The 144,179-nt window shown below is 42.1% G+C and overlaps 1 pseudogene; it reads right to left on the bottom strand.

The window, feature by feature from the left end:
- Positions 1-21,820: 21,820 nt before the first annotated feature.
- LOC126482736 (5S ribosomal RNA) lies at positions 21,821-21,938 on the bottom strand (annotated as a pseudogene).
- Between the last annotated feature and the right edge of the window lie 122,241 nt (positions 21,939-144,179).

The following is a 144,179-nucleotide window of genomic DNA, read 5'->3' as shown; positions in this document are numbered from 1 at the left end:
TTCTTCCTTGTTGGTGTGACTTTCGAAGCTTTCCAGCCTTCGGGGACGGATCATTCGACGGTTGTATATGATTGCAAAGTATGTACAGGAAAATATAACTATCACAGAAAGCCCACTTTGTTGTACACTTCGGGATGTAGTTCACTCGCAGTCTTTATTCAGCTGTTACGAACTTCGGATGATACAAAGCATTCCTATTGTGGACCTTACAACCGTGTAACATCTCCGTAGCTATGCAAGATCCATGTTGCTTCTTTTGTAAGTCGTGTACTGGCACATGTCGTAATACTGTTAAACATATTACTGGACTGGCACACAACACACTTACCGAATTGTGAGGAGAACGAAAGACTATGTCAAGATGCAGTGCATGTGAGGCAATAATATGAAGCTCCATCTTATGCTAACGACTAATAGGATGATAATAATTTAGGCTAAAAAAGAGACTTGGTCGCATAGACACCATCTTCTCAAAGATACAGTGGTCAGCATACTGGACTCACGTTTCGGAGGACAATGGTTCAAACCCCGTCCGGCCTTTCAGATTCAGGTTTTCCGTGATTTTCCTAAATCACCCCAGCAAAGTGCCGCGGTTATATCTTTCTTAAAACATCACAGCCGATTTCTTTCCCCATCCTTTCGTAAACCACCTTGTGCGCCATCTCTAACGACGAAGCCGTCGACGGGATGGACAACTCCGATCTTCCCCCCTTCCACAACGCCCATACCGAGCATTCCTGGAGAGAGCTTCCTTCGTGGTAAATGATCAGTTTCACGTTTCATTCAAAATGCAAAGCGTTGAAGGAGATCTTTTTATTCACAATGTGGAGGGATGAAAAGGCCGGCTGGAGTGGGCGAGCGGCTCTAGGCGCTACAGTCTGGAGCTGCGCGACCGCTACGGTCACAGGTTCGAATCCTGCCTCGGGCATGGCTGTGTGTGATGTCCTTAGGTTAGTTAGGTTTAAGTAGTTCTAAGTTCTAGGGGACTGAAGACCTCAGAAGTTAAGTCCCATAGTGCTCAGAGCCATTTGAACCATTGTTGAGGAATGAAAATAGATATTAGCTCCTTAAATTTATGATATATGTTATAACGGTACGTCGTATTATTCTTCAAGAGTCTATGGATTCAAATTTGTCAACGTAGTCCAAAAAGTGTGCGGCCCTTCTTATTGTATTGTTACGGGACTGTTTTTCGGAACTGACCCACAACCTTCACAGTATTCAAATCAGGAACCCCCTTCGACTTGCATAATTAATTGATCTTAAATATAAGAGACACTGTTATTTGCATTTGTATAAAAATGGACTTACCTGCTATTGGGAAGCAAGTAAGTGTTTGGAAGCTAATCGTACGATACGGCCAGTGAACCGAACTCTATGACGGCCAGACGCCCCGTCTTGCTGCTTCGGAGAAGGGAGCAGGCTGGGTAGCAGTCACAAAATGGCTATGAGCCAGCAGACCCTTCTCTGATGCCCTGCAGCGCCGCCAGACAAGTTCCGCAACAGAGAGAGCTTCCTGTCACGGCCATTTGCAAAAACGTTTTATGAAATGAACAGAGGAGGGAGCTTAGCAGAAAGCGCTACTGTCTGTCGCACACAAACACGACTTTCGGGGCGGACACTGGAACGCGATACCAGGCAGGTGAAAAGAAAGCCGCCTCATCTTCGAAAACCGTTGGACGCTGCTATAAACGCAACTCGTACACAAAAAAACTTTGTTTACGAACGTAAGAAGGACGGACGTTGGTTCATACAGAACTTTTCCCAGAGTCAAAGAGCATGGCAATGTCAAAAGGAAGATCCGTTACTGGCTGAAGAAAGTGACCAAAGGAGCGAGGAACGACTTTTTCCGACGAAATTGTTAGGAGAATTTCAGTGGTTAACCAAGTTAGATATATTTTAGGAAAGAGGTCTGCGTTCTTAAAGACGCCGTTTTAGTGGTCAGAACGAGCAAGAAATAGAATTCAGGGCCACCTCGTAACGAAAAGCGCAGTAAAGCGAGCCTTCCTTGGCGGACGCCGCGGCACAGTAGACAGAGAATTCAACTAACTCTTTTCTCCGCCTGGTTGCCATGCACTGATTCTCTTTATGACGCCAACTTAGGCAGGACGCTGGCGCTACCGCAGAGGGAGGTCGCAGCATTTCTGCCACCAACACCTGCAACATGGCGAAACCAAGCTGCTACAGTGTGAGAGTAGGGAAAATAAATTCAGTTAGAGCTTCATGATTCATCTTGCAAGCCATGAAACTTTGGCTTCCAAATTCCATAACATGTGCGAGGTGCTATCTTCCGTGATTCTACATGTTGCCTTCAGTGGATCTATCCTTTACTAAATCATTACACGACAATCACTCATTAATTATGCGATTTATTTTCAGTTCACCCCACCCCAAGCGCCATGCCAGATTAAAAGATTTGGACTCTGCAGCGGAGTGTGCGCTGATATGAAACTTACTGGCAGATTAAAACTGTGTGCTGGACCGGGAGCACTTTCTTTTCTATTCTTCTGTATAATATTCTTCTCAGCAACTTGGATTCAGATTGTGCGGTAATTATCACTCCCGTCGGCTCTTGTAATCTCCGCAATTGTGTGGATGATGTTTTCCCGAAACTCAGTTGGTATCTCATCGGACTCATACATTCTGCATACCAACGTGAACAGTTGTTTTGTTGACACTTACCCCAACTATTTTAGAAATTCTAACGAAATGTTATCTGTCTCTTCTGCCCTATTCCATCTGAAGTCCTCCAAAGCTCTTTTAAATCCTAATACTTAATCTCCTATCTCTTCGCTACTGACTCATGTTTCTTCTTCCATCACGTCATCAAAGAAGTCTTCCCCCTCACTGAGGCCTTCAGTGTACTCTTTCTCCCTGTCTGCTTTCTCCTCTGCATTTAACAGTAGAATTCCCTCAGTCAGTCCTTCCGACAGTGATATCCTTTTCGGTTGTTTCACATTTTTCATGCAGCCATTACATCTTAGCTTACCCCCCCCCCCCCCCCCAACCCACTTCCTATTTATTTCATTCATAAGTGACATGTATTTCTGTATTCTTGAATTTCTCTGAACATTTCTGTATTTCGTTCTTTCGACGACCAGCTAAAGTATATCTTCCGTTATCCATGGTTTCTTCGCAGTTACCTTCTTTGTACCTACGTTCTTCGTTCCAGCTTCAGTGATTCCTATTTTTAGAAATTTCCATTCCTGAACTGCGTACTGAACTATTCCTCATCGCAGTGTATATAGCCTTGAAATACTTCATTCTTAAGTCTTCCTTATCACACTTCTTTGCGCATTGATTTTTTAAAACTTGTTCTAAAACTTCATCCTACGCTTCATCATTAATGAATTGTGGTATAAGTCTATATCTGTTCCTGGGCACGCCTTACAATGCAGTATGTGATTTCGGAATCTCTAGCTGACCATTATGAAATCTGAAAGCAATCTTCCGTATCTACCGCCTTTACCAAGTATACCCCTTCCTCTTGTTGATTTTGAAAAGAGTACTGGTATTACTAGTTGAAATTTACTGCAAAACTCAATTAGTCATCCTTCTTTCTCATTTCTAATGTCAAGCCCATGTTCTTCCATAACCCTTTCTTCTACTCCTTTCCCTATAACTGTACAAGTGCATTCCAGTTTCCAATGACTATTATACTTTCATTTCCCTTTACGTGGTAAATTCCCGGACCAGTATCCAACATACTTTCTCTATCTTTTCATCTTCCGTTTGCGACGTCGGCATGTATTCCTGAACTGTCTTTGTCATAGTCGGTTCGCTGTTGATTCCGATGGGAACAACCCTATCACTGTACTGTTCACAGTAACTAACTCTTTGCCCTACCCTCCTAATCGTAATGAATTATTCTCCTACTATACCATTTTCTGCTGCTGTTGATCTCGTCTGACCATAAATCCTTGTCTTCTTTCCATTTCACTTCACTGATCCCCACTACATCTGAACCGAGCCTCAGCATTTCCTTTGCCAGATTTTCTAGCCTCCTTACCACGTTTAGATTTCTGACATTCCATCCCCCCCCCCCCCCCCACGCCATTCGTAGAACATTATCCTTTCTTTGGTTATTCAACCTTTTCTCGTGGTCACCTTCTGCTTGGCAGTCCCCTCCCAGAGATCCGAATGGGTGATTATCCCAGAATCTTTTGCCAATGAAGAGATCATCATGACACTTTTTCAGTTACAAGCCAGATGTCCTGCCGATACACATCTATATGTTATTAATGCAGTGGCTTCCACTGCCCTCTGGATACTCATGCCATTGATCATCGCTGATTCTTCCGCCATTAGGGGCAAGGACAAGAGAGTGCACTGAACCTCTGTCCGCTCCTCTGATGTATTTGATAAGGCCGTTGACTGAAGGAAGGTAACCTCTTATGCCAGAAGTCTTCGGATGCCATTACTGCGAGGTTCGAACCCAGGACCGAGGATGCTTTGTTTACTAATCCAAGACGCTACCCCCTTTTTTTCCTTATTTGTTACCAGACCACTTTTCTTTTTGAGGCAGGATGGTGTTATGCGGAGGGAGAGGAGGGCAGATTGGGCAACTCACGCCTGACAACCGTGTGCCCTTCGCTGTCAAGATAATAGGAGTGGTGAGTGGAAATGAACAGTGGGAAACTTTTTAAATTTTTAAAAATACTTTTAATATTTTTTTTCCTTATACCACCTAAAATATTATCAGCTAGCACTGCATCGTGCGCTAAGTAAACGAAACGAATAATCTCTGGACTTTTGTGTACTGAGATAACACACAGGGGGAAACGGCAAAAGTGCTTCGTAGACGATGCAGAAGCCGCAGCTCTCCTTGTGCTTCATCATGCAGGTGTGTCTTCACGCATCCGTAGGTTGTTCCAGCGATAATCTGTCGTGTTCTCTTCAGCTCAGTCAATGGATATCTTCTTCTACCTGTCGATGAGCCAGCTGCGTAGGGTGTCGCGTAGAGCACTCCCTAAGTAATTAAAAAAATATTGCCTACACTTTTGGTTCCGTACAATCTTACAATGACATTCTTGTAAGAGTTCCAAAAGTCTAATACATCTTTAGATCCATAGTGTGATAAATACTTCACAGCGTGCCCATGGACCCACATCACTGCGTTGGTTTTGATGCGTGGGAAATACAGTTCACCCGGAAAAAGTAGAAGCTGAGGTGCATTGTGTTCCGGGTCACCCCTAGAAAGTACGACAAAATTTGTTGCAGCTAGCGCCATACGTTTCCTGCCGCGCCACATCTGACGTGAGACTGTGCTCGTCCATGTCTGGTACTCCGCAACCTGCACAAAGAGGCGAGTTCGCCTTATGTATTTTTATTCCAACTAACATCAGGGGTTCTTGGCCTCCACAAAGTTTGGTGGACGCCTTAGTTGTAGGACGCGGTATTATCACGCCCGTCTTCTATTTCCTCGTTGATACTGTGGCACAGATATAACTGTGTTAAATGTAAAAGTGACCGAAGTAGTAGAAGGGCGGGGGCATGTCCTACATCCTCAACAGGGGTGTAAGGGAGCGCAGAGCTAGGGACTCCAGCATTATAGACCCGTTAAACTTTTCGGGCAGTTGGCGCTACAGCTTGACTTGCAAACTGACAATCAGGGCCACCGCTCTATGTAGGACGTGAACTAGGCCAAAACCTCCGCAGTCAGAGGGAAGGGTCATCGATTCATAAATGACTTTGAACAGCATGCCTGTACTGACGTAGACTTCAAATGCCGCTAATATACGTCGAGTATGGAAGTACATGCGATATGTGTCAGTTGCGTGATGCTAGGTAATTATTACCGAAGTGTGGCCTTTCAATTACGTCGAAGACGAAGACGAAGGTTGGCGACCTTGAATTGTTGTAACAGCCAGCGATAGTTATGGACCACAGTGCGTCGTATGCCGTCGTGGAACTCTACTCCGTGGCGTTTGATAGTACCACTAACAGTAAGCTGTAGGGGTTCGACACACGCTGGAGCAACTCGTCGCCTTGGTGACGTTGAGACAGATGCCGGGAGCCACACCGTATGTGGCACTCCATTCTAGTGCTTGGCTGCATGGTTACGGTAGCGGAGCACTACCGCTGGGTCGTCTACGCGCGCTGTACAGCGAAAATGACGCCAACAGATATGGTGTTGATGGAGACCCTCAGAGGAGCGTAGAGTGAAGTCGACAGGGGTAGTAGCCTTGACGCACCGATCTTGGAATTGGAAGGGACTGCGTGAGACGCCCGTTGACGAGCACCTCGAAAGTCGCCCCTCGGAGGAGGCGCACAACGTCTATGAATAGCTGTAGGAATTACATGGGTTGGAGAGTCAGGCACACGTGATCGAACTGATCAAAAGCTTGGCAAAAATCTAGTGATGTCAGTGCTCCCAGGATGCGACATGGCCTCACCAAGGCTGTTATATCACAGTATTGACACAGTGCTGTGAGGATATTATTGATGCTCCCAATGAAAGTCTGGTGTGGTGAGATGACGTGATGCAGATTCTGACGTATACGGTTCGCTAACAGTCATGAATAGCTTCCTGTCGCAGTTGAGTGCCAATGGGCGGTAGTCACGTACTCGAACGCCACCTGTCGGTTTGTGAACAAGTAGAGTCATTCCTTCGACGAAGGTTGTGGGGAGCGGCACCACAGGGGACATAAGCTCCCGCCAAATGTCCGTCAACTCGGGAGCGAGTGGATATTGAAAAGTTGTATAAACCTCAAGAGGTTGTCCACAGGGCCAGGAGGTCTGTTCGACGCTCCTTTACTGATGGCATTGATAATTTCTTCCGTAATTTCGTGCAGCCATGTGGACCAGTGCCATAAAAAAATCGTGAGAATCGCATCGGAACATTGAGCAGAATAAAGTCATGTGTAATGGTCGAAGAAGGCTGCACCAATACCGCATTGCGTGGTGAGGCGAGGGCTGTCCGCAGTGGTGATGGTCTGCATCTGTGCCCTCCGTCATAGTTTACATTCTCGAATGACGTATTATATGGTGGATCGTTCCGTTACTATTCCGTCATGTATTCGCGCTCGGACAATCGTCCTTCGAGGTGTCTCTGCATATGGGCTACAATCTGCGCCTTCGCATGGTTTACTGACATCTGTCGTCCTGGCGTGGATGGCAAGGAGGCACATTCTCGAAGATTGGTGAAACAAAAAGCTAGGGTGCACCACCTTCAAGCAGCGGTCTCCTGACTGTACGTAATGTAGGTTCTTCTCAGAGCCGGCTTGGTGTCGTTTAACCACCAACTGATCGATGTAGAATACGTTGCGAGGCGGCAGACGTACGAACTTCATGTGTCCTCGACAATATGTCAAGAAGCAAGAGAAGCGAGATAAATGAGGTTTTACTTCCAGGGATGTCGACTGCGCCACACCTGTTGGCGACAAAGGTGACATATATAGCTCTCATGATCAGAAAAGGCTATGGGCAACAGTTCTGTGCCACTCATTGCTGCCGAGAGAGAATGGGAGACCTAAATCCTATCGCTGTGACTAGACGACTAACACGTGAAATGAGTGAATTCCGGTTGATTTCCTTGGACATTTTCCCATTTATCTATGAGGTGAAGATCGCTGATGAGTGACGAGCTGATTTCCGTGGACATTTTCCCATTTATCTACGAGCTGGAGATCGCTGATAAGTGACAAGCTGTAAACCATGCATACCCGGGAAATTATAGAAGAAGACCTCTTGGAGAAAGATAGCGTCGATGTTTGCTGCATTGAACTTATCTTGGAGTAGTGACAACTCCGTATGTGTTCGAATCGTGTTAACGCTAATGATCGCTAAGCGGAAGGTCTGATGAGTGACTTAAGTTTGGAACTTGCTGAAAAACGCAGCAGCTGACTCTTAGGTGTCTGGGCGCTATTGAAATCGCCCCCTGACACCAAGTCGTCGTGTCTGCTCCTTCTGCGAACAAGAGCGATCGGTTGCAACAGCGTTCTGGAAGTGGGGCACACATGGAGCTGGACGCCTAGTACCGTTACGGCCATTCCTCTAGTGTCGGGGAGGTACCATACTTCGTCCACCTCGAGGCCCTCCCTGAGGAGAACTGCGACACACGGCATGGAAGACGAGCTGTATATCCATACATACCTAGGAAATTATAGATGAAGACCTCTTGGAGAAAGACAGCATTGATATCTGCTGCATTCAACGTATCTTGGAGCAGTGACAACATCATGTGTGTTCGGCGTGTTCGTTTGCGTTAACGCTGATGATCGCTAAGTGGTAGGTCTGTAGACCGTCCCCTGTAATGGAGGCTGTTGCCAGCGTTGCCGTAAATGTTGTGGCTTGTCATCTGCAAGCAGTGTCCGCGCTGTCGTCCGCTGCTACTCGGGAGGGGCCAGGGTGTGTCAGAAGACACCCCTCTCCTCATCCACCACAGAGGGCGCGGAATCTTCTTCAACGTCGTCCGGCCAAAGTCCTAAGTTAATCGTGGCTGTGGTAAGGCACATTCGAACTGGTTGATCAAGGTTGAATCTGCAGTCGTTTCCTGCTGCTTAATGGTGAGGGGTGCCGTTCTCGTGATCTGTTTGCCCGAGAGAGCGGAAAAAGCTGTGCCGAAGTTACGGGAAGCGACAGGTAAGGGTGACCCTGTGTCAGCCACGTTTTCAGTCTTGACTCCGTTCGGTTGTCAACAATTGTCTGCAGGAGGCAATCTACATCCACATCTACATTTATACTCCGCAAGCCACCCAACGGTGTGTGGCGGAGGACACTTTACGTGCCACAGTCATTACCTCCCTTTCCTGTCCCAGTCGCGTATGGTTCGCGGGAAGAACGACTGCCGGAAAGCCTCCGTGCGAGCTCAAATCTCTCTAATTTTACATTCGTGATCTCCTCGGGAGGTATAAATAGGGGGAAGCAATATATTCGATACCTCATCCAGAAACGCACCCTCTCGAAATCTGGACAGCAAGCTACACCGCGATGCAGAGCGCCTCTCTTGCAGAGTCTGCCACTTGAGTTTGCTAAACATCTCCGTAACGCCATCACGCTTACCAAATAACACTGTGACGAAACGCGCCTCTCTTCTTTGGATCTTCTCTATCTCCTCTGTCAACCCGACCTGGTACAGATCCCACACTGACGAGCAATACTCAAGTACAGGTCGAACGAGTGTTTTGTAAGCCACCTTCTTTGTTGATGGACTACATTTTCTAAGGACTCTCCCAATGAATCTCAACCTGACACCCGCCTTACCAACAATTAATTTTATATGATCATTCCACTTCAAATCGTTCCGTACGCATACTCCCAGATATTTTACAGAAGTAACTGCTACCAGTGTTTGTTCCGCTATCATACAATCATACAATAAATGATCCTTCTTTCTATGTATTCGCAATACATTACATTTGTCTATGTTAAGGGTCAGTTACAACTCCCTGCACCAAGTGCCTATCCGCTGCAGATATTCCTGCACTTCGCTGCAATTTTGTAATGGTGCAACTTCTCTGTATACTACAGCATCATCCGCGAAAAGCCGCATGGAACTTCCAACACTATCTATTAGATCATTTATATATATTGTGAAAAGCAATGGTCCCATAACACTCCCGTGGCACGCCAGAGGTTACTTTAACGCCTGTAGACGTCTCTCTATTGAGAACAACATGCTGTGTTCTGTTTGCTAAAACTCTTCAATCCAGCCACACAGCTGGTCTGATATTCCGTAGGCTCTTACTTTGTTTATCAGGCGACAGTGGGGAACTGTGCCGGCCGGTGTGGCCGTGCGGTTCTAGCCGCTTATGTTTGGAACCGCGTGACCGCTACAGTCGCAGGTTCGAATCCTGCCTCGGGCATGGATGTGTGTGATGTCCTTAGGTTAGTTAGGTTTAAGTAGCTCTAAGTTCGAGGGGACTGATGACCACAGATTTTAAGTCCCATAGTGCTCAGAGCCATTTGAACCATTTTTAGTGCGGAACCGTATCGAACGCCTTACGGACGTCACGGAAAATGTCATCTACATGGGAGCCTGTATCTTTTTCTGGGTCTCATGAACAAATAAAGCGAGTTGGGTCTCTCACGATCGCTGTTCCGGAATCCATGTTGATTCCTACAGAGTAGATTCTGGGTTTCCGGAAATGACATGAAGCGAGAGCAAAATACATGTTCTAAAATTCTAGAACAGATCGATGTCAGAGATATAGGCCTATAGTTTTTCGCATCGCTCGACGACCCTTCTTGAAAACTGGGCCTACCTGTGCTCTTTTCCAATCATTTGGAACCTTCCGTTCCTCTTGAGACTTGTGGTACACGGCTGTTAGAAGGGGGCAAGTTCTTTCGCGTACTCTGTGTGGAATCGAATTGGTATCCCGTCAGGTCCAGTGGACTTTCCTCTGTTGAGTGATTTCAGTTGCTTTTCTGTTCCTTGGACACTTATTTCGATGTCAGCCATTTTTTCATTCGTGCGAGGGTTTAGAGAAGGAACTGCAGTGCGGTCTTCCTCTGTGAAACAGCTTTGGAAAAAGGTGTTTAGTATTTCAGCTTTACGAGTGTCATCCTCTGTTTCAATGCCATCATCATCCCAGAGTGTCTAGATATGCTGTTTCGATCCACTTACTGATTTAACGTAAGATCAGAACTTCCTAGGATTTTCTGTCAAGTCGGTATATATAATTTTACTTTCGAATTCACTGAACGCTACACGCATAGCCCTCCCTACGCTAACTTTTATATCGTTTAGCTTCTGTTTGTCTGAGAGGTTTTGGCTGCGTTTAAACTTGGAGTGAAGCTCTCTTTGCTTTCGCAGTAGTTACCTAATTTTTTTGTTGAACCACGGTGGGTTTTTCCGTCCCTCACAGTTTTACTCGGCACGTACCTGATGCTACAACGGCCTTATGATCACTGATTCCCTGTTCTGCGCTTACAGAGTCGAAAAGTTCTGGTCTGTTTGTTATCAGTAGGTCCAAGATGTTATCACCACGAATCGGTTCTCTGTTTAATTGCTCGACGTAATTTTCGGATAGTGCACTCAGTATAATGTCACTCGATGCTCTGTCCCTACCACCCGTCCTAAACATCTGAGTGTCCCAGTCTATATCTGGTAAGGCTATAACATGCTGAGGAAATTTATGTGAAATGTATTCCAGATTTTCTCTCAGTTGTTCTGCCACTAATGCTGCTGAGTGGGGAGGTCGGTAAAAGGAGCCAATTATTAGCCTACCTCGGTTGTTGAGCATTACCTCCACCCACAATAATTCACAGGAACTATCCACTTCTATTTCACTACAGGATAAACTACTACTAACAGCGACAAACACGCCACGACCGGTTGCATACACTCTATCCTTTCTGAACACCGTCTGTGCCTTTGTAGAAGTTTTGGCAGAATTTATCTCTGGCTTCAGCCAGCTTTCCGTACCTATAACGATGTCAGCTTCGGTGCTTTCTATCAGCGCTTGAAGTTCCGGTACTTTAGTAACGCAGCTTCGACAGTTTACAATTACAATACCGATTGCTGCTTGGTCCCTGCATGTCCTGACTTTGCCCCGCACCCTTTGAGGATGTACGGAGTCCCTTTAACTGAATAGCTTTTTATGCTTCCTCGGTGACCACTGTTTCAGGCCGTGGGTTTATATGTACAAATGAATGTCTGAATTCTGCACCGCATCCCACTCACGGAGAAAAGCAGAAGTCGGTATAGCCCTAGTGTCGAGATCCATTCTCTCATCCAACTCTCTCTGTGGCGTCGATGGGCCACCTCCTTTAATTTGTATCGACTCTGTCATGACACCGATCAATCCTGGATGTGCTACAGGTGTGTAGCCTGACGTCTCCTGTGTTCAAAGTGGTCGTCCGTTTGCCATGACGGTCGACCGTGACACCTCAGAGTAACTGAAGGGGAGGGCCGTTATCGTAGGGGGAGGCGCCATTTCATCTAGCGGGATTTGTCTAAGCTGATGTTGAATACACGCCGAACGTACATGGCCCTCCTGGCCGCAACCTGAACAAGTATGTGGCTGTCCATCGTACATCACGACTGCTCGACATCCACCTATGACTAGGTAGGATGGTACATGCTTTGTTAGTGCGGTTTTAGCTTGTTGCACGCTGTTGAGGACCGGGTACATCTCGAAGGTGTTCCATGTTTCAGCCACGTGGCTAATTACTGTCCCATATAGTCGGAAGGCCGCGGTGACTAGGTCCGGCGGCACTTCGAACGGGAGTTCGAAGAGTCGTAGTGTGCATAATCCTAGCCCTGCATGGTCAGTGGTAACCGTTATGATGTGGTAGCACACCACGCCTTGTACACGTCCACCGCGGCGCTGGGGGTCACAGTTCCAAGATACGACACCTGAAGATGAGCTTATAAGAGCCCGAAACCGATCGTGTGATAATAAACCGCTGGCCCAGTTTTATAGGCTTGCGACATGGTGTCTATCATACGAGTTTGAAGCTGTTGAAGGGGTGCAATCTGCAACATGGGCTCCCATTGTCTCCTCTCAGCGGGGCTACCTCCCTACAGTCGTCCAACGTATTCAGTCATTTGAGTGGGTGGGTGCCACCATAGCGTCCCTCACACTCTGTGTGTGAGCCCCTTCGTTGTCGTTATCTTGGTCGCCCTTTTGGAACCACAACCCCTCCCTTATCTGTGTTGTCACGTGATGTCCATAGCGCCTCTGCCACAAACTGTTGGAATCTGGAAGAATGTACAGGATCTGCTGGGGAAGAGTCATCTGAAACCACACAGTCTCCGTCATCATGGTGTTGCAGCTCTTGTGACAAGGCTCCGAGACGTTATAATCATCATTGATTTCAAATGACAGGTAAAGGACGTCGTGTTGACCGAGTCGGCGCTTTCTACATCGTTTCGGCGCGTTGCTTCTGCGAAAGTATCTCGACGTCCTTTTTGAGTGCACACTCGTCGAATTGGAATTCGTTGCGTGTGACGGCCTGCATCTCTACAACTGCATCCTGCTCCAGCCTTCCTTTGGTCGCCACCTGTACTAGCGGTATTGTATCGTGTGTAATTGCAATCGGTGTCTCCTCGACCTATGCAACGACATTGCCGCCACTTGCTGGGTCGGCGGATCGAGAGAAGGCTTTGGCATCGGTGTCGGCGTTTGCCGCAGTGTCACCACGCATATCAGTGGAAGGGACATGGTCACATCTGTAACTTGTTGGTCGCCCCTTGGCAATTGCGTCAATCTCCTCTGGAGGCATTCCGACCGAATATGGCCCTCACAGCCACACCCGGAACAGGTCATTGGCTGCCCATTGTATATCACTACGGATCTCCAGCCCCCTAAGTCCAATTATGAGGACAAATATTTTGTCAACTCAATGCGTACCTGTCAGACACAGTTATGTACTGGGTAAGTTTTGCAGTTAAGTCCATTTTCCAGCAGTGTGGATTGCGTTGGGTTGATCTGATGGAAGAGACCAAACAGCGAGGTCATCGGCCTCATCGGATTAGGAAAGGACGGGGAAGGAAGTTGGCCATGCCCTTTCGAAGGAACCATCCAGGCATTTATCTGAAGCCATTTAGGGAACTCACGGAAAACCTAAATCATAATGGCCGGACGTGGGATCGAACCGTCGTCTCCCGAATGCGAATCCACTGTGCTAACCACTGTGCCATCTCGCTCGATAGCAGTGTGGCTGATCTCCATACCGTGTTGTCATGAAGCCTTTGTCCTCCCTTTGTTACCACTATTTGCGGTGCCTCGAAGGGTATTTCAAAGACCCATATGGTGCGGATACCTAAATCTGTTTGTTTTCTCCACTGACATCTCCTACATGACGAGCTGAGTGTCGAAATTTCAGTCTTCGCTTGCCATCGTTCAATATCTTGTCCTATGCCGCATCTGTAACCAGCTTGACGTGGACGACACTGCTCATGATCGATAAATGGATACCAATAATGTCGTTGTAATTAGTGTGCACTTTGTCTTGCAAAAAGATATCTATTTCATGTGTCGTAGGTCTCACATACTCGTTAGAGAACGTGAACCTGAATGTGCTGGAGCAGACGCCTATAAGAATTTATACACGTGAAGCTGTTTGTAGTAAACACAAACTCGACCCCAAGCGCGTGCAGCCAAGACTTACAGAGCCCTACCCATTGCCAAAGGCGTGCCATTGGCCATCCGGACACGCTTCCTGTCCGACCTAAATTCTCAACTTGTTACTTGCAACTAGCGCCTCTATTCGTTGTCCTCACGGCTCGTATGGTTGCGCTGCGTTCTGCAGGGGTTCGGAAATTAAGGCTTTGATTTAAATGTCTTTGAAGCTGCCAGATAAGTCGAAAAGCTATTTCCCTTCATTTACATTCCTCCTCGCGACATATCCTCGTTTTCTGTGCTATAAAGGAACATTTTCATCCTGATATTAACATATCCAGCAGACAATTCCCTTATCATCCTGTATCGCCACCAAGGCCAGTAGAAGAATGGGTCTCATAAGTCACCACCTGATAAGTAAAATTCGACTTTACCACATTTTTCATCCAGTGCTGCTTCGGTTTCTGTGTTCTTAATACTGTTATTCTTCATTAACCAATAATGACGAGGTAGCTTCTTTTCGACAGTCTTAGCCGTATTCAAGTCCCTTATCATTTCCTTATACTGATCGTCTACTAGAAAAACTCAGTTTCTTGAAGAATTACTCCTCATTATCTGTAAATCTCTATAAAATCTGTGCGATCATAAACCACAACATTTAACAGTCATCTAATAAAGTCTTCAATTTAGCGAAAGTGACATTCTGACACAACTGAATTCAAAACCAACTGGACTGAAACCGTTGCAACAATGATGTTCGTGAATCTTGTAACTGTTAGATTATCTTTCTTTCACATTTGGCCTTCAGTGTAACCCGCGATCTGTTGAATGCCTAGCCAAGGTATGAAATAAGATGAATTTTTTACTGTGCCTAACGGTTTCTTGTATTTCTTGTATTGCAAGGACATTCCATAAAATGCCGATATCACATACAATAATTTCTGCATGAATCTGTAGGTCTTCAAGAGTAGTGAAGTTTAAAGCTGGTTTGTGTACTAGGAACGGATTGGTCCGGTAGTATGGGCATTTTCCTGGAAAGAAAAGGTCTGTTCTTGTGTTGTGGTCCAATGCAAAGCTTTAATCTGAAAGTTAGATTACATGAAAGTCAGAAGCAAGCTTTCGCTTTGTACATTACGGTTGCTGGAACTGACTCACAGGTGCTGGCAAGCTGGTAAAGTTCTTCTCTTGAGAAAGTATCAAGGATTTCGCAAAAGAGACCTCGTGATATAGACGCTGAGCAAACATCGACATTTCCTTTTTTGAGGATAGAGTTCTCTGCATAAAATGAACTGAACCCTGCGTCCTGCCATAGTGACGATTGTGGCGTAACACTGCGTAATGAAGAGACAGCTAACCGTACTATCTCAGAACGATCGTGGCCTTTGTCCTCCTTACGCTTGTCGGCACAAATGTGATATAAAAAAATGGTGGGAGTCTTCTGGGAATTAGCAAGCATAGTCGTAATAAATGACACCTTCACGTATTCGCTGCATGAACACTTTTGATTCGGTTTTTACGAAGATTAACTTGATCGACCACTAGTTGGAGTACGCTGGGAATAACTCTTGAGTTGAAAGATAGAGCCCAAGGCTGTATCTTTCATTGCATTGTCTTATCTGCCAACTGAAACAAAACAGTCTGCTACAGTTTCTTCTTATCTCAAGGAGCAGCTATATCCACCATGATGCGACATTAACGATAAGCCTGCGAACGATTAGGTGTCTTCTTTCTCATGAAGTGGCTAGTCCTCACATAGTTTAACGTCTCGTCGACTTTGAGACCAGTCACTCTTTCCTGTTTAAAATAAGAAATGTTTTAAACTAGCAGGGAAAATTCGTCTTCCGTATCTCTTAACACTGAGAACTGTGTGACGTCATGTGAGGGTAGTGCGTATAATGCTGGTAATGTATGCATGGCAGTCAGAGTAACTGAAATGAAGGCTGCATCAAATAATGATTGTTTCCTCTACAGATGAGACAGCTTTCAGAAATATAAAGTGTCCCTCAGGTCCACTCTAAAGCTTCTTCTTTCTACGTGTACAGAGTGTAAATGATAACTGTTTCGAACATACCAAAGAGCTGCAGAGGATGTGGAGATGAGCATTATCATATGGACACGAGAGGTCTGTCAACAATCTGAAATTCGCCTGCAAAAGCCGTGTAAACCACAGCGCGTGAGTGCAGCGCGAGATTCTCAATATCTTCTCGCTCTATTACTCCACCGGCTTAGTCGACTATTTCGTTAACTTTATTAATTTAAACTACCTCATGTGGGTAATGAAGCAAAAAAGACTTTTTGCTAGAACTAAATACGTTTAAAATTCTATCTAATTGTAGCCCTTACGGACAAAATAGTTTCGTTGTAAGAAGGTCAGACAAACAAAAATTTTAATCGTCATCTTTTTGCAATTTTGAGGTATCATTTACACAAAAGTCAATTTTACATTTGTAGGTGAAGGAACAAGGTGTTTCCAATGTTCAAGGGCGGTTTTAGCCAAAATCTCGCTCGGCGTGGACGCACTGTAGCTTACACTGAGGTGGCAATGTCATGGAGTACCTGCCTCCTAATGTCTGCCAGGAAGCTCCTAATATCGAGTCGGGCTTTCTTTTGCCCGGTGTAGTGCAGTTTCTCGACGTGGTGTGGACTGAAAAAGTCTTAGGAAGACACCTGCAGAAGTATTGAGCCAAGCTGCTTCTACAGACGTCCAGAACTGCGGAAGTGTTTCTGGTGTAGGATGTTGTGCACAAACTGACCTCTCAATTATGTCCCATAAATATTCGACGGGATTTACCTGGGCGATCCCGGTCGCCTAAGCATTCGTTCAAACTGTCTAGAATGTTCTTCAAATCAGTCGCGAACAATTGTGGCCCGGTGACATCGTTGTTTGCGAACATAAAGTCCACGAATGGCTGCAAATGGTTTGCAAGTAGCCGAACATAACAATTTCCACCCTATGATCGGTTCATTTGGGCCAGAGGACCCAGTCAATTTCGTGTGAACACAGTCCACACCATTATAGAGTCACCACTATCTCGCTCAGTGCCTTGCCGACGATTTGGGCCCGTGGCTACATGGGATCTGTGCCAAGCTCGAACCCTATCATCAGCTCTTGTCAGCTGGGTAGCCACTCGTGTCAGTCGTCCGCTGCCATAGCTCAATAGCTTCAAATTTCGCCGCATTGCCCTAAAGGGGATGTTCGCTGTATATCCCACACTGACGCAGAGGTGCTTGTCTGTTAGCACTGACAACTCTACGCGAATGCAGCTGCTCTCCGTCGTTAAGTGAAGACCGTCGGCCACTGCAATGTCCGTGATGAGAGGTAATGCCTCAAATTTGGTATGCTCGGCATACTCTTGAACACTGTAGATCTCGGAATATTGAATTCTCTAACGAATTTTGAAGTGGAATGTCACATGCGACTAGTTTCAACTACCGTTACGCTTTCAAAGTCCGCTGATTCACATCGTGCGGCCAAAATCCGTGGAAACGTTTTCAAATGAATCACCTGAGTATAAAAGACAGCTCCGTCAATGCACTGCCCTTTTATACCTTGTGTACACGATGTTTCCACCATCTGCATATGTGCATATCGCTATTCCTCAGTGTAGATGGTTTCTTTAGGCCAATCTGAGGCTGTTTCCCAGCTTCATAGGCCGCAAATGTCCTGCATCAATTTGTTGATTTCGACTGTTTCTACACCACTGTGGGATGTTGTAAATAGTTATCCTTTGCATCCTGTATATGCAGGGTATAACTTATTACTCGGCAAGGCGAACTTGTTACCCGGCTGTAGTTGGAACATTATGATTCAAAGTAGAGCGCGTTGTCACCTCGCAGTGCAAGCGTGAAAAGCGATCACTGACATAGTAATTATACATACACATTGATGGTACAGATAAATGTTTCATCAGACAGATTCCTATGATATTATGAACAATGTAATTTTTTAGAGTAATTTCACAGTTATTATCACACAGAACTGGACTTCCAGGCTACCAATGAAAGAAGAAGTGATCCATCTACGAGATATGAGTTTAAAAGGTGCCACAGTGAATTTTTCATGTGTGGAGAAAGAGAATTTACTTTCAAAAAAGCATTAGATCTTTTCCGAAAAACGAAGCTTAAGAATTAAATTGGCCAGTGGTTTATTCAGACGAACGGCGGATTTGTACACATTACACTGTAAGCAGGTGACAATGTGCTAAAGCCGTTCTCAAAAAACAGTGCCAGACACTCGTTTTTTCTTCACTTCTTCACAATGACGGAGCCGTGCTGGCCCCGGCGTATGCGTTGGTTTAAACCTTGACTGTTACTCTGCGTTTGGTTTTCCGCGCTTATTGCGGTTATGCTGGGGTTCTTCCTCTTTCTACGTGTGGCAGCAGCGGTGTGTATCGATATTCGCACCTATTCTTTGGTCTGGTGCTTACACTTCCGGCTAGCCGGTGTGCGGCAGTCTGTCGGTTGGTGTGGATCAGCCAGGAAATCTCCACGCGGCGCAGTGGGCCGGGCCCGCTGGCAGTCTACGCAGTGTCGGAGTGTGTGGGAGCTGTTCCGATTTGCTACGGTGTTCGTGGCTCACCGACCCAGGACATCAAAGTTGAGTGGTGATTTAATTACCCACAATGTGCCGTTGGTTTTCATGGTTGGCTGTTGGGGGTATTCCCGTGAGCAATAGCGAGTGTTCGAGTTCGCGAAGGTTTGGCCACCATCCGGTGCAGTTCAACTGTATTTTGCTTATTTGAAGCCCAAGTGCACAAGCGTAAGCCGTTAGCGTTCCAGTTGCCTGCCCTGGCTGCTGACGTAAAATTCAGGCAGTTTCCTTTCCTCACCATGTTGTCTCTGTCCAACACACGTGTGTAGTTTTGACAGCTTATGCCTACTTGGTTGTGGGCGGCTACACCTTTTACGTTTTGGCTTTGGAGTTCCTTGTGCACTGGTCGGGTGGAAAGCAAGTCGTCTTGCCGGCGGACCGGATATAGTTGGGCCGACTACCTGTCTCCCCTAAGCGAACGTTAATATTTCATGTGCAGACCGTCTACCGGAAACTTCTGAACGCCACTGGCTGTACTGCCTTTTCTTATTGGTGTTTCATTGTGTATTTTAATTACTTATAGCCGATGGTTTGAATATCTATGCTTTTAGATGGGTTTTAAATAATGGCCGCCCGGAGTAGCCGAGTGGTTCTAGGCGCTACAGTCTGGAACCGCGCGACCGCTACGGTCGCAGGTTCGAATCCTGCCTCGGGCATGGATGTGTGTGATGCCCTTAGGTTAGTTAGGTTTAAGTAGTTCTAAGTTATAGGGGACTGATGACCTTAGAAGTTAAGTCCCATAGTGCTCAGAGCCATTTGAACCATTTTAAATAATGGGCCTTCAGCCGCTTTAAAATTTAAATTCCTTACTTGTTAAATCTTAGACTGTTTGGGCCTTGAGCCTGTGTAAAATATTAATTAAAGATAAAGCTTTGGGCCTTCTGCCTACTAAAAATTAATTGATTTAAGCAATCGGCCTTCATCCATTTTTAAATTACAGTTCTTGTCTTTCCAGTATCAGACTGTGTGGGCCTTCAGCCTAATTGAAGATAAGGCCTTCTACCTTGTGTTCTATTTTTTAAATTAATTTTACCTGCAGTTTTAAATCATTGGCCTTCATCCGTCTTTAAATTAAACTTGTTTGCTTTTCAAGTGAGGCCTTCTGCCTTCTAAATATTTTGTTTCGAGTCTGAATTTTAAGTTAATGGCTTCAGCCGTTTTTAAATGCAAGTGGTTGTGCCCTTAAGGCATAAGGTAGTGTGGCATAGTCAGCCGATAACTAAGTTCAAAAATTTTTGCTGTGTTATTTGGACAACTAAATAAAGATATATGTGTTTGAGTGTAACTGACAGCCTAGTTTTGGCCCCTTTCCACAATTCCAACTACCTGTTCTGTCCTGCGGATTTAAGCAGGGCGTCTCAATGACCATAACAGGAAAACTTCGGACTGTCATGTAGAAATTCTCAGGAATCAATTAAAAGTACGTACAGACAAGGAAAGACCAATTTTTGACATTAATTGAGGAGCGGAGCACCAACCTTCTCCTCTTTATTCCAGTGACAAAATTTTGCAAGAAAATGGTTCTCCTCTTATTACCTCTAAAACATTTTGAACTGAATCCTGTATTACTAGTCTACAATCTTGTAAAGAAAGAGATCCATAGTCGTAATATGTCAAGCATCTCGTACCCTGACCTGAAAAACTATCGACTGACGTTTTAGTTGCTAATGAACAAGTGTCGTGGTGTCTCCCGGCCTCGTGAATGCTTTTCGACGTAAAGCTACTTCGAAGCCATGTGCTTCAGTTTCGCTGCTATATTCAAACGGCTTATTAGTTAGCCTGACAAGGCTGACTGGACTTCTTTCAGCCCTGTACATCTGAGATAAAAGTGAGAGATAAATGGTTATTAGTGAGTGAAAGGTTATTGGGAAAGTGATTTACAAGCAGAAACTGGGCGAAGTTAGTCAATGTGGAACTCTGCAACTGCTGTAAGTTCCGTGTGCCACAAAATTTTGCTGGGTCACCATTCAATTTAATTAAAATTTGGAAATTTAATATTAGAACTGAATTAATCACTGATTTGGTATACATAACTAACGTGTTAACATTAATAAAAATATCCAAGTGAATATATGGAATGGGCATATGCGGATAATTTAAGTACAAACGTTAAATCAAATAATTCAGAGCTAGCAGGAGCTTAAGCCTCAACGAAAAGAATAAGATAGACAAAAGTTTAAAAATATAAGGCCTGTCTTTTGCGCTTCAGAAACGCCAGGTGGGGTGTATTAAAAATAAACTTACAAAAGGGGAGGAGTTTGTCTGAGAAACAGTCATCTCAGTTTAACATAGGGTTATTAAAATAAACATCATATTAAAAACTAACATTGCAATTATAAATTATGATCTGTCGTTGCCTGTTATTAAATTAATTAACTCACTTATATTATTATTGTATTGAGTACTGAAGCACATTGCGGTGATAAACGAAAAGGAAATCTTACGCGTTCATGGAAAAAGTTCACAGAAACTTACACGATTCACAAACACAAGAATAAAAACAAAAAACAATTTTGCCCACCACAACAAGTCAAATGCAAAGAGATTCTTCCCTACGACTATGATCGAATTATTGCGAATACGAATACTATGGAACACTTCCCACAGAAATTTATCTGCATCATCTTGCACATGAACCTAGGTCTACCTCGACAAGGGTAGCCCTACACATCTTTGGCAACCAACCATTTTATGCAAGACTTCGAGGAGAGAGCAGTTGACCCTTTGGCCCATATATCAACTCTAATTTGAAGGTATGTGTCAGGCGTGGCGCCCTTGCACGACGAATGTGGTGATATCACAGTGGCAAACAGCTCCATACATATAATGAGTTACGGCTATCTCATGACAGATGAGTTTTCGAAGCTAGCTGTAAGTAGCAATGGCTGGGGCCGAATGGTGTTGCAATCATACAGACTATGAAATACTAAGCCATCAAAACAGTGTCTTATAGAAACTAAAAGCTATCTTCTGAAAATAATGTGACTTGTATGAATTACTAAAATTAAGCTTAACTCCACCCGAACAGGCCATGAAGGCCCAACGGGACCAGCCAGCCGCCATGTCATCCTCAGCCCATAGGCTTCACTGGATGCGGATATGGAGGGGCATGTGGTCAGCACACCGCTCTCCCAGCCTTGTGTCAGTTCACCAGATCAGAGCCACTACCTCTCAGTCAAGTAGCTCCAGTTTGCCTCACATGGGCTGAGGGCACCCCGCTTGCCAACAGTGCTCGGCAGACCAGATGGTCACCCATCCAAGTGCTAGCCTAGCCCGACAGCGCTTAACTACGGTAATCTGATGGGAACTGGTGTTACCACTGCAGTAAGGCCGTTGGCTTGTACGAATTACTGCAAATTTAATATTAGTTATTAGCATTAATGAAGTTGTACATGAGAAGTAAGATGATAAATGAATATTGTTGTAGTCATTAACTGTTATAATTGTGTCTGTTCAGAAACAGAGTGAATCATATATATAATACGCTAGATTATGGTACTGGGGAAACAACAAATATGCTCAAGTAATTTAGTAAGATAAAGAAAGAATTGTATTGATATATAGGGTTTTATAAATTTGTTCTTTTAATAAATTGCTTCGAAAAGAGAGTAAGTTGTTATCGATCTAATTTAAAAGATGTGGGATAGCGACGTGTAATACTGACAGATCATTAGTTACGATATTTCTCATCCAATCAGACGACAGCACGTTCGTGCATTTTTTGAGCGAAAGAATTGATTTGTGGAGTTTAGAAGGATTCTGAGCTTAGTCGTCAGGATGGTAGGACATGTGTATTAGGAGCTCTGAAGAATGATTTTAAATTTGCAGGATTATGAGTAAACCCGACTAAGACATGTCGCAAAATAACCGCAGACGAGTGAAGACGAACGCATGAAATCGTTTTTTCTTTCCCTCTGTAAACTGTGATTTTTTTAATTAATTAAAATCGCTGTGGCGTGTTATACAATTCATGACTGAGAACTGAACGTTCGAAGAGTCTGGTTTAGATAACAGAGAGCGAGTATTCAACAGAACATACGTTTGTAAACTTTTCTGTAACAGGATCGCTTGAGCACCATATGCTAGCTATTACGAGCGACTATGATTGCATGTGAATATCGGAATTGTAACTTGGCGGTGTACTGTATAAAACATGTAGTTAGATATCGAAGTTTTCACTCAGAAACTATCTCTCTTTTAATAACTGATTTATCATGAAAGTAAAATGAAAAATATTAGTTACGCCCTGTAGATACATATAACAAAACTGCTTCTCCTAAAATTCACTCAGTCGAGAAACGTTATTCGTTTTCTGACTGTGCAGGCGGGCGGACTGCATTGCAAAAGAAGATATCACCAAAGTGAGTCGACAATTTTCAAATGGCTAAAGAAAGCCGCGTCGTTACTTATGGTCGATACTTTCTTAGTGTGGCGTCATGGAGAAGAGACACGAATGGAGCTTTTCCGTCATCTCAACTCCATTCATATGAACATCAGAATCAGTATGGAATTAGAGAAAGATCGCATTTTTGGCTAGATAGAAGAATGATAGCTCTCTGGGGCATTCATTCATCATAAGCCCAAACATATCAATCTGTATTTACAGTCTCGACTTGTCATCACCCGTCACAACCTATGAGTGTGCTTAAAACAATTGTACACAGAGCTCACATGGTCTCAGATGCATATAGTTTGTCTATAGAGCTCGCCCACCTAAAAACAGTGTTCATGGAAAATATTCAAACCTCCAAACTAATGGGGCACTATTAGATAAAATCAAGAACCAGAAGTAGATAAGGAAGAGAGCACGCTGGAAATATCTCTAGCTTTTCTTCTCTTTGTTGGCAATGTGTCATTTAAAATGGCAGGAATCCTTTGGAATTTTAATGCGAAAATGATTTTCTGCCCGCCATTTGAGACTGCCGATAGGCTGGGACCAGTGAAGGAGAATTTAAGTATTGTGGGAAAATGGAGTTTACAAAATACCCAGTAAGTGTGGTACGACTTTTATAGGCCAGAAAATGTGCACCATGGAAGAACGCTGTACTGAAGATCAATGCTGCACACGCCTTTGGCAACCAAGAAAGTCTGCAATTGCCGAACATTGCATCTCCATTGGACATTCAATAGCGTATGGTAAAACAATAATTTTGGTAACAGCAACATCGTTTTGGCACTTAATTATTAAAAAATCCGTTGAAATCGGCATGGGTAATGCGGGACTCTGTCAACTTGATTTTGACGTATGCGTGAAATATTTCCAGCGCGCTATATATTGCGTAACGGAGGACGTCTACGTCAGTCTTCGGTGGATCATCTGAGGATGACTGGTAGGTGCCCAGGCGACATATCGTGGTGTGCCGCTGACGACGAGCGGCTACAAGGCCGAAATTTCTTGGTACATACCATATTTTTTCTTGGTTTCAGTTCTCTCGATACGCCATCAAGTAAACCCTGAACTGTGGCTGGGGCATTCTTTAATCCAAACAGAATACGATGATACTGGTACTGATCAAACGCAAATGTTATTTTCGTCTAAATCTCCTGTGCTACTTTTAGCTAGTGATAGCCACTACACAGATCGATGATGGAAAAATATCTACACTCTTCCTAACTTTCTAAGGTTTCTGCTAGATTTGGAATTGGATTTGAATGAATAATTGTACGACTTTCGTGGTATCTACAATCGCTACCTTAGTTCTGTCTGTTCTTTTCTTTTGTACAGTCACTACTGGGGCACGCAGATGCTAGTTGCAAGATGCGACCATTGGAAGGGCATGAGTTAAGTTGGTTCTGTGTCAGGAGGAACTCTCCCACATCGCTCCTTGCCAGTTTTCCTCGGAAGGATGGTAGTGACCTTGTAACGTCTACGCTCGAGCGTACGTTAACTCTTTAAAGCCTGTACTATGATAAGTTGACGGGCTTCACCTTATAAGAAAGGATTTTAGTAAATATATTGACCGCGTGTACCTGAATGGAGGCAAAATCAGACTTACGCCCACTCAGTAACAACAATGATACGTCAAGCAAGACTAAAGTGCAACTACACGTTAGGACGGGCAAGAAACATACACAGCAGATGCTACCAATTGTTAATAATACGGTCGCCAGCCTAATTAGGCGTTAAGTGAGTTTTTTCCTTGTACAAGTGGATGTACGTACAAGCATAACAACACGTAGTAATACTGCATTATATGGTAAATTTTAGAACCAGAAAAATCTACTGAACTAATATTTTCCCTTTCTGTACTAATTTGGACAAGCTATAAATACACAACATTACACTATAATGATTACTACACACTGCGTTTTGTCTATCGATCTGACTGAAATCGGGCATAGGTTACCCTAGAAATAGCACTTTTGAAACACACAAACAATGTCAATTTTAATAAGGGTAAAACACTGATAAATTTTGAATTTTATATTTACTTTGACTTTGCTGGTCAAATCAGTTCAGTACACTTCAAAATTTAAATGAATAGAAAAGAAAAGAGTGGAGGGGGTGGGGGAACCCTGAAGCTGTTATGATCACTGTGTTACAACTATTAACTATTGGAAACATTAATCACTCAAGATTTACAAAATATGAGTTACTACTCTTTTTGTCTTATTACTTCCTCATTTAACTACCATTACTTTTGTCTCAAATTAATTAAGCTTCATTACTAAACCAGTTCCAAAATTAACTTCCAACTTTGTCAAACCTTTGTTCTTTGCTTATATTTTCATTAACAATAAAGCTCCTTAAACTTCATTCTAGCATAAAAAGGTCTGCAGGAAATTCTTATTGACATAAACTTTAAATCTTCATTTCGGGGCACTCGGATTGCACAACATGTGGAAAGGACCCTGTCTAGGTTAGTGATAAGGAGAATTAAGTGATAGGACAATTCTGATAAAAGTTAAGTTGTTATTGAACAGTCAGGAACAAAATTAACACTGGTCCATACGAATACAATTCTAAAGATTCAACCTGTTCGTGTCGATGCGGCGGTTGGCGGGCGGCGAGATGGCGAGGCGCACAGCACATATACGAGTACAATCACGGCTATGGCTCTTGGTGTATCGGCACTTTGCTTCTTCTTAGCGTCGCAATCCTTTTCAATTTAGTGCCTATAGAATATAGCCATGCTGTGTAGTCGTCGGACACGGCACATCCGAGGCTCATTGAAATCACGTTTTCCAGGAGAGCCTCCTCGATCCAGAGCGTGTTTCTCAGACCGATGCCCAACTCCGACTATTACTGCTGAGCCCGTTATGCCGTGCCCCGCCCGTGTGCATTTTCCCGCGCTCGCCTGCCATCCACCTTTTACCGCTCCCCTACAGATAGGGTATTCACCAAAGGTTTTACATTCCACATATCCTAATACATTGCCTACGCATGGACCAGGCGCACAATTACAATTTGAAACATTTAACAATAGATTCAACAAGGGTTACACTTCAATTTTGTTATAGCATTGCTTGAAATCTGACATAAATGTTAATATTCACATCTAAAGTTGCTTACATTTTCTTTAACATAATGACACGAAAAGAAAAAGAAATGAAATCAAAATATTGCTTACACTAATTTATCGAAAATCAGAAGAAAAAATTATTATATGTACAGTTGTTGTTACACATGCCCCTGTTTCCAGTAAATTTTACTAAGTATAAATTTAATGGGAACACTAAATTTTACGTTTATACAGTGGTTCTGAATCTTTATGTGAATGTCCAAAAAAATTTATACCACATGCTTCCTTTCACTAACATTATATAGGTCTATACTTTTTAACATATCAAGAACATTTATTTGTCATTTACTTAAGTGCCTTTTGCACAGTCCAACCTCCCATCACAACATTATTAAAATAGCAAATTACTCATTTTTACTAAATTTCTCGAAGAAATAATTTCAAAATCTGGAACACAACCACTTAACTATAATAGCAAACACAAATACCTATATACACTATAAGACAATTCGTTGCTGCTTGCATTGAATGGCAGTCCATTTCCTTACTTACTAAAAAAAACAAACACACAATAATATTCAGAAAATTTACTACACCTATTTGCTGCCTATTATTCAGATTTGGGCAGTCCTTTTCACCTCATATTGTCACATCTCCTGTGTCACACTTACAATTCTCCATTGACTATTTATCTGCCCTCATTAGTGTTTGGCAGTCTTTCTTATTATGACTCATATACTGTCCACTTTGGTTTTCGGCATTTACCCTTTCCTTTTGAGTCCTTTTCTCCATACATTCTTACATTTATAGTGCATTTGGTAATCTGAAACTCACATAACTACATTAGCATACTGATATTTGTATACATATATTTACAGAGATTAGTTACATTTTGAATAAAATAGTTTCAGCATAGGGTACAGCACATTTGCTGCCAATTGCTTTCTGAGTATCCTTATGTCACTCATTTCTAGGAACATACAGTTTCAGGTCCACAATATTTCTTGCACCTAAAGGTCTTTTGGATTTTGGGTAGATCAGGTAGTAAGCATTATCGTGTGGAATGTTCTGTATTATATATGGCCCATTATAAATATATTTAAATTTGGAAATTTCATGGTTCAGTTCACTAGACTTTTCGTGGGTTTTTAAAAGAACATAATCCCCAATTTTAAATTTTGAAACTTTCAGATTTTTATCGTGTCTTTTGATCTAGATTCAGCTTTTTGCATTGCCCTTTTTCTGACTAATTCTTTCTTTTGACTCAACCCCAAACTTGTACAAGGTGGAAACTCTAGTTTTTCCTCAATTAAACTTTTATTTCTGCTGCCTAACAATATTTCTTCCGGTGGGAACCCAGTAGATTCATGATGTAAGGTGTTCATGACATTCTCAAAATCCGATATAAATGTGCCCCAGGCTCTATATCATGCCCCTTCCTGTTTTTTCCACAACGCACCTTGGTCGACTGGTCATTGTCCCAAGATACGTTCCTGACCTGTGAACCATTTATATCTGGCGGCTTTTTCGGTTTCTGGAGTTCAAAGTCTTTGCTTACTTGAACTCTTTGCAAAATAAACACTGAGTCGTCCGGTGGCTCTTTCTTTCTTTGTTCAGTCTCAACATCTGGATTTTGTTTTGAAACTTCGTCATCATTAGGTACAATATCGCAATTAACTGTATTTCCATTATTTCCACTATTACCGAAATATTCGTCGTCTGAACTATCGTCAGAATCCGACCATTCTGGATCGCTTTCAGGTTCTAACCTAAAAGCTTTTCTGAGACAGGCATTAAGTTCTTCCTCTGCGTTTTCGTCAGGCTGCGATTTTAATTCAGTATCCTCTTTTGGCAAAACGGCCTCATCATCAGCTTTACTCACATCCACTGTTAATTCATATTTCGTGTAATTCTCGTGGACTTCAATTACTTTTAGGTAATTATCTGCCCCTTCTCCACGGTGCCTTTCGGTAGCAGCTAGTACTGTTGGCGGATCATTAACAGAAGTTACTTTCTCGTCAATGCTAAGGATTTCGTCCTCCAATTCCTTACTATTTTTCACCTTCGTCCTATCGGCAGCACGCGTACTTTGCGCGGCGCTATTTACTCTCTCCTCCTTAAATTCGGGCCACGTCACCTTATCGACGACCCTTCTATCTCCTTTTCCACTAACTAATTTCTTTGCCTCATACTCCTTCTTAAAATCCTCCCACTCACATTGCTTTAGGCCCTTGTACAGATCGTCGATCTGCACACGCCAATTATTTACTTCCGCTAATTCATTCTCGCATTTTACTTCATTGCAAACACTGCTAACCGCACCTCTCTGTGTATTCACGGTTTCATCTATTATTTCCTTCGCCACGGAATTATCACTCGTAATATATTCATCAGCCCTTACGGCTATGTTCGTATCTAATGCTGCCGCATTGCTAGCGGCTTCTCTCTGAACAGCTGTTCTACTAGGCTGGGCCGTTGCCCTCTGCTGCTCCACTCGCCTGTTAACAAGTAGCGCTCTGCGAGGCGGAGATGACTCATTCTGGCTCGCCCCTGACGCTTGTTTCTCAACAACACGTTGCGTCGTTCCACGCCTGTCTCTAACCTGTCTCATTACATTACTGTCAGTTCGGTAACTTTTCTTAAATCGGGGCCGGTATATATTGTCCGCTTCCGTTTGGCCCACAACGTTCGCGGAAATCAGTTTCCCGCGTCGTTATTATTTTGCGCGGTGTATCCTCTACCGCGACCTGGATAACTTCCTCTTCCTCTGCCTCTACCTCTACCTCTTTGTATCATATTGACGCGAAACCCTTCGCCGTCATTTCTTTCGTCATTATTACGGTTGTTTCGATTACCAAAATTTTGATAATTGGCACGACTTTCGCGCCAGTGGTCTTCGTCTTCGACCCTTTCGAGAAATGCTTGGAAGCTGCGATGATTGCTTCCCACGTATCTCTTTGAATCTCCTGGAAGCTTTTTATATAGTTCCCATATGATTTCTGAATCAGATCTTCTTCCTCTTAAATGCGTCAACTTCCTGTACCAATATTCGCAGAAATCTTTCAAAGAATTCCTGCCCCTGTTATCATGAAGCTTGGCCATAATAAACTCGCGCCATAAATGATCCTGTCTTTGTTCGGACCAATATTCTTCCGTAAACCTTTGCTTAAATTCTTCGAACGTCATTTGTTCGCTATTCAAATTAATTCCCCAGCGCTTAGCGTCACCTGCTAAGGCGCTAATTACTACGTTTATCTTTTCCTGATCAGACAAGTGTTCAGGAAATATCCTCTCGCAATTTCTGATGAAATCTATCGGATGCCATCCGTTATGTTTCTTGGCGGGATCGAAGCGTTCCTCACCTTCTAATAGCTTCGTAATTGGTGTGCCATTACAGACAACACCAGGTCTATCTTTAATTTTACTCTCAAGATCGAAAATTTTGCCTTGAATTTTCGAAGTACTTTGTTCACATTTTTGTACACATCCGGTAACTTTCTCACCTAACTCTCTTTCAGTGTCTCAAACTGCCCTTTTCAACTGTGAGATTCCGTGTTGACATTCGTTTACGATTTCAGTTTTAAGACCGAAAACTTTTTCGTCTACTTTTGTTTCAACCAGAGGCTCTACTTTCTCTTGGATGTTGAGAATTTCAACATCAAACCTACTGTTAATGTTGTCAATTTCCCCCTGCATAGTATCCATATTTTTGTTAATGGTGTCAATTTCAAATTTCATAGTATTTACCACAGAACTTAAATTACCCACTTTTTGTTCTACCTGTTCTATTTGTTTACTAATTTTAATTCCTTGCTCTTCGACCTGCGCTTTAAGCTGATCATTCTGTGTTTTGAGCTGATGGCTCTGTGTTTTAAGCTGCTCGTCAACATGTGTTTTAAGCTGACTAACCTGACTACCGACTTGTTTTTGAAGCTGATCATTCTGTGTTTTGAGCTGCTCGGCAACGTGTGTTTTAAGCTGATTATTCTGCCCTGAAATTTGTTTGGTTAATTGTTCAAATAAATCGTTCATGCTTAAAATTTTCACACTGTTTTGTTCTACTGAATCGGTGTATTCTGATCCTACTTCAGAAGTTTCTTTCGGTTCTTTCTTTATCTGTGGTGAATCAAACATGTCAGTGGATTCATTCACATACCCACTATCATCTACAAAGCCACCCTCTACTTCCTGTTTTATCCCTTGCTGTGTTCGAGACGATCTCGACATTTCAATCTGTTCGTTAACGTGTTCATGATATTGTATGTACGCCAATTGTCTTCCGCTAACGCCATCTGTTATCTGGCCGCGTAAACTCCTGCTACTGCCAGCCGCATTTTCCATTACGCTCGGCACATCTACCGTGTCTACGTTCCTGTCCATACTGAATGCCAATTACACCTCTCCACTGTACTTGACGTTCACTGCTATTTACTTTACTGACTATTATTGCAATTCGAGCCACTGAACATCCACTGATCGGTATTCACTTTAATTTGTGACCGACGACAACTGGATGTCCTGTCACCGGGAAGCCACTTGTAACGTCTACGCTCGAGCGTACGTTAACTCTTTAAAGCCTGTACTATAAGTTGACGGGCTTCACCTTATAAGAAAGGATTTTAGTAAATATATTGACCGCGTGTACCTGAATGGAGGCAAAATCAGACTTACGCCCACTCAGTAACAACAATGATACGTCAAGCAAGTCTAAAGTGCAACTACACGTTAGGACGGGCAAGAAACATACACAGCAGATGCTACCAATTGTTAATAATACGGTCGCCAGCCTAATTAGGCATTAAGTGAGTTTTTTCCTTGTACAAGTGGATGTACGTACAAGCATAACAACACGTAGTAATACTGCATTATATGGTAAATTTTAGAACCAGAAAAATCTACTGAACTAATATTTTCCCTTTCTGTACTAATTTGGACAAGCTATAAATACACAACATTACACTATAATGATTACTACACACTGCGTTTTGTCTATCGATCTGACTGAAATCGGGCATAGGTTATCCTAGAAATAGCACTTTTGAAACACACAAACAATGTCAATTTTAATAAGGGTAAAACACTGATAAATTTTGAATTTTATATTGACTTTGACTTTGCTGGTCAAATCAGTTCAGTACACTTCAGAATTTAAATGAATAGAAAAGAAAGAGTGGAGGGGGTGGGGGAACCCTGAAACTGTTATGATCACTGTGTTACAACTATTAACTATTGGAAACATTAATCACTCAAGATTTACAAAATATGAGTTACTACTCTTTTTGTCTTATTACTTCCTCATTTAACTACCATTACTTTTGTCTAAAATTAATTAAGCTTCATTACTAAACCAGTTCCAAAATTAACTTCCAACTTTGTCAGACCTTTGTTCTTTGCTTATATTTTCATTAACAATAAAGCTCCTTAAACTTCATTCTAGCATAAAAAGGTCTGCAGGAAATTCTTATTGACATAAACTTTAAATCTTCATTTCGGGGCACTCGGATTGCACAACATGTGGAAAGGACCCTGTCTAGGTTAGTGATAAGGAGAATTAAGTGATAGGACAATTCTGATAAAAGTTAAGTTGTTATTGAACAGTCAGGAACAAAATTAACACTGGTCCATACGAATACAATTCTAAAGATTCAACCTGTTCGTGTCGATGCGGCGGTTGGCGGGCGGCGAGATGGCGAGGCGCACAGCACATATACGAGTACAATCACGGCTATGGCTCTTGGTGTATCGGCACTTTGTTTCTTCTTAGCGTCGCAATCCTTTTCAATTTAGTGCCTATAGAATATAGCCATGCTGTGTAGTCGTCGGACACGGCACATCCGAGGCTCAATGAAATCACGTTTTCCAGGAGAGCCTCCTCGATCCAGAGCGTGTTTCTCAGACCGATGCCCAACTCCGACTATTACTGCTGAGCCCGTTATGCCGTGCCGCGCCCGTGTGCTTTTTACCGCGCTCGCCTGCCATCCACCTTTTACCACTCCCCTACAGATAGGGTATTCACCAAAGGTTTTACATTCCACATATCCTAATACATTGCCTACGCATGGACCAGGCGCACAATTACAATTTGAAACATGTTACAATAGATTCAACAAGGGTTACACTTCAATTTTGTTATAGCATTGCTTGAAATCTGACATAAATATTAATATTCACATCTAAAGTTGCTTTCATTTTCTTTAACATAATGACACGAAAAGAAAAATAAATGAAATCAAAATATTGCTTACACTAATTTATCGAAAATCAGAAGAAAAAATTATTATATGTACAGTTGTTGTTACAACCTACAGGGTGGTTCATTGATAGTGACCGGGCCAAATATCTCGCGAAATAAGCATCAAACGAAACAACTACAAAGAATGAAACTCGTCTATCTTGAAGGGGAAAACCAGATGGCGCTATGGTTGTCCCGCTAGATGGCGCTGCCATAGGTCAAACGGATATCAACTGAATTTTATTAAAAATGGGAACCCCCATTTTTATTACGAATTCATGTAGTACGTAAGGAAATATCAATGTTTTAGTTGATCAACTTTTTTCGCTTTGTGATAGATGGCGCTGTAATAGTCACAAAAGTGTAAGTACGTGGTATTACGTAACATTCCGCCAGTGCAGACGGTATTTGCTTCGTGATACATTACCCGTGTTAAAATGGACCGTTTACCAATTGCGGAAAAGGTCGACATCGTGTTGATGTATGGCTATTGTGATCAAAACGCCCAACGGGCGTGTGCTATGTATGCTGCTCGGTATCCTGGACGACATCATCAAAGTGTCCGGACCTTTCGCCGGATAGTTACGGAATTTAAGGAAACAGGAAGTGTTCAGCCACATGTGTAACGTCAACCACGACCTGCAACAAATGATGATGCCGAAGTAGGTGTTGTAGTTGCTGTCGCGGCTAATCTGCACATCAGTAGCAGAGAAATCGTGCGAGGATCGGGGATCTCAAAAACATCGGTGTTGAGAATGCTACATCAACATCGATTGCACCCGTACCATATTTATATGCACCAGGAATTGTATGGCGACGATATTGAACGTCGTGTACAGGTCTGCCAATGGCACAAGAGAAATTACGGGACGATGACAGATTTTTTGCACGCGTTCTATTTAGCAACGAAGCGTCATTCACCATCAACGGTAACGTAAACCGGCATAATATGTACTGCTGGGCAACGGAATATCCACGATGGCTGCGACACGTGGAACATCGGCGACCTTGGCAGGTTAATGTATGGTGCGGCATTATGGGAGGAAGGATAATTGGCCCCCACTTTATCGATGGCAATCTAAATGGTGCAATGTATGCTGATTTCCTACGTAATGTTCTACCGAAGTTACTACAAGATGTTTCACTGCATGACAGAATGGCGATGTACTTCCAACATGATGGATGTCCGGCACATAGCTCGCGTGCGGTAGAAGCGGTATTGAATAGCATATTTCATGACAGGTGGATTGTTCGTCGAGGCACCAAACCATGGCCCGCACGTTCACCGGCTCTGACGTCACCGGATTTCTTTCTGTGGGGAAAGTTGAAGGATATTTGCCATCGTGATCCACCGAAAACGCCTGACAGCTTGCGTCAGCGCATTGTCAATGCATGTGCGAACATTACGGAAGGCGAACTACTCGCTGATGAGAGGACTGTCGTTACACTTATTTCCAAATGCACTGAGCTTGACGGACATAATTTTGAGCAATTATTGCATTAATGTGGTATTTACAGGCAATCACGCTGTAACAGCATGCGTTCTCAGAAATGATAAGTATCACATTGGAACTACCGAAATAAAATGTTCAAACGTACCTCCGTTCTGTATTTTAATTTAAAAAATCTACCTGTTACCAACTGCTCGTCTAAAATTGTGAGGCATCTATCACAAATCGAAAAAAGTGGTCCAACTAAGGCATTCATATTTCTTTGCGTACTACACGAATATGTAATAAAAATGGGGGTTCCTATTTAAAAAAAAAAACGCAGTTGATATCCGTTTGACCTATGGGAGCGCCATCTAGCGGGCCAACAATAGCACCATCTGGTTTCCCCCTTCAAGCTAGACAAGTTTTCGTTCTTTGTAGTTTTTTCGTTTGACGCTTATTTCGTGAGATATTTGGCCCAGTCACGATCAATGGACCACCCTGTATAGTTGTCGGTAGGCGCAGTGAAAGAAGATCCAGAATTAGTTATTTATTTCCATAAAAATACGATTAGCGTCTTGACTTGCGATGAGCATCGTGTGCCAATGCCCACTGAGGAGTCGCGTCGAAAGCAGCTTCAGCCCGCTCGCGGCAGCTGACACCACACACTTTGTTCCGGCCAGCTGCTACACTGGCGGTTCGCCGCCTTCGGCGGCCCCGGCTCTGGCTGGACCGCGACGACGCTGCAGTGAGTAATGGCGGCGCGGGTATTGAATTGACACACGTCCACTTGCGAGGTACTCTGTCCCCTCCCACTGGCCATCCTTCTTCGTTATCCGTCGTACTCCGATGACGGTTGACATGTGGCCGTGTAGTTCGACGATATTGGCCTGCCGTCCAGTAGGCGATATTCAGTCCGCCGGAATGTCAGGAACACTGATGTGCTGATCCTGGTGGAACAGGAAGACCTCCAGATCCTCCCATCAGCAGCACAGGCAGACTGGAGTGTTCAAATCTGCTACTGGTGATTATAGCGATCTAGTCATCTCTCCCAGTAGCTGCTGTTTCAGTCCGTAGCGTGCAGGAAAATTACATCAGACTTGTGCCAGACGTCACTTCGCTACAATCACGGAATCGACTGCCGTGTGAGCTAAACTGCTAGGGTATTTATGGAGCGAAGTAGTAGTTAATGTTTGTCCGACGTCATTCGGCATAACCACACAGGGCTTGCTATTACATAGGCACCAGAGTTTCCCTTCTGCTCTGCTTGCTTAACGAGTTTTTTTTAACAAAGAACTGATTCGTAAGAGCCTTTCTTTCGTCGCATACGAAGTAGACGACACCCTGGTTGCACAGTCCAACTACGTTCTGCTGAAGTGTGCTGCCTGGCTCGCCAGAAACGCTGATGTGTTTTGCCCTGACCCAGTCTCGGTGGCAGAATGTTTTCATTGCCGCCGCCACGTTTCGAGATTGCTGTAATTTAGAGAGACAACTTCGCTCTGGCCTATACAAGGTTCGCATGCGACACTGGTGCTTTTGTCACTGATACTGTCCCATAACTCTTAAATAATGAGCTCTTGCATGAGCAGCTGTAGGTGACGAGATATATGACATACCGCTGCACTAAACCTTTCCTCAGCACTTCACATTTTTAAGTATTTCATAGGTTATCACGGTACACTAGATATGCTTTAGTGCATAACAGAAAAATTAGATGAATTGTAAAACCGAAACTGGTACTTTTATGTTGTCTGATGGTGTTTTATGCTGTTGTTGTTGTTGTGGTCTTCAGTCCAGAGACTGGTTTGATGCAGCCCTCCATACTACTCTATCCTGTGCAAGCTTCTTCATCTCCCAGTACCTACTGCAACCTACATCCTTCTGAATCTGCTTAGTGTATTCATCTCTTAGTCTCCGCCTACGATTTTTACTCTCCACGCTGACCTCCATTAGTAAACTGGTGATCCTTGACACCTCAGGATGTGTCCTACCAACCGATCCCTTCCTCTAGTGAAGTTGTGCCACAAATTCCTCTTCTTCACAATTCTATTCAGCATCTCCTCATTAGTTACGTGATCTACCCGTCTAATCTTCAGCATTCTTCTGTAGCACCACATTCCGAAACGTCCTATTCTATTCTCCATGTTACACTTCCATACATGGCTACAGTCTATACAAATACATTCAGATAAGTCTTCCTGACACCTAAACCTATACTCGATGTTAACAAACTTCTTTTCTTCAGAAACACTTTCCTTTCCATAGCCAGTCTACATTTTATATCCTCTCCGCTTCATCATCATCATCTGATCACCTAATTTAATTCGACTTCATTCCGTTATCCTCGTTTTGCTTTTGTTGATGTTCATCTTATATCCTCCTTTCAAGACACAGTCCATTCCATTTAACTGCTTTTCCAGGTCCTTTGGTGTCTCTGACAGAGTTACAGCTATGTCGGCAAGCCTCAAGGTTTCTATTTCTTCTCCATGGATTTCAGTTCCTACTACAATTTTTTTTCTTTTCTTTACTGATTGCTCAATATACAGATTGAATAACATCGTGAATAGGCTACAACCCTGTCTCACTCCCTTCCCAACCACTGTTTCCCTTTCATGCCCCTCGACTCTCGTAACTGCCACCGGGTTTCTGTACAAATTGTAAATAGCCTTTCGCTCCCTGTATTTTATCCCTGCAACCTTCAGAATTTAAAACAGTGTATTCCAGTCAACATTTTCAAAAGCTTTCTCTAAGTCTACAAATTCTAGAAACGTAGGTTTGCCTTTCCCTAATCTATCTTCTAAGATAAGTCGTAGGGTCAGTATTGCCTCACGTGTTCCAACAGTTCTATGTAATCCAAACTGATCTTCCCCGAGGTCGGCTTCTACCAGTTTTTCCATTCGTCTGCAAAGAATTCGTGTTAGTATTTTGTAGCTGTGACTTATTAAACTGATAGTTCGGTAATTTTCACACCTGTCAACACTTGCTTTCTTTGGGATTGGAACTATTACATTCTTCATGAAGTCTGAGGGTATATCGCCTTTGTCATACATCTGCTCACCAGATGGTACAGTTTTGCAATGGCAGGCTCTCCCAAGGCTGTCAGCAGTTTAAATCGATTGTTGTCTACTCCTGGGGCCTTGTTTCGATTTATGTCTTTCAGTGCTCTGTCAAACGCTTCACGCAGTATCATATCTCCCGTTTCATCTTCGTATATGTTCACTTTCATCTCCATAATATTGCCCTCAAGTGCATCGCCCTTGTTTAGATCCTCTGTATACTTCTTCCACCTTTCTGCCTTGCCTTCTTTGCTTAGAAATAGTTTTCCATCTGGGCTCTTGATATACAAGCGGCTCGTTTCTCTCCAGAGGTCTCTTTAATTGTCCTGTAGGCAGTATCTATCTTACCCACCTTACCCGTTGAGATATATGCCTCTACATCCTTACATTTGTCCTCTAGCCATCCCTGCTTAGCCATTTTGCACTTACTGTCAATCTCATTTTTGAGGCGTTTGTATTCCTTTTTGCCTGCTTCATTTACTGTATTTTTATACTTTCTCGTTTCATTAATTGAATTCAATATCTCTATATCTCTTCTGTTACCCAAAGATTTCTACTAGACCTCGTCTTTTTACCTACCTGATCCATTGCTGCCTTCACTATTTCAACTCTCAAATCTACCCATTCCTCTTCTACTGTATTTCTTTCCCCCGTTCTTGTCAATCGTTCCCTAATGCTCTCTCTAAAACTCTCCACTACCTCTGGTTATTTCAGTTTATCCAGGTCCCGTCTCCTTGAATTACTACCTTTTTACAGTTTCTTCAGTTTTAATCTACAGTTCATAACCAATAGATTGTGGTCAGAGTCCACATCTGCTCCTGGCAATGTCTTACCATTTAAAACCTGGTTTCTAAATCTCTGTCTTACCGTTACATAATCCATCTGAAACTTTTCAATGTCTCCAGGCCACTTCCACGTATATAACCTTCTTCCATGATTCTTAAACCAAGTGATAGCTATGATTTAAGTTATGCTCTGTGCAAAATTCTACGAGACGGCTTCCTCTTTCATTCCTTACCCCGTTCCATATTCACCTACTACTTTTCCTTCTCTTCCTTTTCCAACTATTTAATTCCAGTCCCGAATGACTATTAAATTTTCTTCTCCCTTCACTATCTGAATAATTCCTTTTATCTCTTCACACGTTTCTTCAGTCTCTTAGTCATCTGCGGAGCTAGTTGGAATATATGCTTGTACTACCGTGGCAGCCGTGGGACTCGAGTCTATCTTTGCTACAATAAGGCGTTCAATATGCTGTTCGTAGTAGCTTACCCGCGCTCCTATTTTTTTATTCATTATTAAACCTACTCTTGCATTACCCCTGTTTGATTTTGTATTTGTAACCCTGTATTCACCTGACCAGAAGTCTTGTTCCTCCTGCCACCGAACTTCACTAGTCCCCACTATATCTATCTTAAATCTATCCATTTCACTTTTCAAATTTTCTAACCTACCTGCGCGGTTAAGGAATCTGACATTCCACGCTCCGATCCGTAGAATGCCAGTTTCGTTTCTCCTGATAACGACGTCCTCCTGATTAGTACCCTCCCGGAGATCCGAATGGGGGACTATTTTACCTGCGGAATATTTTACCCAAGAGGACGCCATCATCATCTATTAAAGCTAATTTGGCCACACGTGATGTCCTCTGAACAACAATTCAGCTTCGTGGCTGTCAACAGGCTGTACACTGCTGTCAACACTTCCTCGTATGACTTTCACGAGAAAGCACTCATGTCTACGGCGAGTATCGATAAAGTGGATGAGGATCAGCCCCGCTGCAGAGCCTCTAACAACTATGCTTCTACAGCAGTAACCATCAGTCGTCCTGATTTACTAATTGTAGAGCCTGTATCCAACCGTGTGGCGATTACAATAGGACAAACATAGGGTATACATAATGTTAGCAATTGTGCAACAACTTTAACACTATTGAGTCTTTTTAATTAAGAGACAACCAGGCGCACTCTTTGCATTCTCTGGCATAGTGCCCAAATCTCCTAAACTTAAAGCACGTGATAGGTGCCAGATGAGGACAGGGTGCTCCAGCAAATTACATGCTTTAAGTTTGACTGGGTGGATGTCTCCTTAATGTTTCCTCTAAACTTGTCCAAATCTATACCTGAGTCACCTTGCACAAAACAAACTTTGAGCCCCATTCGATAGTCTAACTGACCAGACGTCTTTATTCACTTTAACAGAAAACAGTCATAACAGTTTGTTGTCACTCACGAAGCAGCGATGATGAAGATGCATGCATACTCACAACATCGCTCGACGTCGCTGTCTCATATGTCACCAGATGGTTTTGCTAGCACATCTCTGGCGTCAGTTGTTATAGGCAGGCTGTCCTGTAAACGTCAGTATGGACTAATAGTCACTGACACTGTAAATTGTCAGGGTGACGCCTCAAGATGGTGAGCAGGGCGATGGTGCGAAGCACGAGTTCCGTGACAGCCGTAAAATCAGAAATGAGTGACATAGATGTCGTACTCGTTTTAGCAAGAACTTGCCGAGTAGCCACTGATAGCATATCGAAGTTGTGTGTCGACCACGCGTGACAGAGCGGCGCTTAGGCACCACACAGACGCCAGACGTCTGCAACGCAGCCTCGGCAGAGTTGCTACGTCGGCAGCTTGCAAATGCTTTGCTACATCAAGGATTCCATTGACAACAAGATGAGAAAGCGCGACAAATCTAACAATCACAGCAGTAAGTCCGTTTGAACGATTGCCGTTCGTTTCTGATCTGCTTCTCTTCATATAGTTACGTCCGGCTGTACTTTACTTCTTCGCATCAAACTCGTAGGGCGATCATTGTCAGACTGTATGTACTTGCTTTCCATTGCTACCTTTTTTTATTTAATGTTTGGGAATTCACATAAAAGGGTCGGCCCAATATAATTATTTGTCTGTTAAATGAAATACAAACTGTCAATCTATGCGCAATGGATAACGCATGGGATGGCTCAAGCAAACCAGGGAAGTTAGAGGGTATTTGCCTTACAGTCAGACACGATCTATCTTTCATTGACTTCATCAAAATTATTTATTGATTGATCATAATTCATCAATTGGGGTAAGTAATGAGGATTCCTATCACGTGTGATTTCGGGCTGAAATTATTAGACTACAAAATTAAAGATATTCAATTGAACATACAGTTTATTGTGACATTAATAAGGATAAGGGAAGGAATGTACATGATGAAACAATTAAATAAATGAACAAATTGGCGCCCAACCCTTTTGCAGAGGCTCACTGTACCGTACTACACCTACAGTAATGACTAATGTCTTGTATAAAGTGACTGTCACTGAGTACAATGTGACACAGTAATGAGGCGAAACCAGTAGTTATGTCTCAAGTTGACTCAAGTTGTGACATGCACGCGAGTGCTGACTATGAACTCAGGACCCCTCAAAGACGTCCAGGAATTGTTGATGACAGCCGGGAGGATTCCCCAGGCAGATGACGCCCATTCAGGCAGTGGCTGAATAAGGCGTAGGATTGACCAACAGACCAGCAGCTAGCGGAGGCGGTAGATAGTTGTACATGAAGCTCGGTGATCCACATTGGCGTGGAGAAGTTCTCAGTGCAGACCGCAGTCGGCAACAGATACTGATAAACCATTTCGGCCAGTATTTATACTGACTTAGCACCGTCCTACTGTGACTAGACACCGCTTCTACTCGCAATGACTGTGAAGCCTGCTGGGGTAGGTATTTGCACAATATTTCAAAAAAATGATTTAAATGGCTCTGAGCACTATGGGACTTAACTGCTGAGGTCATCAGTCCCCTAGAACTTAGAACTACTTAAACCTAACTAACCTATGGACATCACACACATCCATGCCCGAGGCAGGTTTCGAACCTGTGACCGTAGCGGTCGCGCGGTTCCAGACTGAAGCGCCCAGAACCGTTCGGCCACTCCGGCCGGCCACAATATTTCACAAGAATTGAATAAACAAGTGACTTGCATGTTCTTCGTAATGTTGGAGAACTGACATAGTTTGAAGAAATTCTCATATAATGCCACGATTAATGGTGAATGCTCTGTAATGTACACTTCGAGAAATTCTATACCTTGCCAGTTTCAGAGAATGCAATGTACGACGCTAAAATAAATTACGTCGAAAAAAGTTGTAATTTAAACAAAATAAGTACTTACTTGAAAACTTGTCTTTCTGTAGGATAATAGAAAGTGGAAAGAGAAAAAACTTGTCTCAGATATTGAGTTAAGAGTGGAACAAATGAAATCCAAAATTGAAATGAGTGAGTTGGGAATTCAGTTCTCGTATCTGCCGTACTGATAATACAATAGCCCCAAATTACTGGCCTCGGGCCAAGAAAATGCACTGTGATGTACACATTTCCTGAAAAGAGAAAATGAAGCAGCCTGAAGACACGGTCGCACATGTGCACACCATCAGCAGTTCCAATTCTCTGCGACATTTAGAATGGCCGCCAGTGTGCATTAGTGTTGTTCTTCGTTTAGTGTTGTTAAGGGCCAGGTAGTGTATGTAAGGGTCCATGAACAGCGTCAGATATTTAGTGCTTACTGTGAAGTACACGGTGATGCCACGTACTCGTGTAAGACAGCGTTATCAGCACCTGCCAGAGATTGAAAAAGACTTCATTGTGGGTCTGTATTGATTGGAAAAGTTCTCATTGTGGGTCTGCATTTAGCTGGCTGCTCGATTCGTGCAGAATCCAGGTTTTTGAGGCATTCATACGTGACAGTTGCCTGATGGACACTGCGGGAACGTGAGGGAATTCATACTCGCCGTAAAGATTTTGATCGACCACATCTGAACACCACCAGGGTGATTTACTGTACTGTCCACCAAGGACATCATAATCACTTCACATCTGCATCTGCCATCAGAGAACAAGTTATGCATACCCTGAAACCCTTCGTCATTCTGCAGGAATGCTAGAAGACTAGCAGCAGCTGGACTGTGGAATTACCGTCCCATACGTAGCGTGCCGTTAACACAACACAATCGTTACCGTTTGGAGTGGTGCTTTGATCAGGAAACATGGACTGCAGATGAATAGTGTCACATCGTGTGCAGTTATGAATTGTGGTGCTGCACCATCGTAGATGATCATCGTCGGTGAGCATTCAAGCAATCTCGGGAGAGGTCCCGTTCTTCCAATGTTTTGGACAGACTCAGGGCTCCATTCCTGATATTAGAGTGCCTGAAGCCATCGGATATGACTTCAGGATACAACTGGTAGTGGTGATTGAGGCGTAGTACAGGAAACGGTGGGACTGCAAAGTCGCTTGGAGTTGTGTAGGAGTAAAGTATTAACCAACTCTAAATCAATTTAATCAAACAATTTAAAGCAATATAATAATTCAGAGTGCATGCACGAGAAGGAATAAACCAGGAAATAATGCTCGGTTTATCAAAAGTCACTTGATACCCAATGCAGTAAAACAATACTCTATGAAATACTTGCACCACTGGAACAGTCACATTTACAAAATGGGCGCGATGCAAATACAAGAATAAGAAAGCATTAATTTAATACACAGCACGAAAATCGATGATTAGCCCCTGTGATATCAATGAGATCAAAGCTTTACAATAAAGCAGACTGGAATTATCATACTAAAATAGCAAAACCTGTGCAAAGAGGAGAACACAGGGATACCTGATCATAAGATAGACCCTACCTAGGTAGACACCTCAAGCTAACACTAGACACACACCATAAATAAAAATGTTGTTCCACCTAACTCTGACACCTAATATATTTCCATAACGAAAAAAAATGTGAAAAAATCAATTGGCCAGGGATGCACCTATGTGAGGGGCTCACACAATGTGCAGGCATACACAATCCATAAATGTAAACAAACATAACTTTCAACGCAAAGTTACGTTTGTAGAGGTACAATTAGTGACAGTAGACTTATTTTGAGTGTTCTAAACATTATATCTCCTGAAATACGGAGGCTTTAAAGGATGGCAACGGCATCACAGTTTCTGCCGCAGTGCTCAGAGCAAGGGTTACCCAGACAGCACGCTTCAGGACAGTACAGGCAACTCGCATTACGGCATTACAGCATTACGACAGGAACTGTGGCATCGTTTCCATTACTTAAAATCTAAGTATTCCAAAAGGTACAAGGGTTAGAGCTGGGAAATCAAGCCTGCCCTCACTAATAACTGTACCCCTAATTTTCATTTCAGCAGAAAAACGTTCATGTGAAACTTAGAAAAAAGTAAGTTTGTGTTGAAAGTGATGTTTGTTTACTTGTACGGTCTGTAGGGTTTGTCCATTCCTGTTTGTTGTGTGCGTCCCTGGCACTGATGCATCTCTGGCTAGTTGCATTTTTCACTTTCTTTCATCTCAGAAATATATGAGGTTGCAGTGGCAAAGCTAGGTGGGACATCCTGTGTATGCACAATCAGCAGTAAGACATAAGTCACTTGCACACCCTTTAGCAAGAAGGACAAAAAAATAGCAACTGAAATAACGGCAAGTTCTGCATACAACATAACTCAAATAAGTCCTACCCTGCAAGTCCAGGTTTAACGGTGGCCAAGCTGTGTTTCACCATTGGGAAACATTGGATAATTAGGTAGGCTAGCGCTGGCCCAAGAGTTTGCTTGGCAATACAGCACTAGTCACCACGTTACAGTGCCTTCCAACTGTAGTAGGAGAAAACTTTATAGCAAGCACTTTCTCACTTCCCACTACACCATAACCCCTGAATGTGCAAACCCAGCCGCTGTATGTATTTATGTATGTATTAAACCCGGGACCAAGAAACGACGGAGAGGCGTTTGACCGCGCGGATAGCCGGGCGGCCTAGTCACTGCATACTCATCCAGTCGGAATGATGCCCTTTGTCGGCAGCCACACCAAGACTCAGCTGTCCAACCACCCAGCTGCGTCGCTGCTCTGCCACGGTTCCAACTCTGGCTCCATGAGACCACTCTGGAGTTCCTAAGTGCTGGCTGTTTTAGCTTTCTCTAGCCAATTCCGCCTGTTTATACCCGATGGCGACAGACGCCACCCATCCTGTGTCTGTACAGAACCGTGCTGACAGTGACACTTCCTGGGCTAGTCACGCCAATACCCAAACAACCTTGAACGCCGCCTGGCGAAGCACCAGAGTCTTGTCAGCTGCTGTCCGTAGTCGGCCGGTGCTAGCACGATATTGAAGTTACCGCTTCAGTTCTGTGCGCCAGACTGTAATCTGTTCTCATACAACGCCACTTTCCAGCTCGCCTCGCACTCGCGTCTAGCAGATATGTGCAGCCTCAGGCGTTTTAGGAAGAGATGGGCGGCGTTTATGCAACTTGCCGACGGGACGGGAAGTCAAGTTTGCCCTGAAATTGCTAATTCAGGAGCGCCGGAACAAAACCCGAAATATCCACTTTTCCCGTAGTCGCGTGTTTGAGCTGTAGGGGGGAGATACGGGAGTAATAATACATGCTGCCACAAAATAATTTACAGCGCAACGCGACATCAAGTGTTTTATGGTGTGTTTCTTCTTTTTATAGCTTGTGGAGCCATTTAGATATCACTATTTGTTACTTTCTGTATTAACAGCAAATGCGGATTTATCGGTTTTTGTTCCGGCGCTCCTCAATTCACGTGACAGGGCGAACTCTGAAATCACAACAGTACTCCACTGACATCGGAATATTTGTGGTGCCACATTTCTACTTGTCCACGTGCAGCACATGTCTATGAGCTGTCTGGACGATGTTGAGGTACCGTACTCCATTGGTCAGTAAGGTCCCCAGATCTAAAATTTGAGGTACCGTTCTCCATTGGTCAGTAAGTTCCCCAGATCTAAAATAACATCACATGCTTCTCAACCCGCGAAGTTTTCTGCTCCATTTTTTTGAAAGACAGCCTAAATTAAAGAAATATTGAATTCTCGAACGGGCAGGATATGAACACCTGCCCTTTTTCAGCACTAGAGGAAGAAAATTTACACTTGTTTTGTAAATAAAATCACCTTTTTCTGTTCCCACTTATTTTTCCCAGATGCGTTTCGCCTTTTTCTTGCTCTAAGACATCATCAAATGGTTCAAATGGCTCTGAGCACTATGGGACTTAACTTCTGAGGTCATCAGTCCCCTAGAACTTAGAACTACTTAAACCTAACTAACCTAAGGACATCACACACATCCATGCCCTAGGCAGGATTCGAACCTGCGACCGTAGCGGTCTCGCGGTTCCAGACTGTAGCGCCTAGAACCGCTCAGCCACTTCGGCTGGCTAAGACATCATCAGTGGGGCCTATAAGTTTTGTTATTTTTAGATTATCAAAAGTTCACGTAGTGATTTTTTATATAAAAAAATAACTACTTACTATTTGCTGTGATTTGATTTCCTCTCATCTGGTCTGGAGGTCGCACTACCACTTTATTACCGACATATAAGCACAGTTTTGAGTTCCGACCTGTTTCACATTTTTCATGTAAATAAAAAGGGGAAACACGTAATGAAGTTACAATATTTTCGTTGTTAAAAGCACAGTGTCCGAAGAAATTGTTATATCGAGTGGCAAAATAATAGTAGTACACCACAAAACAGAAGGAGAAACATGGTGAACAGCTCACGGGATCTGGAATATACGAAAACGTAAATTATGGTATACTTCGGAGTTGGCGCAATCAGCAGTTTTCACAATAAAACCGTCAAGACTTCCAACTAGTTCAGCAAGCTGTTCTTTTTCGTCTTTTCCTGCACTGGACACCAGAATCTTTTCTTAAAGACAATAGGGATGAGGTAAATTTGGAAAACATATTACATAATTGTAATATATGCAGAAGAACCAGTGAAGATATTATTATAACAACGCATTGTGAAAATCTGGAACATAGAAGAGCTACCAGATTACTGGACTGCAATTATAATACATCCATTACGCAGAAAAGGAGCCAAACCAAATTCAGACAACTATAGACGATTCTGCTTTTGTACTTTACATGTAAAGTCATGTCAGGAATTCCATCAATCGTTGTAAAGATCAACTTGAACTGGAACAAGAAGAATACGAAGGAGTATTTAAACGTTGGAGAGGCTGCCCAGAGCAGATAATCACTTTGAAATTGGTAATGGATTACTACAAAAGAAAACAAAGCAATAGTTCACAACTACTGCAGATTTCAGGAAAGGTTGTTATTGTATCTACAGATCTTCAATGATTACGATACGAAGGAGTTTCGGCCTCTACCCGAACTGATTAGAATGATAAACTTAAATCTAATGAACACTAAATCTAAAGTAAAGTTCAGAGATGATATATCTGAGACATTTAAGAGTAAAACAGGGTTAAGACAGCATGATGTTTTTCAACTGTGCTCTGGAGTAAGTAATGTGGGAATGGTACAAAGAAAATTCTAAAAACATAAGAACTGAAACCAAGAGTGATCAAATAAACTTAAACGGCTTCTGTTTCGCAAATCGCGTTGCGTTACTAGCTAATAACATTCAAGAAGCCAGAAATCAAATAACAAACCTACAAAATATAGCACAAAAAACGCGACTCCAGATCTCATTCGAAAAGACAGAGATAATGGTAGCATATGCACTAGTGATCAACCACATAACAGTAAATAATAGGAAAGTAAAAATAGTGAAACAATTTAGGTACCTAAGAGAAATTATACAACTTGAACGAGAAATCTGTATGGTAAGAAAATATTAACAAAACGATAAAAGCTGAAAAATTGACATGGTCTACATACAATAAAAATTTCTTATGAAAAAAAAACTAAATTAAAACACTACAAGACGGTGTTTCAACCAGAGGTGGCATACGGAAGTGAAACTCAACTCAAGGTCATCCATAAAACTAGAGCGAAGAATAGCTAGACCACGCATGAATAAGAAATAATGAGACGGATAGTGCCAGATGAAGTGGTGTAGGGCGTACTGGAGTTCATTGTAGATACTATAGGGAAAAAAAGGATCTCTTTTTTTTAGTCGTATTATAAGAACACTAGAAACCAGATTACCAAGAACAATTATAGAGAAACTTTTAAACTTGAAGCAACAAGCAAGAGAGATAAAGGGAATCAGGGAGGATATGAAAGAGCTAAAATTAACCCTGGACGATTTGCAAAACAAAACGGAAAATTTAGAGGAACGGCAAAACATAAAAATAAGATTTAGACCAAAAATAGTCAACGTCAAACAATAAAAAGGTTATCTACAGGTGAGGAACGACAAAACAGATCAGAACGAATGAAAGGATACTGGGCAATTCGGAAAGAAAACCTATTGAAGAATATGACCAAGAAATGATTGACTGAAGTGGATCGACGAGGCCGTAAAAGCAGAAGGAGAAGATGAAGATGAAGAAATGCATCTAAACAACTAATAAATAAACAGACCTAGTTATTAGTGCAGAAACTTTTGGTTGACGTTGTGGCATTACTGAAGATGAGAAGGCCACAGAGGCTACAATAGATAGCGGTACATATGAACAAGTCAGGACAGAAACGACAGAGAGCATAGGAAATGCACAATAAGTCCTGTAGTTAGTCAGATATCATTGTTACGAAGAACACAGAGTAGCGTATTCACGCTACGACAGCTTAAAGGGGTAGATTTTTTTTTTCAATCTATATTAAATTACAAAAAATTGTAATGAACAAAGCCAAAAAACGTAGTACATGGTTTCCAAAAAGTAATAAATTATGAACAAAAATCTTGTTTGGGGTGCTCAGGAGTCCTCTCAGATGCGAAAGGTTTTCGTATGGGAAACTCACTAAAACTATTTTGGGTACAGCAGCTTTTTTGTTTCCAAGCGCTGGCAATTAAAAAGCTTCTGTTAAAGGTAATTTCTTTTCTGATGTTGTTTCAGTCCTGATGTACGCTAGTAGGGAGTACCTTTACTTCCGAACAGAATCACAACAATCGAGTAGTGAAGCAAGTGATACCACTGGTTCTGTGCATGCGCAGGTGCCCTTCGGAGATGTCACCACCAGCCTTTTCGAGGGCGGGTGCGAACCCCACTCCCACGACTGAACAAGTAAAATAATTGTTGAAAAAACATTATCATACATCAATTATAACGGGGATTGTATGCAAGCCATGAGATGTCATTTTCAGTTTATGACAAAAGTTGTATCTTACAATTTTTATTTTACTTTATTTTATTTATTTTTTTTCGCCCTCGGCCTCCACCCCATTGCACCTCCTCCCCCTTCCCCATCTCACGTTATGCCACTAGTTGGTCTCTTTTCTTGATAGAGCTCAACTGAAGGAGTTGGCGCAGTGGTCATCCTGATTTGGGTTTTCCACATTTTCCCTTAAGCGGATAAAATCTTATGTTTCGTTGAAAAGGACACGGCTCCACCACTCTTCCCCATCCCAAGCTTGTTCTTCGTTTGTAACGAGCTCTACAGCGGATGGACGTTTAAGAATCCTTGTTTTCTCGATATTTACTGAAGAGTAGCTTTCGTCATTGTTCTCCACATAGATTTCAAAGATAGCTAAAGACTGATGGTGTATGCGCACTATGACGAAACAACCGCACACTTCCCCAAAAGAATGACCGCGGAGGAGAAGTTGGGATACACCAATGAAAGTGATAATGAGCGGTGCACATAGACGAAGACAAACTGATTAATTAAACGGGGGAGAGATTAAGGTAAAACAGTCTCTCAGAGCTGTTGTTGTGCGGAATAGCTCCACTCACGAGTCGCGCCAAGTTACGTCAAAGACACTGTGAGGAAGGGGCGCAGCTGCAGTCAATGGATACATTGTCGACTCTTGTGTCGCTGAGGGGCACAGAAAGAGAGAATGGCTGAGGGAGCGGCAAACGGCGCCGGCCGCATGTAAATGTTACTTAATTACTGCAGCTCCGGGGAACAATGCAGTGGCGTCGGCGCGACGAGCTTCATTAAGCAGGTCTGTTGAGGGAGGAATTGGGTTCGTTACACCAAGTTGCGAAACAATACGGTTTAATGATGGCGTACAGATTTGCCGCGATGTTTCCACCCGGCGTGTAAAGCGCCGAACCCCACTGGCTGAATCGCGTGCAGCTGCTGCCCCTGCGGGGAGCGGGGGATCGTGTTTGGTGGGACTTGTAGGCTGGGTAGCTCCCAAAAACTCTGTGGAACCTTAGGAAACTGTCAGTTCACGTGTACCTCGAAAGTTTATTAAAACCAGTGACCAACTTAAGTGACATCTACATTCAAAGTGGTAGCCAGTGGTTCATTTCCGTTATACCATGTAGAGTGATCGTTGGGAACATACCGAGTAAAGTGGTAGACTCGCATTCGGCAGTAGAAATTTTCAGATCCCCTTCCGGCATTCCAGATTTAGATTTCTCATGGTTTAACATTTAATCCCTTATAACATCTAACAGGAAGGTACTTCTGAAAAGACATGTTATACCAGTCAGAGGTCGTGCAACATTAACAATGACCACGTAATCGAATTATGTGAAACCCAAACTTTTCTTCTCTTACTTCCATGCTTTGAACATTAAAGTGTCTGTAATAGTAAATCCGTGTTACTAACATCTCTAGATAATTTTGCCCACGACAGCAAACATCTCAGTTTCTAATCCCGGAACGGCACACACTTTTAATCTGCCAGCAATTTTGAAATCGGCGCACGCTACAGTGAAGATTTATTCTAGAGACGACTCAAGACGCTGCTGTTTAGGAGTAGTGGCCACATGGCGAACCTCGTCACAATCGATGTGGATATAAAGGTTAAGAAATGAACATAAAGCTGTAGGCCTATATGGTAGTATTTCCCTTCTTTTAGGGTTCCGTCGGTAAAAGTGGAGCCTTTATAAAAAATGGTTCAAATGGCTCTGAGCTCTGTGGGACTTAACATCTGAGGTCATCAGTCCCCTAGAACTTAGAACTACTTACACCTAATCAACCTGAGGACATCACAAACATCCATGCCCGAGGCAGGATTCGAGCCTGCGACCGTAGCGGTCGCGCGATTCCAGACTGAAGCGCCTAGAACCGCTCGGCCACCCCGACCGGCGGAGCCTTTATAGGATCAATTTGTTGTCCGTCTGTGTGTATATCCGTCTGTAAAGACCACGTATCCTCGGGAACGGGTGGAGATATTAAGTTGAAATTTATGTCAAATATTTTCTACGGTCTCTTGGCGGCGTAAAAATTTAAGCTTCTAAGTGATTGCAATAAAAAGATTAGGCCATTTATGTCACATACTTTGATACTTGCAAACTCACTCATCAAGATATATAGAGTACTTCCTGTTGGCCCAGAATCAAGAAATTTGGTAAGAAGGACGGATTTACAACACAACTAAAAGAAGACTCCGAAAATTGTTAATTTGTAATTACACCACGTAAATTTTTGTTTGCCATTTGTAATCCGTCTATCCGTCTGACGATCTATTAAGACACTCTGTTCTTGGGAACGGGTACAGATACCATGTAGAAATTTGTGTGAAACATTAAGGTCTCTGGACTCTTGGCTGCGTAAGTAATTTAATTTCTAAGTCCATGCAATCAGAAAATACGGCGATTTATGCCACACTTGTCCGGTTTTTCTTATAGCAAACCCAGGTATAATAGTTCCATCAACGTTTCATTTCTAAAGCACTGAAGGACAACCGTACACATACTTTCTACATGTATATTATGAAACCTTTCTTACTTTGATGCTTCTGTCTGATTACGCATCATAACGTATTTCTTTTAGTGCTGATGATGGACATTAATTAACTTCTGACTACAAATTTAGATGAATGTAGTGACAGCTCTTGCCTCAACAGCGGCAAACTAGTAGAAAAACTCTAGGACTGGTATAACATTTCTAGGTATAGCACGAGAATAATGTTGACACCAACAGAAACTTTTCTTATGGAAAAGAGGTACGAAGTTTAGGTTTAACATCCCGTCGGCGAGTAATTTACTAGAAACGGAGAACAAGCTCTGATTGGGGAAGGGAACAGATGATATTCATTTGAAAGGAACTGTCCCAGCTTCTGCCCTATGCGATTTAGGGAAACCACAGACAACATAAACCTGGATGATGGTACAGGGATCTGAACAACCGTCCTCCCAGACGCGAGACCAGATCCTTAGCGCTGCGTCACCTCACTAGGTTTTGTTGCTGCAATCACTGAGAACCATTTATCGCTTACTGAGGTTCGTGTAACGTGGGTGAATATTTCTAAGAAGTCCGTCCATTTAATTCCTAGTAAATAAATCTCAAACGAGATTATACTTCTCTTTAAAATGTTCACGCGATGGATGGCCATTATCTTCAACACCAGACTAAAACAATGAGAAAGTGAACAATGTTCTGCGCTATCAAAAATAACTAGTGCCACTGAAATGTCAGAAGAAAGAATACGGTACATTTTCAACTGAGAGGCCAAAGGTCATGTGAACGGTGTTTCAATTTAGAGAAGTGCCATAATTGACGAACGGAATACTGCGCTTAGATATGGCTTATAGCGCGATCATACACTCAATATTCGAGAACTCTGTTGCGGGCAGGTGTGTAGTCAACGTGGCAGCTCGTCGTAAGCTGAAGGACTTCGAATGTGGGATGGTAATCGGTGCAAGACTCAAGTGTTATACGAGAGCTGTTCGTAAAGTAAGGTCCGGTAGGTCTCGAAACGGAAGCGAAAGTAAAAATCCGTCGAGGCCTTGCACAGATGTGTTGGGGAGTGTCTCTAGTACTTCTGTCGATCGCGTGACGTCGCTCTTTGCTGTTCAGAGCGCACTGTGAGCACGTAAAGACGCCTAGAACAATAGTGTCTCCCTCCAAGTATTGGTGCCTGCTAAGAGGTTTCACCCGACTTCATGCAATCCCATATAACGTACCTGTCATGTATTTCCTTCATTATGACAATTCTCGTCCTCACGTTGCAGCGACGATGGGGAAGCCTCTTAGCGTTTTCGATGGCAAGTGTTTGATCACCCATCATACAACCCGGACTTGGCTCCCTCTGATCTCTACTTACATGAACCGAAGGCCATGAAGAAAGCCTTTAGGCACAGAAAACGAACTGTAGACCAGCGTAGAGAAGTGGTGGAAAGAACAGGCACCTGCTTTCTATGACGAGGGTATTGGGAAGATGGTGCAACGCTACGACAGATATCTAAGTTGGAGCGGCAACTATGTAGAGAAGTAGCTGTAAGGTGTAGCAGACTGTTGCGAGTAAAACATTTTTGATTTTCATTGTGATTTCCATTTCCCGATCGATCGGACCATACTTTCCGAATAGCTCTCGTACTAGTCGTCTATCAGGTATAATGTAAGAATTAGGGCATCCGAGGCCAATAATATCTACGGTGGATATCCAGTATCGCAGAGACATTGTTTTCCACACGCGTAGACTACCACAAAGGATTGTCACAAGTGGGTGACGAACAGAAGTCACGTCACATTCGCAGAGCTGTGTGGGATGAACAACGAGGAAGATCGCCGCCTGTTTGAATGTGGGACATCGGCAACCCTTTTCTGCCGGCAATGTGCGGAAAAAAACGTACCAAATAGGCTTCAGTAGGCAGCGACCAGCGTCGTATTTTATACTGTATAAAAAAATTACTATGGTAGAGAACTAAGATGCCTCTCGTACTTGGTGATTACTGACCCAAAAGCAAAAGCAAAAAATCAACTTCTCATCGATGTTAGAAACGCTTCTTGGAACATATCAACCGTTTTTGTGCTCAAATTTGTTTGGATGTGAAATCAGGATGTTGTTGATCACCTTGCAAATGATAAAACGAAACTGAAGAATAATACGAAAGTTTTCGTGAGTGACAGGATAAGAAATAAACTTGTGTCTTACTTCCGATTACAGCAGTAGAAGGTATTATGCTGTACACAAAGGTGCCTGGCAATTGCAGATCTGAAGCACCAGTTGTTGGAATAGCCATCATGTTCAACCTTTTTTCACTTTCATCTAGTCACACATTAAGTGTGACTGGGAAATGTATTGCACCCACTGAAAAAACTGAGACAGCTGTAGTTGGAATTAATGTAGCCTTCCACAATCACTAATTAAAGATAGACTTTACCAACTAGAGAAAGGATGGAGGATGTGAATTGTCCTAGAAGGGAACGGCGGCGCAAGTGTGGATTTTTCACCAAGTGTAACCAGACTCAGAGCTAGGCTGGGGAATTTTCCGTTTACCTTTGCATTTATTCGAGATTGCTCCGTTTGTGGGGAGAGGTGCCTGTACACTCGTTCAACTGTGGGTTCAGACGTACACTCCTGGAAATTGAAATAAGAACACCGTGAATTCATTGTCCCAGGAAGGGGAAACTTTATTGACACATTCCTGGGGTCAGATACATCACATGATCACACTGACAGAACCACAGGCACATAGACACAGGCAACAGAGCATGCACAATGTCGGCACTAGTACAGTGTATATCCACCCTTCGCAGCAATGCAGGCTGCTATTCTCCCATGGAGACGATCGTAGAGATGCTGGATGTAGTCCTGTGGAACGGCTTGCCATGCCATTTCCACCTGGCGCCTCAGTTGGACCAGCGTTCGTGCTGGACGTGCAGACCGCATGAGACGACGCTTCATCCAGTCCCAAACATGCTCAATGGGTGACAGATCCGGAGATCTTGCTGGCCAGGGTAGTTGACTTACACCTTCTAGAGCACGTTGGGTGGCATGGGATACATGCGGACGTGCATTGTCCTGTTGGAACAGCAAGTTCCCTTGCCGGTCTAGGAATGGTAGAACGATGGGTTCGATGACGGTTTGGATGTACCGTGCACTATTCAGTGTCCCCTCGACGATCACCAGTGGTGTACGGCCAGTGTAGGAGATCGCTCCCCACACCATGATGCCGGGTGTTACCCTGTGTGCCTCGGTCGTATGCAGTCCTGATTGTGGCGCTCACCTGCACGGCGCCAAACACGCATATGACCATCATTGGCACCAAGGCAGAAGCGACTCTCATCGCTGAAGACGACACGTCTCCATTCGTCCCTCCATTCACGCCTGTCGCGACACCACTGGAGGCGGGCTGCACGATGTTGGGGCGTGAGCGGAAGACGGCCTAACGGTGTGCGGGACCGTAGCCCAGCTTCATGGAGACGGTTGCGAATGGTCCTCGCCGATACCCCAGGAGCAACAGTGTCCCTAATTTGCTGGGAAGTGGCGGTGCGGTCCCCTACGGCACTGCGTAGGATCCTACGGTCTTGGCGTGCATCCGTGCGTCGCTGCGGTCCGGTCCCAGGTCGACGGGCACGTGCACCTTCCGCCGACCACTGGCGACAACATCGATGTACTGTGGGGACCTCACGCCCCACGTGTTGAGCAATTCGGCGGTACGTCCACCCGGCCTCCCGCATGCCCACTATACGCCCTCGCTCAAAGTCCGTCAACTGCACATACGGTTCACGTCCACGCTGTCGCGGCATGCTACCAGTGTTAAAGACTGCGATGGAGCTCCGTATGCCACGGCAAACTGGCTGACACTGACGGCGGCGGTGCACAAATGCTGCGCAGCTAGCGCCATTCGACGGCCAACACCGCGGTTCCTGGTGTGTCCGCTGTGCCGTGCGTGTGATCATTGCTTGTACAGCCCTCTCGCAGTGTCCGGAGCAAGTATGGTGGGTCTGACACACCGGTGTCAATGTGTTCTTTTTTCCATTTCCAGGAGTGTAGTTACGAGTGTGCACATAATTAGCTTCGTAGAGAATATTTCCACAGTGTACGGTTCAAAATCAAAGCAAAAAAGTACGTACCGAAACAAGCAGCACACTGGTAAAATTTTTCCTAGAGCAACAGATTATGACTGAAGTCCCTTCGACGTCACTGTTATTAGTGACAGGGCAGGAGCTCGGATTTGGGAAGGATGCTAGGAGAAAACGGTTGTGTGGTTTCCAGAAGAACCGTCGCTGCATTTGCTTTAAGTGCTTAAGGAAAACCACGATAAAGTAACGTCTGGGTGGACTGTTGGGGTTTTGCTCTGTCCTCATGAATGCGAGTCCACAGGCATACTCACTCTGCCTCACTGCACGTTGCTCGGTTTTATCACACATTTGGTCCCTCAGAAAAAGGCCTTGAAAAGTCAACGATTGCTCTCGGGCTAGGATGTGCAGTAGACAGTTGCGAACTGCAGGATACGGTGTTCTGCCAAACGTGTATCTTCAACATGGTGCGTTTATGGCATAATTACCTCAGTGCTCACGGCGGTTTTGCCTGATCGGCATACTGACTCTGTGCTGCACGGCCTTTGGTGGGAAAATTTTTAATCGTCCCTTATATTTTGAAATTGAACTGAGGAACTTTAGGACTTTAAAGGAATCTCTGAAGCTGTGATAAAGACAAAGGTTGGCGTAATACCTCAGCGATAAATAAATATGACATTCAAAGTCCTCGTTTGTCTTTTCGCTCTGTGTTTCGAAATAAACTTAAATTTTTCTGAATATGTTTGCAAGCGCTTTACTATATGTGTCAATAAACGGATACGAAAAGACGTATGTGACGATAAAACATACACTCAGTCATCAAAATCGGTAATACAATCTCTATCAGAAATGAGTTATGCATTACGGTCCTGAAACAGCTTCTTAAAATTAAACTTGTTCAATAGGTAGGATCCTAAAGTGGTGTGATGGCCTGTTGAGGATACGCGGACAATATAGCTGTTTCGCTATTTGCTTACGACACAGGATGGTGAAAAAAATATTTTAATTATCTACACCGATTTCATCTCCATTCGTCCATTCATTTCATTTCGTTGCATTTAATTAATTTTAACTACATGAAAGCAGTTAACCATCACAAGCGAAACTCTTCTACACTTACCTTTTCGAATAATGTACTAGCACAGTATTCAAGTTACTCCTGTGTACTGGAAATTTTCTTATTCAACATATCGTTAAAGTATGAAATGTACACCTCCCTTCTCTGAGCATCGGGTTTATTAGCTACTGGCTACACTGGCAGTGGTAGAACCGGTACATTGTCTCTTCCATATACTTACTGTAACGAAGAAGCTAATTACTTCGATTTATTTCTGTGGGGACTATTTAATCTTACACTACTGGCCATTAAAACTGCTACACCAAGAAGAAATGCAGATGATAAACGGGTATTCATTGGACAAATATATTATACTAGAACAGACATGTCATTACATTTTCACGCAATTTGGGTGCATAGATTCTGAGAAATCAGTACCCAAAAGAACCACCTCTGGCCGTAATAACGGCCTTGATACGCCTGGGCATTGAGTCAAACAGAGCTTGGATGGCGTGTACAGGTACAGCTCCCCATGCAGCTTCAAAACGGTACCACAGTTCATCAAGAGTAGTGACTGGCGTACTATGACGAGCCAGTTGCTCGACCACCATTGTCCAGACGTTTTCAATTGGTGAGAGATCTGGAGAATGTGCTGGCCAGGGCAGCAGTCCAACATTTTCTGTATCGAGAAAGACCCGTACAGGACCTGCAACATGCGATCGTGCATTATCCTGCTGAAATGTAGGGTTTCGCAGGGATCGAATGAAGGGTAGAAAGGGTAGAACCAGGGGTCGTAACACATCTGAAATGCAACGTCCACTGTTCAAAGTGCCGTCAATGCGAACAAGAGGTGACCGAGACGTGTAACCAATGGCACCCCATATTATCACGTCGGGTGATACGCCAATATGGCGATGACGAATACACGCTTCCAACGTGCGTTCACCGCGATGTCGCCAAACACGGATGCGACCATCATGATGCTGTAAACAGAACCTGGATTCCTCCGAAAAAATGACGCTTTGCCATTCTTGCACCCAGGTTCGTCGTTGAGTACACCATCGCCGGCGCTCCTGTCTGTGATGCAGCATCAAGGGTACCCGCAGCCATGGTCTCCGAGCTGATAGTCCATACTGCTGCAAACGTCGTCGAACTGTTCGTGCAGATGGTTGTTGTCTTGCAAAGGTCCCCATCTGTTGACTCAGGGATCGAGACGTGGCTGCACGATCCGTTACAGCCATGCGGGCGAGATGCCTGTCGTCTCGGCTGCTAGTGATACGAGGCCGTTAGGGTCCAGCACGGCGTTCCGTATTACCGTCCTGAACCCACCGATTCCATATTCTGCTAACACTCATTGGATCTCTACCAACGCGAGCAGCAATGTTGATATACGATACACCGCAATCGCGATAGGCTAGAATCCGACCTTTATCAAAGCCGGAAACGTATGGTACGCATTTCTCCTCCTTACACGAGGCATCACAACAACGTTTCACCAGGCAACACCGGTCAACTGCTGTTTGTGTATGAGAAATCGGTTGGAAACTTTCCTCATGTCACTACGTTGTAGGTGTCGCCTCCGGCGCCAACCTTGTGTGAATGCTCTGAAAATCCAATCTTTTGCGTATTACAGCATCTTCTTCCTGTCGGTTAAATTTCGCGTCTGTAGCACGTCATCTTCGTGGTGTAGCAATTTTAATGGCCAGTAGTGTATATCTTCTGTTACTATTGTATGCAGGCATCCGTTTTCTTTTAGATCTGGAACGCCTTCTCTCGCTGCAGAACGGTGGGAGTTCGTAATCTAACGCTTTGGCAAGTTCGATATTATTTTGATGTATTATGGTTCTTCTGAATAATCGTCATTTATTAATAAATGGTTAATTTTCTCAAATAGAGAACGAAACGTATTATATTGTGCACATGGCTTATAGTGACGACCCAGCTAATACAGGTGATTAACAGATGATCCTCGAAGCGTTATTAGGTCTGATCTTGCAGGATCCGCCGAAATGAAACTGAGGCTAAATTAGCCCCAGTCATAGTGATTTTTAATTATTTAAATATAATCTGTTATGTCAATGGAAACATTCTTTGGTCTAGTAACTTCGTACTTACTAATGTTCCTTGTACAATTGTTTCATATTTATAATGATGGGGAGGCGGAAACAATGCTTCTCCAAAAACAAGCGAGCAGTCGGATTTGCATTAGGTTACAGCGGGTCCATCTAGCAGCTACGCGCGCACTAACCACGCTGTCATCTTCCAGACTGAAGGAAAATCGTGTCATTAAGTGTTATATGCTCCGTAGGAATGAGCTATATCCACTGAAGAACGTATCACAAGTTTGAAAAAATAGTGACCAATTTAAATAAAAAATACCACGTTGTCTCTCAGAATGGATTTTAGTATAGTATTCAAAAGGTTGTGTCTATTATTCTTTATTGCTTAGACTCCACTTATGGACAGCAACATCAATACGGTTTTTTAAGTCCTTCAAAGACTTTTAACTAGTCGAACCTGGGAGATAAGTCTGTTGAGAACCTACTGACGATAGACTATATTTAGATCGTCCAGTTGCAGAAGCGTTGCTTGTTTGTGAGCCAAGCGTTTTCAGAGCGTGGTGAACTTTCTTTAGAGCAATGATTTCCTTTCAAGTGACTACCAACGTCCGCATATTAATCTGAGAATCGTTGACGAACTCAGTTTAGAGGAGTAGATAGGAAGACTGAAAGAGCAACTATTTTCCTGATATTTTCATACTGTGTCTTTGCACCGGGTTGATAAATGTTCCGTAAAGCGCTAAAATACTGATTAACTGATATACGGTGGTTTAAAACGTATTTCGGATAAGTAATTCGACCATATAAATATGTACCCCTGCAACTTCTCGAGGCCTGAATTTACGTAGTTGTTACACATGTTATCATCCTAGAAAGATACCTCTACATACCAAATGACCGAAACTGTGTCCAGTGCGTGATTGGAGATCATATAATCAATCGATTTCGGCTCATTTTCGTCTATGAATGGGAATTAAATTTATAAATGTTGAATATCAGTTACTAATCTGTTCATGAAGCTCGGATGCTATTCAGATCTTCATGAAAAAAACCACTCCCTCTACAGGCCACAAGTGGCCCATCGGGACCACCCGACCGCCGTGTCATCCACCGAGGAGGATGCGGATAGGATGGGCATGGGGTCAGCACACCGCTCTCCCGGTCGTTACGATGGTATTCTTGACCGGAGCCGCTGCTATTCAGTCGAGTGGCTCCCCAATCGGCATCACGAGGCTGAGTACACCCCAAAAAATGGCAACAGCGCATGGCGGACAGGATAGTCACCCATCCAAATGCCGATCACGCCCCACAGCGCTTAACATCGGTGATCCTACGGGAACCGGTTTATCCACTGCGGCAAGGCCGTTGCACAAATCTTCATGAAGCCCATACCAATACTGTAACGCCATGACCACCCTTCATGCAGTTTCATCGTCTGTGTCAGACCATCCTCACACAGCCATAACCATTGTGTGAAAAGTCGTTCGTATGTAATGAGAACAGAGGTGAGGCTATTACACTCCCTATCGGTAGGTGGGACACTAATTTGGATTCTGACGTCGCAGCTGCGCAAGGAACGACGTTCTGACGAAATCTTCAGTTCAGTCACGTACCTGTTCTTGATACTTCGGAACGACGTATATGTTGTGTGGGGAACGGTACGGAACCGTATCGAAGAGTTATCGGAAAACAAACAACGCGGTGTGATCTTACCATCCACTGTCTGCAACCTTTTCGATTTCAAAAGCGTTCAAAACAGGTTAATTTTTGGACAACATGGTTGTGGAGAGAAGCAGAGATTAGTATGATTAATCAACAATTCAAAAACAGTTTTAATGCGATTAAGACTGTTTTTGAATTATTGAAAACAAGTTGAGTTTCACACGAGGTGCTCTTAAGGAATCTGTTTTGGATCCTACAGACATGGCTCCATCGTCAAAACAATGATGAAATGGGAGCAGAAAATATGTTCCATAATTCTAAAAGAATCGCATCAGGTCGGTAGTTGTGATATTCTTCAATGAAGCAATTTCCAAAGACAGAGTTTAGAGCTTCTGACCTCATTTTTTTCTCTTCTGCTTTGGAGCATCACGATCAACTTACGAGCATTTGGACACATCTGGAAAACTGGCTAAAAAAAAAAAACACTGATTTTTCCGAAGCACCAACTCTTTTGAGCACTTCTTTTTACAAGTGTGCGTGTAAGATAACTTTTTTCTAATTCATTGAATTAATCTCACGCAGATGTTCATTGGCTGGTTTTTCATTTTTTGGCTTCTGTTTGTGAACAAGGACTGAATGTGCTACGCATATCCCTCTGCTTCCGCTGTAACCTTTTGGTATTGTCCCTGAACAATGGCCGGCCCTACTCATCTTTCACTGTTTACTATGACACGTATCTGTACAACACATGGCCTGCTTACTGTCGTTAATCATCCACCTTCTCCTACCGCGAATGGAATAATTGATGTTGGTTTCCCAGGCGATTTGTAATCTCTCTCTTTTCTCTCTTTTACCGCACTTGTGGAGCAAAAATATTTGCATATATTTCTCAGCTATTTTTTGTTTTGTTTCATAAGGCTTCTTCTTTCCTACTATTCTTCAGTATAATTCCACAAAATATCGTAGATATACCGCTAATGCCAAACGTTTTAGCAGTTTTAATAGTAGTTATAACTAATGCACGTTTGTTGAAAAGAAACATCGGGCAGCCTTGTTGTCAGTAGGTCTAACAAGATATCCTCCCAAACTGGATGACTGCGCATCTGCTTCAGTTTGGTTTTGGGAAAATACTTTTAGATCAGAGAGTAAATATTCATGATTGCTTCACGTTGTAAATCCTTCCGTATCACATTTTATATCACAGATTGATACGAATTCCACTATGTTGTGATCGAGGAATTTAAGTGTGACAGTCATCCACTTTGTCTAGAGGTTTCGCCTCTCTGATATTTGATAGGGACGACGAAATAAACAACTGATTATAATATTTGGCACATCTGAGATATCTTCTCCCAGATTGTATTTCAGTCTGACTCTTCGTTTATATCGTTATACAATACCGAAATTTTATGGAAATAAATGTGTTACAACCATTGGGTGGCCAATGCGTTTTCTCATGCACGACCTTCATGGACATACAGGGTGAAGCGAAATTCACGCATTCAGGCTTCGCAGCGCGACTCCTCACATGCCAGCACTAAAAAAATGTCACTCCCAAAATTTCGTCTGGCGAGTTCATTCGGCAGAAAAAGGACGTTAAAGAGTTTTAGTGTGACAACAGTGTGACAACACTGTAACCACATGTATAGTGACTACCTCTGACAGTACATTTTGGTTGTACTGTGCAGTTGGTGCAGTGTGTAAAGTTTTGAGTAAGCATGCAGAAGGTCGAGGGTTCGATCTTGGGTTAGGGCGCATTTTTTTATTTGCTAATTTCATTCTGACATTTTATTCTGTAATAGACACCATTTCTTAGGTCAGGCGTATCGTAAATTTACATTTTGTAAAGCTGAACATAAGAAATACGTGGTTAGACAAATAATAAATAGACGGTTGACGCAAATGACCTGTCATAGGACAGAATAACTACAAAAACAATATCAGTTTCGAAATGCTAAAGATGACAGCACAGTACACTCGCCATTTATACTACATGTAACATGAGCGCCCAGACGTCGCACATTATCAACCAGATACAATCATAATGTCCGTATTAACGACCGCATGACCTTCAAAACAGAATACGTTTCCCTCAGAACAACAGGTGCTTAAAGCAACCTCCCTCCACGTCCAAACATTGCGCAACTCGCCGGATCATACAGCTCTGGTCCCTTCGCACCAAAGGTGCATCGGCATTAACAAGAGCAGCATGAACACGAGCTACCAATTCTTCCACATTCGTCGGCGGAGTAGAGTACATGTGCTCCTTCAAGTGTCCACACAGGAAGAAATCCTAGGGATTTTGTCAGGTGAAAGCGGTGGCCTTACAACTTGACCTCCACGTCCGAGCCATTTCCCTGGAAATGTTCTGTCCAAATACCGTCGCCCATTAATTCCAGAATGTGGAGGTGCACCATGGCGTTGGAAGCATATCCTCTGCCGAACATATAGTGGAAAATCTTCCAGCGCATCAGGCAGATAGTTCGAGAGGAATGCATGACACCTTCGTGCAGTCAACCGGTCAGGCAACATGTAGGGGCCCAACCAACTATGATACCAAAGCGAACTCGTTATCCACGGTCGTGGGTGATGTGTGGGTTAACCTCGCACCAATGGTGGGCATTCTACGTATTGATGAAACCCTCACAAGTGAATGCTAGTTGTCGAGCAGGATTAGCGGAGCGGTCTGAGGCGCTGCAGTCATGGACTGTACGGCTGGTCCTGGCGGAGGTTCAAGTCCTCCCTCGGGCATGGATGTGTGTGTTTGTCCTTAGGGCAATTTTGGTTAAGTAGTGTGTACGCTTAGGGACTGATGACCTTAGCAGTTAAGTCCCATAAGATTTCACACACATTTGAGCATTTTTGAATGCTAGTTCATCTGACCAAATTACGGTGTTCACAAAGTCATATTTCGCTTCCTGATGTTGTTGGAACCGTGCTTTGCAAGACACGCAGCTGCCTTACTAAGCTACGTGTACTTCGCTGAGGTTCTTGGTGTATGACCTCGAGAATAGCTTCCTCAGTAGCTGGGGTACAGCGAGTCCGTGGACGACCTCTGTCACGTGATGGTGGAAGGAGACAACCTGACTCCCGAGGGCGCAACTCCAGATAACAAAGCACATTTTTTTCTGTATGGGGTCGACGAGGACATCTAGCCGCATATTCACGAGCGGCAACACCAGCCCGATTATCAGATGCACCAAGGACCACAAGCATATCCACCTACACATCATTTTTCTATGCCATATGTCTGCCACACTGATTTAGTGGTTAACAGTGAGAAAACTCGATACGTGTACGCATGTACATTGGAGTCTGCCATGGGCGCGTTATTCCTCTCGTAACTAGTCATCTACATCTACATCTACATTTATACTCCTCAAGCCACCCAACGGTGTGTGGCGGAGTGCACTTTACGTGCCACTGTCATTACCTCCCTTTCCTGTTCCAGTCGCGTATGGATCGTGGGAAGAACGATTGCCGGAAAGCCTCCGTGCGCACTCGGATCTCTCTAATTTTACATTCGTGATTTCCTTTCTGATGGACAGCTCATACACTATAAACACCCTGTCAGTCCTGTGAGCTGTTCCACCTAATGAACATTACCCTAATGACAGATATTGTTCTGCATGATTCATCCCGACACCGCTAATTGTGAAATGTTCGGTTTCGAATTACACTGTTTCCCTAATGGTAAGAGACGTGATGTTTCTACAATCCTATCCATATAATAATAATAATAACAATAATGCGCAGCGCGGGGTAGCCGCGCGGCCTAGGGCACCTTGTCACGGTCCTTGAGACTGCCCCCGTCGGAAGTTCGAGTCCTCCCTCCGGCATGGGTGTGTGTGTCTGTGTTTTCCATAGCTTAAGTTAGTTTAAGTTACATTAAGTAGTGTGTATGCTTAGGGACCGATGACCTCAGCGGTTTGGTCCCATGAGACCTTACCACAAATTTCTATTTTCCAGTAATAATGCACTGAGATACGTACTAAACAGCATGCGGTTACCAGACTCAATGTTGAAAGGCATAATTAGTGGGACCGTGGTGATAACACATGCAAACAGTTTTGTATCCCGCCTAGAAGCCGGCCGCGGTGTCCGAGCGGTTTTACCGCGACAGTCAGGAACCACGCGACCGCTACGGTCGCAAGTTCGAATCCTGTCTGTGGCATGGATATGTGTGATGTCCTTAGGTTAGTTAGGTTTAAGTAGTTCTAAGTTCTAGGGGACTGATGACCTCAAATGTTAAGTCCCGTAGTGCTCAGAGCCATTTGAACCGCCTAGAAGGCGGCGCGTGCGTCTAAATTCAAATGGCTCTGAGCACTATGGGACTTAACATCTGAGGTCATCAGTCCCCTAGAACTTTGATCTACGTAAACCTAACTATCATAAGGACATCACACACATCCATGCCCGGGGCAGGATTTGAACCTGCTACCGTAGCAGTCGCGTGGTTCCAGACTGTAGGGCCTAGAACCGCTCGGCCACTGCGGCCGGCCGCGAGGGATACTCCTGTTATCTGCAAAATACGCCGAATGAAGGAAGCGAGTACGAGCAGGAGAGATAAAGCACTTCGGTACTGCATGTAAAGTAAAAGCACATTTAATAGAAAATATTAGTCAATGACATTACATAAATTTTGGTAAAGATGAGCACGTAGGTGCGAAGCCGTTGTCCATGTATCAAAGCTAACAGTTATTAGTAGTTGGACAAACTATCATTCAACTAACAAAGGCAAAGTCTGTAATGGCTAGCCCCCTATGAAGTAGAAGCTAAGTTGGTTGGTCGTCTGCTCTTGATCAACTGGGCAGAAAGCAGAGCGGCGCTCGCTGAGTTCCACAGCATCAGCTAGAGGGCGCTGTGGTCGGCGTAGTTCGTTCGCTCTCGAAGTGCCAACCTACGAGAGTGTACCTATGCTAAGGCATCGGAACTATCGACGTCACAAACAGTAACCGAGTTTGGACACTATTCGCAAAGCACTTTGCTAGTCCTACTGGTAACGTAAGGCCCTAACGAAATGTAATGGATTTGAACGAGGTAAGAACAATAGTTGGTACTAATCTATGGAACCATTGGAGGAAGGTGCAAAGAGGACAGGTTTCGCATCTAGTAGATGAAGTGGTGCGAAAAACTTCGCGCCCACGATGTGGAAAGGGCTTCTTCCAAAGCTGACCAGTGTTCCATTTCTACGATTGCAGTATGTAAGTGCAAAGTTTTCTAGAGGACCAGCTGCAATCGCTGTTGACGATTAAGATGCCAGATACCGTACCACCTGGACTACATTTACCAAATAAAAAACGTATACCTCAACTCAGGATCGCACCCTCGACCTCCTGCAGGCTAACTCAAAACTTTATACACTGCACCAACTGCACAGTACAACCAATATGTGCTGACAGAGGAAGTTACAATACTTGTGGTTTCAACGTTGCCAGATTATGGCTCTTTAACGTCTTTTTTCTGCCGGATATACTCGCCAGACGAAATTTTGTGACATACATTTTTTTTTATCGCTGGCATGGGAGGTGACGCGCTGCGAAGCCCGAGTGCGCGTATTTTGCTTCACCCCATCCTTACTTGAACTTGTGTTAATAGTCTGTCTATAAAACAGAAGTACCGTTATTCGGTATGAACCATTATGAAGAACAGACTAAGTTGAAGGTAGAAGACATTACTGTTGAATGTATGCCCCGTCACATGATCTTTTTGTTTTTCCGTATTAATGACAAGCCGTCGGAATTATTCGCAATGTAGAACCGTTAGTGACAATAAATTCCGGAAGTTTCTGGTGTTTCTTTATTTCTCGTTTCCTTGTTTACTTCAAGTTAGTTGCATTTTTGTTTCTAACTTGGAAATATCTTTTTGCATATCAAAATTCTTCTGAAGTCGTCTATTTGCCATGGTTTCTCTGTTGAGCCTGGTATAGGCAGGTAGGTTACGATCAAAGTGAAGGGGCCTGTGGCTTTACTTGGACGAATTTATTGTAAGTACCGATACTACAATTTTCTGAACGTGTTCTTTTTTTAAAATTACTTATCGTCAGACTCCTAGAGATACCAGTTCGATCTTGAGTCATTAAGCAGATCAGTTCTGGGATTCGTTAGTGCTGGAAGTGCATTACTTGGTCATGTTTCAAAACGTAAACCTTAACTTACGGTAGAACGATTCGGCAATTTAACCTTGTAAACCAACTGACTGTTTAGCACACTTTTCCGAAAATATCTCACAGTACATACATGTGTGGATAATGAAAACCAAACGTTAAAGAGCGAGAAATACCAGGATTAACGAGAACACTATTCCGTAATTTCCATCGCAAATCGGGATGGTCAACGGGAGTAGATACTGAATGAGTGTCGTGTAAGAGACCTGCGGATAACATCTGAAACTTCGCCTGTTGAACAATTATACACGACTGTCCTTAAACTGATACACAATATTTTTTTTTTTTAGCGCAACGCAATCTGACTTTCAAAAATCCCTACAAAAGAATGGCCCTGATTAACATTAAACTATACCTTTCACAAATCACTTACCTCACAAAAATCTTCGCTGCTCAAGCTACTGCAATACAGCGAGCGCCACTACTGCCAGCTAAATAAAAGATTCAAACTATGGAAGGCACTAACTACTGATAGGGATAGTTAGCAAATGAAAGATATTAGTAGAGAACAAACAATGTATTTACCTTGATATCATCATATATAAATATAGCAGTTCATGACAAATTACAAATCTCCGCCATCTCTCTCCCCACATCCACCACTGCTGGCGGCTCACCTCCAACTGCGCAATGCTACGCGCTGTTCACAGCCAGCTGCCTAACACTACAATGGCGAGTATTACAACAATGCAAAGCAGCCACAGACTGCACACAGCACAGCCAGTGATTTTCATACAGAGGTGGCGTTACCAATAAAAAAACCTAAACAGCCTACTTATATACGTTTGAGGTAGATGACACTATTGAAATGAGCAGAGAATTTTTTTTAGGTTTTGAAATTATTGCAGAAAGCTACGACGTTTTTGAGATTTGACTGAGGTGTTATGATGTTATTATTACGACGACGATGTGTACTATGCTGTTGAGATATGTTTATGATCAATAAGATGATGCTACCGTATATGAGGAATAAGAAGTATGTTGGAAACCAAGAATCGTACTTTAAGAGTTATGAAATGTGCGTAAATTCGTGACTGTATCACAATGCTGACGAATATTTTATTTGGATACATAGTTATAGGATTTTCTTTCTACAGATTTGCAACGCTAATTCTTGACCTGTGAAATATTTTTATGTGAGACTGTCACTGTAGCGGAAACTGCTGTCGTAAATATTTCTGTAAGAAAGTTAAGTGACCACCTGCACGTAATGTGTCGCGGGCACCCACCTGGGCGACAGCCGCCCGAAAAAAAAAAGCCATTAGCCTTTCAGAGGCGCAGGTGGAGAAAAAAAAAAGGGAGAGACCATTAACCTCGCTATTGACATTCCTTTGTGGAAAACATCGCAAATAAGACACGCTCATTACTTCGAAACATATGATTATATTGTGGAGCGCCTACTTTCTGCTACTTACTGAAATGCTTACAAACTGATGGGAAATATTCTTACATCTGCAAACCTGATAATGACAAGTGTCTTTCTACGAGACTTGAGAGCTACTGACTTATGAAATGTCACATGACTATTGAATGATATTTGTATGCTTTGGTTTGCGTAATTGCTTATTTCATTTGATACCTGTTTTCCAGCTGTGTTACAGCATTAGTTTTATAAAATAAACTTAGATGCATTTGCTAATGTGAACACTTTCTGTCAACAGATCTATTAAATGATAATTTTGTAATCCACATTCTTTAAAAAAAGGAGCACTTGGAAAGGAAAGAACAATAAGAAGGGACTAGTAACAGTAACTGGACACATAATTTTCTTTTCAAGTACATGGTAATATTTTTTTTACAATAAGTTGTTGTGGTGCACCACTTTAATTACTTAGACATTAAGATGTGATTATACATTTCCCTTATCTGCATTGTTATCTTTACTGTAATATTTTTTCTGCTTGAGCTATGTCATGTTTAGATATAAGCTGCTGTTTGCCAGGCATAGTGCTACTGAACTTTAATTTGTGTTACTCTGCTAAGCCAGATTTATTTTTTTGTTTGCTGCGCATTGCCTCATATTAGTTGTAATGTTGAATTGCTTGGTAATTTAGATTTACTGTAGCTTGCTTTGCGATTTTCCATTTTTTTATTGCTGTTTATATTAATTGTTTTATGTGCTGCTGCATTGCCTCATCCCTTAGTTTAGCATCTGAGCTCAGTAGATTTAAGTTAGCTTAAGAGGGGGTAGACTATATAAGAAACTAACTATTATAAATTTATAAGAAATAGGATACTGTACAGTGGAGAAAAACTATTATTGACAGAGAATGTGAACAAAATACAGAAGGCAGGCTTAGATAGGACTTTTTGGGAATAATGATGAACAAAGGGAGATCTCCATGCAAAATACTGCAGTAAAACAAACCCTGTCCTTTCCCTTTTGTGTTATCCCACTATATGTTTGTGTACCCTTGTGTATTTGTTTTCTTCCTGTCTCTGTGTAGTTTCATAGAATTTTTTCTTCTTTTAATATTAAGCTACATTCACTATGATGAGGAATACTGTTATCCTCGAATATAATTGGCATTAATAATATGTTATTTACTTTGTAAAGATGTTAGACATTATTAATTCCGTTCTGTTTAATGCTCATGTGTGAAGTTGATGTTTCAAAAGTTATTGTGATCTTATATGTATGTACTCATGTCATAATTCCACTGATGTATATGTTAGTTCGATTCTTTTGTAAAGCCTGTACTACAAATGTTATCTGTATTATTATGTTCTTTAATGATGTATTTTGTACCTTTGTTATTGTATTTTTATGCTACCAAATTGTAATTGTTACCAGTTCTTCAAATTAAGTAACGTTTCACTGCACACGTTTCTGTTGGTCATAGTACATGGACAATATGTGAGAAGTAGGGATTGATAGTGTTTGCAAGTGTGTTAATGATTCAGCAAGGGACTGGATAACAGCATTACTGGATCTAAGGACAATTCCAGAAACTTTGTGAGTGCACAAGTGGTGGTTTATGGACTTGCTATATTGTCCGCAAGACTCTTCGATGGTGATTGTGCACCTGCACATTTGCAACAGATGGCTGCTGGCCGTCTCTACCAGGACTACAGTGGGTCTGCATCTTTGATGGCCCACCAATTGCTACAAGGACTGCACCTCTGGTGGCCCACCAGTACCGTAATTTCTACCAGGACAAGAGTGGGTCTGCTCTGTGATGACCTAACTACCAATATTCTTCAAAACGTCGACTGACTCTGCTGTGGGTTTACTCTGTTGTGGCCCATTACCTGTCTGCATGTCGAGTCAGCACTGTCTTTCCATTGGAAGGACAACACTACTTCTTCAAGACTGCATGGAAATCCACTAAGTCTGTGTGCATTGTCTTTTACTGCTCAGACTTTGAGAAAAACACTGCAATTTTACTGTGACGAATGATGAGGACTGTCTTTATGGACTGTGAGAAAATTTTAGCTTTTGACCAACATTGTATCAATAAGTGTGTGCATTTGATTTCTTTGTTATTGTAATTATGAAAATTTTTTTCAAATCTGTATTGGCCACTGCCCAAACCAATTTGTAAAATTTTTTGTGGGGAGCATGGGGGCTATGTAAGTAGGCTGTTTAGGTTTTTTTATTGGTAACGCCACCTCTGTATGAAAATCACTGGCTGTGCTGTGTGCAGTCTGTGGCTGCTTTGCATTGTTGTAATACTCGCCATTGTAGTGCTAGGCAGCTGGCTGTGAACAGCGCGTAGCATTGCGCAGTTGGAGGTGAGCCACCAGCAGTGGTGGATGTGGGGAGAGAGATGGCGGAGATTTGTAATTTGTCATGAACTGCTATATTTATATATGATGATATCAAGGTAAATACATTGTTTGTTCTCTACTAATATCTTTCATTTGCTAACTATCCCTATCAGTAGTTAGTGCCTTCCATAGTTTGAATCTTTTATTTAGCTGGCAGTAGTGGCGCTCGCTGTATTGCAGTAGCTTGAGCAGCGAAGATTTTTGTGATGTAAGTGATTTGTGAAAGGTATAGTTTAATGTTAGTCAGGGCCATTCTTTTGTAGGGATTTTTGAAAGTCAGATTGCGTTGCGCTAAAAAAAAAAAAAATATTGTGTATCAGTTTAAGGACAGTCGTGTATAATTGTTCAACAGGCGAAGTTTCACATCACAACAAAACGTCTGATGTTGATTTGACACGACAGAAGAAGATCTCTTATTAACAGTCCTCAATCGGAACCAGAAACTCACCAGAAGCCCGCACATATCAGTCGGGCGTGGTTGAACGAATCACTGGTTTAATTGGTAACCTTTTTAGAATGAAGGTGTGGTTTACACGATAAGAGTCACACGCTTCGGTTGCTTCCAAAGTCCGTTAGAAAGTCGCAGGAGTTCCATAATTTGAGTAATAAGATTTAGATCCTCTGGAAAAAGTAATCTGGCAGATAACACTATATCTCTGTTTTTAATTACTCAGTGACCACGACCAATCCGTTTCTGTTTTAATGATCTTCTTGGATCAGAAAAATTCATCAGATTTGGAACATATAAAAACAGTTTACCAGAAATGACATTTCCTGCAAGAGTGTGAGGAGAAATTCTTACCTGTTGTCGTTCCAAAGAGTTTACACTGTGACATATTAACGGTATTACTATTGTAGTTATGGAGCTTCGTCCAAGTGAAACATTTTGTCAACAAGTACTATTATCTATACAAACACAGGTCAGCGAAAACACGTATAGAATATAAAATTATCGTTTTTACTTCGGGACATGCGTGTTATCAGCAGCTGTCGTGGCGAGTTTCTGGTGGTAACTGATGAATGCAAGCACGTATCCAACCGGTCATGGTTGATAGAGTAGCACGTATTTAAACGCTGTTACGAAGTATTTGAATACCCTGGTTCTTTAAATCTATTTATGTTCATTTAAATGCTAAGAAAAAGAATTCACTACAGATATTCGATGATCATGTGTGATAAATTGTTATACTGGTCTGTGACTTCAATTCTGATACCCTGCCTTTTCTGAGCACTGACTACCAGTCGTTTGTTTCTCTCTGAACCTTCCACAGCAGCGTGATGGGAGCCAGGACTATAGCGCAAGAAACAAGTGGCCAGCTGAAGCTTTGAGGCTGTCCGTGAGGCGTCCTCAGATGCGAAAAGGCTCGGCATCTGGCTTTGAGTCTTAGTACGGCTCACAGTATTTCCTTGTCACAGATTCTTATCACAACCTGATCCCATTAAACAGCAGAAAAAGTCATAGCACATCAGTCATTCATTTCATAGGAAGTACGGCAACACCAAGACAACCGGTGACAAATCACTCTCAAATTTGTAAGTTTTCCCGTCTGACAGAATATTCCATGATAATTCGTGTGTGCATATAAGGCAGGAACCTCCTTCCCCCGATGTTTCAGCTGGTAACAGCACAGGGTTAGTCAATGGCTGAAATAAAACCACAGTAGCCGGCCGAAGTGGCCGTGCGGTTAAAGGCGCTGCAGTCTGGAACCGCAAGACCGCTACTGTCGCAGGTTCGAATCCTGCCTCGGGCATGGATGTTTGTGATGTCCTTAGGTTAGTTAGGTTTAACTAGTTCTAAGTTCTAGGGGACTAATGACCTCAGCAGTTGAGTCCCATAGTGCTCAGAGCCTTTTGAAAACCACAGTATATAATTACGTCACGTGGTTTTAATTCAATCACCGACTCACCTTGAAGACGGTTATGCTTTTATGAGATGAAATAGGAACGTTCTCAAAACAGACTGAGGGGAAAAAATTTAAACACTAAAAAGTTATTAATGTAGAGTAATAAAATTTCTGAAATACGTTTTCCTAGGAAACATAGTTAAGTGATTAACATCGCAAGACCACAGATTAACGTAAGCGAGAGAAAATCCATTGCAGAGGTGAAATTCTGTTATATTAATAACCGGTGTAAACGCTAGAATATTGAATGTAAGTACGCAAATATACATGCATTGTGTTCTATAGACGCCAGATGCCAGTTGTGGGATATATTTCCATTCCTGTTGCACGTGGTCAATACTGGGACAGTTAATCTGTTTATGGATGACGCTGGAGTTGTCGTTTGATGATGTTCTACGTGTGCTCAATTGGAGACAGGTCTGGTGATCGAGCAGGCCAAGGCAACATGTCGACACTCTGCAGAGGTTGTTGTCTTGCAGCAGCGGTATTTGGACGAGCTAACCTTTTGGACAACACACCTGGAATGCCGTTCAAATGGCAGCAAAACAGGTCAGACAGGTCGAATCACCAGACTGGCGTTAAAATTTGCATACAAGGTACGTGGAACAACGGTGAGACTGTTCCTGCTGTCACTCGGAACCACACATTAGACCATAACTCTAGGTTTAGCTCCAGTGTGTCGGCCACGAAGAGAGGTTGGTTGTAGTCCCTCAACTGACCTCCTTCTAACCAACGCACGCTATCACTGGCATCGAGACACAAACAGATTTCATCGGAAAACACAATTGACCTTCACACTGCCCTCTAGTGAGCTCTCGCTTGACCCCACTCATGTCACAAATTGCGGTGGTTTGGGGTCAGTGGAATATGTGCCACAGGGCCTCTGTCTCGGAGCTGTACTTGAAGTAACCGGTTTGAAACTGTTCACTGTGTCACTGTGGTGCAAACTGGTGCTCAGATTGCTGCTGCAGATGCAGCATGACGTGTCGGTGCCATATGCAGAACACAGTGGTCTTTCCTTCCATTAGTGTCACGTGACCGTCCGGAGTCCGACCACCTAGTGAGCGTACAGTCTCGTGACCCTGTAGCCTCCCCCTCACTTATCGACCTTAATGACAGTGAAAAATTAAACCGCGTGTACCTAGTGGAAATTTGGGGAAAAACAATCGTCACCGAAGTTAATCTGTCGGTAAAGAGGGAGGAAGGGTTACATCTAAATGAAAGGAAAAATGCAAATGAAATTGGTGAAAATTAATTTTGAAAAAGGGTAAAGTTAATAAAGAAAGTAAATGTGCTGTCGTTACTTTAACAATTAACTATTGTTAATTAGATATTTGAGATTTGGGGAAAATTACGATCGCCAGTCCTATGGACAACTACTACAATAACTGAAAGTGAAAGGTTAATGCACATATAATTAGCACTAAAACCGTGGCAACTGAAGGTTGACACGTGTTGTGTGAAAACTGAATGTTTGTCAGAAGTAATAAATTTCGCTACACTCTGACTTAATTTAGCAAAAGAATTCATAAAACCGGAAAACTGAAAGTTAATTTAGTGACTGAAATTAATAGTGAACTTTGTTTCTGAAGCACTACGAAATAAAATAAAATAAGGTTAGTCTTGGGCTACCTCAACAATAATCTCAAAAGCAACTTGAATCTACGCAATTTAGAAATAAGAGATTTAACTTTGAACATGAATTAAATGATTTTGAACAATTAACAATAGTAAAATTTAGTATGTACCAAGCTGAGCTGCAGTCACAGGTAAGCTAAAATATGGTAACAAATCTCGCACTCTTAATTTGTGCTTGTGTAATCTAAATATAGTTCTGTTTGTTTATTGTAGCCAGCTATGAATACTTGAACTGAATTTTAAAATTAAAGCAGTAAAATGGAATTATATTAGTTTAATGCTGGCATTTGAATTTCAACGACACTCGGATTCATTTCGGAAAAGGAAGGGACCCTTCTTGGTAACGCAACTGGGACAATGAGCAACAAAGGTTCATGCAAAGTTGCTGTATTTTAGTGATGCAAATGGAACAGTTTGAAAAGCTGAGGTCTGCCATACAGTTCTAAAACTTTATATGCTTTCAGTCTTCCTTGTTGGTTCATTGAAGGTTTGAAGTCGTCGATCGAGGAGGTGGCGACAATCACTAACGCAATTGGGACAATGAGCAACAAAGGTTCATGCTAAGTTGCTGTATTTTAGTGATGCAAATGGAACAGTTTGAAAAGCTGAGGTCTGCCATACAGTTCTAAAACTTTACGTGCTTTCAGTCTTCCTTGTTGGTTCATTGAAGGTTTGAAGTCGTCGATCGAGGAGGTGGCGACAATCACTTATTGTCGGCCGTCGCTGTTGCAGAAGCTGGATGTTGGCGCGCCTTCTTCTCGACACGGTCACCAGGCGAAACGGGCTCTTGGTGTGCGCCAGCTAATGCGTCCCGTCCGCAACACCGTGTCAGAAACTATCATAGCAAGTCGAGCGCAAACCCCGAAAGCGCGGCAACTCGCGGGAGCGTCACACAACACACCTGCTCAACCGCACTACTCCAGCCAGACTCTGTCTGCTCTGCCCGCGCTCCACGCGGCAGAGTTAACACTACCAAAGATCCTAAACACTTTGGTTCTCCACACGACCTATCGATGTATTCGTTAGATAGTATAGTTTTCCCTAGGCAAGACCTAACGAAAAATACAAATAAAATTTACAAAACAAACCAATTATACATCGACATAAATGCATATAAATATACAAATTGTAAAACAATTACAATATATAAAGACACAGAAATGCTATACCTTCAGGTAACAAAATAAGGAAAAAAATTTATAGTACAATAGATGGAAATAGGAGGATATGCATTTCCGGCGTTACGAACCCACCGCCAGCAGTAATATGCAGTGGCTACATTCTTCTCAAGTCTTTGTGTAATATCGTAGAAGGAACACCAAACTTTTCGTAGCCCTATCACATGACCTCGTTCAAACTCATAGAGCTGTTGATAATGTCGACTTTGTGTCGCCTTAAAGACATTCTTGACTAACATGGACTTACCACGACCAGTCTCAAGGGTAACTGAAGTTCACGACCATTACAGCGTGTATTTAAAGCAAATCTGATTTCCATCCCCTTAGTAGCGCTACTAACGCTACTCTTAGGTGACTGGCGCAAAATATGAATAGACATCAAATTCCAGATGTAGAAACACGCCTACGAAATTTCGCTTATGTCGCACAACTCTTTGGTGTGCTGATTTTCTGCTGTCAGTGTATTAGTAATGTAAACTGAAAATGAATTGGAAAGGAGGGCTTCGTACAAAGCGGTTTCTTCATTTTAATAATTTCATTTCCTAATCTCGTTTAGCAGTAACTTTTCCGACTGTAGACTACGCAGCGATACTTTCTGTATACAACATGACTTCGTCGAAAGTGCAGCGTATCACTTTTGTTAATGAAGTCCGGGATAGTGTCGTACGTTCAAAAGAGAGGTTGAAATATTCTGTGGCATTTAATTTTCAATATAGATCAGATGTAACTATTATTCTAAAAGATTTTGCAACAAATGCGTATCTACAGCATGTGTGGACGTCGATTCGAGGGGCGCAAAGAATGAAATAATAACATTTCGCAGACTTTATAAAAAGAAAGCTGCATTGTATTAATAACTCGACGCTGAACAGAAAAATAATAAGCTGGGTGTGAAATTTAAAGAAAAATTTATCTGTACTCTAATCGGGTAGCATGCAACACCGTGTTGCGCCACCCCGTGTACAATAACATTCTTCAGTTCTCCTTCGCATTCCGTACGCAACGCGGTCGAGTCATGGTGCCCAGGCTGTTCTTGTCTCCGGCAGAAGTCCTCCTGAGGTCAACCAGTGCTTGCGGACTGTTTCTGTGACGACGTACTGCGAGTTTCACATGTCGAAGCGGACTGACGTCAGAAAAATGGCGCAGGCCATCCATTTCGGTTGATTCCTGGTGAAAGTTGTTAACGTGGTGGGTGCAGATTGATTGAACGTTATCTTCTTGAAAGACAAAACCAGCTGGCGCAATGTTGACTGTATGGCTGTACAACAGGTTGGAGCATCCTGACATGCATGCCCATCACATTGTACTGGATAAAGATAAGAGGCGTCCGACACCTGTACATAATACCGACCCAGGACACTAGTGAGCTTCCCACCTGATAAACCAATGAGACTGCGTTCTCGAGATGTGTACTGGTATCCGGAAGTATCCACACTATACTATGACGATCATCAGCAGTCAGACAGATCACGTCCTCGTCAGTGAAGAGAGCTCGACCTCACTGATCCAAATTCCATTCCATGTGTTCCCCTGCCCGACTTCTTCACGTATCACATTGCTAAGGACTTTTTACTGTTGTTCGTAATACATGCTTAGTGCAGCGTATGGCTTGTGCCTGATGATCCCGTCTCACGCCACACAGCATTGTCTTGCGGGTTGCCGCCCTTCTCAGACACATGCAACCGAGACACCTCACCTTCACTGCGATGCACTCTGCAGTAACGAGGGTGCCACGATCGCCGGACACAAGCCGGTTGTGACGTATAATTTTATATATATAAATTTTCGGTTGCCTACAGTGTCACGTCTTTCAGTGTCACACAAATTTTTATTTTTAAAGGGGATCACTTAAGACTATTTCCAGGGGTTCGCCCCTCAAATTTCTCCCTCATATCACAAAATTGTCGTCTGATGTAGTACAAACTGAAAAACTAAATTCCTTTTAAAGCACAGTTTCGTATATAATTTATATTCAAAACCTTACACCTGTGTCACAGAACAAAGCCTACATCGAGAATACTTTACACAAGTTTAAGGGAAGAAATGCTTCCGATAATTATTACAGTATTTAAAGAAAATTAAAATATGAACAGGCTGAAATGAACAAACAGTACATGAGACTATGTTAATCAGTTCAACTGTAAAAAGCTAAGGAGCATATTATTAGCAAAATGAGAAATATGCAAAAGTGAAATGCCAAAATGAGCACTTCTCAATTGGGAGTAAATCAAAACAATCAGAATGGCTGAAAGAGAGCACAATAACATGAGCCATAAACGAATAAGAGCTAAGCAACTAAGCAAATAAGACAATAGGCAAAAATGATATGCCAACAAAATGAGAGCTGGCCGAACTCCGTCGGCACTTATATACGGTTGCGCTCGTGGCGGCACCTCGCAGCCCGTACGCAACACGCGCGCCTGCGATCGCAATGCACTCTTAGCGCTCGCGGTGGCGTCTAGCGGCCCGTACGTAAGTTGTGCGATTGATGTCGCAGGTCGACCCTTAATCTATGATGTTACATGGTCTAGCCTGCCTCCACGGGCCACATGACTCCGCGAAACTTAAAGGTACTCATACGCTGCTCGGCCTTTATAGGACCGCCGCCTGCCGCTATCCTTCAGAGCAAACTGGAATGTGAATCCGGAGTCAACTACGACGCGACTACGAGTCAGCGACATACATCGGGAACCAAGACAACGGCAGTGCAGCTGACCACGAACCTGCCTGTATGCTAAACTTGCTCGTTCCACAGCTGTAACATGTTACACAATTCTAGAGGCTGTATGAGGGGACTAGTATATCAAGTTTTGCATAGGAACCCATGTTGGGAAACGTCGTCCAACGTCGTATACACAGGATGATTCCGTGTCAGATTTATGAGAACGGCTTTCGCTTATAACTTTCGACGTGTTCGTTTCCTGTACAGGAAACCTTACCTCGAATTGATACATCTGTCCTTCTCCATCATCCTAGAAATTTTATAACATCATCACGGAATCACCCTGTGTATAGATACATTTACAGGTGTTGGCGCTTATAACCTTTACGATCTATAGTGTCGCTGGGTGACTTTTCCGGTCATGGGTTCTGATGTAAAACTGGATGTATTCAATCCCCTCGACAACCACTGTGAAGCACGCTGCACAAGTGACATTTCTTCTAACATATCAGGACACTCTTTTATGTTCCTTTCACTGAAAACTGTTTTTCTTCTGTTGTTCATGCTCTTGTTTGCTTCTTGTCAAGACAAACTTGGTTCAAATGGCTCTGAGCACTATGGGATTTAACTGCTGAGGTCATCAGTCCCCTATAACTTAGAACTACTTAAACCTAACTAACCTAAGGACACCACACACATCCATGCCCGAGTCAGGATTCAAACCTGCGACCGTAGCGGTCGCGCGGTTCCAGAATGTAGCGCCTAGAACCGCTCGGCCACTCCGGCCGCCAAAGACAAACTTCCATTGTTCTTTGCCATCTGGCTGCTTTCTTGCTTTCCGCGTGCACCATCCCACAAAGTTATACTTTACTTAAAGGCCACATTGATAACATGTCCATGTCTACACAGAGCTTTCTATTGCACTCTCCTCTTGGCAGCTAACAGCCATAATTCGCAGGTAGTGATCATCAGACGGTGTTGTTGACAGCAGGTGACCACTATGAAACAAATCTTCATCAGTGTTTTGTGTCTCAAGATGAGGGTAGAATGTTCGAATGACGTCTTGTGTCTGACATTTTGCAGGAGCACTACCACTGTTAGTAATATTTCCTGTCTTAACAACCCGGGGAGGAGAAGGGGAGGAAGCAAGCTCCACACACCGACTCCCAGCAGGTAGGCTGCAGAAAGGTGAAGGGGGTGCTTGAGGGGGGAGGGGACATATGATCCAAGCGATGTTGACAGCGCCATCTACTGGTCGCCGTACTAGATATCGACTGCTACGTATTTGGTGTCTACGAAAGTAAAAATTATTGTGTGGCAGGTGCGTAACGGACAAATCAAAGGAATTGTGAAACCGAAATTGATACTTTCATGTTGTCTGATGGTGCTTTACGCTACTTATAAAAAAGTGAAATTAAAAGGGCCAGTACCTACATTGTGGCAATAAAAAGAATGATTAAATTTTTGGACATTTATAAACATATGTAACGCTGAACTGTAAGTACACATAAATCACTCAGTTTTGTTATATTCCTCCTCTGTGCATAATTTATTACTATCGCCGCTACTCTCCGATTCAGCAGTATCGATAATAATATCGTCTGCTGCGACTTCGATGACAGTTGCTCCTCCACTAATCTTCTTCCAGTTGTTGCACGTTCCTACAGCACCCTTCCCAGTCGTCAGTAATTACTAACAGAAAGGACTCTTGGACAGTCTTAAGCAGATTGTCATTGAACATATTCTCTGAAACGTTGCTTCAGTAAAGTACTACCCCTTGCCCTTTCCGAGAAGCGGGAAAGGCATCCGGCAAGGCCAATGATGGGCCAGTAACCATCCGTCACTCATTGAGAGATGTATTAATTTGCTATACGAAACCAAACGTCACAAACATTTTGGGTCCACGGCAGGGCTGCCATCCGTCCTGGTATATCGGGACCATCATCGTCATGCACCTTCTGGTTCCGACATCGCGACAAGACCCAATTTTGTCCCGATTTTGCAAATTACTGTTATGACCTTGTTAAAAGTATTAAAGTAACGCGATGCGTTACCTCAGCACGTAAATACAAAAAAATGGTTCAAATGGCTCTGAGCACTATGGGACTTAACATCTGAGGTCATCAGTCCCCTAGACTTAGAACTACTTAAACCTAGCTAACCTAAGGACATCACACACATCCATGCCCGAGGCAGGATTCGAACCTGCGACCGTAGCAGCAGGGCGGTTCAGGACTGAAGCGCCTAGAACCGCTCGGCCTCAACGGTCGGCACGTAAATACAGCCTCAGTTAGTTTTGTTTATGTCAACAGGTTCATTTTGACAAGGTCGTCTCCAGTGGCGGATGCAGGAAAACCTCGACAAGGGGGCGTTAAACATATCTTAAGCTACCTTTACTTTTACCGTAATAAAAAATAATCAAGTCACATGCAGAGCTTAAGAAAGTTTTTATAAACTGATTATACATACATATCAGACAATATGATATAAAAAAGTTACAACTGTGGTTCTCTTCTTTAAATTATGAATTCTATTCCCCTGTTCTTCCGGGCAAATTTGTTGATTACATCACAACAGGACGCGCCCCACGCACTCTCCATATGTTCCGCCGTTGGTCGACTCATAGATAGCGTTGCATGTTGCGTACTCTGTATCCACAATGCAAGCACCTCCTAGACCTAGCACCATCATTCGAAAAGATGCCAGACTTCCCCAGTAGTACGGTGCTGGATCTATTCAAGTAGCGCCACGCGGAAGAATCGGGCCTTCCCATTTGAATAGTGATCTGATAGGACCAGTCTTCCTAAATGTAATACGAACAACGAGTGCAAGTAAGTGACGTTTGAAGTGTTTCCTGCTGGTATATGGTGCATAAAATGTATAGTGACCCTTACTTCGATGACTAAAGTGTTACTGTCGACTGTTTGCCGTTTAATAAACTTATCATAGATTACGAAGATATTTAAGAATAGGAAGTGTCACTTTCCGTATGATTACACGAAAGAGTAGTATTTTGTCAAGAAAAGACGTACGGGTCAGAAAGCAATGTGTAACCGACGCAGGTAAGGTAGGTGTGAGGGACCACATTTCTACGAAGAATCATACATACACTAAAAAAAGTTTTGGATCACCCCGGTTCCCAGAATTCCTGAAGATAGACGTTGACTGTGGATATTGTCTCACAGACACAGACTCTTTGACTGTTCAGAGACGTCACTAAACCCGCCCAAACAAACATGCATGAGTAGCGCATATTAGACGGAGGGGGTCCGACAGCCGAACAGTTCCAGTCATTCCACCAGGACGTCTTTTTGCGACGCAAACTGTACGCAGTAGGCTGCATGATGCGCAACTTCACTCCCGACGTCCATGGCGTGGTCCATCTTTGCAACCACGACACCATGCAGTGCGGTACGGATGGGCCCAACAACAATCAGAATGGACTGCCAAGGATTGGCATCACGTTCTCTTCACCGATGAGTGTCGCATATGCCTTCAACCAGACAATCATCGGAGACGTGTTTGGAGGCAACCGGGTCAAGCTGAATGCCTTTTGACACATTGTCCAGCGAGTGCAGCAAGGTGGAGATCTCTGCTGTTTTGGGGTGGCATTATGTGGGGCCGACGTACGCCGCTGGTGGTCATGGAAGGCGCCGTAACGGCTGTACGATACGTGAATGCCATCTTCCGACCGATAGTGCAACCATATCGGCAGCATATTGGCGAGGCATTCGTCTCCATGGACGACAATTTGCGCTCCCATCGTGCACATCTTGTGAATGACTTCCTTCAGGATAACGAGATCGCTCGACTAAAGCGGCCAGCGTGTTCACCAGACATGAACCTATCGAACACACCTGCGAAAGACTGAAAAGGGCTATTTATGGACGACGTGACCCACCAACCACTCTGAGGGATCTACGCCAAACAGTACCTTGATGAACTTGTGGATAGTATGCCACGACGAATACAGGCATGCGTAAATGCAAGAGGACGTGCTACCGGGTATTAGACGTACCATGTTTACAGGAAGCAATCTGGACCACCACCTCTGAAGGTGGGCAATAAAAAGGGCGGAAATGATGTTTATGTTGATCTCTATTCCAATTTTCTGTACAGGTTCCGGAACTCTGGCAACCGAGGTGATGCATAACATTTTTGATATGAGTATAAATAGATTCTTGGTAACATCGGCGTCCAAACCTATTTCTACATTCATGATTAAAGAATACAGCCAGGAAGAATTGCTCATTTCTGATGGAGAACTGACAACAGTTTATAAAGTTGTCAAGCATCATCAGTCCTTCAGTTCTCTTGACTGTAACTTAAAACTGAATGCCGCTATGTATACTGACTACAAAGACGCCGATAAGCAGTCTACAGCCAGGACCAAAGCTACAGCGATTGCTAGAAGTATTCTTGCGCCACACTCTGTCTCTGAATTCCTAAAACAATTCCAAGGAGTTTCATTTTGCGGCATATGCACTGAGGCATCCAACTGAAAGGCTGAAAAGATGTTTCCTTTAAGTGATCAACGTTTTACTGAAACTGACGGAATCCAACAGAAGCTGTTAAAATTTGATTCGCTGGATACTGAAACATCGGAGACAATTGCAATATTTTGTTTAGACACTTTAAGACAACTGCAAATTCCATTGGATAAATCAATCGCTGTATGTGGAGACAGTACTAACACCAACTTGGGAGGGCTTCATCGACGCTGCCAGAGGAATGTGTTTCACCAAATTAAAGAAGAGGTAGGAAAACATGTAGAAGTAATTAGATGCCCTGCCCATGTTCTCTATAGTACTACATAAAGCGCTGCTCGAATCTTAACTATCGAGATTGAAATAAACGTCATGGACATATTCAATTATTTTTCAATATACACGGTAAGGACAGAGAAGTTGAAGGCATTTTACGTTGATGTCAAACATCAAACTCTCCTGTCTCACACAGAAACAAGATGGCTGTCGTTAATGCCTGTAGTTGAGAGAATTCTTAAGCTTTAGTTTCAATTACAACAATTTTTTTACCTCGAAGACAGCAACCTAAAATAAGAATGGGAGTGAACACTCCGTGGAAGAAATATGGGTTTTACTTTCTTAAGGAAACCGAAAATCCTAAACGGAAATGCCAACTGCTAAAATTATTCGAGTATTTGTTTTCTATTCCCGGACGCAACGCCGCTGTGTGAAGAGTATTTTCGCTGATATCGGCCCACTGAATCGATGAAAGAAATCGACTTCTGCCCGAGTCTGTGGTACCTACCTTACAGTGCCAGTTTGACTACAAGCTGACATGCACGGAGTTTTATAAATACGTAAAAGGGAAAAAAGACTTACTGAGAAAGGTGAAATAATCAGAAAAATATGATGTACCATTCACTCGCAACAAGCTCCTTGTAATTGTGCTCTTAGAAATCCGTCTCGAAGCGTTGGGTAAACTAAAGTTAAATTTCGAAAAAATAAATAAGAGTCTCTTTCTTCACACTCTGTTGATGACTACCAATGATGAAAGGCCTACCTCACGTAAGTAGGTGTTTCAAAAGGTATAAAAATTCGTAGCGTCTTATTACCTACATGTGGATACCCCTGCTTCACCAAGCTTCATAACTAAGGGCGTGATGGGGAAACGAATTTCGGTTTCAAACGGGAGTCTGAAGATATGTCAATGAAATGCTCTCATTTTCCAGGGTTAAGTGTTGGCGAAGGTTGTGCACTGAAAGGCTCTTTGATGTATTTGTGTTTATCAACTTCTCCTGAAGAGTGCTTCACAAAGTAATCACTAAGTGTTTCTTCATATAGTAATCACTGAGTTCATTTAAATAATCCGTGAACACAAACTTCAATTCTTCACTCAACTAAAAGCCATTGTCTTCTAAAACCGTGTGAAGGGCAGGGGTACCTAATGTATATCTCTGTCACCTAACTTTTTCTTCCACAATAGTATTTTCTTTCTGGAGACTGAAATTTTGTCTGACATTGACAGAATGTTAGTCTTATTACCTTGGAGGGATACACTTGACTTTTCCAATGATGTCAATGGTGTTTCAGCTTCAAAACAAAGTCACTGTCTACGAACTTCTCTGATCTGAAATGTTTCTCTTGAACAAGACGAGAATAAAGTTCATTATTGAGGTCATTTACTCTTTTCAAGGCAGTCCCCTGTGAAAGCTAACGAGTGCTATTACAGTAAATTAGGGAAATTTGATCAGCCCCCTCACTGCGCACATTTGTTACATACAGCTCGACTTAATGGCCAACTTTTAACGAAGTTTATCGCTTCTGGCACTGACTGAAGAAACTCAGGGAGAAGAAGGTAAATGTTTTTTAACGGTAGTGCTTGTCAGTGAATAACACAGCGTATCCAAGTAGCATGAGGAGCCGATTTACGAGTCAGAACTTGCAAGCCGGATTAGCAACCAGTCATTCTGCGCCCTCCCCCTGTACATACACCTACACAGTTTTCTCAGTTAATGTTGTTTTCTTCCATAAAAGAGTCTAATATTCACAATATTTCTGTTGCTTTTGTTCCATGAGTAGTTTTCCTGTAGAAAAGATCATCATGAAATTTGACGTCACGTACGAACCAATATAGCAAATTAGATGGGTATCATTGTGATTTTCTGTAGCTAAAACAGAATTTTTTAACCAAGCAGTCATCAGCCATATCGAGTATTCGACGATTAACTTTGTTGCCTGACAAAGGAACGTTTGACAGCTGACATACATGTCGTAATAGAAACAATATCCAGAGCTGCCGGTAAAATAAGATCTGCTATGTGTGAGGTTCCTTGCTCTTTACTACACAGTGGGCAACTTTGCAACATGAAAGAATAGCTTTTATAGGAATCTTAGCTCGTTTAATGAAAGATCGCTTGCTCTGCTACTCGTATTTCTTTTAATTTGTGGGAAAAGTATTCTCGTGGTTTGTTTACCAAACTACCGTGATTTGGCTGCAAAAGTAGTTTCATTTTATTAGGAACCATGCTTTCAGCAGGTAGGTCTTTGAAACAAATAACACACTGTGTTCGTTCTTCATTTCCAACAGCAGTACACGTAAAACCGAAATTCATGTAGCTGTGCTCATATTTTCTACAGTTTCGTCTTTTCATGTCTTCAAAACCGCGTGATGCATTTGGAATATCATGTAGTGTACTTAAATTTAAAATAGAGAAACACAAAGCACAGGAGACAAACAACAATAAAAACGATCTGCTTACGGCCAAACAAACCTTCAAATTGATTGTTATTGAATAAAAACAAATTAGTCAATCGGTAAGTGTTGCAGCACATACCAACAACCAAAATCTGTCAAAATTAGAAATCTCCGCATTTTCTTGCAAAAATAAAGATTAAAAATTATTTTAAATATTATACTACTTACTTTGTCTATGAGCTGGGCAGTCATTCAAAAATCCGCCAAATTTGGTCAAAATATAAAAGCTTTATTATTATATAACGACATCATATTTTAACGCAACAGTAATAAACAATTCGAAACATATTTCCTCAACAATGTTGCTTAAAATAATAATAATTCATATCCATTGCCCTCTGCCTCTTCTTCCGTTGTGGTGTCGAGTTCTTCTACTCCTTGGTACGCAGCCATCGTGCCAGTTTGCTTCAAACCATACACTGGTAGGTCGTAATTATGGCCCTGACTGTGAGAATTGTGTTTGTCATGGTGGTTTTAAGTCTATTGTTGAGGGAGGCCTTCACTTTGGTTACTACCTAAATTTCTTTCGACCTCGGCATTTGACCAGAGTAAGACGAAAAGCATCAGTGCAATATCAGGCAGCTCCTGAAATGAATTTTACAAACTAGCGTGTTTATAAGACGCGACCTGTCGCTGATATTCTATTGCACTGCCGACATTTTTCCACTGAACGGTAGTTAATTTCGGTCACTGAAAACTTATTTTCGTTATTTCAGTTTCAGGTAATTGAAATTCCTGATTTAGCTGGTTTATATTTTCTTTAACCATGCTCTAACACTCTTCTGTTACAATTAGACATGTTGTTGTTGTTGTTGTTGTGGTCTTTAACGTGAGACTGGTTTGATGCAGCTCTCCATGCTACTCTATCCTGTGCAAGCTTCTTCATCTCCCAGTACGTGCTGCAGCCTCCATCCTTCTGAATCTGCTTAGTGTATTCATCTCTTGGTCTCCCTCTACGATTTGTACCCTCCACGCTGCTCTCCAGTACCGAATTCGTGATCCCTTGATGCCTCAGAACATGTCCTACCAACCGATCCCTTCTTCTAGTCAAGTTGTGCAACAAACTCCTCTTCTCCCCAATTCTATTCAATACCTCCTCATTAGTTGTGTGATCTACCCATCTAATCTTCAGCATTCTTCTGTAGCACCACATTTCGAAAGCTTCTATTCTCTTCTTGTCTAAACTATTTATCGTCCATGTTTCACTTCCATACAGGGCTACACTCCATACAAATACTTCCAGAAACGACTTTCTGAAACTTAAATCAATACTCGATGTTAACAAATTTTTCTTCTTCAGGAACGCTTTCCTTGCCATTACCAGACTACATTTTATATCCTCTCTACTTCGACCATCATCAGTTATTTTGCTCCCCAAATAGCAAAACTCCTTTACTACTTTAAGCGTCTCATTTCCTAATCTAATTCCCTCAGCATCACCCGACTTAAAACGACTACATTCCATTATCCTCGTTTTGCTTTTGTTGATGTTCATCTTATACCCTCCTTTCAAGACACTGTCCATTCCGTTCAACTGCTCTTCCAAGTCCTTTGCTGTCTCTGTCAGAATTACAATGTCATCGGCAAACCTCAAAGTTTTTATTTCTTCTCCATGGATTTTAATACCTACTCCGAATTTTTCTTTTGTTTCCTTTACTGCTTGCTCAATATACGGATTGAATAGCATCGGGGAGAGGCAAAACCCCTGTCTCACACCCTTCCCAACCACTGCGTCGACTCTTATAACTGCCATCTGGTTTCTGTACAAATTTTAAATAGCCTTTCGCTCCCTGTATTTTACCCCTGCCACCTTCAGAATTTGAAAGAGAGTATTCCAGTCAACATTGTCAAAAGCTTTCTCTAAGTCTACAAATTCTAGGAACGTAGGTTTGTCTTTCCTTAATCTTTCGTCTAAGATAAGTCGTAGGGTCAGTATTGCCTCACGTGTTCCAATATTTCTACGGAATCCAAACTGATCTTCCCCGAGGTCAGCTTCTACCAGTTATTCCATTCGTCTGTAAAGAATTCGCGTTAGTATTTTGCAGCTGTGACTTATTAAACTGATAGTTCGGTAATTTTCACATCTGTCAACACCTGCTTTCTTTGGGATTGGAATTACTATATTCTTCTTGAAGTCTGAGAGAATTTCGCCTGTCTCGTACATCTTGCTCACCAGATGGCAGAGTTTTGTTAGGCCTGGCTCTCCCAAGGATGTCAGTAGTTCTAATGGAATGTTGTCTACGCCCGGGGCCTTGTTTCGACTTAGGTCTTTCAGTGCTCTTTCAAATTCTTCACGCATTATCATATCTCCCATTTCATCTTTATCTACATCCTCTTCCATTTCCATAATATTAGCCTCAAGAACATCGACCCTGTATAGACCTTCTATATAATCCTTCCACCTTTCTACTTTCCCTTCTTTGCTTAGAACTGGGTTTCCATCAGAACTCTTGATATTAATGCATGTGGTTCTCTTTTCTCCAAAGGTCTCTTTAATTTTCCTGTAGGCAATATCTATTTTACCCCTTGTGAGATAAGCCTCTACATCGTTACATTTGTCCTCTAGCCATCCCTGCTTAGCCATTTTGCACTTCCCATCGATCTCATTTTTGAGACGTTTGTATTCCTTTTTGGCTGCTTCACTTACTGCATTTTTGTATTTTCTCCTTTCATCAATTAAATGTAGTATCTGTTCTGTTACCCAAGGATTTCTACCAGCCCTCGTCTTTTTACCTACTTGATCCTCTCCTGCCTTCACTATTTCATTCCTCAAAGCTACCCATTCTTCTTCTACTGTATTTCTTTCCCCCATTCCTGTCAATTGTTCCCTTATGCTCTCCCTGAAACTCTGAAGAACCTCTGGTTCTTTCAGTTTGTCTAGGTCCCATCTCCTAAAAATCCCACCTTTTTGCAGTTTCTTCAGTTTTAATCTGCAGTTCATAACCAATAGATTGTGGTCAGAGTCCACATCTCCCCTGGTAATGTCTTACAATTTAAAATCTGGTTCCTAAATCTATGTCTTATCATTATATAATTTATCTGAAATCTTTTAGTATCTCCAGGGCTCTTCCATGTATACAACCTTCTTTCATGATTCTTGAGCCAAGTGTTAGCTATGATTAAGTTATGCTCTATGCAAAATTCTACCAGACGGCTTCCTCTTTCATTTCTTACCCCCAATCCACATTCAACTACTATGTTTCCTTCTCTTCCTTTTCCTACTGTCGAATTCCAGTCATCTATGACTATTAAATTTTCGTCTCCCTTCACTATCTGAATAATCTCTTTTATCTCATCATACATTTCATCAATTTCTTCATCATCTGCAGAGCTAGTTGGCATATAAACTTGTAGGCGTGGGATTCGTGTCAATCTTGGCCACAATAATGCGTTCACTATGCTGTTTGTAGTAGCTTACCCCCGCTCCTATTTTTTTTATTCACTATTAAACCAACTCCTGCATAACCAATATTTGATTTTGTATTTATAACTTTATTCACCTGACAGAAAGTCTTGTTCCTCCTGCCACCGAACTTCACTAATTCCCACTATATCTAACTTTATCCTATCCATTTCCCTTTTTAAATTTTCTAACCTACCTGCTCGATTAAGGGATCTAACATTCCACGCTCTGATCCGTAGAACGCCAGTTGTCTTTCTCTTGATAACGACGTCCTCTTGAGTAGTCCCCGCCCGGAGATCCGAATGGGGGACTATTTTACCTCCGGAATATTTTACCCAGGAGGACGCCATCATCATTTAATCATACAATAAAGGTGCATGCCCTCGGGAAAAATTACGGCTGTAGTTTCCCCTTGCTTTCAGCCGTTCGCAGTACCACAACAGCAAGGCCGTTTTGGTTAGTGTTACAGGGCCAGATCAGTCAATCATCCGGACTGTTGCCCCTGCAACTACTGAAAAGGCTGCTGCCCCACTTCAGGAACCAAACGTTTGTCTGGCCTCTCAACAGATACCCCTCCATTGTGGTTGCACCTACGGTACGGCTATCTGTATCGCTGAGGCACGCAAGCCTCCCCACCAACGGCAAGATCCATGGTTCATTGGGGGGGGGGGGGGGGGGGGCAATTAGCAATTAGACATACCTTTTGTAAAATCTTGGCATTATCATTAATTTTACGTTGTTTCATCATATCTTCCAGCGAAACCTCTACGTCTACTTCATGGCCGAAACAAACATTAGTGGACTTTTATTTTCTAACGTCTACTGTTAGCGAATCCTCCAGGTAATACCTTCAATAAGAAGAACTAATTCTTGTAGTAGCTTTGAACGGTCTGCTGTCCTTGATTGGAATGATTTATTGACCTTTTCACTTTCTTCTAGACCTGACCTAAGAAAGAAAAGGTAATAGGTGACATCAGGGTACATACTATACAACAGTTCAGATGTATAGCATTTTCATGTCTAGATGTGTGAAACTGTGTCTCTAATTCTAGCCACTGACTTAAAATGCGATTAGCAGCAACTTCTATCGACTGCTACCTTGTGTCTGATTGATGTACAAGCGGCTCGACTCCATCATTTATTACTTTATACCATTCCTCACACGTGACATGTTGAGAAGAAAACTAGAAAACCAATAATAAGTTTTACAAATTAAAAAGTCAAGATTCCCTGGCCGAATTTAGGTAGCAGAGGACACAGCTAACTGAAATGATTGGGAACACAGGGCATTAACATAAGATTAGTGACTTCACATTTCATTTTCATTTAATGCCCACCATTTCTCAGGCGCTATGCGTATCAATTCCTCTCATTTGCTTAATGTCAGTACCATAATTGAAAGTGCAATAATAATACAATCAGCATCCCCTGTTCTGGTTCAACAATTTTTAACAAGGAGGAAATATCTCCGATTTGTTGTTTTCAAAAACATGCAATGCCAACAGACAGAATTTTGGTAACAGAAATGTCTATAGATTGATAAAACGTTATCAGTACCGTTTTCTAGTTCTGATTTAATGTGCTGGTAGATATTATTGCTAATCAGAGTACTGCACTTTGTGCGATGTAGCCATAAAAGAGATGAACTTTGGAAAAATTTCTTGGTTCACTCTGAAAGATAATCATCGGATCTAATTGCACGGATCTAACTGATTAAATGCAGACAATGTAAGAGCAACTTCAACAGCTGCGCCTTCATTTTATATTTGATAGACTGAAATGCCAGTTTTGGCTGTCGTGAAGGTGAGAAGGGTTTAGCTGCTTTTAAATGTTTCTTACCTTTTCCGTGATGAAGTAAATTTGACGAACAGAAATTCTGGTTACATTACCAATATTTGCACTGCGCACTACTAGGTTCCTTGGGCACCTGTAACAACCAATCCTTTAATTTTTTGTCATTTAACCATTATTTTCTAAAGTGTCGTACAGCTTAACAGTCTTCTCTGGCACGTTCAGTCAGTCGTTAAAGAAAAAGAAAAAAGAAAAGTAGACAGAAGCTGCTGAAAACATACAATAGCTCACTGTAGTACTTGACCACTACACTAATGTATTGCGCTCACTATTCAGAATTCCAAGCACAACTGATAAAGGAAAGCTATCTTTATTAGTGTGTTGATGCTGCTAGAGGATCGTATCGTATCTTTACTTACAAGAAAAATTAGAGTCATACGCCATAGCATTACTTTTGTTTTGCTCAGTTTGCGAGTCACCCGAGATGTTTGTTACTGTTAGTTCTAAATAAAAGATAGCCGTATACATTGCTCGACAGTAAGGGAATCAAAGGATTTAATTTCTATTCAGTTTCCACTTACGTACTACATGTGTTTAATCTGGAAGATAAAATCAGACATGAATCCCACAACACACAGAATGAAACTTTCAGTTTTAGTGCAAGAATTCGTTAATACACCGTGCCACTGTCTTGCAGGTGCAAAAGCTTTGCATTTGTAATAGTTTTTCCTCAAAGAAAATATAATTTCTTTTCAAAATTAAATTAAACCATTAAAATCCACCAAAAAGTTAATTCCTAATAATAACAGTCAACCGTCAAAGATACCGTAAATTTCACTTGTCATGAATCTTGCTATTCCTGCAGTTTTGGAAGGAAATCCGTCAACTTGGGAACGCTACAAGCGCTACAATTCAACTGCCATCTACCGCTCTGCCATTGTAATATCACTACTAACGCACACCTTGTCCCTTTACTAACCAAGTAAATAAATCAAATTATTGCTTTTATGAAAGGACCCTGATGCTTCTACTGTAAGGCAACAACGTCCCTGTACCAGTCTGTCTCTTTGGACTATCGATTCCTTCCTAATGCCGTTGTTAAAACCGGAGCTGGTGCATCATATGAGCATACGCTCAGTAGCTGCCAATATTTTTTTCTTTGTGCAGAGTGTCTGCTTATGTATTTTGGTTGTCATGTGCTTCGGCGCTGAACAGCTCCAGCTCTCTTTGAATAGCTTCATGGTCAGATTTCTAAATATATGTCCTTGTTGAAGAAATAAAGAGTGAAAACTAATGAACCAATTTATATTTCGTAACTGAGGAGAGAGAGAGAGGGAGAGATGAAAGAGAGAGAAAAAGAGACAGATAGTGGGCGGGGAGGGGGGGGGGGGGAAGTAAGGGAAGAGAGGGAAGCGGTACTTTTGGTGTCGCGTACTCACTGATGTACTTGTGTGTAACTACCAAACTAATTTCATTAGTCAACATTTTTCTGAGTACCGCGGTATTGATGCAATTTTAATATGGTTTTATCTTCAGTGAAGATTGAATGTGATGTGCAGTTTCTACGTCAAGTACCAAGTTTGTTAAAAATGACTGCAGCCATATGACCGTCGAAGAATCAGTAAAAGTTGAAAATCAATTTATTTATTCTTGAGGCTGCAACTGCATGTTCTTGACACGTTGTGGAGCCATTGTCATTGCTCGAAAGCCCTGAGAAGAGGAAGTCTAGGAGAGTTAATTGTCTCCAAATATTTGGATGTTTAGGACGATCTCCCATCGTATGTTACTGAAAAATACTTAATAATAAATGTACATTGCCATTGTTTGAGTTCAATCCAAACACGAAAATCAAAAGGATAGAATCATGAGAACTTTATGGTCTCATTATTCAGTTTCCCTTGGTGAAGAGAGAGAATGTAGATGAAGCAGAACAGCAAGAAGTTTTTAGGAAGAGGGCATAAGTGAGTCAGGATAGTGTTTCACAGCGTCTGTCAGGGGGCGTATTGTAACTTTAAAGGAGAGGTCGTCTTTAACTGCTGTGAAACCATTTCCCTTCCTCGGGTTGCATGACAAGGCGACTGCAGCAAGAAGAGATGTCCTCGTGATGAACCCCTTCAATGGGTGGTGTCACTGTGGACCAAAAACTGTACTGTAGTGTTCCTGTGCTTTAGTAGTGCGTAATAATGCAAGTAAAACGGCATACCCATGATTCATGAGTAAAGACTGCATCCGCACTTTCCATGAATTCTGCCTTGCGACGGCTACTGGACAATAATGACAGCTGCATCTATGATTGGCCACTGCAGACAATAATTATCGGTAGTGGGACTATTAGTTTTACTAGAATTATCGCTTCCGCCAAGTTTAACGATGAGATGGAGGATGAATTAAATAAGGTTCTCTCTCTTACGATGTAATTTCAGTATGCACTATCTATTTATAATTTATTCCCGTGTTCTGGGTGTTTGGAAATTATTTGTCCATTCGGATCAATGTCTACAATTTTCCATCGAATAATGTGCTTGCTGTACCTTGCTACTTTGCTTTTGAAAGGTAGCTAACTCTTCGAAGTTACAGTGGCTTTTAATTTGTAAGCCATTTATACTTCCTTTCACAATTTAAAGAGTTCGCTGCTGGTGCTACACGACAATCTATGAAGGCGTTGTGTGTCATACAGAATTTACCGATTGCGTGTCGTGAATCTCATGGTTTTTTGTTTTGGTTTTGGACTCATGATGAAAATTCATATTACTTTTTGAATTACTCTTGCTTTTTTGGTGTGACTTTGACTTAGATTTAGTGGCTTATTTACACTTACGAGCCAAAACATCGTGACCATCTGCTTAATAAACTGGTTGTCAGTCTTTTGAACGAAACACATCACTGATTCTGCGTATCAGGGACCCGACAGTTTGTTGGAAAGTTCGTGGAGGTGTGTAGCGTTAGATGTCTACGCACAGGTCTCGTAATTCGCGTAAATAACGGGACGCTGATCTGCGTACGTGGCTATGGCACCCGGCTGAGAGCTAGAAAGTTTTCATAGGATTTACATCACGCGAAATTGGTTAGCGAGACATCAACGTTAGTTCACTACAATGCTCCTCAAACCACTGTAGCACGTTTCTGGCGCCGAGAGACGGACAATTATACTGCTGAACGGTGAAATTGCCGTAGGGGAAGACATCAAGCATGAAGGTATGCAGGTGGTTCGCAGCTGTCGATTACTACCATTGTGAGTGTGTGGGTTTTATTTTGTCAATTTGTGCAATGGATTGATCGAACGTGTACCCTTTGGCTCCTGCAAGAAACAATTTCCACCTCACGCTACTACGGAAGTCAGACAGACGCTCCTAATGTACCAACAAAAACTGCTTGATAAACATTCAGCAACAAATATATTCTGGAGTCGTCCGCTATAAGGAAAAGACACAAAAATATTCTATATTCTTACGTAACTAGTGGAATACTTGGGTACTGGAGTATTGCTAGTTAGTGTAAGAAAAACATTAAACGAACGAAAAATATTATTTATTGCAAAAAATTCTGAGAAATCAAGTGAAATTTTTCTTATAAATTAATAAACTTCCGGGTTCTTTTCGAAACAGTAGATTTCCTCTTATGGATAGGAATGCTATTATTTTACAAAGTATGGAAAGGTTCTTTTCTCCCTTTTATTTAAGAATGTTATTTACTTGCCAGAATGACTGAGAGCCGCGAGTACACGACTTGAAAAAATTTTCTACGTACGGTCAGGGCTGTCACGTGAGAAATGTAATGGAGTGTATTGTTAGGGAGGAAAGATGGGACTCGCATACGCTGTAGCGCACAATAGTGCGACGACTGCTGCCTGCGTCTCTCACTGCTGACAAATAACTCAACTGTCTCTTTCTGTCTGGACTGACCTTCGCCAATCAAACTCTCCCTACGCCTTGATGAAGTCAAGGACTCCTGTCTGACCCTAGTGTAACTACTGGAGTAGTACACCTGTAAGATATCCAGTACACCGCAATGTCACTCAATATTCGCTCGCAGGCATTTAACTAGTACTCTGTCTGTGTTCACACCTCACAATAAGTGTGGCGGCCAACACAGTGAACAACACTTAATCGCGAGTTACTCCCGAGGGCATGCAGCTTTACTGTATGGTTAATGATGATGGAGTCCTCTTGGGTAAAATATTCCGGAAGTGAAATAGTCCCCCATTCGGATTTCCGGGCGGGGAGTACCCAAGAGGACGTCGTTATCGGGAGAAGGAAAAGTGGCTTTCTACGGATCGGAGCGTGGAATGTCAGATCCCTTAATCGGGCAGGTAGGTTAGAAAATTTGAAAAGGGAAATGGATAAGTTAAAGTTAGATACAGTGGGAATTAGTGAAGTTAGGTGGCAGGAGGAACAAGACTTTTGGTCAGGGGAATACAGGGTTAAAAACACAAAATCAAATAGGGGTAATGCAGGAGTAGCCTTTTGGTCAGGGGAATACAGGGTTAAAAACACAAAATCAAATAGGGGTAATGCAGGAGTAGCTTTAATAATGAATAAAAAAATAGGAATGCGGGTACGCTACTACAAACAGCATAGAGAACGCATTATTGTGGCCAAGATAGACCCAAAGCCCACGCCTACTACAGTAGTACAAGTTTATATGCCAACTAGCTCTGCAGATGACGAAGAAATTGAAGAAATGTATGACGAAATAAAAGAAATTATTCAGATAGTGAAGGGAGTCGAAAATTTAATAGTCATTGGTAACTGGAATTCGGTAGTAGGAAAAGGGAGAGAAGAAAACGTAGTAGTTGAATATGGACTGGGGCTAAGAAATGAAAGAGGAAGCCGCCTGGTAGAATTTGCACAGAGTACAACTTAATCATAGCTAACACTTGGTTCAAGAATCATAAAAGAAGGTTGTATACATGGAAGAAGCCTGGAGATACTGACAGATTTCAGATAGATTATATAATGGTAAGACAGAGATTTAGGAACCAGGTTTTAAATTGTAAGACATTTCCAGGGGCAGATGTGGACTCCGACCACAATCTATTGGTTATGAACTGAAGATTAAAACTGAAGAAACTGCAAAAAGGTGGGAATTTAAGGAGATGGGACCTAGACAAACTGAAAGAACCAGACGTTGTACAGAGTTTCAGGGTGAGCATAAGGGAACAAATGGCAGGAATGGGGGAAAGAAATACAGTAGAAGAAGAATGGGTAGCTCTGAGGGATGAAGTAGTGAAGGAAGCAGAGGGTCAAGTAGCTGAAAAGACGAGGGCTAGTAGAAGTCCTTGGGTAACATAAGAAATATTGCATTTAATTTATGAAAGGACACAACATAAAAATGCAGTAAATGAAGCAGGCAAAAAGGAATACAAACACCTCAAAAATGAGATCGACAGGAAGTGCAAAATGGCTAAGCAGGCATGGCTAGAGGATAAACGTAAGGATGTAGAGGCTTATCTCCCTAGGGGTAAGACAGATACTGCCGACAGGAAAATTAAAGAGACCTTTGGAGAAAAGAGAACCACTTGTATGAATATTAAGGGCTCAGATGGAAACCCAGTTCTAAGCAAAGAAGGGAAAGCAGAAAGATAGAGGGTCTATACAAGGGTGATGTACTTGAGGACAATATTATGGAGAGGGAAGAGGATGTAGATAAAGATGAAATGGGAGATATAATACTGCGTGAAGAGTTTGACAGAGGACTGAAAGACCTAAGTCGAAACAATGCCCCGGGAGTAGACAACATTCCGTTAGAACTACTGACGGCCTTGGGAGAGCCAGTTCTGACAAAGCTCTACCATCTGGCGAGGAAGATGTATGAGACAGGCGAAATACCCTCAGACTTCAAGAAGAATATAATAATTCCAATCCCAAAGAAAGCAGGTGTTGACAGATGTGAAAATTACCGAACTATCAGTTTAGTAAGTCACGGCTGCAAAATACTAACGCGAATTCTTTACAGACGAATGGAAAAATTGGATGAAGCCGACCTAGGGGAAGATCAGTTTGGATTCCGTAGAAATATTGGAACACGTGAGGCAATACTGACCCTACGACTTATCTTAGAAGCTAGATTAAGCAAAGGCAAACCCACGTTTCTAGCATTTGTAGACTTAGAGAAAGCTATTGACAATGTTGACTGGAATACTCTCTTTCAAATTCTGAAGGTGGCAGCGGTAAAATATAGGGAGCGAAAGGCTATTTACAATTTGTATAGAAACCAAATGGCAGTTATAAGAGTTGAGGGGCATGAAAGGGAAGCAGTGGTTGGGAAGGGAGTGAGACAGGGTTGTAGCCTCTCCCCGATGTTATTCAATCTGTATATTGAGCAAGCAGTGAAGGAAACAAAAGAAAAATTCGGAGTAGGTATTAAAATCCATGGAGAAGAAATAAAAACTTTGAGGTTCGCCGATGACATTGTAATTCTGTTAGAGACAGAAAGGGCCTGGAAGAACAGTTGAACGGAATGGATAGTGTCTTGAAAGTAGGATATAAGATGAACATCAACAAAAGCAAAACGAGGATAATGGAATGTAGTCGAATTAAGTCGGGTGATCTGAGGGTATTAGATTAGGAAATGAGACACTTAAAGTAGTAAAGGAGTTTTGCTATTTGGGGAGCAAAATAACTGATGACGGTAGAAGTACAGAGGATATAAAATGTAGACTGGCTATGGGAAGGAAAGCGTTTCTGAAGAAGAAAAATTTATTAACATCGAGTATAGATTTAAGTGTCAGGAAGCCGTTTCCTAAAGTATTTGTATGGAGTGTAGCCATGTATGGAAGTGAAACATGGACGATAAATAGATTTTACAAGAAGATAATAGAAGGTTTCGAAATGTGGTGCTACAGAAGAATGCTGAAGATAAGGTGGGTAGATCACGTAACTAATGAGGAGGTGTTGAATAGGATTGGGGAGAAGAGAATTTTGTGGCACAACTTGCCTAGAAGAAGGGATCGGTTGGTAGGACATGTTCTGAGGCATCATGGGGTCACAAATTTAGTACTGGAGGGCAGCGTAGAGGGTAAAAATAGTAGAGGGGGACCAAGAGATGAATACACCAAGCAGATTCAGAAGGATATAGATTGCAGTAGGTACTGGGGGATGAAGAGGCTTGCACAGGATAGAGTAGCATGGAGAGCTGCATCAAACCAGTCTCAGGACTGAAGACCACAAGAACAACAACAACTCATTATAGAGTATCACTCCAATTCGCTAACGACAGAGGTGCTCTCCCAGTGAAGTACTGAGGAGAGACTGTTCCTTGCTCTTTGCGTACACATACGAGCGCACTCGCTCTCGTTACGTTCACTATTTAAAAAGTTCAGCACATTGTTACTGCATGTTCTACTACAACCACACGAGGCATGTCGTTACTATGTAACCACTAGTAGCATGATCCAGGATCAACTCTTCAGCTCAAGGTCACACCTGACTCACTGCTATACGCCCCTACACCGGCACCTGAAACACACATAGCCATTCCCCAATGTGATGGGGCGGCAGCTCAGACCCTACCCCGACTCCCACATATAGCTGGTGGATGTACAGTGGCGTAGCATGCGCTTCTCAATCAACACCCAAACCTCATCTTGTGCATTTCACTGGCAGATACTACCTGCTCCAAGTGTTGCTCCTGCACTTACGACGCTGCTTGCCGGTTCAAATGGTTCAAATGGCTCTGAGCACTATGGGACTTAACTTCTGAGGTCATCAGTCCCCTAGAACGTAGAACTACTAAAACCTAACTAACCTAAGGACATCACACACATCCATGCCCGAGGCAGGATTCGAACCTGCAACCGTAGCGGTCGCGCGGTTCCTGACTGTAGCGCCTAGAACCGCTCGGCCACTCCGGCCGGTCGCTGCTTGCTCCGGTATATTTTTTTTTTAGAAATAATATACATGTGAAAAGCTGATGTCACCGTATTAACTGACCTATTTCTGGCATCTTAAAATTTGAAGTAGCAGAAGAGGGATAGAATTGCAGTAATAAACAAGGACATCAGAAAGTAAGTTATACATGTTGTCCTAGCTGAAATACATGGGACAGTATGATTCTTTTGTGCAAAACGTCTAAATTACGCACAGATTAAGCGTTAACGTCTGGTGTTATAGGTACCAAATGCAGTATTTCATCCTGTCATAGTGTAATAGCGCCAAGAATCTGTCCAAGGCTACACAGAACTGGATGAGATTGATACTAACAACAGAGAACAGTGTCAAGGTTATCAAGGAAAAAAATGTGGGGGCAAAGAGATTTTTCAGTAGTAATTACTATTAAAAACAGTCTTGATCACGATTTATTTTACAGGTGACCGGTTTCGACCACTACTGTGGTCATCTTCAGACCAATGAGTTGGAACCCCTTTCTGATGGAGAATCACAACTCAACTTTTTCAGTAGTAGTTTCCAATTAATTCCATGACCAAGAAGCGGATTTCGGTTGTCGAGGAATTGAACGATTGGTAGAAAGTTCTAGCTGTCATTTACAGAGACTTGGTGACTGCGGTGAAAAGCAGTGTTATGCATGTATGCCACTGGAAGTGGAATGCACCATTCAGTAAAAGTTACAGTACCTGCCCTATCCTAGTAACATCCAACTTACTTTTTGAAGACCCCTCTTACGACATTGCTAAATAGAGAAAGGAATGGTGGAGGGGAAAGGAAAGGGACTGGAGAAGGAGATGGGAGGCGAGGGGTAACCTTGAGGAAGAAGAAGACGGGACAATGTGGGGCGACCTTGAGGTGGAGTCCTTCAGGGTGGGAAGTGGTAGGGGAGGCGGTAATCCTTTGCATTATAAATGGTACTCCTTCCTTGTGCTCTGTATGTAATTAACATTGCAGCTGATGATGAATTGGATACTAATGTTCTTTTCTGAGACTAAATAATGACGTCATGTTCGTTCTATACGCGTTTTCTCACTATTGTGTTAAATGAAATCTGTGATTGTTCTCTAATGTATTTGATTCGGACTGTGTGAAAATTTGCGGACTATTATCCAGTCACTGTTTAACTATTCACTTAGTAATAAATAAGAGCAGTTCCTCTTACTTCTGAAAGAACACCAGCCATAGTTTTTCTGGACAAGTAAACTGAAATAACCTTTTTGTAGTGACAATTTTTTTGCTTTGGGCACAATGGGGGAGCCATGTCTCACTGGCAGTATCGAACTGAAGTGTTGTTTCGGTAAGACTAATTGTAAAACTGTTCAAGAATTGGTGAGAGATTCGTTCTTGTATACGCTTTTGGTTAATTTTTAGAAAACGGGACTCACTTATTACACAAATCTTTTGCGTAGCTAATGTCTTCATGTTAAATTTACTGTACTGCTTCTTGTGATGCGCCTATGGCTATTTCATAGACATGTAACTGCTGCTCTTGCAGTACCAAATCTCACAATTTCTCGATACGTCCAAGTGCGGTTGTCATTTTGGTATCGCTACCACATCGACCATTTCGAGGGTAAACGTTTGACCCAATGTCGGTGTCGTCCTTATGTTGCAGGATCATAGAGCTTATTGTAGGCTGAAACATTATCGCGTTCCAGAACGATAGCAAGCTTCTCTCAAAAATACAGTACAGATTCAGACAAAAACAGCACAAATTGCTTTATTCATATTGGACATATTGCACGCAATATATGAAGATGAAATGACATTTTCTGCATTCCCAGATTTCCGAAAGGCTTTCGACAAGGTAGATTCCATTTCATCAAACTTCAAATGTGTGTGTGTGAATTCCTCAGGGACGATACTGCTATCCTAGTAACATCCAACTTACTTTCTGAAGACCCCTCTTACCTCATTGGTCGCTAGACTTACACACTACTTAAACTAACATGCTAAGAACAACAAACACACCCATACCCGAGGGAGGACTCAAACCTCCGGCGGGAGGGGCCGTGCAATCCGTAACTTGGTGCCTCTAACTGCGCCGCCACTCCGTTCGGCGTCAAACTTCGTTTCTCTCCAAAAATTTCTATGAAAACGTATTCTCTCACCTCTCAAGTCCCTTTCTATTGGATTTCACATTGTCTTCTCTGGTCCTATAATGCTTTACCTGATTCCAACGATTTTCTCATTCCCCAAACTGATAGGCACCTGTTGAGGTGACCTTCAGTTTTCCTGATAATTGCCTCTATTCACTTGTCTCAAGCTCTGATATTCTATTGTCTATTGTCTATTCCTTCTATCTGTTTCTCTGTTTCTGTTCCAGCCTCTACCACATGGTTGACTATCCCTTCTATTTCCACCCCCTTGATAATCATTTCGGAAGGTACTCTCATTTCTCATCAAATAATTATCCTGATTATTACTCCGATTCCATCCATTTGGTTGATAGCTGTTATTCCTGCTAACAGCATTGTGACGGTTTACATTTCATTCCAGGGCTCTGTCGAAATTGTTCAGGTATCTTAGAAATTTCTCTATAGGTTCATCTTATCCGTACACAAGTCCTCACGGGACTCTACTCAGAAGTCCCCTTTTCAAGCTGTCAGTTCATCAAACGATTTGTTTAAATGAATTAATCTCCTAAGTTGTCTTTCATAAAATATTTTCAGGTTTTCCTGCCCTTCGCTATAAACCAGCCCATTCTCAAATTCAGTCTTCAACGTTGCTTTATCTGTTTCAGATCAAAATGTATTCAAAAAATCATTTCTCTAATTCATAACAAGAGAAGTCAGTATTAACATTTTCATTTGCCTATGAAAGTGCCTCCCCATCCAAAACTTCTTTACAAATTTGATTTTTAAATTAACAATCATAGCACTTATGAAGTTGTCCCTACACTGGTGTAGAAATTCGACAGGGTGAATTTTACTGTCACATGGAAAATTATTAATTGAGATGTTACCGAACAAACTAGCACAGTTATTTCTAAAGCTTCTATCTAAACATTTCCCTGCAGCTCTGTAAATTTGTTGTTCATACCATTCATTTCACTACTACATGCATCTATGTAGGCAGTTATAATTTTAAAGTCACTACCGCCATTAGACTGTTGTTTATTTACAGTGTTACATTTACACTTACACAATCATGATTTCAGTTTCAAAGTGTCATTATCAAGTATTTTAAGTTTTATAAATTGCCTAAGATGGCATACTGTCGTATTAAAATACACTAACCATGATTTCGACTTCAAAGTGCCATTATCAAGTATTTTTAGTGTTATAAATTGCCTCAGATGGCATACTGTCGTATTAAAATACACTATATAGTGTTTTGAATAGGCTGGTTTATAGCGAAGGGCAGGAAACCTGAAAGTATTTTATGAAAAACAACTTAGGAGATTAATTCATTTTAACACTAAGATGGCATACTGTTGTATTAAAATACACTATATAGTGTATTAAAATACACTATATAGTGTATTTTAATATGACAGTATGCCATCTTAGGCAATTTATAACACTTAAGACACTTGATAATGTAACACTGTAAGTAAACAACAGTCTAATGGCGGTTGACTTTAAAGAATTATATTATGACTGTGGCCCCACATTATAGAAAAACTATTAAAGGCAGTTATATGTTTTCCTACATTATTCATTTTGGAGTCTAACTCTGATACTGTTTTATTACGACAGTCTTATAATTTTTTGAAGGCTGAGTTATTCTTATTTATTGCATTATTCAGTTCAACATAATCATCTTCTACATTGTTCTGAAAAATTTAAATTTTATTTCGTACAAGCAATTTCAGTACTTAGTTCGGTTTCTTGAGTTCCAACTTTGGTTTCCACAGACCCAACACAAGGGTCATCCCCTTTCTGACCTGTTTCTAGCTCAATTTTAAGCTTTTTTTTATCTCTTCTTCGTTTTTAGTTATTCTTGTATTGCTATTTCCCAATTGCGTTTTAAGATACTTCAAAATATTGTTTGGTTCAGCAATTTGGCCACCTAAGCTTGTAGTTTTAGCTGTTTCAAGAATTCTGCCACCCAAACCTTCAGCAGTTTCAATAATTTTGTCATCTAAAGCCTTGATTATATTCTTGGTTTCAAAAATTAATCTCGACTATAATTTTACAAATTCACTGTAAGAGTCTGCAGCTTTTGTTTCGTCAATACCAGAGAATGGTGAATAAGCACTCACATTACCACTTCCTACTGCTTCATTGTCACAAATCCAGTCCTGTGCTATCTGACTATTGACTTTGGTTTCACTTTCATTACCGGTCTACTGTCTACTCTCACAAAATTGCCTACTATCTGTTTCTGATTTTGTGTTGGTGCACCGTCTTCGTTACTACTGCTCGCCATATTAATAAACAGCCACAGTTCTAAAGAATGTGAATGAAAATTTCAGTCTGAAAGTATAATTCTTGCGTTGGCACTAAAATTTATCCCATACAGAAAAATAGAATAAATGATTAGAGTTGGCGTCAATATATAGCCCACTTCAGATTTCGATGTGAGTGTTTCCTTCGAAATTTTCTTTGGTATGAGCGTCTGTTATTACAAAGTCAACCTAAAACTCAAAATCCTACTACCAAACCCACACTAGCAGAGCAGCTGTAATCCTAGGATCCTAAACCAGAACTGAAATTTAACGGTACTATTCTGGGTGTAAAAATTATCAGTAAATACTAATCTGCTTTTTTTGGCGAACGACGATGCTGAAGAGGTTGTAGAAGAATTATATCTACTCCTTCAAATGTACTTCAACTTCCTGAGTTCTCCACAGTGTAGTTAACGATTTGGTATGCCAAGAGAAATCTTATAATTTGACACGAAGTTTTCACTTTCACAATTACATGTTTATTGCATAAAAACTGATAAAAATCGAGGCAAACCTGGTGCCCTTAAAACTGTAACAAAGCGGGAGAGCCAGTAACTGGTTCATCGCTGCATGTGTATCGTTTCAGTAATTACACGTGACATGATCCACCATTACAAACAGAAAATTTAAGGATTACAAAGTAATTATTTAGAATTAAGTCTAATTGGCTCCTTCCACGTGTTTATCGCGTTGTTTGACCGAGTGCCAGCTGTCGTATAATGGTTGGGCGGGCCGCATTTTTCCTGCTCTTACACTTTTGCACATTAAAAACACCAGTTATTGTACCAAACATAAACTCTATGCCGGTCCTAACCTCTGACAATAGTTTACTCTCAGATACTTTCAAAAAAAAAAAAAAAAAAGCAATTGTACTTATATGGCTATACGAATATAGGGAAGTCTACCCTTATTGAAAAAGTTGTTTCGCGTAAACAAAATGTATTTATGCCATTCTGTTCCGAATTTGGTTTCGGAGGGTATGATTCACGTATTCATCATGTTATTCTTTTTGAAGAATTTGATTGGATACGGTGGCGGCCGTTTGCCTCTACTTTGAAAAGGATTGTTGAGGGACGGCCTGTTACGGTCAATGTAAAAAATAAGCCCGGTATGACTATAAGACACAGGGGACTTGTTATATTCGTATCAAATGAATTTAATATAGGAGACGAAGCTATGATTTCCCGATTACGCGTTGTACATGCTGACTGTCATATTTACTAGGTTCTTAGTTTTTATACTGAAATTCACAAAATGTTACCAAACTGTACATGAGTTCTTTACATAAGTATAAACCAAAATCTAGGTTTCACCTCTTGTGAAAAGTATTCTGGTATTACAGAATGAGAATTGTTTATGATTTATGATCAGTTATCAATTAACAGGAGTTGAACTAGTATTTGCACTCGAAAAAATGGAAATGAAATCAGTGAGAGAATATGAAGCAGTATATGATCAGATAAGTGAAACAGGAATGTCAAAAAATTTGTATGAGACTGTAAATGTGGCAGCCTAGCATTTGAGGTCCACACTTCATGTTATACTTATCCTAACGATCATATATTGGTACATTTCAGACTACTAACAAAGATACCAACATATAATATATCTTGGCAGATATGTGATTGGCTGGATGAATATCTGATTAATAGAACGCGATACGTTGTACCGGACGGTAGATGTTCTACTGAAAAGAAAATAACATCACGTGTAATAGGACTCCTAATGTTGTCGGCATAAATAAACGATTTACCACATAAGCTTAGCGTCAGTGTAAGATTGTTCACTGAAGATGCTGCAGATAGCAGAAAGCAGCAGCATGCGTATTTGTGTCCCCTTCAGAATGAGTTGGGACGCTGTAATACAGCAAAAACATAAGGGAATGCAACCTTTGTTATGTTCAAAACGTCGTGCTAGTTGCTGGAAACTGATCCATGTTGGATTTTCTCTTTCTTCCACTTCTGCCTGTATTGTGATCCACCGGTCTTAGAGCACCAGTGCCGATACTAGTCTTAGATTTCTAGCTCTTCATTGACAGATGGTCTGCACTTGGTTTGCGTCATTCTGACGTTTCTGAGCACACTGAGAGCTGTATTCATGACAAAACTCTTGGGGACACTCACGTACGAGGGTGTGCTGAAAAGTAATTCCTGTGAACCTTTGATATGAAAACACGTAAAGCTTATTAAATAAAACAAAATTTTACTAACATCCTACATTTTTATCCATCGCGTGTATGTATTTGCCTCTCAACATAGTAATCTTGTAGACGAACGCATTTCTCCTTGTGACACACCAGTTTTTTGATACGTCGCTGTACAGTGTTTGACTTTGTTGACAGAGCCACAACCACACCTCTGACTACACTGCTTCATCACTGTCAAAGTGAAGTCCTTGGTGTTCTTTAAGTTTCGGATGTGACCAACCCAGGACTGTATGGAAAATGATCGATGATAGTGAACCTGGACGTCATAATGTTGCAGATGTTGTTGAGCCGTGCGCGGCTCGTGGTCATGCCATTTATTGCTCATCATCTTGTTTTTGTGGTTCTGTCGCCTCGTTTCTCTTATTCGATTTACTGGCGTCACTAAGTTGCTGGTCTGCTTGCCTGTGAGTGGTAGCAGCAGCGCTTATTGACAAGTGCACTGTCGTACTATCTCTGGAGCGATCGCTAGTATTTCCGGGTCGTCGTTTGTCGGTAGTTCAGTAGGGGGATGGAACGCCAGTGAGGCGCGGACAGCCAGTACTTGCTGACCGCTGGCCACACACATGAACTATCTGACGGGAGGAGATTGGAACGGGAACGACCGCTGGTTGGTCGTTCGGTTGGTCGTGTCAATGGGCGACGTGTATTTGGTCTTTTGTCCTTTTCTGGGCCCCGCCAGCTGACCATCTTGACGGACGTGGGTCAGTTCCTTCATAGTGCAGAGATGTCGTCGCCGATGGGCAAGAGTTACCTCTGCATGACTGGGTCCGAGCCAGTGTGCCCGGGTCGCCGTGTCTCCGAGTTGTGAACGGGCATCAAGGGAGTCGGGATGGAGCTGCTGTGAGCTCCGGACAGCCATGACTCGCCCTATCGTTGCCGACACAAATTACTTGAGTGGCAACGACTTTGGTTGGTCGTTCGGTCAGTCGTCTCATTCGACGACGTGTACTTGGTCGCCGACCACTTAAACTCTGTGTGTTCCGACTTATGATTTCTCCTTGTTGTTCCACAGTGATTGGTTTTAGGATTGTCAGAGTTCTTCGTGCAAGTGTTTACGTGAAACTGTGTGTAGCTTCTGTGATTTCCGTTAATCAAACGAATGCTGTCTGTATACTGCAGTAGGCAGTTGGTCAGTTGCGACGGAGCAGCGACGAAGTCTCCGCGGCGTGAAGTCGGGCCGGGACTGGTGGTGGTGTGCATGCGTGGTTGGAGATGTGTGGCACTAGCTGCGAGAGCTGCAAAGTTCGTCGCCCACTGAACCTGCATACTGGAGTTGAGTAATGAGTGAGCCAGTTGTGAAATCTCAACTGCTGTGACATCGCTTCGTTGATTGCTGGTTGTTGCTTCCTGGGCTGTTACCGCAAGCAGCAATGTGATGGTGTGCTGGAGTCGGCAAAATTTTGCAGTTGTCTTCCTGGATGATGTTTAACTTTTGAAATGATTATAATTTATTAGTGAAGTGCACCGGTGGTATCTCCTGCCTTGTGGTCATCAACGTCCAGTTACCTGCCCTGGCCACTGGAGTAGTTTTCCGGCAGTGTGTTTTCCTCACCGTGTTGATGCTGTCTAGCACAGCATGTAGTTCGACAACTTGATGTTGTTCCCTCTTTATCTTTGAGTGGCTTCTGTGACTTCACTGTGTTTGGACGCCAATTATAAAGACATAGTCCTGCTGCGATCCTTGTCCTCGCTGATATTTTTGGCTGTTGTGTCGTTGCTCGGGTGGAAGGGAATTGATTAGGATGTTGGTCGTGCTGCCACCCAGTAATTTAGTGTTACGCTTGGCTGCCTGTCTCACCTAAACTGTTGTTATTCCTTCCCAGGCTGACCCTTGGAACACTTCTGAGCACCACTGTTCTGCTGGTTGTGATTGTGATTTTCTTTTGTCGCAATTACCGTGCCAGGCCTTCAGCCATGTATTGATTTTGTCTCTTCTATTTGTCTCTTTTTGTGTGTTCTTCTGTAACTAACAGTAACTGATCTTGGACCCCTTTCCACAACCTGATCCCCTCTGTCCTGCAAAACCAGATTTCAACTGGTAGCAGAGCGTGGTTACGTTTGTTCCAGTTGCTGTTAGTTCGAATTTTATTTCTTTTAGTGTTGCACCATATTGTTTTGATTGTTGATTGTTTTAGGTGCCTTGTGTAAGTGGCGGTCAGGCAGTGCCTGGGGATCAGCCTGTTGAGGAAGGACCACCTTGTTTACGAATTGGTGATAAGGCGCATGCCTATTGAAGGCAGTGTTCCAGGTTTAGTGGCCCACTGGCTTGTTATCCTTCTTTATCTGGTTGACGTCACACAGAAGGTGGTGTGTGGGACAGACGCAGCTATTGAGTTTGGTTCAAGCCTATTAGGGGCCTTGAGGACGCTGTTTGTGTTTGGGAGGCACTCAAATTAATGGGAGTCAGCAGACAGGGTGCGGGCACAGATAATGCTTTAGTTCCAGGAGATCACTTTGTCTTAAATTCTGGTAGCTTTCGTTCTCAACTGCGAATAGTTCTTTAACTTGGTCAACTTCTGAGACTTACCTAGGTACATTGTTCAGTGTAGGGATGTCAGCTTGCCTAAAGGCACGTGTTTCCTCTGCCTGGTTGGCTCTGAGCAGTATCTCGTTTGCTTTCACTGTTGATCTAGTAATGGGTTTTGACTTGATCATCTTACAGTACGTTGGTCGGTCCCATCTCTGGTGCTGAGATGTCTGACGGCCAGTGGCCAGGTGTTGCCTCTGTATCGATGGGTCCGAGCGAATGTTTCGCTTGGGGTTTTTCATGGCCTTTGTCTTCGTTTTCCTTAAGGGGCTGCCGGTCAATTTCATTTTGGAGTGTGACCCCCAAGTTGATGTTTGAGGGGGGGAGGTTGAGCCGCGCGCGGCTCGCGGTCATGACGTTTATTACTCGTCATCTTGTTTCTGTGGATCTGTCGTCTCGTTTTTCTTATTCGATTTACTGGCGTCACTAAGTTGCTGGTTTGCTTTCCCGTGAGCGGCAGCAACAGCGCTTGATCCTTGTTTTTTTCTTTCTTCTTTTTCATGCTGAAGGAGAGGGTGCCCCCATGTTCGAAGAACTCTTCGAATTCGTGCTTTCAGCTTTGTGTTTATCTCGCAGTATATTGTAGCATTTATGGTGCTGTCTCTAGGCTTGAATTCCAAATGCATCACACCTTGAACATGCCAGAACATTGTGACTATGACCATGCCTGCGGGTGGAATGACCTTGAACTTATTTAGCGTCAATTACCCTTTGTGACAGAGTTTCATTGATCGTGTCTCATTTCTGGGGTCAAAATGATGAATCTATCTTTCATCATATGTCAAAATATTGCATTACTGATGTTGACACATTTATCACCATACACAGCTTCCATTCTTCAATGGATTTCTATTTGAGGCAAGTTTTCTGCAGTTAGAAACTCGATTACAGCAGGCTGTTTCTGGTGCACCGACATAGGTACGTTACGTATCACCACGTTACACGCTACAATTCTGAGCCTTATAATGGCAGAGGGTTGCAACATGCGACAGTGAAGCGGAAAATAGACTAAGTGCGTGGTAGGTAATACCAGTATTGAGTACAGAATAAGAGCTTTGGAGGCGTTGCTTTGCAGCACGCACTTGTATATAGCGCAGAGTTTCCTCGGCATGTCACGTCTTTTGATCCATATTGTCATGTAATCTTACGGATTCCAAAGATGTAACGAAGGCCCCACCCTTGAAATAAACTTTCAAGATGAGAGGTGGGAGACAGAAAACGAGCTCCGCAATGTTGTCATAACTAAATTCTTTTCACTGTTGTCTACATAATCTCTGAAACCTTTTCTTAGATTCGGAAAAGAAAGAAGAAAACTTTCACATATTTTTCTTATATTTTTTTCCCTTCTAGCCAAGGGCACGCAGTGTCATAGGATCATAGTTTACTGTCCAAAATATCTATCTCTTTAATCAAGAATTTGAATTCTTGATCGTCATTCGAAATGAACCTTCGCCTCAAATTCTGACTAATGTCCTGACAGAATTGTTTAATATCAATTTGGGTAGTCATTCTGCTTGATTCTCTGATGGGAACCAGTGAAACCCCTTTAAAACTCCGTTGTGAAGTAGATTCCTCTGCTTCCGTTATTCAAGCAACTGGTACTTCCTTCTCTAGTTCAGGGACTGTTATTGATCTCTTAATTGCCCTATGTGATGATGAAATATTTGCGTAGTTCTTTTGGAGGTTCTGCTAGAGGATACTGATATCTTCAGGAACATCAGAATTTCTGTAATCCGTTGAGTGCTAGGGTAAAGCCACTTATAGGCGACTTTTATATCAGATAGATATGAAATTAATCAAATTGATTAATTAATTGACCCTTCCATCTGACGACATCATTGGTTTTCTCCACCTGGCATCTGGGTCCCGACGGAAATGCCAACCCCTCCCCACAACCACACCTGGGAAAAGAATGGTGGGGAATTCAAATTTTAGCAAGAAATTAAAAATGGCGGGAAATTCAATTTTTGTTGTAAATTCAACTTAATTAGTTACATTTGTACTGCAGAGCACATGATAACAATATAATATTTATTTATGGAAATAGGATGTAGGGTACTCTCTTTATTTCATCATATCTGGAATACTGATACAGTCTATGACATGACAATCCAAGATGGTCGATCCAAAATACTGGTGCAGTCTAACTCCCCTCCTCCTATAAGTGGAAATTTGAAAATTGGCTGACAAATCCAAAATTTTTCTTCTGCACGTTAAGCACGTTGGGGAGGGGAACCTGACATTGATAGAAAACCAGACAGTAGTTCTTTCCGGTTTCATCAATAACTGCTGGATGTAGAGACGATATTTTCGATATCAGACTAGCACTAGAGAGTTGCTCTAGCCAGTCCAGCCAATACCTCTCTCTAGGAAGGATGGTTAACAATAATAGGACATCAAGCTACCGCTGAAGAGCAGGGGAGTAGCGTCCTGTCAATCTACAAATGAATAGCTGCCGAGAGGGAGTAAGGATAGGCACCCATTGTCCCAATACATCTATAAATCTCTGCCTCAGTATTCAGGATTCCTGTAGCGATGTCATCACTTATACCTATTTACAAGTCACAAGTCACATCCCACCCAACAGAAACATGGGAAATACATCATACGATATTTTTTTACGAATGTAGTGCTTATTATCTTACTTGAACTGTAGACATACAAACTGACAAGTTACATCAAGTCTAGTCCAGTGCCATATACTGAGTGTATTGGTCGCTGAGCTCTCGTGACTGCTATTACCTCTTTCAGTGGCACAATGCTATATGTGCAGGCACAATTAGAATTAACTGCAATTCCACCCCTGAGCTAGACTCCTCAGTTTAAAAAATTCCATTTTACCTACTCCAAAATAAGGATGTTGTTTTTTTATACACCTAAAACTACTCACACGTAATAATATTGCTCCCTTTCATACGAGCTACTTTCGAAGAGAGAAGAAATCGCAACACACATGCGTTTTCACATTGCTAAAGTATCGGTACTTTGTGTGAAAATCCTGTACAACATTATGACATTACCAGGTAGAGGACTCGATAATATTTTAGCACATCTCTCTCTTCCAAAACATCGAAAACAAATACCACCTGCATGTTGACATCGAACATATGTGGTGATAGCATTAAATATATACATATTACTCGACTGGAGCAGGTGGCGAATGATCAAAGTCCCTCCCACAGACGTGTGTAAAGTTTTGCTGCCTGTACTGGAGGAAGACCATATGCCAAAGACTATCAATCGCAATAGAGGGTTCTTGTGTTGTTCAAAAATGGCTCTGAGCACTATGGGACTTAACTTCTGAGGTCATCAGTCTCCTAGAACTTAGTACTACTGAAACATAACTAACCTAAGGACATCACTCACATCCATGCCCTAGGCAGGATTCGAACCTGCGACCGTAGCGGTCGCGCGGTTCCAGACTGAAGCGCCTGGAAACGCTCGGCCACTCCGGCCAGCTTTTGTGTTGTTATTTCATAAGTCGTTTGATACAGTGTTGTTTTTTGCTGTAACACGTCCAAGCAGTGTATGACTACAGCTTTGTACACCACTATACGTTTTGTTTTTGTACCGTGACTTTGAGGTTCGTGTCAGGTACTAAACTGACATTAACACATATCCATCTACTGGCTCTCACAGAAAGCTGAAAATCTTGTGGTACAAGGTAAGGTGCCCCACAATACATACAATGATAGAAATAAAAGACAGAGTCAGTTTTTCTTACTGACAAAAATGTGGAAGTGGAAGAGTTTGCAGTAGTGATGGGCTAGCAGATGTGTCAGTGTTCCATTTTCAAAGACATCAAGAGCACTGATTCCTCGTATTGGTCGTGCATATTGCACCTACGTGTATGATCACTGTTTCAGTGTCCTAGGCGATGGTCATCCTGATTTCAAAATCTTTGGACGCTGCGTCTTTCATTTTTATGGCTTACAATGCATAACCACATGTGGAACGAAGGGTATTCTACAGGACAGAAACCTATAGAACAAGGAAAATATGCACTATCAGTTGTCAGTCGCACTGGTAGAGGAATGGAATAGGTTTCATACACCCAGGTGAGCGTGTAAGTACCTTCAGTCATTCAAAATTTTATCGTATCTACCTCAGTTTTAGGCATTTTCCATTAATTTTCGTTATTTCACCAGGTTTATCGTAATTTAAACGCATTTTACCAAATGACTCAAGTTCTATACCACCACTCTCGACGACTTGTCGTTTCCGTCTCGTGATGCTATCACCCATTCGCATTGCAGCACTGCTCTCAATTTATGTATCTTTGCTAAACAATCCCGATCCATTAGTTTGTGAGCGCTATATACATATCGAGATCCCTTTTATACTGACTACACATTATATTGGAAATAGCCGTCAGCAGAGAGGAGCTGCAAAAACTACGTTCGTTAACCGAAACACTTTATAAATTCGGTAAGAGTTTATTCCGTTCATCCATATCCCCCTATGTGGATGGCAGCCACAAAGTATTCTTGCATTTGTGGTCCTGAGCAAAATTATAGATGGTCTTTCAATGCATCTTATAGCTGTTCCTTTGTCTTTAAACAACCGTCCCTGCAACATTGTCTCTATTTAACTTGGAATTGACTAGATGTAGGAGGGCATTATACATGCTACATTCAATGTCTTGCGAAGGAGCAAAATGAGCTGAGACCGACATAATCAATACACATCGATATTTTGCTTTGAGAAAGAGTGTAATATGTATTACAAAACTGAAATAACCAAATGATGATACTGTAACCGCCATTTTGTGAAGACTGTTCCTTACTATTCTTACTCAACTCACCCATCCAACTACATACGATCTTCATAGATGCATGCATGCTGAAGAGGTTAACACTCTTTATTGGTATGATATATATATGGGCCTGATATATTTGTGAGTATTTTAGTGATGTAACTGACATTTAAGAAGACGAAACATATGGTTATGCATGATGGAGCTCCTGGTGGAGGGAGTTCGACACATTTTATGTAAATCACTAGTGCTATAAATTCTGTAGAGTTGTTGTGTTTGGATTCCATATCAAGAAGGCACTGGAAAGAGAGAAATGATCATAGAATGTAAACACACACTCCTAAGGCAACGTGGTTCCACACTTCAGCGGTCTATATTGTTAAACAGTGTGATTTCTGATACATTAGTTGCATGGAATGCAATACTGTTGACAGTCAATGCAGAAAATATACGTGGAAAGAAACTTTAAGATGATAAAACTCCTACCTTATACACCAAAGAAAAAGAGATTCTTCATGATACATCCATGATATAGCTTTCGAGAGATGTATAGCATTCACTGTTCACACCTGATTATGCTTCGGAAAACATGCTATGCTCACATCAGTCCTATAGAGTGACCGTCAGCAATGGAGCAAAGTGTGAAACGGCGTCTTATGAGGAAACAGTCAAATGCATAGCAGCGGTGTTTGGCACATGAAGTGACATGCCACGCTGCAGTAACTCTGTAAACAGAACACATTCTTTTCCACACACAAAATCAGTCAAGCAAATGTATACACAGGGATTGCGGTACCTCACTAAAATCTGTCGCTGACCTAAAATCACTGCAGTTATATAACTGAAGACTCGATTTACATCCAAGAAATGGAGTACTTTGCATATGTCTTCTTTCGTCTTGAGGAGGGTGCCAAACTAGGTTTTCCATGTGTTTGGTGGACGTGATTCATCACACATGTAGTGGAAGTATCTGCTGACAGTGGTATGTGACGGTTTGATGTTAATGACTGCAGGTAGATGGAGCTCTAAGTCAAACACAGAACACACAAATTTATATGAGTCAAACACAGGTTGTACCACGCAACTGATACAAGCCAAGAGAACAACGCAAAAAAAGTTTAAATGTGCGATAAATGACCTACCATAACTTATTCCTCTTTCCCTCTATAATGCATCATCAGTCTGCCATATCTACCTTTAAATCCTGCCTCGTTACCATCTCTCTCAACCAATTACTCTATCTGCTTTCTGTCAGCCATTAAAGCAGATGCATGTCAAATGGTTCTCCTTTTGGGGAAAGCATCCAAGAAAGCAATCAACTTGCATGTATTCCTATTACCTCAGTAGATATACTGTAGAATATTGTTAAAAAATATGCAGCATCTGTTCTGTATTTGTTAGTTGACACTGAATAGGTCTGATTGGTAGAGAGTACAGAGATGCATATTGTACATACTGTTTGTTAGAGTTTAAAACACTTAAAAAGTCGTGCACGGGGTCAAACATGTGATCCATTCTGTAGTTATATATTGTGCTACCCAAACTCGTAATACAATGATCTTTAGCTAAGAACACTTTATAAAAATCTGTAAGGTGGTTGCCGATAATTTTGGGGTCTCACCTGCGTGTGTGATCTGGCATATGTAAATTTATTACTCTACATTTGGTGGTCATCCACATTAAACACTCTGTTCCATCCGTTTATCGCTATCCACGAAAAATGATGGTTTCCCTGGTTCTTGGTGCTTCCATGTCCACTTTTTCTCATATTCCTCCTGCTGTGACATATTCGTTCCCATGTACAATAATTTTTCTGCACCAAGTAGGCGTGGGAGTAGTCCTTCATTCGCCCTCAATTTCGCAGAATTTTGGCATGTTTTCCTCAGTTTATAAGTATTTTTCGTCTACTTTCGCAATTTTACCGATTTTATGTCACTGCTTCTCGTGTGATCATGACATCGCTTCTTGCCACTCATTCTAAAATTGCTTGTAAATGTACTGCAGCTGTCAACCCCTAGTGCAACTTCGTTGTTTTTTTGTAAGTGTGTGGAAATCAGGGAAACATTCACCTACCTTCTCCTCCCCTCAACACCTTTCCTACCCTCCACTTTTTCATTTGCCTGTCCTTCACCCCCAACTCTTACCACACTCACCATTGCCCCTGTAACACTTGCATGAGTAGCATTTTGCCACGCCACTATTACTACACTGGACGCCACGACACCCTCCACCAGCATCCACACTGACTCTGGCCCATTGGAAGGACCTGTCAAGCGCCATGTCCAGCCCTTCTAATTCCTCAACCCCCATACCACCCCATCGTCACCAAAAACCCCAGAACCAACCCAACACAGACTCCACAGCAAGCACTACCACCATAAAACCGCAGACCAATCCAGACTCCACAAACACATAGATGTTGCTCCCTCCTAAACACAATCTGCTCTGGCAGGCCGCACCTTCCTCCTCTCCTTCCCTGACCGTTAATTCCCTAATGTAAAATCCCTCACCCTTGAAATCAGAAAGTATGTCCCTCACATTCCTATCACCAAAATCATCCCTCATAAACACTCATTCCTCATCAAATCAACCAGTCCCAACTTCCCTCATGTCACTCTTACTCCATTTACCACCACCCCACCATCCAACTACCCCAGCCTCCATGCCGTCACTCCACCCTCACTGTCATGATCACAAAGCGTGGCCACAAGATCATGACAGAGGAAGGGCTGGCAGAACTCAACGTCCCTCCCTAGAAATCTGCATCACCCACCATATCTTCAGTAACTCCGGTACCACCTTCCTCAAGCTAATATTCACAGAGCATGGTCCCACCATTGATCGTCTCCTCATGGAGGGAGGCATCATCAACAGCCGCCGTCACAAAGCTGTACCCTTCAAATCCCCTATCCTACAGTTACAAAAAAAGTCCTATAACGACCATCTTACTGCTGATTGTAGGAATCCCTTACTCACTCCGCCAAGTGCAAGGCCAAACCTCCACTCATCAGCCTATTTTGACTGTGGCAGTCTGTCCTATTGACTGTCCAATCCATCCCAACAACTCCTTCCACCTGCCTTCCACTGCTGAAGACATCATCCATTTTCATACCATCATTCTTCAAAATATCTACCCCTTCCATGACCACATACGCTTCAGCAAATCTCCACTACCACCAATCAGTATTCCACCTCAACACCCAAGCTACATACTGCAGAAACCACATCCACTTCATCTTGAACCATCTCAACACGCTCTCCACCTCTATCCACTGCACCCCACTTCTTCAAATTACATCATGGAATGACAGCACTACAGCAACCTATATAGCAACATCTGATACCTACCCACCAACAGGCCCCTTTTTATGCATGTCCTATCGCAACACAACATTGATACCTTCATCCTCAATGAAATATTCCGCCAACCACACCACACTGAAGGAACTTCTACCTACATCCTCCAATGCAATAATAACCCCCTCCCCTGGGCAGAGGTGGAGTAGCAATTGGCCATCACAGGAACATCGCTGTTCAGCCACAACCTTTACTAAATAATCCCACTGAACTCTTTAGCCTTACCCTCTGCTTCAAAACCGTAACTGTTATGTATGCTACAATCTAGATCTGACTCAATAGTCCCCTCTCCTATGATTTCCTCACTCACATCGAGTATAAATTGCTGCTGAGCTCAACATCCATAATAGATCCCCTGCAGAAGTCTGGCAATGGCATCAGTTTACAAATTCACTTCAAGGTGACATTGTCCCAATCTCACAGCACACCCATACTGAGAGCAACACCGCCTCAGATGTCCTAGCATCTCCCAACCTCCTTGGACACCTCAGTGCAGAAGTCCTTGATCTGTTTGGAGGTGACCAACTACCATCCTCCTCACCGTTTCCTACACATTACCCCACCCCATTCACCCCATCTCAATCTCTATCCAAAAATTGTCCACAGCTACTCCTGTGCCACCTGGAGGGCCTACTGGGAATCCATAGATACCTAAATTGGAAGGCACCATTATCTGATGATATTCCTCCAACAGACTTTGTCTGATACTAACTCTGTACATGTCCTGCATTGCCCCACTCTCCCACTACAAGTTGTCCTCCTTCCCCATGAGTCCACTCGTTTATATCGCTACTACCTCCGGACTTGTAACAAGGATACATTCAAATGCCTCTGGCAACTACAGTGACACATCAGAAATTTAATCTAGTCCATAAAATGCCGGGACTAGCGCCAGATATACACGATATTCAATGCTAGATCCCAAGTTAACTCATCCAAGTACTGGAGAGCATTCCACCAAGTTATTGGCACCCACCCCCTCCCTCACTATCTCATCCCTCATTGCGTCTCTCCAAAATCTTCTCTATCGCTAACGACCTTCACTTTGACTACTCTCAGTTCAGTACTGTCCATGAGTGCAGAGATATCACAGTCCCACACCTGGCTCCCAGCTTCCAGTACTTGGACAACCTACCAGAATTAAACACTTCAATCACAGCACAGGACGTAAACCACGTCCTGCACAGAAAATGCAACACATCCCCTGGTTATGAGCACATTACCTATCACCATCTCAAAGAATGTTTGTGGTCTGAATATCAACAGGATTAATTTACCATATTCCCCTGGCCACCAAACCCTCCAGAATTAAAACCAATTGAGAATCTATGGGACCACCAAGACTGATCTGTTCATGGTTTGGATCCTCCCACATCCCTGTCAGTAACTTCCAGAACCTCACAGATTCACTTCATGTATGTCCACGCTGCAATAGATGTTCAATCATGCATTTGACAGGTGACTGGACCATGTAGCTTAACATTAAGAACAATTTATCAGAGTTAATGAAAATTAATTACTGTATTAAGGGAACAGTGTACCTCTCCAAAAAGAATTGGAGGTACAGCATTCACCCATGAGTAGTGTGAAAAGAGAGAACGAGTGCTCTTATGATTTCAAATTGATATCAAATTAATTAGGTAATTAAATTAATAAATTAATTATCTCCCCTCCTCCTCTGGAATCACCACCCCCTTCAGGGGGTCCCTCCTCTAACCCCTCTGGGAAATACCCAGCTCTTTCCTCTGGGAGTTGAAAGCTGTGTGTCAAACCAAGACTCGAACCTGGAATCTCTGCCATTGTAGTTTGAAAGGTAAAGAAAGATGGTCTGGTGCAATTCTGATATCAAATTAATTGACTGATTAATGAAACTGATCAATTAATTTACTTAACCACTTCTCTCCCTCCCCCACGGAAAAATGGCTGGAAATTCAAAATTGGAGGGAAATTCAAATTTTCGAGCTAAATTTATAAATTTCACAGTAAAATCAAATGCTTGTTACATTGCATTACAGAGGAAATAACAATAATAATAACATATTCATTATTTATAACAATTCACTACATATTAAAATTCTTATTTCATCATCTCTGGAATATTGTCATAGTCAAACTGCTTCAGAATACTGGTGCTTTCTAACTCCCCTCCTCCTCTGGCGGTAAACTCAGAAAATTTTCGGGAAATTCAAATATCATTGGGAAAATTAAAATTTTTTCCTCCAGCTGTGAAGCATGCGTGTTGGGGAGCGGTATTACCGTTTATCGAATGCTAGAGAGTAGCTCTAGCCAGTCTCACCAATAACTGCTGGATGTAGAAAGCATATTTCACTATTAGTCTACCACTAGAGGGCTGGTCCAGCCAGTCTAGCCAGTAGCCCTATGTGGGAAGGATGGGTAACAAACAGTAAAAGCACCACAAAATATCGCTGAAGTGGAAGAGAGTAGCCTCCTGCTGATCTACAAGTGAATAGCTGCTGGGCGGGCCTAAAAGATGAGTAATAATATTAGGACAGCAACCCAGCGTCCCAGTGCCGCTATAAATCCACGCTCCATTAATACAGGAGTCATGCAACAACATCACTGGTGAATGAAACACACTTATACCTATCTACGAGTTGCACGTTGTATCCTAACCAAAAGAAACTGGGAAATACATCATACGATACCTTTTACGTGTGTAGTGCCCATTATCATACTTCGACACAGCATATCAAGACGAAAAAAGGCCCAGTCAGCTTTCATCTAGTCCAACGGCAACTATCAAGTTTTGTGTACCTGAAGAGCCTTTCTTTGTTCCTGCCCAGTCGTGACAAACTAAACTGTGGCTTCCAATCAGCCGAGCCCTCAAGGCCAAGTGCCGGTGTCATTGACGTCTAGCACATTGTGAGAGAAGCACACGTGGCTTGGACATAAAGTTTTAACTGCAGTTTTACCTCCGACATAGACTCTCCAGTTAAAAAAAATCCATTTTACCCAATGCGAGATGGGAATACTGTCGTCCATGCACCTCCATTATTTGCGAAGACAGAAGAAACAGGAGCATGCATGCATTTTCTCAAGTATCGTTACTTTTTGATTCCTAGTTTGAAAATCCTGTACCACAGTACTGCATAAGCACTCGGTATTTTCTCATCAGCTTAACATCTGTTACGTCCTGCATCATAGGATTAGAATATTAAAACTATTTTTGTCTCATGACGGAGTGATAAAAACAGCTCCATCTCTGTCAAAGAATGCCTCCTAACTTTCTAATTCTTTTAAGATAGACAAGTCGCCTACGAAGTCTCATAAAGGTACCAAATATCAGGTTAATACCGTGTACCATATTATAATTGGTTAGTATAGGTGGTTTTATTATGGTGGCCGTCTCTCCTTTTGTAGGTGGGAGACTGAAATTTCGTTAAAAGACCTCACCGCAACGAAAAACGTCTGATTACTGCTCCAGCTATCGAATCATATCTGTACCACTCTCACTCTCGCCTCCACCCACCCGTCGACGCGTCATTGATATCAAACTAATTAAATAATTAAATTGATCGTGAGAATCTCTTTGCGTAGAGATTAATTTTTTTACTGCACTTGGATTGCACTCACCAGGCAAACATTACAGACGCTTCTGTGACATCTCTGTGGGCTTCTCACAACCTAGGTAGTCACTTCCTACAATACCAAAATAGGTCACATAGCTGAAAAGTTGACCCAGTGTACAATACCAAAATACGTGTCTGCTGACCACACCATCCCAAACTCGTATGAGTCCACAGATCTGCGTTTCCCTCAGAATAATGTTCTGTAGACGTATTCCTACTGGCTCCTACCAAATGAGTGGACGGATCCTTTAAGAACTCAAATGGGAATCTCTCGAGGGAAGGCGAGATTATTTTCAAGGAACGTTATTAGGAAAATTTGGAGAACCGACACATGAAACTGTCTGCAGAAGAATTCTACTGCCGCCAACATACATGTCGCATAACGACCACAACAAATAAGCGCTCATATGGAGACATATAGACAGTTGTGATTCTTGAGTTTCTCCCGGCGTATTTGATAATCAAAATATCCACGGGTATGCTGCCGGTCTATAGTGTCCAACGGGCAAATATTTCGGCGATCATACATGTCGCCATCATCAGGTGAACTGACGGACTGAGCTCCTGTGAACGTGCCGGCACGGAGATCCGTACGCTATGGCTGCTCAGAGGGAACTGGGTTCGGTCGCGGCGGCGGCCGTGGTGCCGGCACGTTCACAGGAGCTCAGTCCGTCAGTTCACCTGATGATGGCGACATGTATGATCGCCGAAATATTGTGCCCGTTGGACACCACAGACCGGCAGCATACCCGTGGATATTTTGAATATAGACAGTTGTTAGATCGATTACCGCTGCTACAATGGCAAGTTATCAAGATTTAAGTGAGTTTGAACGTGATGTTATAGTCGGCGCACGAGCGATGGGACAGCCTCTCCGAGGTTCAACGAAGTGGTGATTTTCCCGTACGACAATTTTATGAGTGTATCGTGAATATCAGGAATCCGGTAAAACATCAAATCCCCCACTTGGCTACGGCTGGAAAAAAATCCTGCAAGAACAGGACCAACGACGACTGAAGAGAATCCTTCAACGTGAGAGACGTGCAACCCTTCCGCAAATTGCTGTAGATTTCAGGGCTGGGCCATCAACAAGTGTCAGTGCGAAAACTATTCCACGAAACAACATCGATATGGGCTTTAGGAGTCGAAGGCCCACACATGTACCCTTGATGACTGTCCGACACAAAGCTTTACACATCGCCTGGGCCCGTCAACACCGATTGGACTGTTGATGACTGGAAACATGTTGCCAGGTCGGACTGGTCTCGTTTCAAATTGTATCGAGCGGATGGACGTATGGACGTATAAGGGCATGGAGATAACTTCATGAATTCATGGACCCTGCGTAACAGCAGGGAACTGTTCGAGCTGGTGGACGCCCTATAATGGTGTGGGGCGTGCGCAGCTGGAGTGATACGGGACACATGATATGTCCAGATACAACTCTAACAGGTGACACATACGTAAACATCCTGTCTGAACGCCTGCATCCATTCATGTCCATTTTGAATTCCGACGGACTTGGGGAATTCCAGCAGGAGAAAGCGACACGCCACACAACCAGAATTGCTACAGAGTGGCTCCAGGAACACTCTTGTTAGTTTAAACACTTCCTATGGCCATCAAACTCCCCAGACGTGAAAATTATTGAGCATATCTGGGATGCCTTGCAACGTGCTGGTCAGAGGAGGTCTCCACCCCCTCGTACTCTTACAGATTTATGGACATCCCTGCAGGATTAATGGTGTCAATTCCCTCCAGCAGTACTTGAGACATTAGTCGAGTCCCTGCCACGCCGTGTTAGGGAACTTCTGCCTGCACATTGGGGCCCTACACGATGTTAGGCAGGTGCACCAGTTTCTTTGGCTTCTGAAGAAAACAAAGGACGAAACCTCTGCTGCTGATTGTCTCTTACTAAAAACTTTCGTATTAGCCTCTAATTTTCTCATTGCAATCACTTCGCGAGACATATGTGACAGACTGTAATATGTCTTAGAGAGTGTCACTTGCCTGCTTTCTCAGGAATCCAGCATTTGAATCCACCTGATTTTGACGAGAAAGAGATATCCTCCGCCAAGCTACAGACCCCTGCTAATTCTCTCCATCCCATCACGTTTCGACAGCATTGTTCTAATAGTTAGAAGGCTGTCTAGTCCCCAAGCCATCAATGACTAGGTAGAGAGCTATCTCAAGGAGAAAAATAGCACACTAACCTACAGAGAGAAATTCACAACGATGCGAAGTATACATGGACTGCACAAACTCTAGAAGCATAACACCTTCAGTTCACACATTAAACTATACCTACGCGAGTGATTTCCTAAGTAAGGAATGGTGAAATCTGTTCGACACATTGGTTCTTTTCCTTAACACTGGTGGAGTAACATTGTGGGAACCAAACCCCATATGGCAATATCTGTATTTGATGGGCTTGAAGAGAACAATGCCTTTGATTGTGAAAAATATTTTTCACTTGCTTTAACATAACACTTCCGTATCATCCTTGTTCATGTCAATGTTAAGAATCTCCACATAATTTGCAGGTAACCAACTGAAACCGTACGCGGACGGGACGTAACTTATAAGCTTTTTCCGCTCTTGAGGAGTCTAGTAGACACTTGTACACCTGTCAGTTTATGGGTATATTTATTATCTCAGTAGATAAACTGCAGAACTTTGTTGTACACCATACAGCACTGTTCTGTAAGTTATTAGTTAGCTGATACAAAATGGATGTGATTGGCACAGAGTACAGGGGAGCACTGTGAAAACACTGTTTGTTGCAGTCTAATACACTTAAATAGTCTTGCACAGTGTCGCACACAGGATTTATTCTATAGTTGTACATTTCAGCCACCGGCCTGGTGACGCCATGGTCCTCAGCCAAGGAAGACGTAAAAGTTTCTCGTAGTCGCGCGTCTGGCCACTTCATGAAGTTTATAAGGTGGATACCGATAACTTGTTTACTCCTGGACTTGTAATCTAACACATAAATTTATTATGTACCTGTACTCTACAATTAGAGGCCGTCCGCGTTAAGCAGTTTATTCCAACTGTCTTATCGCTGTCCATAATCACATTTCTGCTTCTCTGACGGTTTCCTTCCATACAGAAGTTGCAGTTTGAGATTAAGTAGCTGCACGTCTCCACTTTATTAAAAAATCCCGAAAAGTCTTGCATTACGTGCAAAACCAAAAGGTAATAGTCCACTATACGTAGCTGCTGCAATATTTCACGGAGCTCCTCCATTAGAACATCCAATTTAAAAGTACGCTAATTCTACTTTTTATGGTATAGTCTCAGGAATGAAGGGAAGGACTGTTTAGTCTCTCACGACCGGGCAGGTGCAAATAAAGGCTCCGAAAATATCGTACAATGTGTTTCCCATTTTTTATTTTTTTTTATTTAGGATGTAACTTGCAACTTGTAAATAGGTATAAGCGTGTTCTCCAGTGCTGATACTCATGACTACTGTATATAGGGAGCATGGGTTTATAGCAGCACTGGGACACTGGGTTGCTGTCCCAATATAATTACCCATCCGTAAGTCCCTCCCAGCAGCTATTCATTTGTAGATCAGCAGAAGGCTACACCCAGTTCAGTGATATTTTGCTGTGCTGTTTTTGTTACCCACCTTCCCACATAGGACTCTTGCTAGACTGGCTGGGGTAACTCTCTAGTGCTCGACTAATAGTGAAAATATCGTCTCTACGTCCAGCGGTTATCGACAAGACTGATTAGACATACTCTCTATAGCTTGATAAATGGCAATTACTTTCAGCCAACTCCCATGCTCACAGTCAGAGGAATAACTTCGAATTTTCCCACTGATTTTTTAATTTCCTCTCAATAGGAAAAGGGGAATTAGAGTGCACCACTACTCCAGTTTAGCAATATTGGATTGTTATGTCACAGCTAGATTGCTCTAGCATTCCTGAGCTATGAAATCAAGAGAGTTCCCAACTTCCACATCAGTGATATGTAAATTGTATGTTTATAATAATTATTGTTATTACTTTTGTTTTTTCCTTTGCAGTGCAATGTATTTAGCATTGGAATTTACTGGAAAAATTCAAATTTATCTCGAAAGTTTGAACTTCCACCGCTTTTTGAATTTGCAGCCATTTTTCCAGGTGGGGAGGGAGGGGATCGTTAACTGATCAATTTAATTAATTACTCAATTAATTTGGTATCAAAATAGTCAGAAACACTTCTTTTAGCCTTCAAACGTCATAGGCAGAAGTCTCAGTTTCGTGTTATGGTCCAACACAGAGATGGATTTTCCAGACTGGGAGGAGATAATTAATATTTCACCTTAATTAACTGTCCAGTCTTTGTCCCAATACTCCCACTTTTCCCTTTCAGTACCGCACTGACTACGCAGTAAGAGTCTGGAGTATCTATCCACTGTGTCATACGATGAAAAATTGTTGCCGTGCATTTCCAGCAACTCAGCAAGAATTGTTGCAGCGTTATTTCCTTCCAGATGCAGAATACCACTCTATCAGTGAGCTGCGCCATTTTGTTTTGTCTCCTATAGCGGCGTGCTACGTTAATAGGGCGCGAGGATTTCAGTGTGTACCAGAATTGCAGACACGTTCCTGCAGAAAAAAATAATTAATGACGTAACTTTCTTTTTTTCGGAGTGATAATTACAACTTTATGACTACTCCTTGACGTCAACGTCGTCTTCAAGACAGCGCGAACATGTTTATTCTTACCATTTGTGACAATAGGTAACAGTCTGTGTTAATGTAACATTTAAAATGGTAAGTTTAGAATGTTACATTCTACATCTATATCTGCATCCATACTCCGCAAGCCACCTGACGGTGTGTGACGGAGGGTACCTTGAGTACCTATATCGGTTCTCCCTTCTGTTTCAGTCTGGTATTGTTTTGTGTATTTACTGCGAAAAGATAACTGCATCCTTTATGGAAATGTGGCCTTATAGCCACATGAGTGGCTTGTGGTGTCCTTTTCCCGGTAATGACACATGGCGCACCTGGTACCATCCTTTCACGCTGCGTTTACTGGTATGCTGGAGCGCAAGGGGAGGAATCGTGAGGAAGCTTTCACCGGGCATTATGAAACGTATTTCCTCCCCACCTCCCCCCCCCCCCCTCTTCCCACACACACACACACCCGCTGGCCTTCACCAAGCCCCCACCGGGTTTCGCCTCTTCACTCGGCAAATATGTCACATTCGGATTAGTAAAAACTCCGCTAGCCAGAAAAAAATTAATATCACTCTACATGCGAAAGTGAATTAGCTCCATCACGTCCAATTAAGTTGGGGTTCCCGGTGGATTTTAACGAATTCCGTTCCAAATGTAAATGGATTAACACGGAACGACTAAATTTACATGCGCTCGTTTTTGCCATTCTTTTACCATAATTTTAGAGCAGAAGCGCTTGTTAACTTCTTTATTCGTGCGGTGAATGTTTACAAAACATACACGGCAGAAATTTTTTCGTCCCTCTATCTCGCATACGAGCGTGCACGAGAAAAATGTTGGCAAGAATAACAAGGACGAGGACGTTTTGACGTCTGAACAAAGCAAGCGGGATTTCTTTCTCCGAGACAAGTTTGTTTATTCTGCCTACATGTAGAGCGTGGACTGGATGTCTCAGCCCATTTACTGCTTGTACTGAAATATTATCATGCAGAAAATGCTTCCATGTTTACCAGGTTAACTTCCATTCGGAAAGCGGTTGCACTCAGCGACTGTTACATTGACTTATAAATTATAGATTGCAGCAATCAGTCGTCCTTTTTAAATTTTATTATGCAGATCTAGATTTCGGCTAGAAGCTAGCCATTCTCAATGCTAAGAATAAAAGAAGTACATAGTCAGATGAAATCATAAAAAGTTACAAGTAATGGCTTAACTCATATGGTTTGTATATTGCATACCACTGTTATTTTCGCTCAAAGCATGTAAGTTCCTGTTGATCGGGCTTCATCCACAGTTCATTGAATACTACTGTTTGCGGAAGGCACGCTGTATGGAGAACACATCGGTTGGTTACATGGCGCCATCTACATGAACTACGTATATAAAATGCAAGGGAAGTAAACCACTTCAAATTTGTATGAGAATTACATAAAATGAAACATAAGTGAAATTCTTTACGCTGTAGTCCGGCTTATTTCATATTTGTCGGCAAGTAATAAAATTCCCATGTTCACACCTTGTGAGTCCGTTATTATTATTAAAACATCTAACTTACGTCAAATGGGTAAATCTCTTTAATTTTTTTTAAAATTTATAAGACACAAGAAGGTACGTGCTGTATACACCTATTAGTCGATATGGCTTAAATATTTTTATCTTTATATTATATTTCCCTTTATTAAAACATAATAAGTATATTGTTCATCATATTCACTAAATAGTTCACAGAAGGCGCCAAATGTCAGTGAGATGCATGGTTGTTGCAGTTTGGCTATTCCGCTGTAGATATAAAGTGTACTAACCTCATTCTCCCTTAAAACCGATTTTCCTTGTATATGCAAAACAACCAATATACTGAATTCTGTTAGTAATACTGTATATGCATCTGAGCTAACATATCATGGAAGAAGTTCTGTTGGTTCAGAATTATAATCATCGTACTGATACAGTATTATGTAAATGGCTGCTACATGTTGGCAAGACGGCATATATTACCTCGTTCCCCTTAGGTCGAAACCTATACTGTTTCCCAGGACCAAATCTTCCAACATTTCCCAGAACCGTACATTTTTCATAACAACTCGCTCATTAATCGGGTTACTGTCGGTATTTCTGTGATGGTAGAAGGTCTTGAGCTCTCCTACGAGGTCGAGGAACCTGCCCTTCCCGCACTTATGCAGTACCCTCACACTGGAGGTCAAAGTCGGCGACTTATGTTTTGTTGTTCGTAAATGTGCAGTCATACTCGATTTGTGTGTGGTATCTTTTCTTCCTAATGTGACGTGGTCCCCAAACCTGGTTTCCACACTCCTTCCTCTTTGGCGAATTTAACAGACCCTACAGTCTGGGCAATCAATTTTATAAACTCCAGAAGCATGAAATATGTTTTTCATGTCTACAGAGTGTTGCAAAATTCATCCTAAATTATTTTTGGCACCAAAAGACACTGTCATATGGTACTTTCTAATGATGGTTGCAATCCCAATGCTCATGTTTCCGTAGTAAGGTAAGCTCACAAACTTGGTATGTTCTTTAGAAGCCGTATTCTTATTGTATAGCATCATAATATTTTTGCGTTTATTAGCTATGTTCTTATATATAGTACCTACAAAGTCACGTGGGTAGTTATTTACTTTTGCAATGTGCCTTATTGTTGCCATTTCCTCATCGTGTTCGTTGCTAAAGAAGTCTATATTGCCAAACCTTTAAAATAACAGGTTGCCGATTGCCCCGGGGTATGACTGAAAAAGTAATCAAAGCGCGGGACTACCGTTTCAGTATTCTTTTTTTATGAGAACCTGCTTTTAGCGCCTATTGAGATCTTACGAGGTCCCTGACTAAGGAGTAATCAGCGGAGTCCGCTGTCCTTTTTGTGGCAAATAATAATAATAAAGCACGATCCTCAAACAGTGGAGTTCGCTGAAAAGCAAAGAAAGACTTCGAAATTGTAGGAACACAGAATTAAACCATACAAGGGGACTCATTCGTCTGAAATCTCTTTGACGAGATATTATCAGAGGAAATTCAGAAGTGTTTCTCTAGTACGGAACAATGCTTAAAGGACTTGTAAGTCACAAGAGTACTGTAATCCACGGCTGTGGTGGAAGTACCTTCATAAGATCTCCTACTGGAACACTTATTACTTAAAGCGGCTTTCAAATGAAAATCTGACACTACTCGAATTTATCATTCATACCAAACAAACATAAGTACTATGACAAGGATGCACAAAAGTGTGGTGCACGTTCAATGAAAGACAATGTCACGTGTTTTAGTTATAAATCCCATTCATTCAAGTGAATTGGGATGTCATGTGTGTTACATAAGTACATTCACATCACCATATTGTGGTATTCTTCCAACAGCTGTAACAGATGTAAATACAAAAGTCTCCACGGCTCCTCTTGCATTTGTCTGTTTCCCCCGTCACATCATATCAGACGCGAAGGGCGGGCTAAGACAATACTACTGCTTGCAACAAAATATCCAAGTCTCTGTCGGTGGAGGACACATTCTACTAAATCACGTATCCATTTTTTGGTTTTGTTTGAAACAGAATAAGGACTACATTTTGTGCTTTTGTTTGAAACAGAGTAAGGGCTACATTTTGTGGGAATGTTTACCACATGATTGGCGCAATTTTGCATCCTGATTGTACAGTGTAGGAAAATACTTACACTGTACTGTAATATATACATTTGGAGGCAGGAGGCAAGATTGTGCGATTAGTCTCTCATACATCGGAAGATTTCTTGACATAATGTTTCTGTGAAGGCGCATTAACCACTGTCTGTTCTATTCACTGTGATCACGATCTCTTCATTTCTTAAATCTGAATTTACTACAGTGATAAAGAAATATAATTTCTGCCTTTAAACTTAAGCATAGCATAATTTATCAGGTAACTACCGCAACACTGGACCAAATATTTCTTCGGCATCAGTCTCTGTTTTACGATGAGCGTTCAATAAGCAAGGCAACATACATTTTCTTGGCTCGTTTCGGTTGGAAAAACGCGGAATTTGTCGTGGAATTTTTCCTATTCAGCCCCTACAGTTTCTTGAAATTCTGCTAAGTGGTGGCGCTAAACGTGGCTTTCACAATGGCGTCTGTAATGGGCGTGCGTTCCATACAGAGAACTAGAGCATCGCAGATATTCGTGGGCCTTTGCGGAACGCTTACGGCGACGTGGCGGTAAACGAAAGTACGGTGAGTCGTTGGAGGAGCCCGCTGTCATCACCACAACGAGGTCACGCAAACCTGTCCGATGTAGAAGGCTAGTAACTCCAATTGCGGAATGACTGACTATTAATTTCAATCGTACTCAATGAAGGCCATTTCAGTGGCCATGAAAATTCAAAACTTATTAGACATTAAAGAAATATTAACGTTTCCAGTTCCCCGTGTTGTAAATTTAGCCTTACTTTCCTTAACATTGATTTCATAGCAGCAGAACTATGATTATTCAAAAGGAATTCATGGCGAACTCAGGCAGTACTTAGCATCTACATGTACATGTACATGGATTCTCCGCAAATTACACTTAAATACCTGGCATAGGGCTCATCGTACCACTTCATAACAGTTCTCTATTGTTCCACTCTCGACAAGCGCGCGTAGAAAACGAACACCTATATCATCCATGCGAGCTTTGATTACCCTTAGTTAATTATGATAGTTTCTCCGTAGGTAGGTCGGTGTCAACAAAATATTTTCGCATTCGGAGGAGAAATTATTCAGATTGTGAAGGGAGACGAAAATTTAATAGTCATGGGTGACTGGAATTCGAGTGTAGGAAAAGGGAGAGAAGGAAACATAGTAGGTGAATATGGATTGGGGGACAGAAATGAAAGAGGAAGCCGCCTGGTCGAATTTTGCACAGAGCACAACATAATCATAACTAACACTTGGTTTAAGAATCATGAAAGAAGGTTGTATACATGGAAGAACCCTGGAGATACTAAAAGGTATCAGATAGATTATATAATGGTAAGGCAGAGATTTAGGAACCAGGTTTTAAATTTTAAGACATTTCCAGGGGCAGATGTGGACTCTGACCACAATCTATTGGTTATGATCTGTAGACTAAAACTGAAGAACTGCAAAAAGGTGGGAATTTAAGGAGATGGGACCTGGATAAACTAAAAGAACCAGAGGTTGTACAGAGATTCAGGGAGAGCATAAGGGAGCAATTGACAGGAATGGGGGAAATAAATACAGTAGAAGAAGAATGGGTAGCTTTGAGGGATGAAGTAGTGAAAGCTGCAGAGGATCAAGTAGGTAAAAAGACGAGGGCTAGTAGAAATCCTTGGGTAACAGAAGAAATATTGAATTTAATTGATGAAAGGAGAAAATATAAAAATGCAGTAAGTGAAACAGGCAAAAAGGAATACAAACATCTCAAAAATGAGATCGACAGGAAGTGCAAAATGGCTAAGCAGGGATGGCTAGAGGACAAATGCAAGGATGTAGAGGCCTATCTCACTAGGGGTAAGATAGATACCGCCTACAGGAAAATTAAAGAGACCTTTGGAGATAAGAGAACGACTTGTATGAATATCAAGAGCTCAGATGGAAACCCAGTTCTAAGCAAAGAAGGGAAAGCAGAAAGGTGGAAGGAGTATATAGAGGGTCTATACAAGGGCGATGTACTTGAGGACAATATTATGGAAATGGAAGAGGATGTAGATGAAGATGAAATGGGAGATATGATACTGCGTGAAGAGTTTGACAGAGCACTGAAAGACCTGAGTCGAAACAAGGCCCCCGGAGTAGACAATATTCCATTGGAACTACTGACGGCCGTGGGAGAGCCAGTCCTGACAAAACTCTACCATCTGGTGAGCAAGATGTATGAAACAGGCGAAATACCCTCAGACTTCAAGAAGAATATAAAATTCCAATCCCAAAGAAAGCAGGTGTTGACAGATGTGAAAATTACCGAACTATCAGCTTAATAAGTCACAGCTGCAAAATACTAACTAGAATTCTTTACAGACGAATGGAAAAACTAGTAGAAGCCAACCTCGGGGAAGATCAGTTTGGATTCCGTAGAAACACTGGAACACGTGAGGCAATACTGACCTTACGACTTATCTTAGAAGAAAGATTAAGGAAAGGCAAACCTACGTTTCTAGCATTTGTAGACTTAGAGAAAGCTTTTGACAATGTTGACTGGAATACTCTCTTTCAAATTCTAAAGGTGGCAGGGGTAAAATACAGGGAGCGAAAGGCTATTTACAATTTGTACAGAAAGCAGATGGCAGTTATAAGAGTCGAGGGACATGAAAGGGAAGCAGTGGTTGGGAAGGGAGTAAGGCAGGGTTGTAGCCTCTCCCCGATGTTGTTCAATCTGTATATTGAGCAAGCAGTAAAGGAAACAAAAGAAAAATTCGGAGTAGGTATTAAAATTCATGGAGAAGAAATAAAAACTTTGAGGTTCGCCGATGACATTGTAATTCTGTCAGAGACAGCAAAGGACTTGGAAGAGCAGTTGAATGGAATGGACAGTATCTTGAAAGGAGGATATAAGAAGAACATCAACAAAAGCAAAACAAGGATAATGGAATGTAGTCTAATTAAGTCGGGTGATGCTGAGGGAATTAGATTAGGAAATGAGGCACTTAAAGTAGTAAAGGAGTTTTGCTATTTGGGGAGCAAAATAACTGATGATGGTCGAAGTAGAGAGGATATAAAATGTAGGCTGGCAATGGCAAGGAAAGCGTTTCTGAAGAAGAGAAATTTGTTAACATCCAGTATAGATTTAAGTGTCAGGAAGTCATTTCTGAAAGTATTCGTATGGAGTGTAGCCATGTATGGAAGTGAAACATGGACGATAAATAGTTTGGACAAGAAGAGAATAGAAGCTTTCGAAATGTGGTGCTACAGAAGAATGCTGAAGATTAGATGGGTAGATCACATAACTAATGAGGAAGTATTGAATAGGATTGGGGAGAAGAGAAGTTTGTGGCACAACTTGACCAGAAGAAGGGATCGGTTGGTAGGACATGTTCTGAGGCATCAAGGGATCACCAATTTAGTATTGGAGGGCAGCGTGGAGGGTAAAAATCGTAGAGGGAGACCAAGAGATGAATACACTAAGCAAATTCAGAAGGATGTAGGTTGCAGTAGGTACTGGGAGATGAAGAAGCTTGCACAGGATAGAGTAGCATGGAGAGCTGCATCAAACGAGTCTCAGGACTGAAGACCACAACAACAACAACGGAGGAGAAAGTTTGTGATTGAAATTTCGTGAGGAGATTTCGCTACAACGATAAACACCTTTCTTTCAATGGTGTTCATCCCAAATCCTGTGTCATGTGCGTGACAGTCTGTCCTCTATTTACCGATTATACGAAACGTGCTGCCCTTCTTTGAACTTTCACGATGTACCCCGTTAATCCTATCTGGTAAGGATCCCAGACCGCGCAGCAGAATTTCAAACGAGGACGGACAAGCGTAGTTAGGCACTCCCTTTACATTTTCTAAGTGTTCTGCCAATAAAACGCAGTATTTGGTTTACTTTCCCACAAAATTTTCTATGTGTCTTTTCACTCTAAATTGTTAATAATTTTAATTCCTAGGTATTTATTAGAATTTACGGCCATTAGATTAGACTGATTTATAGTGTAACCGAAATTTAACGGATTCCTTTCAGCACTCACATGGATAACCTCACACTTTTCATCATTTACGGTGAACTGCCGATTTTCGCACTATTAAGATATCTTTTGTAAATCGTTTTGCAGTTTGTTTTGATCTTCTAATGACATCACTAGACGATAAACGACAGCATCATCTGCAAACAACCTGAGACGGCTGCTCAGGCTGTATCCCAAATCGTTTATACAGATAAGGAACAATATAAGGCCTATAACACTACTTTGTGGAACGCCAGAAATCACGTCTGTTTTACTCGATGACTTTCCGTCAATTACTACAACTGTGACCTCTCTAACAGGAAATCACGAATCCAGTCACGTAGCTGTGACGGTATCCCATAAGCACGCAATTTTTCTATAAGCCGCTTGTGTGCTACAGTGTCAAAAGTCTTTTGGAATTCTAGAAATACGGAATCAGTTTAAAATCCCTAGTCAGTATCACTCAACACTTCGTGCGTATAAAGAGCTAGTTGTGTTTCACAGAAACGATGTTTTCTAAATCCATGTTGACCGTGTGTCAATAGGCAGTTCCTTTCGAGGTAATTCATAATGTTCGGTCACAATATACAGTGGCGGTCAAAATAATAGAGCCACCTGGCAAAGGTTTGGAATAAAGTGCACATTTATTACTTGACATGTTTGAACTATGATGGAAACCATTACAACCGAGTCACATTGTACTATAGTCAGTTATATCGATAACACAACACAAAATAATCAGTAATAATCGATAATATTCAAAAGAATACCAGACCACAGGGTCAAAAAAATAGAGCCAATTGAAACAAATATATTGTATTTGATCTCAGTCTTATGAAACGTACAGGAACGGTCTTTTTTGCATAGGACTGCATTAGTACTTCGTGGGGTAACCCTTACTTTTGAGGATTGCCCTGCACCTCTTACCCATAGAGTCTACTAAACGCCTGCATTCGTCCCTACTGATCGCATACCAGGCTCTCTGGATTTCTTCCCACAGTTTTTCTGACGATGTAGCTTTTGAGCGGTCAATTCTCTTGTCTAAGATCTCCCATAAGTTCTCAATGGGTGATGCGTCAGGGGACTGAGGTGGCCACTCTAATACTTCGATATTGTGCTCTTGAACAAACTGCCTTATGATCCTTGCAGTATGCTTTGGATCGTTATCGTGCTGAAATTTCCATTTCAGCGGCATTTCCTCTTCAGCATAAGGCAGCATCACATTTGCCAAGATGTCTTTGTACATTTCTGAGTTCATTATGCCGTTGATACGGTGTATTGGACCAATGCCGTACCACGAAAAACATCCCCATACCATAACACTTCCGCCACCGTATTTCACAGTTTTTAAAGTGTACTTGGGATTAAATTCCTGGTTTGGTGGGCGGCGCACATAGACTTTTCCGTCTGAGGCAAACCTATTAAACTTGGATTCATCGGACCAAAGGATGTTCCTCCACCAAGTATTAGGTTTTTGTTCATTTCTCCGGGCAAAGGCTAACCTTTTCCGAACATTAGCTTGTGAAACATGTGGCTTCTTTCTTGCAATGCGCCCATTCAATTTTGCAGATCTCAGTCGTCTTTGAATCGTTGAGGTTGATGGTTGAACATCATGTTCGTCGCTAAACAAAATGGCTTTCAGTCGTGGTGTTGACAAAAATGGGTCTTTCTTCACTTCCCTAGTGATGAGTCTGTCTACGCGAGGAGTAGTTACACGAGGTCGCCCCCTGTTCTCCACCTGCGGCTTTGTTTGTTTTGACCGTCTCATGGCGTTCTGGACTCGTTTTCGCGAAACGTGCAAGACATTGGCTATTTTATTCATGGACATCCCACTTTTGAACATCCGGAACATTACTATACGCTCATCTTCACTGGTATGCTTTGCTCTGCCCATCTAGACGAATGTAAACAAAACCACACGTCAATTTACATACAAAACAACTGCATAAAAATCAATTTAAAGGCACATGTGTAAAGCGGCTCTATTATTTGGACCCATAAGATTCTTACCTTTATGCCTCTTTTCACACGTCTAGCTCAAACGCTTCCTTTCGGACGACTAAAGATAGCAGCAACGTCTCCCCTGATGTTGTCTACAAGGGACTGACAACACGGCACTCGTGGCGATTTCGCGAACTAATAGATATCCTAGTTCTTAATCTCGTCAATAGAGGTGGCTCTATCATTTCGACCGCCACTGTATGTTCCAGAATCCTGCTACCTATCGAAGTTAATGACATTGGCCTGTAATTTAATGGATTACTCTTAATACCTTCTTGAATATTGGTGCGCCCTGTGCAACTGTGCAGTTTTGGGTATGAATCTTTCGTCCGGCGAGCCATTGTGTATGATTGTTAAGTGTGGAGCTAATGCATCAGCGTACTCCGAAAGGAACCTAATTGGTACACAGGCTGGACCAGAAGATTTGCTTTTATTAAGTGATTTAAGTTGCTTCACTACTCTGAGGATATTTCCTTCTACGTTACTCATGGTGACAGCCGTTCTTGATTCGAATTATGGAATATTTACTTCGTCTTTTTTGTGAAGGCATTTCGGAAGGCTGTGTTTAGTAACTCTGCTTTGGCAGCACTGTCTGCGATGGTATCTCCATTGCTATCGCGCAGAGAAGGCACTGATTGTCTCTTGCCGCTAACAAACTTCGCATATGACCAGAATCTCTTTCGATGTTCTGCCACGTTTCGAGACAAAGTTCCGTTGTGTAAACTGTTATAAGCATCTCGCATTGAAGTCCCCGCTAAATTTCGACCTTCTGTAAAAGATCGACCATCTTGGGAATTTTGCGTCTGTTTAAATTTGGCATGTGTGTTTCGTTCTTTTTGCAGCAGTGTTCCAACCCGTTTTGTGTACCAAGGAGGATCAGCTCCGTCGTTTGTCAATTTTTTTTGTATAAATCTCTCAATTGCTGCAGATACTATTTCTTTGAATTTGAGCCACATCTGGTCTACACTTATATTATTAATTTGGAATGAGTGAAGATTGTCTCTCGGAAGGCGTCAAGTGAATATTTATCTGCTTTTTTGAATAGGTATATTTTTCGCTTATTTTTCGAGGATTTGGGGGTTACAATATTCAATCTCCCTACTACAATCCTGTGTTCACTAATCCCTATATCGGTTTTGGTACTGGTTATTAACTCAGGATTATTTGTTGCTAAGAGGTCAGGTGCGTTTTCACAACCATTTACTATTCTCGTGGGATCATGAACTAACTGCTCGGAATAATTTTCAGAGAATGCCTTCAGCACAATTTCGCATGATGTTTTAGGCATACCTCTGCATTTGAACGTGTATTTTCGCCAACATATCGAGGGTAAATTAAAGTCACCACCAACTATTATCGTATGAGTTATGTACGTGTTTGAAATGAAACTCAAGTTTTCTTTGAATCTTTCAGCAACAGTATAATCTGAATTGGGAGGTTGGTAAGAGGATCCAATTATTATTTTATTCAGGTTGCCAACAGTGACCTCTACCCATACAGGAAGTATCTACTTCAATTTCGCGACAAGTTAAACTACTTCTAACAGCAACAAACACTCCACCGCCAATCGTATTTTAGGCTATCCTTTCGGAGCACCGTTTGGTTCTTCGAAAAAATTTCGACTGAGCTTATATCCAGCTTTAGTCAGCTTTCAGTGCCTATAACGATTTGAGCATCAGTGCTTTCTATTAGCCCTTGGAGCTCTGGTACTTTCCCAACATTGTGTAGAGAAGGAGCCTACTCACGCCGTATAAAATTGACATCAGTCTTTCCATTGTGTGCCAGCCAGTCCGCTGTAACTAGCTCTGATGTCATAAATGTTGCGCAATACTTCAAAAATCAAGTAAATAACCTGAAACGTTTCTAGCATGTCAGGAGTAATACTAAATATGTGTTGAATATCAGCTCAGTAACTTTAACCATTTTCGAAATTTGGATGTTTTTCTGTAAAAATAATTGGTGCAACAGAAAATAGCTAAAAACTTAAAAATTTATATTTAGATTCCTTTTTCATAATAATTTAGTAGAAACAGTATTCTGGATCTCACAAATTAAAATTTTAGTTGAAATTCATGATTTTCTGGTTTTTGTCTTAAAAATTAAGGAAGCAAGATAGATTAAGTAGGCTAATAAATAAAGCTAGGATGTTTAAATTTAAGTAGAAGGGAGATCCTCTATAAAGATATGAGAAGTTTCAACTGAATAACTATAAAACTATAGCGATAGCGTATCTCCAAAGGGCAAGTTCAGAGCTCGTCTACTGCGTGTAGTGTAATTAAATTAATTCTCTCGACCAAAATATTTGACTTAGCCACGTCAGACTTTTATTATGATTACTTACCTGTGTGCTGATTGCACATTTAAATTGAGAGCTTCATCGGCCATCAGCAAAGGAAGCAATGATTTATTCGATAAATTAAAGTGGTGCATTACTAGCCCAGCGGCTAGTCGGGAGAACTGATTTGATCAGGCGTTCCCTTAGCCGTCCGCACAGCGGCTTTATATATAAGAACGCTGCGCGAGAGAGAAAGACCCCAGTTCTCTCCAGGCGCTGATTAGCGCACCATCTGTGCCGGGAGTCGCGTCGCATCGGTATCATTGCTATAAACAGCCTCGGATGCCGTAATAAGTTACTCGGGATACGCGTAACCATGAAATCGTTTTCGAGTGAAGTGTTAGTTCTGGGATGACTTTAATGATCTATCTTCAGTTTGCGTATGTCGTATTTTCACATGCCACTGCGGGACAGACGTTCTATCATTATTTAGCGTTTGATGAACATTATCATCAAATTATGGCGAGCATTCACTTAAACCTTTAATTTGAACAGTTATAGTTGCATCAGTGCATTAGACTCTGAACTTCTCTAGTAGTTGGATTGTGTGGATTCTTTTTTGGTCTGTGACTTTCAGAATATAGTGAACATTTTAGAGAGAATCGTTTTTGATTATGAATCCCAGACAATCTCCTGTTTCCTCAGAGCTATAAGCTGTAGCTATAAGTGTATTTCTCAGATGAAGTGGGCACTAGGAATTCTAATTACAGGCTTCACGTTTTGCTAATCACTTTCTGGTTGCCAATATTGTAGTTAGAGAGCCAGTGTTGAGAACGGCAAACAACAGCACTAAATAAATAATAGGGACATTTTATATAACAATTACTCCACCCGCTGCTCCACATATGGTGCATCAGCCAGGAAATGCATCTTTTCTACATTACATTCTACATTTTTATATAACAATTACTCCACCCGCCGCCCCACATATGGTGAATCGGCCGGGAAACAAACTGAGTAAAAGTGAAAGTGATTTTTAAATATTCGGATTCAGAAGTGAAATGCGACACGCAACTGAGCATTGGAACAGTGATAGACAGTGTTACGTGTTCATGTGGACGACGCATTGAGTCTAGCGGTGCTGCCGGCATCGCGAAAAGCCAGTTTCGACTCACCGCAGTCGTCCGTCGGAGCAACCGGGGCCGCACCTGCAGTTGCGGGCCACGCAAACACACAGCAGCTGTCGAAGTGCCGTCTGCAGTTCAACGCGCCGCGTCGCATCAGTAATCCTGGTACGTCGCACCGGCAACGCCATAAGTCGTGCAGAAGGAACGAAGTTAAGTGAAAAGCTGTTAAAAATTTTACTAACCTGCACTTAAAGACTGTCGGCGATGGAAACGCCAGAAGAAACTGAGGTTAAACTTAAATCAGAACCTATGTCTGTTGAGGGAACTGTAAATCCAGACAATGGTTCAAGTGTAAATATACATGAAAATAGTAATGTTAAAGTGAAATATGAAGTATTGTCACCTGACAGTAGTGTGAAAAGGGGCAATGATTCAATAATAGAGACCCCTGTAGTAAAGCACAAATCAGAAACTGTTAATTTATTGGATGATAGTTTGTTTGATGAGTTAAAAACGAAACAGTCATCAGAAGTGGTAGAGTTTAAACAGGAGAAGTTAGATATGACTGATCAATCAGACGTTTCATTTAGTTTTGATGATTCTGGTGTTGGAGCTAGTTTTTCGTCACCTGAGTGTGAGCAACCCAAAGATACTGGGGATATTGATTTAAATGTTATATTACAAGCAATAGCTACCAGTAATGCTGAAATAAAGTCTGAAATAACTGTCAAAAGCAGTAATGCTAGAACGACAGCTGAGTTAAAATCGGATATAATTGAGGTAAATAACAGGATTGTGGCCAGCCAAACCAATTTTAATAAACGGTTTAAGGTAATGGACAATAAAGTAGAATCCAATAAAGCTGAATTAGAAACTTCCTTCAAGACTGGCTGCAATAAGTTGAAAGAGGATCTGGATAGTTTAAATTATAAAATTGGTTACAACCATGAGGATATTAAGAAAAAGGTTGTTCAACAGTTATCTGAGATGTATAAAACAGTAAAATTCGAAGTTTCTGAGGTTCGCAAAGACTTCCAAATGGAAGATGCGAAGCTGGAGCACAAGTTAACAGAAAATATCGAGGCGGAATCTGAACTGTGCTCAGATAGGTTTAAAGATGTTAATATAAAAGTAAACATACGTCAAGCAGAAGTAGATGCAATCAAAACTGATACTACTCATATTGTGCAAAGAGTAGATAATGTTGAAATGAGAGTAGAAAATATTAGTACTAACATTGCTTACATTGAGAGTGAAGTAGCTTCAGTAACTTCTGGTAATGGTAGTATGCAACAAGTTGTAGCTGCAAACGCCGCTTTTATCGGGTGTCAGCAGTTCTTCGGTTCGATCCAGATAAAAATATCCACCTGCTAGATTTCTGGAACGATTTTGAAGATGTGATTCCACCAACTTGGCCTGAACGAGAGAAAATCTCATTTATTAGAAACCATTTAGCAGGTGACGCCATGGGTTGGTAGGCTGATGTTATGTTGAAGTGTAAAACATTAGTGGAATTTAAAACAGCTTTCATTAATGAGTATTGGTCTAGCAATAAGCAAAATGAAGTGTTTAGAGAATTTTGGAGTGGAAAACGCTTCAATGTAGGCAAGGAATCTATTAAAGTGTTTGCCAGGTCATGGATCTCACGTTTGTCACATTTGGCCGAAAAGCTAAAACCTGAAATGATAATACTAGGTCTTGAAGCCAAACTGCCATGGTATTGGCAAACTAGAATTATATCTGCCCCTAGAGACAATCTGGATCGTTTCATTGAATATTTGGAACGTGTGGAGCGTGTTGCTGTCAATGAGGAGCAAGCACGTAATAACAGAAATGCTAATAACACTAGTAGTAATTTTAAGAACGAGCAGAATGGCAAAGTAAACATCAGAACAGTAGGTGTTCGTCATCCTAAGAGAGGTAGGAATTGGAGAAATAATTATCAGAACCAACAATGGCATCCAAATGATAGTAATTTTGTTCCGAACAAAATTATGCAGGTAAACAACAGTGCGGAAAGCAATGCTGTGTCAGTTAACTATAATGGAAATAAAGGAAACAGTAGTAGGCCGGGGCAAAAAAACTAGTTCCCGTCTATGAGGACACTGGCGCTCACCAGGCGGTTATTTTTCCTAAGTCAGTAGTTAAGTAATTGGTAAAACAGATCAGAATACTCAGACTGAACATGTGGATGAGGGGTCGGTAGAATCTAAGGACACAGCAGAAATATTAAATCACTCACAGTATTTGATAGATACCGTGTTAGAGTCGCTTTCTAAGTGGGAAGAGAAAGAGAAGGCGCAGCAGTGTAACGGTAGGGAGGAGCTACAAAATACTGAATTGTCATCTGAAGAAGCAGAAGAAATACATGCATATACTGTATTTACGATGAGGATGATGTGCTCTTATCTAAAGTGCCTGTGCAGGATGTTGATACTGTACTAATAGATTTAGGACAGGAGGTAAGTGAGAATTTAGAGGATAGCCTGTTGGGGGTCGATGAACCCAGTGGCTGTGACCAGTTGTCACTTGAGAAGGAACCCAACGATAATAATGAAAGTGGTTTAGCTGTAACTAGTGTTATGCCCAGTCTGGAGGCGCAGAATCGCTCAGACTACAGTAATTTGGGTCATGTTCAGCAGACTAAATGTAATGAAGTCGTGCGGTGTTTCGATTTTAAATTAATAGACCGACTGGAAAAGGCAGCTGAAAAAGTAATTCAGGAAACCCCTACACACTTTGACCTAAATGTAATGAAAACAGATGCCGATCACTTTAGTTGGAGACAAATCCAAAAGGAACTATTGGATGAGTTTGAGGAACCGCCTGTACAACCTAGAATAAGCCACCCTATAATAATAGTGAATATGTTGGGTATCAATGTACGTTGTCTCTTAGAAAGTGGAAGTGTGGTGAGTGCAATATCGCAGTCCTTCTTTGATGCATTACCCGGTAAAGACAAGCTTACAGTAATGAGGGTATCAGGACTAAGGATAATTGGTGCTACTGGCAAGGTGTCAAAAACGGTAAAGCAAGAAGCTTTGCTGCCCTTTGATATTAATGGTAATATAATTGATCATCCATGCTTAATTGTAAATAATCTCGGTATTGAGGTTTTAATTGGCATAGATTTCTTGTCGAAATATCAGAGTGTTGTTGACTTTGAAAGAAGCCGGTTAAAAATGGTCCTGCCGATAACCGGAGTAATTAAGGTACCTTTTATTGATAAACATGTAGCAACTAATGATGAAACTTGGGAGCTGCCTATACGAGTTCTGAAAAATAGGAGATATTGGGACGAAGGTGTTAATCTTAGTAAATACCAAGGACCTTTCAGGATCATAGGGAAACCACATGCCAATACATATAGGCTAGAGTACCCTATGAGTAAATAGCTATTAGGTCTCAGGAACGTGGTCGACGTAAAGAAGTTCATAGGTAGTGAATGAATTCTGTAGGGAGGAGGTTGTTCTGTAACCTCTTCACAGTGTGGCAGCTGTGCAGTCCCAACTGTGTGAGATCTTCTTTCCTTTTCAGATCTCACTCATTTTTCATCTTTCCTATCCACCTAAAATTTCGACCTCTTCTTTCCAACACATTAAATTTTCCGGTATGACTATCAAGCCAGCATTAAGGTAATGAATTCTGTAGGGAGGAGGTTGTTCTGTAACCTCTACACGGTGTGGCAGCTGTGCAGTCCCAGCTGTGTGAGATCTTCTTCCTCATTTCAGGTCTCACTCATTCTTCCCACCAAAATTTCGGCTCTTACTCTCAAATACTAAAATCTTCCGGTATGACTATCAAGCCAGCATTAAGCTAATGAATTCTGTAGGGAGGAGGTTGTTCTGTAACCTCTACACAGTGTGGCAGCTGTGCAGTCCCAGCTGTGTGAGATCTTTCCTTTTCAGGTCTCACTCATTCTTCATCTTTCCTATCCACCAAAGTTTCGACTCCTTCTTTGCAATACAAAAATTTTCCGTCATGGCTATCACGCCATGAGTTCTGTAACCATTCTATCCACCGATTAAAAAAAAAAAAAAAACCTTTTGTGACAAACCTAACAGTGACATAAACAACAGAGAAGTATGACGTAATTAAGATACAAATGTATTTGAGTAACAATTATGTATAGACCCCTGGTAACATTGTAAGTACAAAGTGTTGTTTTATTTGAAATGGTCCACCAACAGTAATTTAAAAAGATATACGAATTCGTGTACAAGCAGGATCTGAAGTGGCAGTGAAACCTATTGTATGCTGTAGAGCTAACTAATTAATAGTAAAAGAGATTGCTTAGTGTTATGAAAAATATGCAGATAAGTTGTAAAAATGAACTCACCTTGTGTAGCAAGGAATGGCAGTGTAATATAATTGAACAGTGTTTGTGGTTGAGACGTGAAGGACACGTCCCTGAAGTATTTATAAGGCTGGAGCTGGCCATTATCTTGGTGTTGGGTGTGCGGTGACACACCTACAGGTATTGAGGTTATGAGTTGGAGGCGTGAATGCGACCATAGGTACCCTTACGTTAGATGAGACAGAGTAGCTCATGGTGTCCTATAGGTTTAAGGAATTTAGCATTACGCTCGTCCATAATTACTCATTGCACTTTAGTGGTAGGTCGAGAGAGACTACCTGTGGTTTCAGCGTCCGATCGAGTGGAAATGGATTGCCATGTGAGCAAACTGATCAGCTGCAGTACGCAGTACACTATAGATATGAAATAAATGTGCTATCCTATGCTTTAAATTTTAATGGAGTGAGTAGTAGTTAAGTTCATACACTAGCAAAGTAAGTGTTGATGTCCATCTTATACCCTCCTTTCAAGACACTGTCCATTCCGTTCAATTGCCCCTCCAAGTCCTTTGCTGTCTCTGACAGAATTACAATGTCATCGGCGAACCTCAAAGTTTTTATTTCTCCTCCATGGATTTTAACACCTACTCCGAACTTTTGTTTTGTTTCCTTTGCTGGTTGCTCAATATACAGATTAAATAGCATCGGGGAGAGGCTACAACCCTGTCTCACTCCCTTCCCAACCACTGCTTCCCTTTCATGTCCCTCGACTCTTATAACTGCCATCTGCTTTCTGTACAAATTGTAAATAGCCTTTCGCTCCCTGTATTTTACCCCTGCCAACTTCGGAATTTGAAAGAGAGTGTTCCAGTCAACATTGTCAAAAGCTTTCTCTAAGTATACAAATGCTAGAAACGTAGGTTTGCCTTTCCTTAATCTTTCTTCTAAGGTAAGTCGTAGGGTCAGTATTGCCTCACATGTTCCAACATTTCTACGGAATCCAAACTGATCTTCCCCGAGGTCAGCTTCTACCAGTTTTTCCATTCGTCTGTAAAGAATTCTAGTTAGTATTTTGCAGCTGTGACTTATTAAACTGATAGTTCGGTAATTTTCACATCTGTCAACACGATTTCTTTGGAATTGGAATTATTATATTCTTCTTGAAGTATGAGGGAATTTCGCCTGTCTCATACATCTTGCTCACCAGATGGTAGAGTTTTGTCAGGACTGGCTCTCCCAAGGCTCTCAGTAGTTCTAATGGAATGTTGTCTACTCCCGGGGACTTGTTTTGACTTAGGTCTTTCAGTGCTCTGTCAAACTCTTCACGCAGTATCATATCTCCCATTTAAACTTCATCTACCTCCTCTTCCATTTCCATAATATTGTCCTCAAGAACATCGCCCCCGTATAGACCCTCTATATACTCCTTCCACCTTTCTGCGTTCCCTCCTTTGCTTAGAACTGGGTTTCCATCTGAGCTATTGCTATTCATGCAAGTGGTTCTCTTTTCTACAAAGGTCTCTTTAATTTTCCTGTAGGCAGTATCTATCTTACCCCTAGTGAGATAAACCTCTACATCGTTACATTTGGCGTCTAGCCGTCCCTGCTAGGAAGTGCAAAATGGCTACATTTTGCACTTCCTGTCGATCTCATCTTTGAGACGTTTGTATTCCTTTTTGCCTGCTTCACTTACTGCGTTTTTGTATTTTCTCCTTTCATCAATTAAATTCAGTATCTCTTCTGTTACCCAAGGATTTCTACTAGCCCTCATCTTTTTACCTACTTGATCCTCTGCTGCCTTCACTATTTCATCCCTCAAAGCTACCCATTCTTCTTCTACTGTATTTCTTTCCTCCATTCCTGTCAATTGTTCCCTTATGCTCTCCCTGAAACTCTGTATAACCTTTGGTTCTTTCAGTTTATCCAGGTCCCATCTCCTTAAATTCTCACCTTTTTGTAGTTTCTTCAGTTTTAAACTACAGTTCATAACTAATAGATTGTGGTCAGAGTCCACATTTCCCCTGGAAATGTCTTACAATTTAAAATCTGGTTCCTAAATATCTGTCTTACCATTATATAATCTATCTGAAACTTTCTACTACCTCCAGGATACTTCCATGGGTACAACCTTCTTTCATGATTCTTGAACCAAGTGTTAGCTATGATTAAGTTATGCTCTGTGCAGAATTCTACCAGGCGGCTTCCTCTTTCATTTCTTAGCCCCAATCCATATTCACCTACTACGTTTCCTTCTCTTCCTTTTCCTACTCTCGAATTTCAGTCACCCATGACTATTAAATTTTCGTCTCCCTTCACTGACTGAATAATTCCTTTTATCTCATCATACATACCGAGCGAGGTGGCGCAGTGGTTAGACACTGGACTCGCATTCGGGAGGACGACGGTTCAATCCCGCGTCCGGCCATCCTGATTTAGGTTTTCCGTGATTTCCCTAAATCGCTCCAGGTAAATGCCGGGATGGTTCCTTTCAAAGGGCACGGCCGACTTCCTTCCCCGTCCTTCCCTAATCCGATGAGACCGATGACCTCGCTGTCTGGTCTCCTTCCCCAAAAACAACCAACCAACCATCATCATACATAGCACACGCTGTTTCTTCTACATCTGACATTGTTTCACATATTCTGTCCATTGGAACATTATTTATCCTGTTAAGATTGAACCACATTAGGATTTGATGTTATTTATAATATTTTGTCATCAACTGCCCTCAATCTTTCAGGCAGTTACATGCGTGTTATGATCCATGCATCACAGATCCACACCCTTAACTACTGTAAATTTTAAGTGAGGAACCGTTTGCCGTAAGACCAGCTCTCAACTTCATGGATACAATCCAGGTTTTCGCACGCTTCATTTCCTCAACCTTAAACTTGGTGTCACGAAGTTACTTTCTGTACATGAAATGCTCTCTTTAGTTCTCAATAGTGCCCCTCGGATGCATGCAATTACATGGCTGAAGGCCACTACTGGAAGAAACAAACTATCATGTGGTCTCAATAGTGTTCTTAAGTAATCATAATATGCTTGTTTATATTGACACACCGAGAAGTCAATTATTAGTCACTATTTCACATTATTATTTCCGATGTGCTCTGGCAAGTTCTTGATCACATAATATTAAATCACATTTTATTTACTAACATTGGGTACTCACAAAAATGCACAAGAAATTCTAATATTAGTATATACACACAAAACTGACAACTGTCTTTTAACTCTACCTTCAATGCAAGTTATTCGTTGCTGCTTCTTTTTGTTTCGAAATCAAGTTTATCCTTGAGAATGAAGGTCTTATTACCACCATATCTTATTTTAAAACTACAAAAATATCAATGATATTGACACATGAATATAAAATTTCTTACTTACTAAAGTATTTTCCTTCCACACAGCTTCACGTTTACTCCACGGCACGGAATAAGAAGCATCACAAAACGTCTGATGGGGATATACCTACATATCATATACGTAGCCTTGAATTGTTCCGGGTTTTTCCGAAAATGTGCCAGCGTAAACACTCAATAATTTAGAGAGCTCATGCTGCTGCTCTTCGGTTAAATATCCTGACTCCTTAACCTTGGATTGAATCTCCTGTCGTATCTGAACGACTTCGGTCATATTGCTCATTTGTTTCAGGACACGCCTTTAGTGGTACATTATCCTGAACATTAAGTATAAAGGGTTCAACTTCTATCTTTCCGAACCACCGACAATACCTATTGTGCCTTGCCATTGTTTTAATCACTGGTAATTGCAAATCCTTTGTAGGCATTCGCAGGAAGCACAATCCCTGGGAGATATCGATTATAGCACTCCTGTCCCTCAGGATGTCCCATCCCAGGATGCAAGTTTCAGTTAAATTTTTAACAATGAGGAACGTGCATAATATCGCATCATTTTCTATTTCTATTCCTGCCTGCACCTAGGCCTTGACGCTTGTGCCTTTCCCTTTAGCGCATCCGTAATTTTACAATTTTGAACCGGTAACCTAGGCAGTCTTTTATTGTCGTTAATAACGTTAAAGAAATCCTCAGACGTGACTGACAGAGCCGCTCCTGTGTCAGTCAAAACCTTAGCAAGTACACCGTTTACTTTCACGTGTACTGCGGCCTGCACAATCTCTGTTTGCTGGTCAGAACATTTACGCGGTTCGGTGATTACTTCCTCCCGCAAATCCTGGCCGTCATTATAGCACAGCATAGCAATCCGATTATTGTCATTTTCGAGTCTGCCTGCGCTTCTATTCCTGGTAGTCGAGTGCCGAAGGCTTACATCGACCCCTGCAGTTTGTTGGCTGGTTCTCCTCGGTAACGTCTACTATTTGCACATTGTGCTGTGAGGTACTTGGTTTATAAGCCCATGTTGGAGTCGCAGTAGTCCCCGGCGAGGGAATAGCCTCGACACTATTAATCGGGACTCCCAGCTCCGGTCTGTTTGACTGCTGGTTCAAATGGCTCTGAGCACTATGCGACT

The sequence above is a fragment of the Schistocerca serialis genome, chromosome 5 (assembly GCF_023864345.2).
Source record: "Schistocerca serialis cubense isolate TAMUIC-IGC-003099 chromosome 5, iqSchSeri2.2, whole genome shotgun sequence".
Classification (NCBI taxonomy): Eukaryota; Metazoa; Arthropoda; class Insecta; order Orthoptera; family Acrididae; genus Schistocerca; species Schistocerca serialis.
Note: the sequence above shows the minus strand (reverse complement) of the source record. Positions and strands in the feature narration are given on the sequence as shown.